General features: G+C 42.7%; 3 protein-coding genes across 5 annotated transcripts in view; 1 reads left to right on the top strand and 2 right to left on the bottom strand.

The window, feature by feature from the left end:
• The window catches only part of Zmat3 (zinc finger matrin-type 3), a 24,631-nt gene extending 19,909 nt beyond the window's left edge, over positions 1-4,722 (bottom strand). For 2 of the 3 annotated variants that reach the window (XM_005069734.4, XM_021226922.2), the window contains exons 1-2: positions 4,586-4,722; positions 649-975 (exon numbers count right to left, since the gene is read on the bottom strand). In XM_005069734.4, the coding sequence (XP_005069791.1) occupies positions 649-918 (270 nt within the window). In that variant the 5' untranslated portion in view covers positions 919-975; positions 4,586-4,722. Of the gene's footprint in view, positions 1-648; positions 976-4,033; positions 4,374-4,585 lie in introns of those variants that run through there. The other variant, XM_013113046.3, reaches the window with a different exon arrangement.
• Positions 4,723-48,231: 43,509 nt separating this feature from the next.
• Pik3ca (phosphatidylinositol-4,5-bisphosphate 3-kinase catalytic subunit alpha) lies at positions 48,232-118,312 on the top strand. Its single transcript, XM_005069732.4, has 21 exons — positions 48,232-48,328; positions 85,407-85,834; positions 86,284-86,493; positions 87,667-87,917; positions 89,652-89,897; positions 90,712-90,797; positions 95,050-95,155; positions 95,744-95,896; positions 95,981-96,115; positions 100,380-100,504; positions 101,804-101,885; positions 102,274-102,438; positions 102,616-102,719; positions 104,004-104,175; positions 106,085-106,191; positions 107,014-107,135; positions 108,537-108,615; positions 112,291-112,461; positions 113,784-113,901; positions 113,991-114,142; positions 114,842-118,312. The coding sequence occupies exons 2-21, from the start codon at positions 85,483-85,485 to the stop codon at positions 115,110-115,112; spliced, it is 3,207 nt and encodes a 1,068-aa protein (XP_005069789.1). The 5' UTR covers positions 48,232-48,328; positions 85,407-85,482; the 3' UTR covers positions 115,113-118,312.
• Positions 118,313-122,309: 3,997 nt separating this feature from the next.
• Positions 122,310-136,225, bottom strand: Kcnmb3 (potassium calcium-activated channel subfamily M regulatory beta subunit 3). Its single transcript, XM_040754534.1, has 4 exons — positions 135,919-136,225; positions 130,912-131,085; positions 126,519-126,717; positions 122,310-124,748 (listed from the first exon to the last, which is right to left on the bottom strand). Exons 1-4 carry the CDS (start codon positions 135,978-135,980, stop codon positions 124,383-124,385), a joined length of 801 nt encoding a protein of 266 aa, XP_040610468.1. The 5' UTR covers positions 135,981-136,225; the 3' UTR covers positions 122,310-124,382.
• Positions 136,226-144,179: the final 7,954 nt, after the last annotated feature.

The raw sequence follows: 144,179 nt of genomic DNA, 5'->3' as shown, positions 1-144,179 counted from the left end.
CACCCCATTGTCAACTTCTCCACCCAACACCCAAAATGCTTGCTCCATTGACACTATCTAACCAAACAGCCTGCAAATGCCCACCCAACTGGTACCATCTAGGGTGGTTTGAATGAAAACAGCCCCATAGGCTCGAAAGGTAACGGCACTATTTGGAGGTGTGGCCTTGTTGAAGTAGGCGTGGCTTTGTTGGAGGAAGTGTGTCACTGGGAGTGGGCTTTGAGGTCCCAGATGCTTTGAGGCCCTCCTGGCATTGTGCTTCCTGTTTCCCGTTGATCCAGATGTAGAACTCTCGGGTACCTCTCCAGCACCATGTCTACCCGCATACATGCCACCATGCTTCCCACTATGGCAATAATGGACTAAACCTCTGAACTGTAAACCACTTAATTGTTTTCCTTTATAAAAGTTGTCATGGTCATGATTTCTATTCACAGCATCAGAAACCCTAAGACACCATCTAACCAAACAGCACCCGGAAAGCTCACCCCACTGACACCATCTAACCAAACAGCACCCGGAAAGCTCACCCCACTGACACCATCTAACCAAACAGTACCCGGAAAGCTCACCCCACTGACACCATCTAACCAAACAGCACCCGGAAAGCTCACCCCACTGACAGCTGCTCTCCTTTCCTCCTCTTACCTGATAGTGTGCCTGGGCTTGCTGAGCAGAGTTCAAGGTGACATTGCAGAGTTTGCAGAAGAGGGGCTTGCACAGCTCCTCCAGGGCAGAGTCTGGTTCCCCTCCCTTAGCTAGCTCCTCTTCCCCTGCCAGAGGCAAGGATGCTTCCTGCCCAAAAGGCTTCTGTGGCGGAAGCTGCAAGGTCCTTGTGGACCTGGCAGCCACTGACATAGGAGGAGAGGTCGAGGGCCGCTTAGGTGGAGGAAGCCCGGCCTGTTGCAAGAGAATCATCAGGCAGGAAAGCCTCGGGCATAGTCCAGTGGGTGGTGAGGGGCGGCGTCTTCAAACCTAAAACAAGCAGGGAAGGAAATGAAAATGAGATCTCAGCAATATGACATAGAAATGACACCATAGTCTTTCTCCTCTCCAAACCCACCTTTGGGGCATCTCTCCTTAGTCTTAGCTTAGCAGACTTTCCCTGCCTGGTTATTCCACTGACATAAGGTTTTCCCCTGAGAAGAGCTTCAGAGAGTTGCTTTTATTTTGCTGGGCACAGTTCCAAATGCCATGCCTCTGGCCATAGGCATTAGCAGCATTGCATCCATGTCCAATTAAGCTGAAAAGTCACAAAGCCGGAACTTGACATCAGAGGTCATCCAAATCCCTCCTGCCTGATGGTTATATGCACAACCAAAAACAAACAAGCAAGAGAAAACCCAGAGGCAAGAAACTCTTCCACCCAAAGGATATCATAGAGTGGAAAAGAGTATCACCTCTTTTAAGAATCCCTTCTTTTCTTCTAGGTATTTTTGTCTTACTTGTTTTTACTGTGTGTGAGTGCATATATGCACCATGGCACAAGCAAGTCTTCCACCTGTACACATGTGTACACCCAAGAGGTACAGCAAGAACTTTACCCACTAAACCACATCACCAGACCCCGTTTTGTTTGTTGGTTTTGTTGTTGTTTTTAAGACAGGGTCTCACATAGCCCAGGATGGCCTTAAATTTGCCCTGCTACTCTTGATCTTCCTGTCTCCACATCCCAAGTGCTAGAATTACAGCCCTGCACAGCCTATCAGATCTTTAAAGCATAATCTAGGAGAGGGCAGCAGTAAGTCTCCTTCTGAGCAACCAACGAATAGTTAGGCTCTGCAAGGTGGAGTTGACAGAAACAGCCTGTGGACCTCAGATGGCAAAATGTGCTGTTTGGAAGACAGTTTTGTTTTGCTTTTGTTTTTAAGTTGAATTGGTTGTCAATATTTAAAAATCAAAAGCTTCACAGAATCTAGCAACGAAAGGATAATCTGGCAACACTACACCCACGTCCTCCAACGCACACAACCACCTGTTTGGTGCCAAAAACACAACACTCCACACCCAGGCCAGCCTTCTCAGGGTCCCCTCAAAACTACTCAGGGCACTGACTAAAGGCCTTGGGATGGTGACTCTACTCCATACAGTCTTAGACCTTGTAAAATCAAAATATCTTCTCACCTACTCAGGATAAAACATCCAGACTGGAAAGTGTTGAACCAACTAATGGACCACACTATCCAAAGCCCTATGGTGACTTTTAGGTCATTTGTATCATTCCACTTTCTTCCTAAATAAGAATACACTCAGTGATGGTTATCATTTCAATTGTCAACCTGACAGGGTCTGGAATTACCTAGAGATGAAGTCTCGGTGAGGGGTGATCCAGATTAGGCTGGCTGTGGGCATGCCTATGAGGGATTTTCCTAATTAGGCTGAGGAGGGCAGACCCGACCGGAAAGTGTGCAACACCACTGCATGGTCGTGGAAGGCATCAACAGGAGATAGAACTCTACATTCACATTGCTATCTGACTGTGGACCCCATGAGACAGCCTACCATGATGGTCTGACCAGCTGCCTCAGGTTCCTGCTACCTAGACTACCCCACGATGGTAACTGTGCCTTAAACAGTACCACAAAATAAATAAACCCTTTCCCCCTTAATGGCTTTTGTCAGGATATTTTATCAAAGCAACAAAAAAGAAACCAAGACACTCTCTATTCTGTTGTCCTCAGAAAAGACCCACCATGTTCCACTCCCTCTTCAACTTTATCCCCGATTCCTCCTGCATCCCAAGTCAGACGGCATCTTTTAGTTCTGACCACCACAGTAAACACCCTTTGAGGTTTCTAGATTCCAACCATCTCAATTAGAATCTTTATTTCAAAGTCTACACTTCCCTCCGCTCTCAGTATTGTTAAAACTTTTCTTGGTTAATAGAATGTGGTGTCTTCAGCTGCTGGGGTTTGGTTTCCGTCTGAGATGAAAATGTCTAGGATAGGGCAGTAACAGGTTTACTAAAATGACTCAAGGAAACTTTAAAAAGTAAAAGTCTAGTTAGCACATTTGGTAAACACACAGTGAGGAGGAGCCACTGACCGGGAAGTCAGACAGTTAAGAGCAAGATGAATAGCTGAAGAATTTAACAGTACATTTTATTAACCGGAATAGCTAGAACTGCCCTTAGCTCTGGAGACACAGAGAAAAGTGATGCAGATTTGGAACATTTAAACGATAAGTTTCTCTGAAACAATATTATTTCTCCCAACTAAATAAAAGGCAAACAAAAAGCAACAATGATTATGGATATTGGGGAGGTGGGTAATGAAACTAGAGAAATAAAACCATGTTTTAAAACAGTTTAATGACTGAGTCATAACTGACCTTGTCATTCACTAAGTTGTCATATAGATTCTGTTAGGTCATCGATGCTGTTTGGTCATGGTGAAAGGACAGACAGAGCAGGGTACCAAAACATCCAAATAAAGAAAATCAGCAATACACAGAGAACTCAATCAGCCTACAGCCAGACATGCCTGGGCTTGTTTCTGGCACACTGACTCCCACCTGAGGAAACCCCAGCATGCGCTGCCCCCACTGTGACAAATGGCTTTCCAGCAGAAGCAAGGCCCTCCTCAAGACAGAGGCACAAAAGACAGAGCAAAACCCCGGTGGGGGTGGGGTGGGGGGTGTTTACAGGCCAGGCTTACCCATTACTACATTTTATCTTCATAACCTCAAAAATGCTGCTAATATAGTTAATAATCAACATAAGGCTAGCCCCTTCTCCTAAAAAAAAATCTATAGGCAACAATCACAACAGGTATTACATTTGGGCAATAAATAAATAAAACCAAAGCGTCAGTAAATGCACAAACTGAAACACAGAGACCCAAAACACTCGGATCCGTTCAAACTGCTGCATTAATTTAAGAGACTAATTTAGAAGCTGATATAAAAATACTTCTCAGATCTTAAAAATCCATCCGATTGGACGTGTGCAACGGCATACATGAAGGAAGAACAGGGTTTGACGTCCTAATTTGGAAGGGAACTGAGAAGATACTAAAGAAACATCACAGCTCACCATGTACAGGTTCAAGGGAAATGAATGACCACAGCACACGTTTCCATGGCTGGGCTGGGGCCTACTCCTCTCGGGTTGTATTGCAAACAGCCCTCCCCTTGGCAGAAATGGACCCAGGGAAAAGAAGAAAATCCAGGAACAGGTCCCTGGCGTCCGCATAAAGTAGGGAAGGCTGTCCCCGGGTATTCTGGAGAAGAGAAAGAGACAACCTTACTCAGAGGTCACCAGAACGCGGCAGGCAGGGGAAAAAAAGCCAGCCCCGGAGGTTGTTTTACATCACAGAAGGAGGCAGAGACGAAGAGGAGGCCGTGGCGACCCGGGCTCAGCTCCTAGGACTCAAAGCTGCGACCCTGCAGCATCGCCCCCGCGTGTGCCATTCCTGGGCTGGGCGCGCACGCACACGCACTCCGGTCCCGCGAGGATGCCGCCGGGGAGCACCGAGTCGCCGAGACGGCTGCGGGATCGGACTCGGTGGCCCGCCGGGCGCCGCGGGCGGGCGAAGCTGACCCGCACACACGGACGCAGCGGCGAGGACCCGCTCTCCGCACTCACCGGAACCGGCAGGCCGCAGCCGCCCGGCCAACCCCACGCGCCGCTGCCAGGCTCCACGACCACTCCGTGCGCTCGCCAGCCGCTCCGCTGCTGGAGGTTGACTGTCAAAAGTCGGTCGGAGCGGAGCCACAGGGAAACAGCTGCAGGAAGTGACTGCGGAACCGGGAGGCGGCGGCGGAGGCGGAGGCTGGACTCCGGCGGCGCCACTGCGCATGTGCATGGGAGGCGGCGGCGGCTCCCGCAGACCCGGGGCGCGGGGCAGGTGCGGGACGGCAGTGAAACGGGGTACACTGGCGGGGCACTACCGGGCACAGATGGCCCCCCTGGGGCTGCCTCAGCCTACCCTGAAAGCGATGCGGGCAGAAGCCTGGCACAGCCTGGTAGGAGGGCGGAGGTTCTCAGCTGGGACCTGGAAACTATACTCCCTGCGTCTCCGCCCAGGGATGTAGGGAAGCAGTGCCGTCCAGGCCTCGCAGGGCTACCGAACCGGCACCAAGACCTGCGCTCACCTGCACGAGGCGGCGAGAGTCCGAGGACACTTTCTCCTGACCCTCGCAGTCTCACCTGCAGGACTCGACAGACCACAGAAGCCTCCAATACGTCAAGAGAGATACTAAGTTGGAATTCAGCCTCAGGGTTCTGCTGGCACCGTACTTTCTAATTCTGCATGTGATAACTTGTATGGTGGCTGGGTTTTTCTCCTTGGACAACATGACACACATTTTCCAGTTACCATCACCAGCACAGTATGGTTTCGCAGCATCAAGTACTTTCACATTGTGTGCGGTTATTGTGTAATCATAAACTAAAATGAGTTATGAGTATGGTAAGCTGTGCCCTAGTAGCAGGCAGACGTATGCTGGAAATTAAGGCTCTGCGACTGGAGCATGCACCATGCAGTACCAACAACAACCCGATGCTGACTTTGAACATGCGAGGACTGTTCAGCAGACACACGAAGCTAGTATGCACCAGTATTGGGGAAAGTAATCCTTCATTCAGATGTGTTTAGTGCAAGAACAGTATATGTGAACATTTCTAGTGACTTCATTGTCTTTAAAATAACAGAGTAGAGGGGCTGGAGAGATAGCTCCGTGGTTAAGAGTACTGGTTGCTCTTCCAGAGGTCCTGAGTTCAATTCCCAGCAACACAACCATCTGTAATGAGATCTGGTGCCCTCTTCTGGCCTGCAGGCATACATGGAGTGCTGTATACATAATAAATAAATAAAGTCTTAAAAAAAATAACAGAGTAGAAATGCATTTCCAATAGGGCCTCAGCTAGTCTCAGAACTTGCCATTCACACTTATTAGCTGGGAACATGCCTGGGCCCTGGCTGAGCTTTCTCATCAAGACGGGCCTAATCCTCATTTACAATCACAGGCCCATAGTAGTTACACGCCATGTCTTATGATAAAATGGCTAACAAAGGCAACTGAAGAAAAGATAGGTTAGTTTGGGCTCACAGCTTGAGGGTGCAGTCCATCACAGCAGGGAAGGCATGAGGGCAAGAGGGAGCAGCTGATCATCCATGCCCACAGCCAGGAAGCCAGCTGCCTTGAAGCTGTTCTGGATGCAGAACTCAGGAAAGTGCAATGGCGCTCTGAGATGTTGGGTTCCCACCAGAGATTTTTCAGGGGGTCTTCCTTGATCAAACTTGATTTTTCTTAATCCAGAATGAATCTGGAGCCTCTCATTTACTGTGGAAATAAAAGCAGAACCTCTTTCCCAAAGTATCATATCTTTTGACTTACATTCTGAAGTCAATATTTTTTAAATATATGGGTTGGATTAATACAGCAACATTTGTGATCAAATGTCTCTTAGCAGCTGTTGCTCCTTCCTCAGCAAACAATTCAAAGACAACACAACATACTATATCTCTACTCTCTGTGTATTTTCCATCTTTATGTGACTTTTTCTTATAATACTTAACTCTCTTTTTAAGGACTTTATTATTTTAAAACCGCATATTTTTATGTCTGTCTAAACCTCTTTTCTCTCTCAAGCCTGTGCATATTTTTAAACACACTGTAAACTATTTAGAGGTGGTTTACTTTTTTTGTCGGAATTTGTCTTTACTATATATCTCTATCTTTTTCTGACCACATGAGTCTTTAAACTGCTAAGCTGCATGCCTAGGACCAAAGTGGCAGCTTTGATGGCTGGCTCTGCCCCTCTCCTGGGTATATGGGAGCTTAGCTTCATAGCAGGGGAGGGGGAGTCACATTTACTGCCCCAGTTCTAGGGAACTTCTGGGTCCATGCTGCCACCTTGCAGCAAGCCACCTGCTGCTCACAACCCCCATTCAAGTGTTTGGTAGCAGAGTCTCTCAAAAAGCCATGCCATTTTTGCCTCCAGCACTGAGCCAAGAAGCGGGCTCTTAAAAGAGCTGTGCCTCTACTCACCAGCGAACACAGCCTACCAAGAAAAGCCTAGTGGGTCATGCTTGTTATCCCTGCACTAGAGGGGTAGAGATGGGCAGATCTGTGGAGCTATCTAGTCATTCAGCCTAACTAAATTAATGAACCCTAGTCCCAGTGAGAGACCCTGTCTCAAAATACAAGGTGAACAATGGCTGAGGAACATTACCTTGAGGGTTGACTTCTGGTCTGCATGTTCATTTGCATGCACATACAAGAAATGCAGAGGGCATGAAAACATTATTTATGGTGCCTAGAGAGACAGCTGCTCTTCCAGAGAACCCAGATTCTATTCCCAACACCTATACAGCAGCTGAGAACTATCTATAACACCATTTCCAGGGGATCTAACATGTTCTTCTGGCCACTGTGAGGCACTGGATACACATGGTGTGTAGACATACATGTAGACAGAATACCCAAACACACAAAATAATTTTAATTTTTTAAAGAAATGCTATGTACAGGCATAGATTCAGCAAAATCCAGATTTGGGACAATGTGTAGATGGAGTTTCTTTCGCATCTGGTCCTGCTGCCCTTTAGCCCCAAATAAACACACAGAGGCTTTTTTTGTTTCCATAAGACAGGGTTTCTCTGTATTGTTTTGGAGGCTGTCCTGGAACTCGATCAGTAGACCAGGCTGGCCTCGAACTCACAGGGATCCGCCTGCCTCTGCCTCTGCCTCCCGAGTGCTGCGCCACCAACGCCAGGCCACAGAGGCTTATATTAATTATAAACTGTTTAGCCAATGACTCAAGCTTCTTATTGTCTAGCTCTCTCTTAATTATTAACCTATTTCTACTAAACTGTGTATCTCCATGTAGTCTTGGCTTACTGTAGAATTGTTATTCCTTTGGTGGCTACATGGCATCTCCCTGGCAGCTCACTCCTCAAGTCCTCTCCCCAGAATTCTCCTCATCTGGTAGCTACTGGCCAATCAGTGCTTTATTCATCAACCAATAAGAGAAATATGCAGAAGGACATCCCCCTTCAACAATGACCTAGTTTTCTCACTAATTTACACAGAAAAGGAGGGACAAAGACTGAGGGAAATTAGTATCTTTTTTTTCATCTTAAAAATTATTTTTAAAGACTGACAAAACCAAATTATAAAGTTTAAAAACACATGCCTATTTGACATGCCATAATGAGAAGCAAAGATGAATTACCACAGAAATCAGGACAGTGGTCACTTTCAGGCGAACAGTAAGGGGATGATTGGGATAGGAGAAAGTGGGGGGCTTCCGGGGTCACTGGCAGAGTTTTCTTCCACGGCACAGGTTGTAATCAAGACATCCAAATTTCATTCAGGAAGCCACCCACCACTTTTATCTTAGAACATAGTATATATCCCAAGCTGATGTTGAAACTGTGTTGCTGTTGTGACAGTGCGGGAGGCAGAATTTTAAAAGGCTGACTAGTTCCTGAAGAGGGACTAATGCACTTCTCACAGGGCTGAGTCAGCTACCAATGGAGCAGGTTGTCCTGAGACAGACTCCCCCCCCCGTCGTGTTTTCCTGGTCACTCTCCCTTCCACTCCACCGCATCGAGGTGCAGCAGCGCATGGCTCTTACCAGGTAGAGCCCCCTGATCTTGTACTGCCAGCCTCCAGAACCATGAGTTAAATAAACTTCTTTCCTTTGTAAATTATTGACTGGGTACTCTGCTATAGGAACAGAAAACGGGCTAAGACAACATGTCATATATTATGCATAAAAAGTCTTAGACAAACAGGAGAGCACCCAGTTTATTTTCAATGCAGAAAATGCAAAAGTTTATAAAGCGATCTATTTAATAGGCAAAAAGCATAGGTTTCATTTCTGTTACACACACACACACACACACACACACACACACACACACACAGACTGACAGAGAAGGAGGGAGGTAGGGAAGAATCTACCAACTGTTGATCTTCCCAAATATACCTAAGTTCTGAAAGTCTCATGCTTTCTCTTCACCATGAAGGCTCACCTTACAAAAGCAACTTCTAGACCGAGCCCTCTGGAGGGAGAGGCAGGAGGATCATGAGTCCTGCTCCTTACCACCTGCTCAGTGAGTTGCAAGCCACCCTGGGTTACATGAAAGTCAAAAAAAAAATTCCAAGTGTGGTCCAAAGTGATGGCTAAGGCTGACACAGGTATAAGTCCAATCTTAATTACTGATATTAGCTCTCAGGTCACATTACACATCACACAGAAAGTACATCTGTATGAACATATGTATATATGTACATTACATAATGACTGTGAAGGGTTAAAGAGGCCGAAACTAAATTCAAGGAGTCCCAGGAAGCAGAGGCCTGGTGTCCTTGGTATGATTTTGATGCCTACATGCATCTATGATCCTGCTCAAACCTGATGAGTTTATAAGGTGGCACACCTACCACTTTTAGGCATAGGTTATATATCCAGTCTGTACTTCATGGATGGTTCTAGACAAACAGATGGTGGTGTTTGCATGCATGATGAGGTGCAGTCATCCTGCTTGTGTGTTTGCTCCCAAAACACTTCAAAAGCTGCTTGGAAGACAGGCTCTCTCAAGGCAAGGCAAAGCCCCAAAGCTGCTGCTTTTGTTGTTGTTGCTTGTGTTTTGAGACTGGGTCTCACTGTAGTCTTAGCTGGTCTGGAATTCACAATATGAATCAGGCTGTCCTCAAATTCACAGATGCACCTGTACCTGCCTCCGGGGTGCTGGGATTGGAGCGTAGAGTGCACTGCTGTGACGCCTGTACCATGAGCAAGTCTAATGTATCGGGGAAAGCCTGGAGATTTAAATGAAAGACAAGACATTCAGCAGTTTGTTCTGAGAGAGGGAGAGAGAGAGAGAGAGAGGTGTGTGTGTGTGTGTGTGTGTGTGTGTGTGTGTGTGTGTGTGTGTGCTGTTGTTGTTATTGCAAGGAGGGAGCAGCCTCCTATACAGTCTTACAGCACAGTGGGAAAACCCCAGGTGTAAGAGTTTGTGTTTTCATAATTAGAGGTTGATGCCAGTCGGGCAAGGCTGGGGCTGTAAGCCAGGACTAGAAAACAGGATGCACCTGTGGTTATTGACTGACAAGCAACTCACAGAGACCCTGTGGTGGCTGGGGCCCAACACACCTCCACAGTCAGCAGAAAGATACTGTGTGACACAGGCAGGACTCAGTCTGACCCCAATACCCTGATGATATAAGCCCTTGCTGACCCCATCCTTAGCTCCAGTGACCTTCATCAAAACCTTGACCTAGCTCCTTCCAGTGTTCAATCTCTTTCTTCCCATGCCTTTTTCTTCTTGTTGTTGTTGTTGTTGTTGTTTGTTTGTTTTTAGAGATGGGGTTTCTCTGTGTAGCTTTGGAGCCTGTCCTGGAACTCTCTTTGTAGACCAGACTGGTCTGGAACTCACAGAAATTCACCTGCCTCTGCCTCCCGAGTGCTGGGATTAAAGGCATCCACCACCAACACCCGGCTCCACGTCATTTTCAATCATGTTCCAGATGAGTTGGTCTGTAATTTGGCCTTGATTACTGGCCTAACAACCAGGAAAGAAACAAAAGATAGATCCTAAGGGGTCTTCTGTTGTCCACCTGGAAGTGACCTCTATGGGGTCTTTCCATAGAGGGTCAGGTAGGGGAGCAGGGGACAAGTCTGGATCCAGATTCCTTTGGACTGTCCACAGATGTCCTCATCCATGTGTCAGGACCCCACTTTGCCACCCTATGCCCCATTACTGGAAGGGCATTCCTGCCTAAGATGAGCATGTAATTATCTTTGAAATTTGGTGAGCGAGTCCTGAGTGTGGCTTTCAATTCTTTCTGCTCTCCCACTGTGACAATAAAGGCTTTTGTAGTTACCAAAAAGACCCTATGGTCATCACAGTCTCTCTTTACACATCTGCCCAAAGTAGCCTTCTATGTGGTTACCAAAGCACTGAGCAACTGCCAGTCTCACATCCGGGCAAGCACTGTCTTCCTGCTACCTCCCAAGTCCTTTGCAAAAGCCTGGCTTGTTATGCCAGCCAAAGGTTCTCCTCGACCGAATACTCTCTTGAGTTTTGTTTCTGTTCTCCTGGACCGAACACTCTCTTGAGTTTTGTTTCTGTTTTCTCGGTTGATGTGACAAAATACCATGACAAAAGCAATTTAAAGGAGAAAGGGTTTGTTTTTGTTCGCAGTTCAAGGCAGTGCCTGAGGCTTGGAAGCCAAGGCTGCAGTGAGGATTTGAAGAAGCTTGCCACATGATCCTCATGACCACAAATGGAAACAAATGGATTCCTGCTGCTGCTTAGGTCCTTTCTCCTCTTCAGTCCAGGATCCCAGACAGGGGAATGACTGCACTCACAATTAAGATGTGTCTTGTTGTGCTGGCTACTTTTATGTCAATTTGACACAAGCTAAAGTCATCTGAGAGGAGAGAACCTCAATTGAGAAAATGCCTTCACAAGACTGGGCTGTAGGAAAGCCTATAGAGCATTTTGTTTTCTTTTCTTTTTTTTTTGTGGCACTTTTTAATTAATTTATTTTTTACATTCCAATCCCAGTTCCTCCTCCCTCCTCTCCTCCCACCTCTCCCACTCCCCCCACCTCCCATCTGTTCCTCGGTGAGGATAAGGCCTCCCATAGGAAGTCTACTAAGTCTGTCCCATCATCTCATTGAGGCAGGACCAAGGTACCTCTCCACCCCCACACCCTGTGTCCAGGCTGAGCAAGGTATCTCTCCACATAGAATGAGCTCCACTAAGTTAGTTTGTGCATTAGAGTTAGATCTTGGACCCACTGCCAGTGGCCTCAAATGTTGTCCCAGCCACACCATTGTCACCTATATTAAGGGAATCTAGTTCTGTCTTATGCAGGTTCCTCATTTGTCAAACCAGATTTAGTGATGTCTCACTAGCTTAGGTCAGGTCAGCTGATTATGCGGGCGTTTTCTTAATTAGTGATTGGTGGGGAGGGTCCAGCCCATTGTGGGTGGTGTCATCCCTGGGCTGCTGGTCCTGGGTTCTATAAGAAAGCAGGCTGAGTAAGTCACGATGAGTAAGTCAGTCAGCAGCATCCTTCCATGGTCTCTGCATCAGCTCCTGCCTCCAGGTACCTGTCCTGTCTGAGTTCCTTCCCTGACTTCCTTCAATGATGGACTATGATGTGGAAGCCAAAGAAACATTTTATCCCCAATTTGCTTTTGGTCATGGTCAGTCTGGGCACTTGAGACGCAGAGGCAGGCATATATCTGTGAGTTCAAGTCCAGCCTGGTCAATACAACAAGTTGCAGACCAGCTGGGGCTACATAGTGAGACCATATCTGTCTTAGTTAGAGTTTCTGTTGCTGTGAAAAGAAACCATGGCCATAGCAACTCTTATAAAGGGAAACATTTAATTGGGGTGGCTTGCTTATAGTTCAGAGATCCAGCACATTATCATCACTGCAGGCAGACATGGTGCTGAAGGAATAGCTGAGAGTCCTACATCTTGCAGGCAACTGGAAGCCAACTGAGACACTGGGTGGTATCTTGAGCATAGGAAACATCAAAGCCCGCCCCCACAGTGACACACTTCCTCCAACAAAGCCCCACTTCCTAATAGTGCCATTCCCTAATGAGATTATGGGGGTCAATTACATTAAAACTACCACACATCAATTTCAATTAATTCAATCTAGGTAACACCCACAGGCTAGCCTGGAGGTTCATGTCCCACTGATTCTAGATTCTGTCAAGTTTACAATACACACAGATCTTTACATCACTGTTATAAATTTCAGCAATTTGTCAATTTGTTTCAGTAACTCTGTGTATCACTCTTCACCTGGAGTTGGTCTTGTAGCAGGAGCCATTCAGGGTGTGTGTGTGTGTGTGTGTGTGTGTGTGTGTGTGTGTGTGTGTGTATTGCTGGGGACCAAACCCAGAGCCCTGCACATGTTACACCATGGAAATTTTCTGTCTAAGTTACATTCATGTGTGTGTGTGTGTGTGTGTGTGTGTGTGTGTGTGTGTGTGTGTGTATATGCATTGATGTGTGGAGGAAACGTTCAGGAGTTGTTTCTCTCCCTCCAGCTTAAAGGTCCTAGAGATCAAACTGAGGTGTCAGACTTGGTGGCAAGGGCCTGATGGACCACCCTGCAAGCCCACCATTCAGTCTTTGCTGCTGTTGTCTGCTTCTGGTCTTGCATAAACAGACGCTCAATGTGACATCAGGGTTACTAAGGAAATGTATGTCAAAATGGAGGATAAAGCAGTCTCAGACAGAAAAACCATCATTATCAGGAGAGACCCTGATGCCTTAGTAAACCCCACGGAGGGCTCCAGAACAGGAACACCATTCCACTAACACATATTGGCTCCAATATGGAAACAGTATTTTAAAGTCGTTTACCTCTAGGGAAAAGGCGAGTCTGGTGGTAAATGAACCAGGTGCCGTTGCAACAAAGTATCAATTTTGCAAACTACACACATTGCTACTCCCCAAATTGGTTTCAATTGTATCAATTTTCTCTTCTTAACTAATAGTACTTCAGAAATTTCAGATTCTCCCAAACATGTGGACCTAGGTGACAAAAAAAAATCTGAATTGGAATCTGAAATGTCCTCCAAGCTCGTGTTTTGAATGTTCTATCCCTAGATTACAACAATATCTTCTGAGTTTGACAAACTTCAGGATGGAGAGCCTAGATGGCAGAGGAAGTGAGTCCCTGGGGGTTGAGTCTTTGACACCCTGGTTCCTGCCTTTCTCTCTGTCTCCTGGTCTACAGTGATGCGAACGGTCTGACACACAGGGGAGCACTACAGTGAAATCAGCCGTTCTCTCCATGACTCCCGCACCGTAAGTAACTGAACTCTGATGACGGGCTCCAAACAGACCTCTCCGCAAGTCAACTATAGCACCAAGAGTATGTGTCATAGTCACACAAAAGCATGCAGTGTGTTTAGATCTGTTTGCTTTTACCACTCACTGTAAGTTATGGAGTAAGGCCAAGGAGCAAGCCTTCAGACAGATAAGCTACAAGGATAAGATGCAAGCACAAATGTCAGACTGCCACTATACACGGAGAAAACAGGTCACCAAGATGTAGTTGACTGGTGGCTGGCTCCCTAACTTAGGTCAGTATGTACAGTCTTATTTCATGTGGAGTTCTTAGTGTGTGTGTACAGCACAGGTGTGCCATGGTGCCCATGTAGAGGTATAACTATTCGAGAGTCAGTGCTCTCCATCTTCCATGGGTTTGGGCTTTGAACCCGGTCATCAGGCTTATGTGGCAAGCGCCTGACTTCACTTCCCCTCCACAGAACCATCTTGCCAGGCCTAGGTCAGTATATGTTATGATCTAATGGTTACTTATCAAAAAGTGGTTTTAGTGAAACAAGTGCTATTTTACTTTTTGTTTCTTTTGTTGTTGTTTGGGGCGGTTGTTTGTTTGTTACTACTCTGTTTGATATAAGCTCATATATCTTGCTGAAGATATTTGAAAATAAACATGACTTCACAAATATTCCTGTAATTAAAAGTATTAAACAAACAAAAAGCTGTATCAACAATGTTTGTCTTCAACATGTTTTAGATAGTGATAGGTAGGTAGATAGATAGATAGATATAGATGGATAGATAGATAAATATATAGATATATGATATGGATGATAGGTGAATAGATGATAGATGTGGTGTGTGTGTGTGTGTGTGTGTGTGTATGTGTGTGTGTGTGTTTAGAGACAGGATCTCAGAATCTCATTCAATCTGGGTTATCCTCAATTTTTCGATGTAACTCAGGATGGTCTTTAAGTTCTAATCCTCTGCTTCTACCTCCCAAGTGCTAGGATTACTGGTGTGTGCTACCTTAGCAGGTTTCAACTTTAAATTTGAGTGCATGTGTTCTGTCAGTGAAATATGTTCTTCAGCAGTACAATTTAAAAAGTCTCACAGTCAGCTTGGCCATGAAGCTGATCTTAGAAGTTGCTGTACTGTGTTTACTTGGTTTTCCTTATGTTCTCCCTCCCTTACTTCCCTTTCTTCCCTCCATCCTTTCCTCCCCAACCTCATTCTCTCTTCTTTGAAAATTTATGGTGACTTTTCCTCATGATTTAGGGCGTTCTGCACAGTGGCTCAGTGCTTGCAGCCATAAATCAGCACAGTTCAAAGCCATGTTTACCCACAATGAGGCTGAAGCTGGCAGAGACACCAGTGGCCAAGGTGCAAGCCACTCTTGAAACGTCATGTGCTCCCCCACGCTTCTATACATAAATAAGGCTGGGAAGACCCACATAAGAGTTTGCACTGAACTGAGAGAACAACCTACACCGCTTCTATAAATTTGATTTATATATATATATATATATATATATATATATATACATACATATGTGTGTGTATCTGTGTACCATGTGTATACCTGGTGTCCAAGGAGGCCAGAAGAGGGACTGGCATTATGTATGGTTTTGAAGGAAACCTGGACGTCAACACCAGATTTTTTAATGTCAAAAAATTGTATACATGTAGGTGTTTTATTTCTGTGTGCCACATGTGCATAGTGCTTCCAGAGGCCAGGAGAGGGCATCAGATCTCCTGGAGCTGGAGCTCCCAAGGCAATGGTGGACTTGATACCAGGTTCTCTAGAATGATGTGAGGCTGTCAACCTCTGAGCCACCTCTCCAGTCCCCGTTACTAAACTTTTTAATTTAATTTTTTTTCATTTTACATACTAACCCCAGTCTCCCCTCCCTCCCCTTCTCCTACCCCCCCCCACATCCCTTCCCACCCACCCCCATCTACTTCTCAGAGCAGGTAAGGCCTTCTATGGGTAGTCAACAAAGTCTGGCCTACCAAGGTGAGGCAGGACCAAGCCCCTCCCCCTGTATTTGGGCTGAGCAAGGAATCCTACCATAGGAAATGGGCTCCAAAAAGCTACTTCATGCCCCTGGGATAACTCCTAGTCCCACTGCCAGCTCCCCCTCAACAGATAAAGCTAAATAACTGTCACCCACATTCAGAGGGCCTAGTTCAGTCCCATACAGGTTCCCCAGCTGTCATCTGTCATAGTCTGTGAGCTCTGACTAGCTAGGATCAGCTGTCTCTGTGGTTTTCCCTATCATGGTCTTGACCTCCCCCCCTTTTTTTTTCATATGATCTCTCCTCCCTCTCTTCAGTTGAACTCCAGGAGCTCAGCCCAGTGCTTGGCTGTGGGTCACTGCATCTGCTTCCAACAGTTACTGGATGTAGGTTCTATGATGACAATTAGGGTAGTCACTAATCTGATTGAAGGGGAAGGCCCATTCAGGTACTCTCTCATTGTTGCTAGGAGTCTTAGCTGGGGTCATCCTTGTGGATTCCTGAGAATTTCTCTAGTACCAGGTTTCTCCCTAAGCCCATAATGGCTCCCTCTACCAAAATATCTCTTTCATTGCTCCCCCCTTCATCCCTCCCTCAACCCGGCCTTCTCCAACCCTCATGTTCCTATCCCCCAACCCCCTTCCCAGTTTACTCAGGAGATCTTAACTATTTTCCCTTTCTAGGGCCCTCCATGTGTGTCCCTCTTAGGGTGCCCCTTTTTACCTAGATTCTCTGGGGTTGTGCATTGTAAGCAAAAGGTAACCAGGTTACTAGACTTACGGGCAAAGTGAAACTGTTCTGTATGAACTCAGCACTGAGAGGTCCTTCTGGGCTGGGTTTCTCAGGAGGAGCTCAGAGAGACATGGAATAAGAGCTAGCGTGCACTGTTAGAATATTTGATCATTTTTCTCTTTGCATCAGTTTCCCACCAATCTGTGGTGTGGGTGAGCCCACGCTGAGAGCACAGAAACACCTTGATCATTGCTGCATAGGGTGAACTAGCCAGGCCGGTGCTGGAGAGCTCACCCTGGTGGTGAGGACAGGGAAGAGCGGGCGGTCTGACCAACCCTGCAGCTGCCCAGACCCAGAACCAGGGTTATGATTTGACCACCCCAACGTCCACCCCATCTGTGATCTATGGGAACGTGTGAAAGGCTGGTCCTACAGACCCAAAGCTGCAGGGTCTCCAAAACACAGGGCAAGAACAGGATGTCCAAGAAGAGTCCCAGCGAGGGCCCAGCATCGACAGTGCCGCAGAAGTCAAGCCAGTGCCCCTTTGCAGTGATCACTTGAAGTACAGATATGTGGACAAAGTGGTTAACTGAGTAACTCACTGTGCCACACTACAGCTTCCATGATGAGATTTTTCTTTTGTTTTTACTTCTCTTTAATTTTATTTCATTTTATTTTTGTGGAAAGGGGTGTAAGGGCAGAAGGGAGATACGAAGGGCCTGGGGGATGAGTGGCATTGAGAGGCATGATGTGAAAGGCACCAATAATAAGTAGAAAGTCTTAGGAAATCCCTAACTCTTTCATAGCAGAAGCGTTGGGGAAGCCAGTGTGGACTCTGCTGTAAGCAGATGTGGCAACAAGTCACACGGAGGCTGCTCTCCTTTCTCAAGTGCCAGGCTTAAGTGTGCTGGGTTTTACATCTAAGGCTCCCTTCCCTCATATCCCCCCATTGACTTCCTTCCCTCATTTCTTCCCCCCCCATCTCCTCCCTCCCTTCATTGTTTTTTCTTTTTCCTCTCTCCCTTTTCCCCCCCTCTCAGGCAGGGCCTCATGTAGCCCAGGCTAGCCTCAAAGTTGCTATGTAGTCCAAACTATTAAAATCTTGACTCTTTTGTCTCCACCTCCCAAGCCTGGCAGTGTGTGTGTGTGTGTGTGTGTGTGTGTGCTCGTGATTGTGCACATATATTCACATTCACATGCATGTGTGTTCATGTGTTCATATCTGTGAGGGTACATATATGTATATGGTATACATATGTCTGGGTACATATGGCAACCTCAGGTGATGTTCCTCAGGTGCCAAACACTTGAGTTTTTGAGACAGGGTTGTCACTACCCTGGAATTCACCAAATACACTGTTAAGATATCTTGTCAGTGAGCCTCAGGAATCTGCATGGCTCCATCTTCCACACCTATATGATTTTAGTATGGATTGTGGGACTTGACCTTGGGTCCTCATACTTGACTGGCAAGCACTTTACCTACTAAACCATTCACCAGCTCCCCAGCTTAGTTTTATCTAATCTCTGGAGTGAGGGGAAAGAAGCCAGTGGTTACAAAACAATCCTAGAGCAGGAAGAGTAGTAATGTCTGGACAGTTAGTCAGGGTAGCTGGTGGCCATTCTTCTTGGAGGTTCATCTGCTCAAAGGCATCTTCATTTTCCCCAAAGAGACATGATGACTAGGATTGGAGAAGGCTGTGTTCATAGAGACTCAATTTCCCAGAGCAAGGAGATGCTTGCTAGAGATAAATAGAATGGAAATCACCAGAGCACATTTAAATGTCCACCACCTGCGGTAAAGAAAGAGCCCACAGACCCAGCAAGAGGCTATAGCTGGAATCTCTGCATGCTGTGAAAGACGGAACTCTTTTGTCAAGTATTTCTCATTGTCAGAGTGTCACGCGAGCATCAGGCCTATTGACTCATTAATACCATATTAACATTAATGAAAACATTGTTAGGCTATCCTGAAAAAGGAAGAATCTTGCCTTTAGAGGTGAAGCAATTTAACTTCATTTGGGGATGGTGGCAAGACACCACTTAATTCCATGAAAAAAAGTTTAGGCTTTGCCCAAGCAGTCCTGGTTTGATAGATAGTTGCATTTTTAGACTTCGATGATACATCCCTTAGGTCCCTGTGCCATTTTTCCTGGATCCAGCCCCAGCAGTCAGCCACACCCAAAGTCACTGGTGGTAAGTCCCATTGGCTCTGTGCCATCCCCCCCCACACACATGGTCTCAGTGTTTAGACTCTTAGCTCCACCCTTTAGCTTGTTCCAAGACCTCATCCAAGCATTCATAAAGCTGTCTTGACCCTAGCAGTATGCTGAAATGGAATAATCCCAGCCTCCCTACTCACAAATCCACACTAAGGGTCTGAACAACTCAGTTCTGTTGTAGAATGTTACTTTAAGATGTGTTACTTTTGTTTATGCTATGAAACATTTGTTTTAATGATGCAAAGATGTGTTTCATTCTTTTATGTTACATTTGTTTACCTCTGTGAAGCTGTGAGTCTTTGCTTGTCTAAAACACCTGATTGGTCTAATAAAGAGCTAAATGGCCAATAGCGAGTCAGGAGCAAGGATAGGTGGGACTGGAAGGCAGAGAGAATAAATAGAAGGAGAATTCTGGGAGGGAGAAGGAGCAAGATAGAACAAGGAGAGGAGTACATCAGGTAACAGCCACCCAGCCACCCAGCCACCCAGCCACCCAGCCACCCAGCCACCCAGCCACCCAGCCACCCAGCCACCCAGCCATGAAAGTTAAGATATACAGAAGTAAGAAAAGGAAAAAGCCCAGAGGCAAAGGTATCAGGAATAATTTAAATTAAGAAAAGCTGGCTAGAAACAAGCCAAACTAAGGCTGGGTATTCACAGGTAATAATAAGCCTCTGTGTGTATGATTTATTTGGGAGGTGGGTGGTGGGGCCCCCAACAGACCAAATGCAAGTAAGAGGAAAAACCCAGCAATATTTTGGTGTATTAACGTGGGCTGTGTTTCCATGTAGGGCCTGAGAATGCTGGAAAAAAGTACGGCACCGTTATGATTTTCTGCCTGACAGTTTTTGGGGGCCAGTGAGCCCTTGAGCAGCTAGTATTTTAAATAGGAACCAAAAAACTAAGTAAAAACGCCTGCACAGTGCAGGGCACTGGCATTCCAAAACTGAGGGTTTGAATGCAGTTTCTGGTCAAGAAACTCTGACCGGGCTGTGAGCTTTAGGCTTGGCTTTCCCAACCTGTGAGGTGGGTGTAGTCAACCAAGGGAGCTACACAGAGCATCCAGGTGTAGCTTAGCAGTTTAAACTTTGCTCATGCCATCAAAATGCCTAAAAGATACACAGTAAAAGAAGTCCAGACAGAAAAAAAATAAAAACCTCTAAACAGGTTCCAGTGTGTTTTACATTATGTGTAGGTTTAAGAAAGAGAAGAAAACAGATTAAAAAAATAATAATAAAGTTTCTGAAGAGACAAAGAAAAAAACTTCATACACAGGGAGTCTGGATCCTGTATGCTATTGCGTTGGTTTTGAATTTTTTAATGCTAATGAGAAAAGGGCAGCTGCTGGGGCAGGGAATTGTGAACAGGACTGCAAAATTGAATCAACCTAGACAGTTTAGAACTATCTTAAATTTTAAAAAGTCAAAAAATGGATTTTTCCAATGGAAATAAAAAATGCTCTGGAATTTTGTTTCCACAGGAAACAAGAGACTGTAGATTCATTCCAGGTTGATATGGATCAGGTTTGATCAGGGGAGACCTCCTGAAACTTGACAGATGATATCTATCAATAAGGATTATGATATCTATCAATAAAGGTTACCGATGGTCTTCCCAGGACTTGGTCATTATCTCAAATTTTCTCAAGGACTCAAAGATACTTCGTCCACAAACAACAGGAAGTAGTCTATGGAAAACAACATCAACATTCCCAGAGGGATGTGGGAGGCTTTTGGTTATTTTGTGGGTTATGGATGTTTGCTATCATTTAGAGGGATATAGTATATTGATACAAATTTAAAGTTATTTTGTTACACTGTATATATGTTTCTACACTTGTTTAGGGTATTGTGCTTATGCAGTTCATTTAAAAATGAAATGTATAAACAAGAAATGAGGTTAGTAGTTGATTAAACTTGTAGTCACATTAGGTGTGTTTTCAAGGTTAAATAGGTATATTTTGGATAGATAGATGATTTTTTTTTTTCCTTTTTAAAATTTAAGTTAGAAATAGCTTTGTTTCACATGTCAATCCCAGCTCCATCTCCTTCCCCTCCTCCCCATCCCTTCCCACAAGGTCCCCCAACCCCCCACCCAATTTCCACTCCGATCCCCAAGTAGAGTGAGGCCCTTCATGGAGGATCTTCAGAGTCTGTCATGTCATCCAGGGTAGGGCCTAGGCCCTCCTTCAAGAGTCCAGGCTGAGAGAGTATCCCTCATTGTGGGACAGGCACTCAAAGTCTATTTTTATGCCAGGAGTAAATACTACCCAAGGCCTCATAGATTACCTAGGCCTCCTCACTGACACCACATTCAAGGGGTCTGGGTCAATCCCATGCTTTCCACATAGCCATCAATCTGGGGTCCAAGAGCTCCCCCTTGTTCAGGTCAGCTGTTTCTGTGGGTTAAAACAGGCCAGTCTTAACTCTTTTGCCCATCAGTTCTCTCTTTCTGACACTGGATTCCAGGAGTTCAGTTCAGTGTTTGTCTGTGGGTATCTGCCTCTGCTTTCATCAGTCACTGGATGAAGGTTCTATTTTCTAGATTCTCTGGCAATGGGATTGTATGTTGGCACTCCTCTGATTCATGTCTAAAATCCATAAATGAGTGAGTACATACCATGTTTCTCTTTTTGTGACTGGGTTACCTCACTCAGTATGGTTTCTTCCAGTGCCATCCATTTGCCTGCAAATTTCAAGATTCCACTGGTTTTTTTCCCGCCAAATAGTACGCCATTGTGTAAATGTACCACATTTTCTCTATCCACTCTTCAGTTGTGGGGCATCTAGGTTGCTTCCAGGTTCTGGCTATTACAAATAATGCTGCTATGAACATAGTGGAACAGATGTCCTTGTATGAATGTGCATCTTTTGGGTATATGACTAAGAGTGGAATTGCTGGGTCTTGTGGTAGACTGATTCCCATTTTCCTGAGGAATCTCCATACTGATTTCCAAAGTGGCTATACAAGTCGACACTCCCACCAGCAGTAGAGGAGTGTTTCCCTTTCTCCACATCCTCTCCAGCATAAACTGTTGTTGGAGTTTTTTATTTTAGCCATTCTGACACAAGTAAAATGGTATCTCAGAGTTGTTTTGATTTGCATTTCCCGGATGGCTAGGGATGTTGAGCACTTTCTTAAGAGTCTCTCAGCCATTAATTGCTTATTCTTGTTTGTTTTGGAATGGTTGTTGGTGGTGGAATTATATGTGTATTTCCACCTCTTTTTTCTTTTGGCTGTTGGTAAGGTGGGATTATCTATTGCCTATGATTTTCTGGATGTATTAATTCCCTTGGATTGGAGTTTTCATTCCAGAACTTTCTGTAGGGCTAGGTTAATGGACATGTATTGTTTAAATCTGGTTTTGTCATGGAATATCTTGTTTTCTCCATCTATAGTGATTGAAAGCTTTGCTGGGTATAGCAGTCTGGGCTGGCATCCATAGTCTCTTTTTTTAAGATTTATTTATTTATTATATATACAGTGTTCTGTCTGCATGTCTGCCTGCAGGCCAGAAAAGGGCACCAGATCTCATCATAGATGGTTGTGAGCCACCATATGGTTGCTGGGAATTGAACTCAGGACCCCAGGAAGAGCAGTCAGTGTTCTTAACCTCTGAGCCATCTCTCCAGCCCCCGTGGTCTCTTAGTGTTGGAAGAATATCTATTCAGGACCTTCTGGCTTTCAGAGTTTCCATGGAGAGGTCAGGTGTGATTCTGATAGCTTTGCCTTTGTATGTTACTTGGCCTTTTTCCTTTGCTGCTCTTAATATTCTTTCTTTATTCTATATGTTTGGAGTTTTTACTATTATGTGGCAAGGGTATTTCCTTTTGTGGTTCACTCTATTTGGTGTTCTGTAGGTTTTTTGTACTTTCTTTTTTTTTCAGGTATTACATTTTTTCCCATTTTTTATTTAACTTTTTACACATATCACTTTCAGTTCCCTCTCCCTCCCCTCCTCTTCTCCCCCACCCCCAAATCCTCCCAACCCCTTACCCCCACTCCATCCCCCCCTCTGCTCCCCAAGGAGGGCAAGGGCTTCCATGAGGGACTTTCAGAGTCTGTCACATCAATCCGGGAAGGGCCTAGGTTCTTCCCCATTTGTCCAGGCTGAGAGAGCATCCCTCCACGTGGAATGGGCTCCCAGACTCCATTTGTATGCCAGGAATAAACACTGCTCTCTAAGGTCCCACAGATTGCCAGTTTTCTTCTATGATTTTGTTGAGTATGTTTTCTGCCCCTTTGAGGTGGATTTCTTCACCTTCTTCTATGCCTATTATTCTTAGGTTTGGTCTTTTCACGGTGTTCCATAGTTCCTGGATATTATGTGTTAGGGATCTGTTGGACTTAAGATTTTCTTTGGTTGACGAATCTTTTTCCCCTAGTGTATCTTCAACACCTGAGATGCTGTCTTCCATCTCTTGTATTCTATTGGTTATGCTTGCATTTGTAGTACCTGACCGTTTGCCCAGCTTTTCTATTTCCAGTGTTCCTTCAGACTGTGTTTTTTTCATTGTCTCTATTTTAGATATCAACCCTTGCACTCTTTGGATTGTTTCATGTAATTTTTGCTTTATCTTTTTCTCTCTTTCTTGCATTTGTTGAATTTTTTTATTTGTCTTTTCCTCCATTTCTTGCATTTTTTGGTTTGTTTTTTCTTCCATTTCTTTAAGGGATTTTCTTATATGCTCTTTGAGAGCCTCTATCATTTTCATGATGTTGTTTTTAAGGTCTTTCTCATCTGCTTCATCTGCAATGGGCTGTTCAGGTCTTGCAGGTGTAGAGTCTCTGGTCTCTGGCGGTGTCATATTGGTTTTTCTGTTGGTGGGTATGTTTTTATATTTTCTCCTTCCCATAATTTCTTCCTGTGGGTGCAGAAGGAGTCTCTTCCTCTCCTGGTGGGTATGTGACCATGGTTCCTTTTCCAGTGGGTGGGAGCAGGTGCAATATACCCTGGTTACTTTCCTTTTGTGTGGATGGAGGCCATCCTAGTATCAGGACCTTGGCAATCTCTGGGTAGACTGGACCCTCACCTGTCCCATGGGTGGAGAATGGGACTTGGACTCTGGCAATCTCTGGGCTGGCTGGCTCCTGCTGGGATGGGGCCTGCAGCTAGTTGTGTGCAGATCACCAGAAAGCAGTCTGTAACCAGGTCCAGGCCTATCTAGCTCCCTGGGTGGAGTAAGGGACTATGGTGCTGGCAGTCTCTGGGCAGGCTGAATCCAATGGTTGGGCTGGGATCCACTGAGCAGTCCCCAGGTCTCTAGTGGTTCTGCTCAGGGCTCCAGAAGTTAGGCTCACCTCACCTCGCCTGGAAGCTGGCAGTCTCTGGGCAGGCTGAATCCCATCAGGCTGGGATCTGGATCCACCGTGCACAAACCTCAGGTCTCTGGTAGTTCTGCTCAGGGTACCGGAAATTAGGATCGCCTCCAGATAGATGATTTTCAAAGACTTCAAAGACCTATAGAATATGGTATTTAAAATGTTGTTAACTTAGGGCTTTTCATGACAAGGAGACACATCTGCTCCTGCTAGCCCCAACTGGCTTCAAAAAAGGGTGGTGGGCATTGCAGAAACTCAACAGGAGTTTGCTTTCGTTGTGGCAGGATTAGCCATTTGGGCAAGAAACTGCTTTTGCCTTTACTACTTGGCAGCATGCTGTATAAACTGACGTGCAGGACCCACAGGAAAGTGACTGCTGAACTGTGTCAAAACAAGGTGGAAACGCCCTTCAAGTTTCCTCCTTCATGGAAGAGGCTGCCAGTCATTCTGCAGGATACAGAGGAAGGCAACTGAGACTTTGCCAATACGAGATGAGACAATCCTTCAAATTTTCTGCATCACTAAAAAGTCTTCCAGATATTCTAGGCCTGTAGGCTGAAGGTGGATGCCCCAACATTGGAGAGGACCCTTGAGTGACTGCCCAGGCAGCCAGATGTCTCTACCATTTTTAGAGTTTTGGAAATTGCTTACAATGTGCTTCCTGTTTACTCAGGTAATATTATATCTTTCTGAGATCTTTGGGATTAAAGACTAGACAGTTATAGTTATAATTCCTTAGTTATTATAGAAAGAAAATTAGGTGTAAAACTTGGGGTTCACTAAGATAAGATAGGTAATGTATTTTCTCTGAATTTGCTAAATAAAAAGGGACTGAATATTGTAAATTGATTCTTACTTGATAACTGTTTTTTGCTGTATATAGTTTTACAATGTTAAAGTTAAAACCTTTCATTTTTATTTAGACAAAAGGGGGAAGTGTTATAGAATATTATTTTAAGGTGTGTTACTTTTGTTTTATGCTGTCAAACATTTGTTTTAATGATGCAAAGATGTGTTGTATTCTTTCATGTTGCATTTGTTTAACTGTGATGCTATGATTCTTTGCCTGTCTAAAATGCTTGATGGTCTAATAGCCAATAGCGAGACATAGAAAGGATAGACAAGGTTGGTAGGCAGAGAGACTGTAGGAGGGAGAAGGAGCAAGATATAACAAGGAGAAGAGGACACCAGGGACCAGCCACCCGGCTACCCAGCCAGTCATGGAGTAAGAGTGAAAGCAAGATATACAGAAGTAAGAAAAGGAAAAAGCCCAGAAGCAAAAGGGGTAGTTGGGATAATTTAAGAAAATCTGGCAAAAAACAAGTCAAGCTAAGGCCAGATATTCATAAGTAATAATAAGCCTCTGTGTGTGTGATTTATTCAGGAGCTGGGTAGCAGGCCCCCAAAAGAGCAAAAAATGTAAAAACAACAGAGCCAGGCATTGGTGATGCACGCCTTTAATCCCAGCACTTAGGAGGCAGAGGCAGGTGGATCTCTGTGAGTTGGATGCCAGCCTGGTCTACAGAGCGAGTTCCAGGACAGCCTCCAAAACAATTCAGAGAAACCCTGTTTCGAAAAAAAATAAAAATAAAAATAAAATTTTAAAACAACAACAGAGTTCAGATACCTTCCTACCTAATCTGAAATGAGCCAAGACAGTATAACAATATAAACAGAACCCGAACTCCCCTGATAATATAGGTGATCTAGAAACTCATAAGAAATACACAACCAACATCCCAACTCCAGATGCCAATGTCATGAAGGAAAAATACAAGCCATATGAAAGCAAGACAGTATGTCCCACAGATATCGTTATCCCTGCATCGATGCTCAAGACAGTTTTTAAAAAGTTATGGACATGTTCAAAGGGTTAAGCAGCTTAAAGAAGAAACAAACACCTGAACGAACCTAAAGAGGGCAGGAATAAATTCATTAAGTTCAAGGAAACTCAAATTACTGAATAAAACAAGACAACTAGGGATATGAAAAGTGAATTCAATGAAGAGATGGAAATACTGAAGAGAACATATACTGACATGAAGCTGGAAAGGAAAAATTAAACAATTCAACAAAATAATTGAGTGGGAAGACTCACCAACAGTGTGGATCACATAGATGACAAAATATCAGAACTTGAAGACAAATAGAACATCTGTTCACTCAATGAAATTAAACTTGGAGATATCCAAATCTACACATCAAATGCACATGAGAAGAATCCCAGATCTAAGGCAGAACAGATCTTCAACAGACTTCAGAGGAGAAATCGTCTCAAAACTATGGTAGGTGATACCCTTCAGAATGCAAGAGACATACAGAGTACCAAGTAGACACTACCAGTAAAGAAACTCTCCATGTAATTATAGGTAAATCAATGAATATACAGAACAAAGAAAGAGTATTAGAAGATTCAAGAGAGGTCATAAGTCACATATAAAAGTAAGCCAATTAGAGTAAGAGCTGCCTTCCCAACAGAAATTCAAAAGCCAGAAGAGCCTGGAGAAGTGTACTTCAAGGCCTAAAGACTCCTTTAACGAACAAAACTGCCTGCCACAGTTGAAGAGAAAAATCAAGTGTCCATGCAGTAAACAGGCTACAGGACTTTGTGTCCACCAGCCCAGTCCTACTGAGAATACCAGAAGCAATACTCAAAACAAAAGAGAATAAGCAAAGCCAAGATGCTATAGGAAGAAAATAAGTGACCCCATGATAACTGCTACACAAAGGATGACTAACACTAACCACACAAAAGCAAAAGCAGAAAAAGCAACACACACCTCTTAGAATCTTAAGGTTTATGTGTGTCCTGGAGTACCTGTAGAAGCCCAGAAAACAGAAGGGACCATTGGTGAGCAAGGGGATGGGGCTTAATGGAGGTGGCTAGTTGAATACAGGTGGTGTAGAGAGGGAAAGTGGAGTAACAGGTAGGGCAGTTAAGTGTGGGAAGGGAATAAGAGAGGGAAACATGGTGGCAGGGTGGAATGACGTGTGAAAAGGCCACATGGAAATCTACCATTTCATTAAAAAATAGATTAATCAGAATTACCTCACATGGGAGATAATACTCCTCCCAGAAACCATATACTATCAATCAAAAACACCCAACATCAGGTATAGGACACTTCCTTATGAGTTCTTTAGCAGTAGGGTCCAAAATGTCACTGTGATGGTTTGAAAGAAAATGCCCCTCAAAGGAAATGGCACTATTAGGAGGTGTGACTTTGTTGGAGTAGGTGTGGCCTTGTTGGAGGAAATGTATCACTATGGAAGCAGGCTTTGAGGTCTTATATGTGCTCAAGATACTGCCCAGTGTCTCAGACTACTTCCTGTTGTCTTCTGATCAAGATGTAGAACTCTCAGCTCCTTCTCCAGCACCATGTCTGCCTGCATGCCACCATGTTGAACCATGATGATACTGGACTAAACCTCTGGAAACGTTAGCCACCCCAATTAATTTTTTTCCTTTATAAGAGTTGCCATTGTCATAATGTTTCTTCACAGCAATAAAAACTCTAAGACTATTACTGTTGCACTTATTGCCCACCAGAACCCGTGGGTAACCTATTGGTGAAGACACCAAATACTTTGGTCACAAGACTTGGAGAAATCCAACCAGTATTGAACTAGAACCATACTCCAGGATGACTGCCTTTCATAGGATTGCAAAATGCTCATCCTGCTGGGACAGGAAAAATATGACGAATCATTCACTGCTGTAAATTCTGCAAACTACAATAACAACCCACATGGCAAGACATGCCTACCAGTGCAATGATAGCATGGATGTCCTGGGCAGGGAACCCAACAACTGCCTTATTGGATTTAATACTTGCTTAACAGGAGGGAGCTCATGCTTAGTATTGTAAATATGGCCAAGAACATGAGGCTAGAGGGGTCATAGGCTCTAGAAGAGAGGTTATTATTTTGCTAAATTGATATAGTATCCAATGGTCTTCTAAGTTTTAAAATATTTTCCCATCATAGATGAATGCATTTTAATTTATCAAATCCACAGTTAACCACTCTCTTCAGTTCCTTCTGGTTGCCTTCTCACACTTCCCTCACCCAACTTCATGTCCTTTTACCCATAGATTAATACAGCTCTCATCCCTCATCAATCAGAAACTTGTTGGGGAGGACAGAGGTTGAGTCAGAGAACCAATGGCCAAAGGGCAGAGAGTAGGTGACTGTGCTCATCCTTAAATGGGAAATATCCATCATACCTCTCTTCCCAAGGCTTGGGGAACATCATGGAAGAGGAAGTGGAAAGATTCTAGGAGCCAGAGTTCCAGGAGGAAAGCAGGTTCTTCTGGACTTGATACACACTTGCATCCAGGGACTCTCAACAGTTGTTGCCTAAACCAGATAGACACAAGCTCAGTCTAGTCAATATTCCAGCATGGTGGATAAAGATGAGCTCACAAAGCCCACACGTAGTTAGGAAGCTATAGGCAATTGATGGCTGTTGTGGGAGAGAACATTCTTTAGGGGTGCGGCCCCTGGTAGGTTGGTTCAGTGGACAGCTCTACATTCATCTTCAGTCAGAAAAGAGGACAAGAAGTTGGGAGAGGGTTGCATGAGAAGGGAGCCAGGAGCTGAAGGGGGTGGGGATGGGGGATTAAATAAAATAGAAGGCATTCGTGTATAAAGGGAGAAAATAAGATTTTAAAATGTTATGTGTCAGATTGAAGGAGCATTTATTCCAGGGGCTTGTAATATGAACAGGAAGACTGAAGTTCATTAAGCTTTCTTTTCCATTTTCTACTTTCAGGCCCCCCCAATCACCAGAAAAACGTTTATTTAGAAGCAGTGGTTCCAAACTATTTCACCCCCTCCCCCTCCCTTCTTTTTGGAACAGGGTCTCATATAGCTCAGTCCTGAATCCTCGGGTGAGCTTTAATAAGGCATAACTAATATATCACCACACTCCTGCCTCGGGGGTCCTGCCCCATTTGAGTTCCTGTCCTGACTTCCTTCAAGATGAACAGTGATGTGGAAGAGTGAGTCAAATAAATCCTATCTTCCCCAATTTTCCTTGGTCAAGGTTTTCTCATCACAGCGATAGAAACCCTAACTAAGATAGTTAGGAAGTGGAAACCACCAAAATGTCCTACAATAGGTGAATGGATAATGAAAATGTGATACATATATACTATGGAATACTATTCAGTGATAAAGAAAAATGAAATCATAAACTTTTCAGGTAAATGGATGGAACTACAAAAGATCATATTGGGTCAGGTATCCCAGGCCCAGAAAGATAAATGTCACATGTTCTCTCTTACTGGAGTCTCCTGACTCCAAATCTTAAGATGTAAATGCATAGCCTATAGGAACCACAGAAACTGGGAAAATAAAACAGGGTCATTACCAGGATGCAGGAGGTGGGGAGCAATAGGGAGGGGAATAGTGGGGCACAGGGAATACAATCAGGGAAATTGGAGAGGGTGACTCCTTAGGGAGGAGGAGGGAGATTGATGCAGAAGAAGATGGGAGGAGGAAAAAGGAGAATATAGAATACAATTGATCTGATTTGGGAAAGGGAAGGCCTTGGGGCAGGGGAGGTAAACAGGAGAGTGGGGAATGGAGGTAAAATATGGGTGATTGAAAAGCCATAAGGACTCCTACTATATTTTTAAAGCCCTATAATTCACATAATTCAGTATATAAATATACATATACTATTTTAATGAACTTTTATTGTGAGGGCTAATGGTGTTCCTTCCAAGAACCAAACACCACCTAACAAAAACTCCAGTACCATAAATGAGAAGCCCTCTTTTGAGTTGCCGGCCAGGGATAAGTGGTCCCAAAACATAAGTCTATTGCTGTTGCCCTTGGTTATCCAGTGCCGCCTGCTTCCCCCCCCCCCGCCCAAGATATGGAAGATAAGTAAGTCTTTATTGCTGAAGACACCATGTACCACAGAAACAGGACTCAGAACCCTGAGCTGGAAATGACCTGAAACCCTCCTCCCTAAGGACTAGCTCTCACAGTACCAGAAGGTACCGTGAAGTTTCCCAAGAAGGGAGGCAGTCAATAATCCTACCAGGTTTAACACCCATGAACCACATCAGCAACCAGCGCTGTTGTTCCCGTACCTGGGGGCACGGGAAGTGCCATACATACCTTGGCAAAAACTGTGGCTGTCTAATTGGACTCAAGACCTGCTCAAAAAGAGGGACACTATGCCTGGTACTGGAAACCTAGCTAACTAGTCAGTGCTAGGGAAGTCATGTTTATCAGAGGAGAATCTGCAGCTACTAATTTACTGAACCAGCATACAAATATAAATATTTGCCCTCAAACCTACAGATAAGTGTAGTCTTCATTCCCCCATCAAGGGAACAGCTCTGGGCAACAGACGGAGACCATTATAGAAAACCACAACCAACCCATATGCGGAGTAGTGGAGCCCAGTCCTAATGGATACATCTACACAACACTCTCTCACTCAAGGCTCACTGAACATTATGGGGCAGGGGTGGGGAGGGCGGTGTAAGGGGGCAGGTGGACCAGGGAGTTTGCTGTGAGTTCGTGTCTCCTCGTAACCTCAGAGACTATACTGGTAAAGTCTCACCAGAGATTATACCGGTAAAGTCTCACCAACATGACTGCCCAAACGTGAACTGAACAAGGATGACAGCAACAAACATGCCAAACTGGACAGGGTAATGCCCATGAGGCCGTAACCCTGCACAAAGAATTACAGGCAGCTGAGTAAGGTTGGGAGCAGGAGAGGTGGCTCTCTCCAGGGAAGGGCACACACTGGTTGTTCAGTGCCAGACAGTCAGCCCTGAAAATAAACATACAAGTAGCGTTTGTGGACTCGGCAGGTTGTATTTGTGAATATATACATACATATGCATACAATAACAATTGATGAATAGGGAATCCATGAATTTGAAGGTGAGTGGGGAAGAATATGTGGGGTGGCTTGAAGGGAGGAAAGGGAAGGGAACATGCTTCAATTAAAATACAATCTCAAAAATAAACAACAAAAAGAAATAGTTTTTAAAAAGAGCCGGGGTGGCTGGGTATTGGTGGCACTTGCCTTTAATCCCAGCACTCAGGAGGCAGAGGCAGGCAGATGTCTGTGAGTTCGAGGCCAGCCTGCTCTACAAGAGCTAGTTCCAGGACAGGCTCCAAAACAATACAGAGAAACCCTGTCTCTAAAAACCAAAAAAAAAAAGGGGGGGGGGACGATGAGGCTTATGTTACAAAGTTTCATACAAAGTTACAAAGTTTCTATACAAGGCTATCACAAGACAAAGGGTATTGAGCAAAGAAACTATAACTTGTTTATTCAAGGGAGACTGATGCTGACATAGTCAACTTAACAATTATCACAAGTATCAACTTTTTATTATTACAAAGAATAAATAAAAAGCACCCTGTGCTCTGCCTATGGGGAGTGCATAAAATTCAACCAAAATTGAGCCAACAAACAGGACATTATCAGTGCAAGGCGAGGTTACACCAGGAGGCTTTAAAGTTAGAAGTCTAGTTAAGAAGCAGTGCACATTGTAACAGCTATTGGTTTTACAGGACAATAATAATGCCATGAACTAGGGTGACAGAAGAGCAGGATGTTTTATGGGTGAACTCAAGAAAAACTGATGTTAAAAAGCATCAAAGGCTGATTACCAGACGACAGGAAGTGAAGGTGAGGGTTGCTGTCAGAGAACCTCACATTCTACTTTGTATCCCTTGGTAAATAATAAGATCATTAGTGAAAATGCTGGGATGCTTTAGTTTGAGCTAAATAATAAAACTATGTCTTGTGCTCCTTTCTCAGCATGTTCTAGGATGGCTTCATTACAATAAGACAGACAGGAAGCCCAGGAGATTTGGCACAGGCAATCCGTGAAGTCAAGTCTGGGGACAACTAATGTGTGACTGTGTTGTTTTAAGCTAAAAAAAATTTCACAATTTGAGAAAGTGAAAAGCTATGAGGAAAAAAACAGTGGAAGTGATAAATTATCTAACAGGGTTACCCTGTAATTAGTGACAGGTTGTAGAAAGATTTGTAATAGGTCCTAAAAGTGAAACAAATTAAGATATGGGGTAATTTTAGTAGAATTACAGAAGGCGACTATGAGAAAGCAAATAATCTATATACTAGGTTTGGTTATGTTGTTCCTTGCCGTGGCAAAGAATCTGTCAAAACCAGGTAAAGAAGGGCTTGCTTTGCTCTCAGTGTCATGGGTACATCCCTTCATGGTCTTAGCTGGCTGGAGTGTGAGGTACTGGTCACATCACATTTGCAGCACCCAGCAGAGAAAGGTAAATACTGGTGCTCAGCTCACTCTCTCTTTTTCATTTGGTCCTGGACCTCAGCTGACTAAACGATGCTCTCCAGATTTAGGGTGGGTTTGCCCATCTCAATTAGCCTAATTTAGAAAATCCCTCACAGACATGCCCAAGGATTTTTTTTCCATGGTGATTTTTATTTTAATTTGAAAATCAAGATTATCCATAACAACTCCAACCCCTTGTCAACTTGGCATCCAGACTTAATCACTTTTAAACCAAAACCTACCACCCCTTATCTTCATAGGCTTGTGTCTACTTTATAATACAAAATTCATTCAGTTCAACTTGAAGTCTCCATAGTCTTTTGTTTTGCTTTGACATAAGGGTTTTCTATGTAGCTCTGGCTGTCCTGAAACCCACTATGTAGACCAGGTTTGCCCGGAACTCACAAAGATCTGCCTGTCTCTGCCTCCCAAGTGCTTCGATTAAAGGCGTGTACCACAAATCTGGGTATATTCATAATCTCTCAATTCAAACATTTAAATTGTGTGTGTGTGTGTGGCGCACTGGTGGGGGTCAGATGACAACTAGAGTTGGCTCTCCCCTTCCCTCTACATGAGTCCCAAGGATCAAACTCAAGTTGTTGCTAAGTGTGGTGGTTTGAATGACAATGGCCCCCGTAGGCTCACATGTTTGAATGTACTTCATTTCCAGTTGGAACTGTTTGGGAAGGATTAGGAGGTGTGGCCTTACTGGGGGAGGCGTGTCACTGGGAATAGGCTTTGAGGTTTCAAACGACTCATGTCATTCCTAACTTGCCTCTCTCTGCCTCCTGTTTGCGAATCAAGATGCAAGGCTCACAGTTTCTGTTCCAGCTGCCATGCTTCTGTCCTGCCATCACAGACTCTAACCCTCTGAAACTGTAAGCCCAAGTACTTTCTTTTATATGCTGCTTTGGTTATGGTGTTTTCTTACAGCAATAGAAAAGTAACTAAAAAACTAAACATCTGGCATGGTGGAAGATGCTGTATATTTTAAAGTAGTTTTTCCCTTTGGTGTAGTATTGTATGCCTGTAATTACAGCACAAGGGAGGTGGAGGCAGGATGATCATGCCTTCGGGGCCTGCTTTGACCATATAGTTTTGTGACCACTCTTGGCTACATAAGATGAAAATTTGGGGATTGCAGGGGCTCAGGTGGAAAGAGTAAGGGAGACTGTATGGATTAGCATCCATTGTCAACTTGACTACATTTCAGATCACTTAGAAAACACGCTCTGGTTATGTCTGTGAGTTGCCATGGCCATGGTGTGTCTTCACAGCAATAGAACCCCTGGCTACGACACCCTCCCTACATTTTTGACCCCTCTTTTGTAATGCTCTCTGAGCCTTGGGGGCGATAGCTATAGTTTTCCATCTAATCAGGCCATTGTCCCACAGTACCATTGTGCCACCAGGAGTCACTTGTTTTCTAGCACATCACCAGTGGATGTGAGTTGAGACTGACAAAAACACGGTGAGCTACAGGCATAAACACACGTTTAGAAGACAATTTGACAGGCACATGAAAATTTAGAAAAATAATGGAAGTTGTTTCCCATCTGGGACCTATGAATTCCCCAGATACAGGTTTCTGTTCTGGCTTACAGTACCAGCTGTGAACTCCCTCTTGTGAAGCATGCCTTAAATCCAATCAAAAGGCTGTTGGCCTTATCCAGAATATCTGAACCATTATTACACAAGCAGTAATTCTTTCCTTCCATGTCAGTATTTTAGCATTGAGTATATAGCCAAGCAGGAATGCTGGTGACAGTTCTCCACTAGCAGCCTATATGGTCACCTCTGACATTATGGAAGTCAACCAACAGGCTGAGAGTTTCCAGTTCAATCCCAGCTTAACTTCTCCACGTCCTACAGTATGTGCAATAGGGACTTACCACATAGTTTTGACATATAACTAACAGCAGTAGCGATAATCTTTATGGTTTGTGGGGACTCAGGGGCTTCCCTGACTAACAACTCAGAGGAGGTAACTCACCCCTAACATTGGAATTTTTATTTAATAACCTTATTACCTCTTGAGGTGTCCTTTTTTACCCATGTAAGTACCTTTTGCTTTTAAATTTTGTAGCTACTGTTTTAACAACCCATTTTTTTTAATTAATCCAGCTCCGGCAGGGTGTAAGATAGGTAGGAGAACCCTTGTACCTGGAGCAAATAGTGGGGTTACAAAGATAACCTTGGTGAAACACTCTACAAGTCTGTTGTCACCTGTGCTCAGCAAGTGCCAAGAGTGATTCCAGAGGTTTATAACTAAGAAGATAGCGAAGCCGAACATAAGTAAGGTCTACTACAGCTTGGAAATATTCCATCTGCTGGTATCAGTTGTTTCCTTCACAGGTCAAGGTTGGGTACAATGCATGGATAAAAGGCCCCAATTTAATTAGTTCCCTATAATCCTCAGTCATTTTCTCTGAGTCATTATGTTTATATAGCCGGGAGATTTCTTATGGAGTCCCCCTTTTTAACCTTTGATGAACTCAGTGGGTCTGACAATATCTGCTCAGACCTATTCATGACTGGATGTGAATGTGGACCTGCTATCCCCTGTTGCTCTTCTAGTTCCCTGGGTCAAAATAGTTCTGGATTGGTACTGTGCATGTAGCTGTAGCTGTTCTCTCTCTCTCTCTCTCTCTCTCTCTCTCTCTCTCTCTCTCTCTCTCTCTCTCTCTGTGTGTGTGTGTGTGTGTGTGTGTGTGTGTGTGTGTGTGTCACTATGGAGGTAGGCTTTGAGGTCTCACATATGCTCAAGCCACACCCACTGTCTCAAACCACTTCCTGTTGCCTGCAAGTTAAGGTGTAGGACATCCAGCTACTTCTCAAGCACTATATCTACCTGCTCACCACCATCTTGCACCATGATGATAATGGACTAAACCTCTGAAAATAGAAGCCATGCTAATTAAATGTCTTTCCTTTGTAAGAGTTGATGTGTCATGGTGTCTCTTCACAGCAATAGAAACCCTAACTAAGACACAGGTTTCTCTGCATAGCACTGGTTGTCCTGGAATTTGCTCTGTAGATCTGGCTGACCTTGAAGTCACAGAGATCCACCTGCCTCTGCCTCCCAAGTGCTGGAATTGAAGGCATGCACCACCACTACCTGGCTAGGCTATTGTCTCTCTATCTACCATACCTGACTATTGCAGTGGATCAGTTCTGAATGGTTAAACCATCTCTATCCTTAGCACAATCTTTTGATGTAGGGAAATGTGTCCTCATTACTTTGGAGAGATAATTACCCATCTTTGAAACAGACTTGGTTATCTTTATTCATATTGTTTTTTCATAGATGTCTTTTTTGAACCGTTCCCCAGGCCTTCAAGAAATTCCTCAGCATACTGTTTGACTTTCTACTGACTTTTTTCCTTAGGAAATCTAGGTTGACATAAATCTTGGTACATTTACCTGTGAGGAACCCAGACATTTGTTTGTCTTTTTATCTCTTTTGGGTTGTTTTTCATTTTAGGAACATTCTTTATATGTTGGTCTAAGTGAGATCTGCCAAAGCTTTTCCTGTTTTAAAAAGATCTTGCCCCACCAACAGGCTAAGCAAAGTCATTAAAGTTCCACACCAATCCTTTTGTTTCCTTCTTCTTCTTCCTCTTCTTCTTCTTCTCCTTCTTTTTCCTCCTCTCTCTCTCTCTCTCTCTCTCTCTCTCTCTCTCTCTCTCTCTCTCTCTCTCTCTCTCTCTCTCTCTCTCTCTGGGTGTGTGTTTTTTGTTTTGTTTCATTTTTGAGACAGTGTTTCTCTGGGTAGGCTGGATGTCCTGAAACTCACTCTGTAGACCAGGCTAGCCTTGAGCTCAGCGATCTGCTTGCCTTTGTCTCTCAAGTGCTGGGATTAAAAGTATGGGCCACAACCACCTGGCAGACTCCTCTGTAAGCACAGTTCTACCTGGATGCATTGGGGTTCAGACACTCCTTATTTCTATTTATCTCATGAGTGCTTGTCCCTTCTCTATTGTTTTTATTCCTGATCATTTATGCAGTGTTTAGATGGAGATAGCCACATATTACTAATGGTGTCGCTGAGAGAGTTCATCAGGGACTGACTTCCCTCAGACTGTCTCAGGTTATGTATCTGTGTCTTACGGAGGGACAGAAAGATAAATTACTCAGTTTTCTTACCTCCATAGCAGTTACACAGACCCTATCTGCTCCTGTGCCCCACAGCCTCACCAGCCATGCTATAAAAAGTTCTTTCATTGCTAGCTTAAGAGTCTTTGCTAATTTCTGTAGTTTAAGTTCTGAGTATCTCCTGATCACTCTAGTTTCTTGCATTGGACCATGGTTAATGTCTCAATCTCTATATTGGTTTACAGATCTTCTCCTGTCCCCTTTTTTCATTACTAAAGGTTGGACTTGAGGAATATCTTTTATCATTTTTACCATAACTCTTTCATCCTTTTGTTTATCTAATTTACTTGTCAAATCAGAGGTTAACATGGGGGATGCTACCTGCATCTCCCAGTTTTGTTGTAATTTCTTTCCTAAATAAGTTTTTTGTTTAGCTGCCATCTTGGCCTGAGTTGTATTTTTAACTACACGCAACAGTGTCCAAGCAACCTCTGTCACCATTTGTCACAAATCTCAACCCTTGTGTACTCATTTTAAGGACTTTTCCTAAAATGAAAAACAAAATTTCCTCTAAACCTTTATTGGTTTTAGGCCATCTTCATGTTTACATGGTGGACTCCACTCATAAAGCAGGTACACTACCTCACACCACACAGATGAAGACAGCCATCTAATCATTCTTCCCATAGACACTCCTAATCCTGATAGTTCAGCATTAGTTGTATGTTTCACTCCTCATAGCAAGAACTATGCAACTGTTGTCATAGCACAAAGGCACACTAATACACACCATATAGGAAAGGAAAACTCTATAGTTGTTTCCTTTACTGATAGTCCCCTATCAGACATCTCAGTGTCAGCTTTATGTCTTGCTCCCAATAGACAGGACCATACTCATTTCTCTACAGGTCATCTCTGGTTTTGTGGTGTGTCTGCTCAGGTGCCAATTATGTTGTGTGATAAAACTTTTCCCCAGGAGACTCAGCACCCATATCTACTCACCCCAGATAGGGATCCTATGACAGATCAAGAAGCACAGATACCCACAATGTACAACTTGGTCAAACTGAGTTTTATTGGGATTCCTTAGAGGAATGTGAGTGAGGAGTTACAGGATGAGAAAATAGTCAAAGACCACTGTATCACCAAAGCCTACCCTAGCATGGGTGACAGCTCACAAAATCTGGGAACCTGGAGAACACTGCTCAGCCTGCAGGAAGCAGCTCAACAAGTTGGAGACTGTCTTTTTCAGTCAGCTCAGCTGGTTTTTGTTTCTTCTGGACAGCCAGGCTGGTCTCTGCTTATTCCAGGAGTTATTTCAGAGTCATCCTTGCATATTGGCTTATCTGAGAGTGAGTCTCAACAGTCTTTATTGCTTGTATACTCTTGGTAAAGGAAGGGTGCTGTGGAACAATCTTTGTACACTCTAAATATGTATTACTCTCATTGGTTAATAAAGAGCTGACTGGCCAATAGCAGCTGGGCAGGAAGAGTCAGACTAGGAGGATTCTGGGAAGAAGAAGGGCAGAGTCTGAGGGGTCTGGAACCAGACACAGAGGAAGCATGCTGAAAAAAGGTACCACCATATGGAAGAGCATAGATAAGAAATACGAGTTAATTTAAAATGCAAGAGTTAGCTGGTAGCAAGCCTGAACTATTGACTGAGCATTTACAATTAGTAATAAGTCTCTGTGTGGTTATTTGAGAGTGACAGTCCTGATGAAAAGGTTTGCTTCTATATTGCATTCCAAAATGGAACTGGAATTTCCACATAAGACCTAACAAAACTTGAAAGAAAGATTCTAAGCATATGAAAACAGAGTCAAATGCAGCTTTCTGATAACTGCCTTTTCTTGGGTATGCTTGACACTAATGACAAACAAAGGCATGTTCCTTTAAGAGGTGGCTTTCTTGCCTCAGTGCTAGCAGGCTAACACAGCACAGCTCTTTTAAGAGGCCCTACTACCAAACATTTAAATGGGGTTTATGAACAGTGGACACCGTGCTACTTGCTGATAGTGTGGACCCAATAACTTCCCCGAGCTGGGGTGGTACACATGGCTGCTGCCAGTACTTCCACCATGAGGCTAAGCATTCAGGGAGCCAAACGGTGAGAAGCCAGACACCAATTACAGAAGCTTGCACTAAGCTGAGCTGTGCCAGTGGGCAACATAATTGTCTAAGATTCACCTTATGTTATCAAAGAACATACAGATGCTCAGAAAGACAGATCTAGATGGAAAAAACCTCTAAAAGGGTTACAGTGTGTTTACAAATGTACATAGGTTTGGGAGAGAGGAGAGAAAAGGTATATACAGTTATAGGTTAAAAATAGTTTAAAAATAATAAAGTACTTAAAAGGAATGAAGTAAATTTTTAAAAAAAGAAATAATAAACCACACAAAGATGGAAAATATACAGAAAGTCTGGATTCTGTATGTTATTGTGTTATCTTTAGATTTTCTGATTGCTAATGGAAGAACATCAGCTGCTAAGTCACTGTATTATGAAAACTGCTGGATTAAACCAACCTACGTATTTTAAAAATGTCTTGACTTCAAAATGTAAGTCACAAGATATGTTACTTTGGGGAAGAGGTTTTGCTTTCATTTTCACAGGAAATGAGAGGCTGTGGATTAATTCCAGGTTTATAAGGATCAGGTTTGATTGGGGAAGACACCTGAAAATCCTGGATACAGACATAAAGAAATAAACCTAGAAAAGCTACCAAACTGTAACATATATTTTACCTGCTCAAAAATAAAACAAAGAAAATCATCTTTGACAAACTGTACAACACACAGTCTATACATGTATTAATACAGATATGTATGTTGCCTTTAAAACTTTATTTATTTACAGAGCAAAGGGACCAAACAACAACAAAAACAGATGGTCCAAAGGATCCAGCATCCAGAGCAGCTTCAAGACAGCTGACTGAGATGATCCCCAGCCTCACAGAATACTCCAGACAAGGCTTACAAATTATCCTGATTTTTCCCAAGTTTCCCCCCAAAATGCCAGCACTCCCAGACAACAGGAAGCAGTCTAGAAAAAACAATGCCCACATTCCCGAAAGATGAGTTATGGATGTTTGTTATCACTTAAGGCGGTGGTTACAACTTGTTATTGGTCATAGTCAGAAAAGTTAAGCTAAAGAGTTAAATTCAAAGATCTATTTCAAATGGAAAAAATGAGGATATGATATAGAAATGGTGAGATAAAAGAGTAGATTATTAAATCTTCTTTAATCCAAAAAAATTAAAATCAAGATATTTTATATTGGTATGGATTTTGGTTTATTGATACAAATTTAAAGTTAATTTTTATTCTGTATGTAAGTTTCTACTATTGTTTGGGGTATTGTGTTTATGCAACTCATTTAAAATGTAATCTATAATTAAGAAATACAGATTAATAGTCATCTATAATAGTCAAAGTTATAGTCATGTTGGCTATGGTTTCAAGTGTAAACAGATATATTTTAGATATATAGGTATGGTAGTGCATGCTTTTATTCTGAGCAGAGGCAGAGGCAAGAGGAACTCTATGAGTTCAAGACCACAACAACCAGATCTATGTAGAGAGACTCTGTATCAAAATAAAAACAAAAATATGAAAAGACCACAGAGAGAGGGTGTACATAGAGGCAACTAATTTTTTCCAGTACTTGCAGGAATTGATTAAAGTGATAACACAAGGTAAATATATCAATCAATAGATTGGAATTGGGCTTTGAAGCCAATTCTTATTTTTACATTTCTTATTAATTTAATTTTTACATTCCAATTCCAGTTCCCCCTCCATCCTTTCCTCCCACTCCCTCTACTCTCCCCCCTCTTCCCATCTGCTCCATAGAGAGGGTAAGGCCTCCAATAGGAAGTCTACTAAGTCTGTTCTGTCATCTTATTGAGGCAGGACCAAGGCACCTCTCCACCCCCACACCCTGTGTCTAGACTGGACAAGGTATCTCTCCATATAGAGCGGGCTCCACTAAGTCAGTTTGTGCATTAGTGTTAGATCTTGGACCCACTGCCAGTGGCCTCATATATTGTCCCAGTCACACCATTGTCACCTATATTAAGGGAATCTAGTTCGGTCTTATACAGATTACGCATTTGTCAGACCTGAGTCAGTGATCTCTCATTAGCTTGGGTCAGCTGATTCTGTGGGTTTCCCCCATCATGGTCTTGACTCCTTTGCTCATATTATTGCTCCTCCCTCACTTCGATTGTATTCCAGGAGCTTGGTCCATTGGTTAGTTGTGAATTTCTGCATCTGCTTCCATCTGTTTCTAGAAGAGGGTTCAAGCTTCTCTGGGGTTGTGGATTGTAGACTGGGTATCTTTATGTCTGGTATCCACTTATGAGTGAGTACATATTTATCTTTCTGGTTTTGGGTTACCTCACTTAGGATGTTTTTTTCCTAGTTATGTCCATTTGCCTGTGAATTTTAGGATGTCATTTTTTCTTACTACTGAGTAGTACTCCACTGTATAAATATGCCACATTTTCTTTATCCATTCTTGAGTTGAGGAGCATCTAGGCTGTTTCCAAGATCTGGCTATTACAAATAATGTTGAGCAAATGTTCTTATGGTGTGCCTCTTTTGGGTATATGCCCAACAGTGGTATTGCAGAGTCTTGAGGTAGGTTGATTCCTAATTTTCTGAGAAATTGCCATATGATTTCCACAGTGGCTGTACAAGTTTGCACTCCCACTAGCAATGGAGGAGTGTTCCCTTTTTTCTACATCCTCTCCAGCATAAACTGTCATTGGTATTTTTGACTTTAGCCATTCTGATTAATGTAAGATGGAATCTCTGAGTGGTTTTGATTTGCATTTCCCTGATGACTAGGGATATTGATCATTTCCTTAAGTGTGTTTCTACTATTTGAGATTGTTGTGTTGAGAATTCTCTATTTAGATCTGTACCCCATTTTTTATAATTGGAGTATTTGGTAGCTTCATTCTTAATTTCTGGAGTTCTTTGTATATTTTGGAGATCAGTTCTCTGTCAGATGTGGGTTTGGTGAAGATCTTTTCCCATTCTGTAGGGAGATGTTTTGTCTTGTTAATTATGTCCTTTGTGAAACCAATTCTTTAGCCCAGTTCTCCAAAGGTAGAATCTCTAGTTCAAAGCCTATCTGTACTACAGGATGAGATCCTTGTCCAAAATAAGACAAGAGGTTCAACATTGCTTACATTTTTATTTTGTATTTAGATAAAATTTAACTGGTGGATATAGACTAGGAATCTGATTTCTGTAGCAATCAAATAATGAAATATCTATCAATAAGATTTCAGGAAGTATTTCCTATTTGAAGAGCCTCATAGTAGTATGTTCAAATATATCAAAGAATATGTGAATAAATAGAAAATTCATAAAATGAGGACAATATTTCAAAGAAGTCAATTCCCCCAAAATTATCTCATAATTGTAATTCTGAATAAATTCCCATGAGATTAGATGCTATTAGATTTTCATCAGTGTTTAAAAAGCAATACCAAGCTAGGAGTTGCATAGCAGTTTCCTTCAGATTAAAACCTTCCATCTTAGAGGAAAATTTAAGACGTAGGGAGGGTGTAAAGGGAAAAATGAAACAACATGCTATTTTAGGACAGGATGTTTGCAAAAAAAGTGAAACAATTGGATGTTCCAGGGAAGGCTAAACACTCCATTCATCAAGGAAGCTCCATTAAAACAGAAAGTAGAATTCCGCACTGAAACCATCTGGCCCTGGACTTTTCTTGGTTGGAAGACTTTTTATGGCTGCTTCTATTTCTTTAGGGGATATAGATCTGTTTACATTGTTTATCTCTTCTTGATTTAATTTTGGTAAGTTATATCTATCCAGAAAATCATAAATTTCCTTCAGATTTTCCAATTTAGTGGAGTACAGATTTTCAAAGTATGACCTGATGGTTCTTTGGATTTCCCCCATGTCTGTTGTTATGTCCCCTTTTTCATTTCTGATTTTGTTAATTAGCATGTTCTCTGTCTTTTAGTTAGGTTTGATAAAGGTTTGTCTATCTTGTTGATTTTCTGAAAGAACCAACTCTTTGTTTCATTGATTCTTTGTATTGTTTTCTTTGTTTCTACTTTACTGATTTCAGCTCTCAATTTGATTATTTCCTGGTGTGGACATCTGCTCAACTATGTTCATAGCAGCATTATTTGTAATTGCCAGAACCTAGAAAGAACCTAGATGCCCCTCAACTGAAGAGTGGATAGAGAAAATGTGGTACATTTACACAATAGAGTACTACTCAGCAGAAAAAAAATGGAATCTTGAAATTTACAGGCAAATGGATAGCACTGGAAGAAACCATCCTGAGTGAGGTAACCTAGTCACAAAAAGACAAGCATAGTATGTACTCCCTCATATATGGATTTTAGACATGGAGCTGGGCATTGCCAGCACACAACCCACTGTCAGAGTCTGGGGTGCAGGGAGGACCCTAAGAGAGATATTCATGGTAACCTGGAGAAGGCTTAGGGGATGCGATCTCCTAATAGGATTTGGGGGAGAAAGGGAGGGTAGAAGGAGATGGGAGAAAGAGAGAGAGAAAAGAGGAGGGGAGAGGAGGACATGGGAGAGCAGGAAGGTTGAGCCAGGGTAAGAATAGAGGAGAAAAGGATGGGAGATACCATAAAAGAGGGAGCCAGTATAAGTCAGAGGAGAGATCTGGCACTAGGGAGATCTTCACAGATCTACAAGAATGACACCAACTGGCATTAAGGTTACTTTAAATGCCCTCCCATGATAATGAGAACGATGACTACCTTATATGCCATCCTAAAACTTTCATCCAATGGCTGATGAAGGCAGAGGCAGATACCCACAGCTGTGAACCAAATTGAACTCCTGGAACCCAATTGCAAAGAAGAGTGATTACCAAAGGAATCAAGATCAGATTGGCGAACCCACAGAAGCAGCTGACCTAAACAAGGGGGAACACATGGACCCCCAGACTGATGACTGAGGGGCCAGCATGGGACTGATCCAGACACCCTCCCACCAAACCTGGGTGACAGAGAGGAGGCCTTCGCAATCTGTGGGACCTGGGAGAGTGGAGCAGTATTTATTCCTGGCATACAGAGGGACTCTGGGAACCCATACCACGTGGAGGGCTGCTCTCTCAGCCTGGACACATGAGGAAGAACCTGGACCCTTCCCAGGATGATGTGACAGACCCTGAAAATCCCTCATGGAGGCCCTTGCCCTCCCTAGGGAGCAGAGGGGGGTGGAGTGGGGGTGATGAGTTGGGAGGATTGGAGGGGTGAGGGAGGAGGAGAGGGAGAGGGAACTGAAAGTGAAAAAAAAACCCAGAAAGTAAACAACCAAAAATAGCTCAGGAAGTCCCTGACACTGACCATATTCTCTAGGCCCCCTCCTTTACCAAGAATATAAAAGCAGTAAAGACTATTGAGCCTCTCTCTCAGATAAGCCAATATGCAAGGATGACTCTGAGACACCTCCTGGAATAAGCAGAGACCAGCCTGGCTGTCCAGAAGAAACAAAAACCAGCTGAGCTGACTGAAAAAGACAGTCTCCAACTTGTTGAGCTGCTTCCTGCAGGCTGAGCAGTGTTCTCCAGGTTCCCAGATTTTGTGAGCTGTCACTCATTCTAGGGTAGGCTTTGGTGATACAGTGGTCTTTGAGTGTTTTCTGATCCTGTAAGTAACACCTCAGCCTCATTCTTGTAAGAAACTCCAATAAAACTCATAGTTTCACCAAGTTGGAGTTTTTGGGTATCTGTTTTTTGGTCTGTCATCAGTTCCCTATTTGAGATTAGTATACATTTTTTTTCACATTGCCCCAGGAATAGTGTCACACATCAGGAACCAGCAAGGTGGCTCAGCAGGTAAAGACATCAATCCCCAGGTCTCGCAATTTGAATTCAAACCCTGGGAATCACAGGTACATGGAAAGATTCTACTCCAAGTTGTTCTCTGACCTCCATACTTAATCAATGGCACATGCACACCCTCCTGTGTTAAGAAATATATAAATGTTAAAAAAATAAATAAACCAAGGTAAACAACTTTAAATGTTTACTTTGCCTGCTGGTTTCTGAACTTTTGGGCCATGGCTACTTGATCATGTTGTTTTGAGCCTATGGAAACACACTTTCTTACGAAGAGGCTGCTTACTTCACAGCATCCTGGAAGCAGAGATGAAAGCAACCAAAGTCCCAGTGTTGTGGGGAGCAAGTGCATTTTGGGGAGCGAGAATATTGTGGGGAGCCCGTGTCAATGGACATTCATGACATGAGCATGGCATGTCAAGGATGTGACTGCCTGAGACTCACGGAATGGCAAGGCCTTCCTTCAGTCGGGCTCAGCAGAATGGCAAGGTCTTTCCCTGGTCTGAGTACAGATGCTGACCAAAGGTTGATCTTTAAAACCATACTTACAAAAGTACCAACTGCAGGTTCTCCATCCTGATGACTGTGTGATCACACACCCTGAGACTGCTCCCCTACAGAGACCTGTCTCCTCATTCACGCTGTTTGTAAGAAACTTGTTGGGTATCTGGGCTGCTGGTGTGTAGCAAGCTTTCTTGTCGGGACCACCAGCCCACAAATTATGCCACAAGACTTATTATTGATTACAAAAGCTCAGCCTTAGCTTAGGCTTGTTACCAACTAGCTCTTATAATGTGAATTAGCCCGTATTTTTTAATCTATGTTCTGTCATGTGATTCATTACTTCATCTCTGTACTGCGCGTCCTGCTTCCCCTGCACCTCACTGGCAAATCTGCCTGTCTTCTTCCCAGAGTTCTCTCTCTGTCTCGAAGTGTTGCCTGTACTCTTTGGCCTAGCTACTGGCCTTTCAGCTCATTATCCCACCAATCACAGCAACACATCTTCACACAGTGCACAAATATCCCACAAAACTGGAGTGTCTCCACCAAAGCACACGCACAGTGATCCCAGATTTATGTCACTCGTCTTTCTTTCTGAATCTCCTGTTGCTCCCAGTCAGGTTTCCATGGTACAGTATCACCTTCAAGAACATTCCCTCAGTGATTTGGCTTCCTCTTACTTGGCTTCACCTCCTAAAAGGTCCACCATGTCGCCACATCACAAAGTTTTAACTTAACGGTTTCAAGAGAATCAGTTTATTGTGGCTTTCCCCTGGGCCTGGGTAGAACATCATGGAGGTCGGAATGTAGCAGAGACTGTTTTTCACTTCTTGGGAGCACAGAACAGAGAGACAAAAATACAGGAAGCGAGCTGGACAAGATAGGGCCTTCCCCTGGTCCCCACGAGCTACTTTCTCCCACTGAGCCCCATGGCTCCCCTTTCACTGCCTCCCAACACTGCCATCAGACTCTGAATCTATCAAAGGGTTAATCCATCAATATGGTCAGAGCCTCCTGAGCCACTTGTCTTGGGAAATGCCACCAGACACACCCAGAGGTGAGTCTCAACAGTTCCATGGGAGTTTCTGAGTCCAGTGAAGTTCCTAATTAATGTGAATCATCGTGTCGCCAATGGTAACAAATCCAAAGACAGAAAAGGATGATCATACGTGCCTGTAACCCTCAATTTGGAAGACGGAAGCAAAAGAATCATAGGTTCAAAGTCAGCCACAGAAATGCAGAGTGTTCAAGGCCAGCAGGGGCTACTGATAATAAATTGCCTCAAATAAAGTCTAGGAAGCAAATAACTATGATTATAATTTCCATGTTTTAGAATGGAACAATAGCTTCATTTTGGACATTTCAACCTCAGAGTGCTTTGCTATTAACCAGGTATGCATTTCATACCTGTAATCTCATACTCAGAATGATGAAGCAGGAGGATTGTGGTGAGACCAAGTCTTGATATGAAAATAAACCAATAAATATTAAATGGCTAAATTTTTAATAAAGGAATGCTTACGGTGAAATCACTTAATTCTGAAGCATTTCATTTTTGTTTGCTTTACAATCAACCTCTAATTTTCCTTTTCCTTTGGAGCATTCTTCTGTCAGTGTATGAATGATGACTTTATCACACATACACTTTAAACATTTAATAAACCTGCACAAGGGCTCTGAGGCTGTAACTCTGTGGTTAGAGGACTTGCCTAGCAAACACAAGGCCCCTAGTTTGGCCCCCAACTTCACAAAAAACAAACAAACAAATAAACAAAAAACAACAAAACTCACAGACATCTTTGAAAATAAGGTAAGCATTGTAACATCAGTGGTAATCAGATAAACCAAAAGTACCAAGTATGAATTAACCAACAAATGGTACTTGCTTCAAGGTATTTTCTGTGACATATGATATAATGTAATTAGCATTTTCTTTTTAAAATAAATTTTAGAAGGCAAAATATTCCCTGCGTAAAATTTCCCCACCAAGTACTATCTATTAATATCACACAGATAGCAGTTCGAGTAATGCTGATTTAAGGTCCCAGGATTGACTACGCAACTCAAAAGTTATATTTAACTCCTTGCTCCGGGGTGAGGGTGTTCTGAAACTGCTGGAAACAACTACTTAAATATTTAGAAACACAGATTCCCCGGAATGTGGGATGAAAACGAACACTTAAGTGTGGAAAAGAAAGAAAACAGGAAATACGGAAACCCAGACCAGTGAAACTATGTGTGACTACACAGAGGCATGAATCACTGAGGCTGGGTTGGGGACGAGCGGCGTTTTTGCTAGGATGTTAAGTTGGAATATTAACACCTCTAGGGTATTATTTCCAGTACTAGGCTGCAGGAATTGCCTCTGACTTCAGAGCCTGGACCTTAGGCTTTTCAAAATGATAAAAGACCAGTAGGGGGAGAGAAATGCAGAATACTGTGTAGCAGTAGTAATCGTAAAATTAGCCGACAGATTTCTCTCATTCTTCTCAAGCAAAAGAGATGGCTACGTTACGCAGTTCCAAATCACCACCTTGAATCTCACTTGAAGCCAGCATAACTTTTTTGAAGCCTCAAAAATGAAAAACAATAGCACAACTTATACAGCTAGAATAGAGGAAAAGGGATGGGGCACAGCCAGAGGTCTCTGGGAGCTGTCAAAGGACTGCAGAGGGCAATCCCGACCGGTTACAACTGAAACCAGAGTTTGCAAAGGACTCCTAAAGTCCGCATCCGATCTGGCAGAGCCGCCCTTCATCCTGCCCTCATTTCGTTTTCTCTTTCGGCGTCCCTCGCTCGCAACGTCTCCGTCAGCTTCTCCCAGGACAGAACGTCGCTGGAAGAAACTAACAGGCGTGACACGTCCGCTGTCCCTGGATGACACCACAGCCTAGTTACCGCAGCGCTGAGTCGCACTGCCACTCGGGGCGGAAGAGCAGGGCGCAGGCGCAGTGGGTCGCTGTGGCCGAAGTTGCCCATTGCCTGTCCTCGTCCCCTCCTCCTCACTTCCGGTCCCTCGCAGATCTGTTTCCGGGGCGTTGCAAGTTCGGCCCCTCCTCAGCTCTCACCCTCCTCTGCCCCAGGAGGGGGGGGAGCCGAGGGGGTGGGGAAGAGTTCGTTGTTTGTTTACACGATGTGAGCGGAAAGAGAGACCAATAAAGTTTATTCTGGAAACAAAAGGAAAAAGAGCCCGGGCGCCGGCGAGCGGAGCCGGGGGTGGGGGCGTGCGGCGGGGCCGGCGCCGAGCGGAGCGAGCAGCCGAGCGAGCGGCAGTTCCGGTGCCGCGGCGGCCGAGGCTGGGGCTGGGGCGGCCGGCGAGGCAGCGCTCGGGCCCGGCCGGGCCGCTCCGCAGCGGCGGGGGGAGAGGGCCCGGGAGGCGGGCGCCGCGCCGCCCGCTGTCCTCTCCCTCGGCGCCGCCGCCGCCGCCGCCCGCGGGGCCGGGACCCGATGCGGCGGGAGCCGCGCAGCCTGGAGGAGCCGGAGCGTGAGTAGATGGCGGGGCGGGCGGGCTGCGGGCGGGTGGGCTCCCGGCCCCTCTCGTCGTAGCCGGCCGCCGCCCGGTCCTCCTCCTTCGCGCGGTCTCGGGACGGCCGGGAAGGGCACGCGAGGGCCGCGCGCCCCGGGCTCGGGTGTCGGCTAGCCCCGCCGCCCGCACTCTGGCCGGGCCTTTCCTCCCGGATCCGGGTGTCGGCTCGCGGGCGCGCGTCTTCTCTGTGCCTGCCCTGCGCTCCAGGGACCGGGCGGCCTTGGCGGCCGCTCCCGGACGGTGTCAGTCTCCGCTGTACGTGGGTAGCTGGAGGACGAGCGGAGGGCTTGTGCAGTCTGCGTCTGTGGGGAACCGAGTCGACTGCAGCCCGAAGCTCGTGCCTCCACTGCGCCTTTGTGCACACGCGGGGCGTGGGCTCCCAGGACCCTGGGGAAACCGGCTTGGGAGGAGCCCAGGTAGCTCGGGTCTGGTCGTTGCCACTGCAACTTTTGAACCGCTTTGGACCATATCGGAGGCTAACATCTCTTGGTATTTGTTGACATCGTGTGATATAGAATCTGTACGTTTGATGGTGCATTTTAAGAAAAGTCCTGGCCCAAAAATAAATAAATAAATAACCGTGTTACTGAATTAATTTGGATAAATCAAAACACGATGTTTTTGGTTAGTGAGCTCCCACAGCAATGGCAGTTCAAGAATTTGTTAACATGTCTGTATTTAAGTTGTACGGTATTTTTGTTTTAAACTAAGGCGTTGGGTTCTGGTTGACAGCGTAGATCACGGTCTAAACATCACGTGTTCTGGAAATTTTTAATTATCAGATTAACTGTTCTGCAGTGTCATCACTCAAAATTATCTAAAGGGTACGGTTGGTGTTGATGTGTGGTTTTGGTTTTTGGGTTTGGGTTTTGTTGATTTCTTGTGTTTTGCGTCGTGTTTTGGGACTTTTTAAGGGAAACAATAGCAAATATGTAAACATCTATACTTTTTTTAATTGTGCGCTTTTCAAAATAGCACTTTCCCATTAAAAAAAAAACACAGAACGAGCGATTGAAACAAAATGGTACCACATCAGACTAGTAATATCACCAGGAGGGAAATAAAGTAACAAATGTTGCCGTTTAATGGGTGGCAGCACAAAACTTGAAAAGGCCTGTCCAAGTGGAAGGATTAAAAATGTACACACAAAGCAAAACACTGACTTTAAGGTTTTTTTCAGGAACGCTAGGTGTAGTATTAAAGAAGTGTCATTAAGTACAGATAGCTAAGCGTAGCAGTGAATCTGTGAGTGTATTCCCAGGAGGGAGCTTTCCCTGGAAGAGTGGTAACAGCACCTGCGGGTCCTACAGGCCTAGCTTCCTTCCTGCCGTAAGGTCCTCTATCCCCAGTCAGTACTCCCTTCAAAAACCATCTAAATTTAGAAAGAGAATACTCAAAGTAGGCGATGATAACTTTTCAGAGGTAGCTTACTGTCTTTTCTTTTACCGAATAGAGATTTTAAACAGTTGCAGTCATGTACAGAGCATTTGCTCTGTTGGTCTGTTTATTTGAAGAGAGTGAAGTTAATCCTATTTGATCTCTTTAGCAGCTCGAGTGGCATTAGAAGGATCAGTTCTCTCTATTTTTCTGTTCTATATCTCGAATTCCAAAGTGGAGGAATCCTTAAATGAAGTGTTTATGAAGCATCACGAAAGATTTCCCCTCCACAAAAGTAGATCTTTGAAATTATCCATCTTCAGAAATTCCAGAATATCATTTAAAGCTCATCTTGTAAGGTAGGGTTTATCGAAGTTCTGATTTCTCTTAAGTTATTTTACCTGTCCTATTTAGGCAGAGCAACATCAGTCTCCCTAGAAAATGATATTCTAATCTGAGGCCAGACAGGTGGCAAGAGACACAGATTCATTGAGAAAACAAGTATTTCTGACGTGTTTCACTTCTGCCTCCTATCTTCTCCAGGTCATTGCCCACTCAGTAGAGCTGGGAAACAGGGCCCAGAGAGGTTTAATTAAGATCATCTTTTATTTTTCAAATCTCCTGTAGCAAGTGTGTAAATATGTGTGCGTCCAGGTTTTTGTTTGCTTGGTTTTGGTTTATTGTTAGGGGAAGGCTTGTGGTTACCGCTGCTGTACTGAGCTGGGGTCTTGCTGTGCAATTTATGACCTGGAACTGAGGTGCTCTTGCCTTCACTTCTGCTGGGATCACCGGGGTCTACCACCTTGCCTGGCCCTTTCTTCAGCAGTGTTTTTCAGTCCTTGACTACACAAGGGTCAGCTAGGAAGCATTGTTAAAATCATGATAGATTCTCATGTTCTTTGTCTGATATGGAGTCAGACCTGTTTTGTTTATTTTGTTTTAAAGTTCATGAAATTCTAATGGATAGGATTGTGAAGCCCTGTGTCTCAAGGGCCTGTCTGACTTGGTCCTTGTTTCTCCCTTTTCCCTGGGACTGCAGGCTCCCTGACCTTTCCTTGCTCTCCTCTGTAAATGCTGCTCGAACTTCCTGCAACACTAGTACTCTTCTGTTGTGCTTCCCTGGCTCGCTGATTCCTCTCATCTTTCACATTGCCTCCTTTGAAAAGTGCAGTCTGGGTTAGGTGTCCCTGTTTCCTGTTCCCATGGCATCTTGTCCCCCACTGTAACCAAATTTCCTCACTGCATTGCCATCTGTTTGTCTGTGTCCTCCACCAGGATGTGAATTCCAGGAGGATGGGGACTTGGTCTGTCATATATACAGTTGTGCCTTTTAGCCAATTATACATTATAGGCAATTGACTGACCAAGCACTTTGGTGATGTTTCTTTGCAATGTGTGATAATTCGTAAGTTTTTATTCCTGCCAAACACATTTCACCCCCCCCCCACTAAAAGTATATATACTTGATACTACTCCTCACATGGAGACATTTGAGATGTTACAATTACATCAAGTGGCACTCCATTCAAACACACACGTGCACCCCAGCATCGTGTGGACCATTACTAGATCCACAGGAGACTTGAATGTATTCAGATAGTCCTTTACCCCTAAATGTGTGTTTCTGGGAAAGTGTTGAACTCTTCAGTCTTGATCCTCCTCTGTCTCAGACAGACTCTGTTGGATGTTCTGTGTGGTACTCAGTGATCTAGCCTTAAAATTCAGAGCAGCAAAGATGGCCTTCAAATCCGAAGTGTTCAGAACCTTGCTCCAGTCAGTGCTTCTGGTGTCCTAATCTGTGTAATGGGGGTGTTGCTACTCAGAGAGGGTTGGATTTAGTTCAGATCCAGGAGAGTTCTTGACTGATCTAGTTCAAAGTGTTCATTCCCATAAGAGACGAAGGGTCTCCTCTCATCAGATGAAGCTGTCTGTATCGGAAGTTCTGTTTTCCACTTTTCAGCTTCTGGTACTGCAGATATGACTAGGGTCCCAAAACATTGTGGCTTTTGGTTTCATTTTCTTAGAACTGTACTCACCCAGGTTTTGGTCAACTTGAAAGGAAAACCACGATGCCTAGATAACATGTGCCAAGCTACTAATGCATGTGTGAGGTGATGAGTTTACAGAGCTCCCAAGTTAAGCAAAATCAGATTTGATATTCATAGAAAGGGAGCAAATTAAAATCAATAGTGACTTAAAAAAGAAGTCTCAACAACTGGTGGAATCTCTTATAAATCCTTAAAGTTCAGGGGCTGTTATTGAGCAATTTCTAAGTTATAAAGGAAATAGAGAAAAATGATCTCAGGGCTAATTCCACAAGTTCCCACTGTGCAGACAGGAAGTAGTGGGGAAAGCCCTCTGAAATTAAGAAATAAGAGTGATGGTTAGGAGAAACTGAAGTATTTGGATAGATTTAACAGATAAATACAAGACAATGTGACAGTGAAGTCTGAGGATCCACATGAACCCTAGGATTACTGTCATAGTAGGTAGACTATAATGTTATTCACCATTCAGCCTTTAATGTCTGCGTGAGTTTATCCTAGTTAGGGAACTGAGGGTGTTCATTCCTCTCTGCACCTTCCGTTTGGGGAGTTGGATTTGGAATGCTGCAGTGACCAGACATTAAGTCAGTGATGACAGAGCTGGTGCACAGCAAAGCTGTCTTCCCTCATAGTCTGTGTGTCCTAATGAAGCAGTTTCTGCTGTTGTGAGAGCTCTGCTCTTGAGCTGAAGAGATGCCTCAGCGGTTGAGAACCTGTACTGCTCCTTCAGAGTTCAATTCCCAGCAGCCCCTGTAACTGTAGCTTAGGTGCTTCTGTGGGCACCAGGTCTTGTGTGCACATACTCACATGTAATTAAAAACACTTTTTTAAGAACTCTGATCTCAATGCCTGATACCCTCACTGCTACTCTGTGTCTGTGGGGACAGACAGCAGCATCTTCCACCTCTTTATGCTTCAGTATAACAGAAGCTGCAGTGTGTTGCTTGTTGAATAATTAATGTATTAAGGAGAAAATATAAGTGATTCCCCAAGCTCTGGTATGAAGCCATTTAGGAAATAACGTACACATGATAATTATTTTAAATTTATATCTAATACAAGAATAATATGGGTTTTTTGTTGTTTTTGCTTTATTTTTTTATTTTTGGAGACAGGGTTTTTTTCTCTGTATTGCTTTGGAGCCTGTCCTGAAACTTGCTCTGTAGACCAGGCTGGCCTCGAACTCACAGAGATACACCTGCTGGGATTAAAGGCATGCGCCACCAATGCCCGGCTTAAGAATAATGTATTTTCTATTTGGTTTGGAAATTAAGTGCTTGGTCTTGGTAGTTAGGAGGACAGTTTGTCTAAATTATATTCATTTATAAGCAGCTAACTTTCAGTAACTTTTAGCATATAATTGGGTTTATAATAGAGAAGTCTTTCTATCAAGGTCCACACTGCCATCTGAAATAGAGGGTTTTGTCTTATTTATACCTATTTCACTGATTGAAGCTTGCTATGTGGCTCCCAGTAGCCTGGTACTCAATATGTAGATGAGGATATCCTTCTACTTCCTTTAATCCTCTTGTCTCAGCTTCCATAGTGCTGGGGTTATAGGCATAAACTGCCACACTAGGCTTAAATATGTCTTTTTTAAAAGTCTTGAGAACTCCTAAGGTACTGCACATAGAAGGTACTTCGGGTTCTTATTGTTTGTTTAATAGAAGCTAAAAAGCCAGTGTGTTCTGTGAAAGTCTGACCATGATAGACGCATCGTGTTGTGATGCTGACACTGTCTGAGGGTGTTAGTAGTAAGACTGACAGAACTGTTTCGTCAAGTACCTGGGAAATATCAGGTGGTAATGTCAGCCTGAGGAAGAACGGGGGAGGAAAAAACAGTGTGTACATGCATTCCTTCTAGGTTCCTGACACAGGAGCAGGTGAATCTCTGAGTTCAAGGTCAGTGTGGTCTACATAGTAAGTTCCAGACCAGCCAAGCTACATAGTGAGACTTTGTCTCAAAAAACAAAAGCACTGATTTTTAAATTTATGCTCATTTGAAAATCAAGATACTTTTCTTTAGATTTCTATCAATTAGTAGCTATACATTTGAAAAGGTAACAAGAAGAAACTGTCAGTCCTAGAAACACTTGAATGGGAGAGATGGCTGTAAATTAGGAGTGCTTACTGTTGCCTTCTGGAGAACTGAACTTGGTTACTAACATCCAGGGCGCCAGGCTGTAACTGCCTCTGACTGCATTCTAGATCCAGGGCCTCTGCGGCACCGTACTTGTGTGCACATTCCCTCATGCAGACATGCACATACAATTTTAGAAAGAGAGACACTTTTTTATGAGTTGTTGAATGTTTCTATTCATGTCTTGTGGAATTTTTAACAAAGATCGATAGTTTAAGGAGGCCTGTGCTTGCGGAAGAGAAGATTGTGTCATATTTCCAAGTGCTGGGATTCTGCATTCAGCTTTGAACATAGCTGCATGGCCTTAGATGGTGGCCTTTCAGAGTGCTTATTCTTTACCTGGAAAATGTCTGGAGTTCTTTACGATTCACAGACTGTTTCTGATTTCAGAGTAAGTAAACTACCCTGTAGTGGGAGCATATTCATCAGTCCCTCTAGTTTCAGAAACTTAAAAAAAAAGTATGTTTGTAAGTTTGCACATACTTGAAAGCTTTTATGTGAAATTCTGTGGCTTCTACTGCAGGGCGGGAGGCTCCCTCCTTCTTCAGTGACTTTGGGAACCAAGCTTATGGCAAATGTGGTCATCTCACTCACTGGCACAGGGAGCTGTCAGTGGGTGACAGGCATTGAGAGTAGGTCACCAGTGTACGCCAGTGGCCAACACGGGAAGCCAGCACACTAGTCACAGCACTCTTAATAGCCACTGAGCATCACCTCACTGTTAAAGACTTCTAGGAAAATATGTTCCCTAGCTCTCCTGGTAACCCAATTGCACCAGGCAGTTTTTGAATTTTGGAAACAAATCCAGAGACACAGAAAGCTTCTCTAGGTCTGTCCTCAGTTGTGCTGACAAACTCACGGAAAGATGGCAACAGCCACGGCCCTTCATCAGGCTTGCTGCTTCTGCGGATGACCTGCTTCTTTAAATACCAAGGTCACTTTCCACTTGTGGTATTGTCAGCAAACCTCTCAGGTAGTGGGCATTCAGGCTTGTTTTGAGTGTGTACTTGTTTTTCAGCATGCTAAGCTGATTTCTGTGGCTTGTTTTTCTTTGAGAGCTCTTGCTTTCCCGGGTGCTTTTCATGATGTACTTGCTGCAGGTCTAGACCTGAAGTACTATCGCATTTCACAATTCATGCACTCACTGCCTTTAGCCTGAGACTGAATGAAGTGTTCTTTTTTCCTAGGAAAGCTGTTGGCAGCTCCAAGATGATGGAGGTTTGCCTTGTTTTCTTTTTGCCAAATTAGCTACTGTCCTGTGAGTTCAGGTTTATGAAATAGAGACAGCATCAAGTGCAAGGTACATTAATGGGAAAAATTATAGGGAATACATTGAAGGCAGTCATTACTTACGTAGTTTTACCTGAAATGAAACTGTTTTACCACAGCACGGGGAGGAAGGGTCACGTGCATTTTTCCTGAAAGTTTGATAGCTCTTGTTATGTGCAGTTGATGCCCTCACAGGCAGTGTCTTAAAGCATTTGTGAAAAGATATTTTGTGTTGATTTATCTAACTATGTGCTTACTGTACAAGTTGAACTGACTTTTTCAAAACAGTTTCTTGTTTGTGGGATAGTGGGAATGGCAGGAAGAAGCAAAGCAACTGTTTTTCCCTGGACAACAAACCAAATGTACAGGTTAGTGCACTCATGCAGGTCACTCGCAGGTCTGCCAAATGTTTTAATTAAAAAATTGAAAATTCACCTATGTGTGTGGATATATATGCTAGGTATGCGTGGGGTCAGTGGACAGTTTGATGAAGTTGGTTCTCTCCCTCTACCTTTCTATGGATCCTAGAGATTAAAACCAGGCTGCAGGTTTGCATGGCAGATGCCTTTATCTGCTGAGACATCATACCGCCAGCATTGTAAATAAAGCTCATATACTGCTTCTAAAGCACTGTTAAGATGTACTCTGTGGTAGTCTTTATTGAGGACAACAAACCAAATGTACAGGTTAGTGCACTCATGCAGGTAAGTTTTACCAGCAACGATTAGGGTGAGTAATCTGGCAACATGGAGGTCAGGATAGTGTCAGAAAGTGAGAGGGTAGCCAGTGTGCTGGGCTGCCTGGCTAAAAGCATGAGCTCTAAAACCAGAGTAGTGACATGGGGGAAATAATTTTGTCTGTCTCAGCTACATATTCTCTGAGTGGTAAACGTTTTCTCATTTGAAAAAGAAGGTGGTCATGACTGTCAGCATCATAATAAAGCAGGAAAGCATTTAGGAGTGCCTAGCACACACTGGGCGTTCAACAACCTTGAAAGTAAGGACCACATTGTAGTCATTCATTATTTTGGATCTGTGACAATGTGCAGTGAATTGAATTCTATTCTGAGAATGTTGTGCAGGATCCTAGCTCTGAGTAGCTAGTGGATACGGCATCTAATAAGCGGAGAGTATTTGTTGGTTCTTTACTGCTTCATTTCTGTTCTGTTGAAATGTTAAAATTTTAGCATTAGATAAGAGTGGAGAAAGATCGGACAGCAAGTATTAAGGAAAACGGGTTTAGAGTTCTCACCTCTTGGTCTCAGCTTCCTGAAGCCAGGGTGTGTCTGTCTGCCCCTAGACTCTCAGCAACTCAGCTAATGCTTTGCGTAGTACTCTGTGTTGAAACAGCTCTTGTTGGGGGCATCTTAGTGTTCCTTTCCCATCTTCATGTGCTAAAGGTCATAGTCACGTCCTATGGGCACATGTGACAAGGCCTGTATGCAGTTCTCTCTTGATTCGAGTCTTTATTAAATACTGTGTCTTGCATGTGTAGGGTTTTGTTCAATTACTTCACATACTCAGACTAGACATCATGGAAACTTTATGACTCCATTAAGTGAAAATAAGGAAGCAACCATGTGGTTTATTTCCATGTGTTTAATCTTTATTTCCCTTTAATCTCTGAAACAGCTGTGGCATGGATTTCTATCACGTCATCTCCCTGGGTTTAGTACTGTTGTGGGTGCTCAGATTCAAGTTCTAGAAAACAGATGTTTCTGTTTTCTTACCTTACTGTGAGCAGTATAGGCCATACTGCTCTTGATGAGATACACAGTCAGTCCCTTTCAGGGTAATGGTCTCATGGTGGTGTATCTCTTATAAACCAAGAAAACCTATGTGCCTTAGAATTATTTATTACATACCTAGTTGTTTGGGGGAAGGGAGGGGGAAGAGCTCATGCCATATCACACAAATGGAGGTCAGAGGACAGCTTGCAGGAATCATTTCTCTTCGTCACCATATGTGTACCAGGGATCACTGCCTTTATCCACTGAGCCATGTGCCAACCCAAATCTACATGCTTTAAAAAAAATATGTTGTTACTGTTTTACATCAGTAATTTGTTGTAATTACTGAATATTTTTCATTGTCACTTGATTTAAAGACTGATTTTATTGATACTTTCAGGTATTTTTACTATATTTAAAGCTGTAGAATTCAAAGATTGCTATGCATGTGCAGACAGTGTAACTGAGGACTACCCCAGGACTGACTCAAAGCTTGTTTCCTTCTGTGGGATTATGACTAATCTAGGAACTGATGTTACTAACTTGGGCTGGTATAGTGATATACTTTTGTAGTTCCACCATCTGGGAGGCTAAGACAGGAAGATCAAGAGTTCAAGGCCATCCCTGTGTATATGTATACATAATAAGACTGATTTTTGCTATGTTTTTTAATGGCTTTGTAAGGAATTCTAGCTGAAATGCTATGAGTGAAAATTAATTTCCTCGGTTTTCTAAATGTATCCTAGAGAGTGAATGAGTGTATGAGTGTTCATGTATATGTGTATGGAGGCCGTGGGTCAGTGTCACATGGTTTTGTTAGTCATTCTCTACCTCTTTTCTTTTTGTGATGGTCTAACTATGTAGCCCTGGCTAGTTTGGAACTCTTAGAGTCTGCCTGTGCCTCATGAGTGATAGGATTGTAGACATGAGGCAACACATGTGGTTTTACCTTAGTTTTTGAAATAAACTCTCTCGCTGAACCTAGAGCTCACAGATTTGGCTAGACTAACAGGCCACTGACCCCAAGGGTCCTTCTCTCCATGTTCCCAGTGCTGCACGTGCTTGTGTAAGTCACCACTCTGGTGACTTTTTTAATGTGGGTTTTTGGGCTCAAACTCAGGTTCTTCTGCTTGCATGGTAAGCACTTTACCTAAACTATCTCCCCAGGCCCTCCCTAATTTTGAATTCCTTCAAATATAAACTTGAATATCATGAATAAAAGTATACAGTCTCTACCCATTACTTAATCTTCACAGTAGCACTTCAATACATGTGTGACTGTTTTTCCATTTTAAAAATTAGGAAACTGGAATTCCACACCTAATCAGCACATTGTAATCTCATCACATTTAGTTATCATGGAATTATCTCAATTAAATGTGAAGTGGTGATGAAATGATAATTTAAATATTGTAATCACATCCATTGTTGAGCTCTGTTTCAAAGTGGACATAAGATTACAGTGTGAAATTGCTGCCCCTGTGGTTGGTGTCAGTGACTAATTATGAGAATCTCGTAGTGTTGAGTATGACTTTATTGTTCATGTAACTTGCCTCTAATACTGTCTTGATAAATCATATGATCATGGAAGAGAAACTGTTGCTTAGGTTGACTGAATAGTTTTGTTTGTCCCAGGTATCTTGATGATATGGCTATAGCAATCTGTGTGTGTCTTCTTTGTGTACACACATGATCACTCAAACATACAGGTACATCCTATATAAGTACAAAACCTGGCTACAAGGTGGGTAGACAAAAGCCATTAGCACTGTACTTTTTGTGGCTGATTAAGAGATTGTTCAAGGGTCAAATACACTGTTTTGAGTGAGGGTTTATTTTGAGACAAATATAAGCAACTATGTCTTGGGAACACAGATTTAGGTTGTCTAGAATGATGTATCCTGCCATGGATAAAAGTGTGAACTTTTATAGTCAAGGAACAAAAGACAGCCATAAATAAAAATATTTACCAAATGTTGAGTTCCCCCCCCCAAAGACTACCCAAGCTGGCTCCTGGAAGTTAGCACCTCTGGAAATGCCTCTCTTAAACAGTAGCCATTTGTTGTGTGACAAACTTTTTCTGGGGAAGACAACACACATATCTTCTTACCCAGATAGAGCTCCAATGACAGACCAAAGAATGGATTCCACCAAAGTCAAACATGGTAAACCAATTAATTTTATTGGGGTAACTTACAGGAGTATGGGTGAGGGTTTACTTACAGGAGCAGAAATGACTCAAAGACAGCTGCTCCACCAAAGCCCGCCCAGCACAGGTGATAGCTAGCAAAAGCTGGGGCTGTGGGGCCCGCTGCACAGCCTGCAGGTAGATTGGAGAGTCCTTTCCAAGTGACTCAGGGTTAACCTCTTCCAGCAGCTCATCTGACCTCCGTCTTCACAGCTCAGCTTGTCTGAGAGAGAGGCTCAGCTTTTCATGTTTACTCTGAGAGGGAGGGGCCTGGTGAATCTGGTCAATTTCAGGAATTTCCTGAAGATATTTTGAGTGGTTTTCCTTTTTTTTTTTTTTTTTTAAGGCGCTTCCCTGCAGGATGTAATGTTTCATTCTCGGAGGAAACTGCTATACACATCCTCCAGTAAGGTATTCTTAGGTTTGTCTGTGTCACATAGTTAACAAGTAGCATAGTATTCTGGTTATGTTCTGGAAATGGAACACGGCCCATTTTACTATATTAAAAACAAATATACCCTGGCCCTATTAAATACCTCTTCCGTGGCCAGGTAGCTGAGCCCTAGCCAACTACAAAGCTGGCACGTGGAGACAAAGGTATACCTCCTTACCCAGCTCTGATGGACGTGAATTGGGTGCCTGCATGAAGAGCATGAGTTTCACACGAGGAAGGGAGAGTGAAGTATAGTCTTATCAGATTGCTTACTTTGTCTCCATTCTAGTCTTTCTAGTTCTCTAGACAGTTTGGCAGGTTCCCACTCGGTGTTTTTATAAAATATGGTCTGCCCCATATGGTGAAAACTGTTTCATTTAGCAAATCCACAGTCTTATAAAAGAATAGAGAGGGGAGAAGGAGAGTGATAGGTCAGTGATCACAAGACAAGATGCTGTAAGATAACTACAATTCTTGAAGTCAAGGAGTAAAGATTTTTCCGAAGTGCTTTCACAGTTTAGCCCAAGAAAAGATGACTGTCTGTAAGCTTGGTGTCCTTGGTGATCACTGTTCTTGAAAAGCCTTATCACTCATAAGGTATTGTATGTATCCAGCTGTTTTCAGCACATGGTAAGTGGTCACTACACATTCCATATAGATGTGTGCAGTTTTGACAACTTAAAAGTGTATTAAAATAATGGAATTATGTGTGTAATTTATGAAATACATGTAGCTTTAAAACTGTGAACTGTGTGATTGTTTACCTGTCAGAATACACAAGCACAGATAGTAGTTGCAGCCTAAGTTTAAGGCCATTTTTTTTACATTAGGATAATTCTTACTTGGTAATTATAAAATGCACTTAAAATAGACTGTTGAATTGTCTTTGCTCTTACTTTATAGATGCCATTTTATTTGGCTCCTAAATTGTAATCATTTGTTTGCTTCAATACAGTAAGACAAGACTTAGAAGAGGTATGAATACTGAGAAACAAACTGAAAATTCTTATTTTGGGTATAATTGTATTTCTAGGAATACCAAGAGTCAGCTGAGAAATTATTAGGTTATAGAATAGCTGCATATAAAACAAATTTAAAAATCAATAATTCTCCTTTATGGTCATAATAGTTTAGAAAATAGAATGAAAAAGAAATCATTTATAAAAGTAAGAAAAAAGATTATTTTAATGACAAACATGTGAGTTGTAGTTAAACAATCACTGTATTCAGTTCTATATAAGAGGGGCACAGGATGTTCCTGGATAGGAAATTCAGCTGTTTAAGAACCCGATCTTCCTATTGATTTATAAATATAGTGTAATTTTCATTTAAAAATTCATTTTTTGAGAAATTAAGCTAGTTCTTAATTTTGTCTGAGAGACTATAAGTAGATAAAAGAAATATGACTTTAAGTAAAAATCAAAAACAACTACTTTTCCAGCTGAGATACCAAAATGCACTCTAGGATTAAAATGCAAGAGTGGGGCACTGGCATGAATGTGATTATCAAGTTGCTTAAATGGAATAGAGAACCCAGAAGTGGTTATTCCATAAAGGACTCACCAGAAATCCAGAGGAAAAGATGCATGTTTTGGAGACTAGTATATATGTAGGAGAATATACTAAGAAATAAAAGTGTTTAGCAAATAGAAATTCATATATTTGCCTCTCAAAACATTGACATTTCCTTTTCTCACTCCTTCCATCCAAATGAAAAAAATTAAAACTATAACCAAGAACTCTGCAAAACTTCAAGAGACAAATATTTTAAAATGTAAACATTTTCAGCAGCTCAAAGTTTCTTCCTGAGGTGGATGAACAACAGACCTAGAATGTGGGCTCATTATTCAGGCATCATACACAGGAGATGCGTTTAAACCCCAGAGGGAATGGGTGAAGCAAGCTTAAGTGCAGTGGTCCAGTGTTTGTACTGAAAGTCAGCAGCATGGTCTCAAACAGTGCTTTTGCTGGAGTGGGGCTTTCACCTCTGATCCTCCTGGCTGCTGTTGGAAAACAAGTACGTGATTTTTAGGCTTTTAAAATCAACAGTTTTTCTTTTTAGTTAGCATTGTTTTGACCCAGGAACTCTATTAACAGTATTTGCATATTGTCATTTGTAACAACTTTATTTAACAAACCATGTTCCATATCCCATTGAAGAGGTAGTCATACAAATGTTCATCTGGGAGGCTGTGCAAAGTCTGGGTTTAAGTCCTAGTCGTGTACACACACATAAAAAATACATTTATTAAGAATTTCCAGTAAGCTTGATGTTAGTAGTGCACAACACCTTTAATCCCAGCACTCGGGAGGTAGAGGCAGATGAATCTCTGTGTGTTCAAGGCCAGCCTGGTCTACAGAGTGAGTCCAGGACAGCCTCCAAAGCAATACAGAGAAACCCTGTCTCGAAAAACAAAAACAAAAACAACAACAAAAAAGAATTTCCAGTAATTTAATTTTAAGTGAATAAAGCAAAATACAAAGCTGTATGTATTATGTGAGTACAACTCTAGCAAAAGAAAGATGTTAGAGAATATGAAGATCCAGTTAATGGTGTCTTAAGCATTTTGTATATCCTCCCTCATCTATGCTATGTTTTTTTGGGACATAGGACTTCATGCCTTTGCATTCAATCAGCACTTGAAGTGAATGGACTTCTGTACACTGAAAGAAACACAAGTCATTTCCATGTGCACATTAGGACATGTGGGGAATACTCCAGAAAGAAGCTGATTAACTCTAACACACCATTGTTCTCATAATGTCTCCACACCTCCTTTGTGTGATTTTTTTTTTTTTTTGGTTCAGTGTGGTGTTCTACATTACCCTGATCTGTTTCTAAGAAGCAATAACCAATAGATTGAACTGATTGCCAGAGTTTGGGTATTATTTCTTAGAAACTCCTCTTGGTCTATCTCGTTTCTTCTCAGTGTCCCCTTTAGCCCTATATTGTGTCACTGGATTACGTCACCAATCTCTGCTTCTTGTCCTGTTTACATTTCCATACTGCTGCCAGAGTTGCCAGAGTGGTAACTGGCAGAATTTCATGAACAGAAGAAAGCCAAGGAAAGAGACACTACTGTCACAGATACACTGGGCACCCTCAGCTATCAGATGTGCCTGCCTAAAGCTCAGTGACCCCAGGGGACTTGCACTGCTTCTTCTTGGGTAGACCTCATGATAATAACCACAGGAACTTCGCATTTTGTTTACTTGGAAGTTTTTACTTTTGTCCATTAAAGTCTTGTTACTTGCTTTAGCAAGACCTTACACATGTAGGGAATTTTGTTAAAATGTAAATTGCCCAGATCCTCAAAGTTCTGACCCAGCAGCTCCCTAGTGGTAGGAACATGGATTTTAGTGAGTGCCCTTTACATGGGACTCCAGGCCAGGATGTGAATGAAGAAAGCCAGCCTTGGGATAAAGTTCCATGTGTCTTTTTGCCATCTTTCCTCACAGACTGGCCTCCACCCACGTCTGTGCTCATTTTCTACCTTGGTCTCACAGGACAGCACTCTGTCTAGCCACTCTGAAGTCAGGCCTTTCCAGAACTGAGTTCCTGCGGTGTTGACTCCCCTCTGTCTTGACTGCGCCTTCCTAATAGCTTGTTGACCTGGCAGTTGTTTGTATGTCTTCTGTGTAAGATATTCCTGGCCGCGCTCACAGGCCAGCAAGTCTCCCTTGCTGGTTCTGAGGGCTCTAGATTTGGAGCCATACATGCTCGATTACACTTGTTTCTCTCCATATCTTCACTAGACTTAAGAGTCTCTGGAGGTTAACATTGCATTCATTTAAAATCTTGGATGTTTGGCCTAAGACTGCCAGGAAGTCATTGCACAGAGAAATGTTTTTTCAGATGATAAACTGTTTAGTAAGCAAGTGAGGGAAAGAGTCATAGTCCCATATTTTAGGGAGGAAAATGAAGTCTGTAGAAATTATCTACTTCTTATTCCCCAGATTTATAAGTACAGGGACTCAAACACAAAACATGTGGCTTTTCTGATTTCAGTCTTTACAGGAAACATAGTTTTTTTAAAAAAATCTTTCTTTTTGAGGCGTTTTCCTGTGTCTAACAGTGTATCTTCTATTTTGTATGAATAAGATATTTTAGTAAGAATGTTTTCATATCACGCTTTATAAAATAATGGTTATTGCTCTAGGGTAGGAACTGATTGTTGAATGGATACTGAGCTTTTCGTCTGCTGCTTTCTGGCCTCCTCTCCTCTGCCTGTGATGTGTATTTGTTTCTTTAGCAGAGTAGGTTGTGTGCTCAGTAGTGGGATGTTAAAAAATACTTGATTAATCTGAGTTAAAGTATTTGTGTAGGAAACCTTTTATTCTGTAACACTTAAGGCAGGAGCTTTTCTACACGTAAGTTTCTAAGTGGACATCCAAAGCCTAGTTTCTGAAGCTCAGATGTGTAGCCTGGCTGAAGACTTAGTTCGGAAGGTGTTGATGGAAATCAGTGGCCAGCTGCAGAGTGAGACCTGAGAGGGGTAGAGGACATGTAGCTGTGCTTTAAACCAAATGCTAGCAATGTAACGTTTAGTAGCATCTGTTCTTTTAAAAGAAACGGTTTGGGTAATTGGAATCATCTTATAATATCCTTATACCCAGCTGTCAGCTTTTTCTGCCAATGTTTCTTGAACCAAAACCAAGAAAATGGAAGGTAGGGTCCCATATTTTGAGATAAGCCAAACTCTGGAAGATTGTTCTATCTTAAAAGATTTCCAAGAGTTCCTCAGCCCCTAGAAAGATTCTTAAAAAGTGAGTATCTGTTAACCCCTCTCCCATTTTAATCTGAAATACATACTTTAGAAAATCATGGCCTGGGGAGCTGATCCAGTCCATAAAGAACTTGCAATGCAAGCATGATGATATAAGCTGCAGCCCCTGAACCCATGTAAAAAGCTGTACAATGTAGACAGTAACCCTAGAGCTAGGAAGGCAGAGACAGGAGGGCCCGTGGACTCATCTGGTCTGTCAGAGTAGCCTCTTGGTGAGCTCCAGATTAAGATAAAAAATAAGATAGAGACTGAGAATGACACACAACATTAACCTTTGACCTCCAAATGTACAGGTTTACAATACATGCAAGTAGACACACATCCACATGAATTCACATTTCACACTGACATGCACAGAAAAATAAAATAATAAAAGTGTTTGAGAAACAGAAGCACTGCTGTTAGTAACCACTGAATCTGAGGGACATTAAAGTCAGTGTGAGCATTTGAGTCACAGTCTTGAAACTTGCTTCTGTTTTTTGTTTGTTCTGGTTTTGTTTTTTGAGACAGGGTCTTACTATGTAGTCTTTCCTGTCCTGAACTGGCTACATAGACCAGGCTAGCATTGAGCTTGTAGTGTTCATAGATGTGCCTCTGTCTCCTGAGATTAAGGTGTGTGCCACAACATCCAACTGTGTGTAAATCTTTGAAATTTTACTGCTGTGTGTATGGTGTGTGTGTGCATGTACCACGTGTAGAGTGGGTGGTCAGAGGACGACTTTGTGGATCACTATTTTCACCTTTATCTGGAATCCTGCATTGAACTTGGGCCATCAAGTTTGTGTGACAGGTGGTTTACCTGCTGAGTCATCTTGACAGCCCTGTTTCTTAATTTTGTTAACCTGCTTAGTCAACATTTTGATACTTTGCAAACACACCCACCGCCCACCCCCTTCATTTGTGTTTTCTTTTCCTTTGTGTGAGTGTGTGCGCACATGCGTGTCTTTGCATTTGTGTTGCGTGTGTGGCTGATGTGAGGAACCATCCCCAGTCTGCTGCTGTTCTATTTATTGAGGTGCAGTCTCAAATACAGACCTTGACACTGGCCAGCCAGCTTGATCTGGAGATTTCATCTCTGCTTTCCCAGGCCAGCACACTGACCTGGCAAAACATGGGTTCTGGGGATCCAAAATCTGGTCTTTCTTCATGCTTACAGGGCAGCAACTTTAACACAGCCATACCCCTAGCCCTGCTTTCTATGTTTAAGATGGCTGAAGTCTCCATTTCCCAGAATTCCAACTCAGTAATACTCCTGATTGCTTCCTGTGTTAGATTATACTAATTATACCCAGTTCTTCCCTGCCCGTCCTCTGACAGTTACTGTTCACATAACCAGAAGCGGCGACGTTTTGTTCAGTACCCATTCTGGACTCTTCTTTGTGATTATAAGTAGATTTTAATAGCTGCAACTAAGAGTATTTATATTTACGTGTGTAAAATGTTTCCCTTTACAACCAAGTGGAATACTGTTGATCGATTTCTCCTCGGTACCACACTTAACATCACAGTAGTGTTATGGCAGTCAGGCCTCAGGGCTTATCTTTTCATACACACCACATAGAGCTCAAAACGGCTATTTTCTTCATTTGAAGCATGATTTTATATAATTGGGGCTTTTCCTCCTAGAATCTCCACTTACCTGCCTTTTTCCTATTATGAAAATCACACACATTCTTTAACATGTGCTTAATGCGACCTGATTCTAATCAGAACTCTGTTCTTTCTGAACGTTTTCTGCCTCAGTCATACAAATTCCATCTCCTCTGTCTTTTTTAGGGCTTACTACCTTTTATAATTAATGTGAAATGTAACTGCCTTTTCTTCATTATTTACTTAGGCTGTTGACCACTGTGTTAGTTTCCACTAATCCCAGTGTATGGAATCTCTCTACCTCTTAGTCTCCACCTTTAATTAACTGTAGTCATTTTCTGACTAAGCCTGGGGATTTGTTCAGGGGAAGTAAAGCTTTGAGAACCTGAGTATCCAGAAATACCGTATTTGTTTTTCCTTTCCTGGTAATAGTTTGCTAGGCATAAAATTCCTGGTGCAGCTATTTTCCAGCAGGCTTTAATCACAACAGTCCTCTGCTCTGTTGCTGCAGTCAGGCAGTCTTTGCTTGCTATGTGCCCTCTAGAAGCTGTGCCATTTGTTGTATAGTCTACTTTCCTTTTGTTGTACAGTTAGTGCCTTTCTCTTTAATGCCGTGCACCAGTCTTACCTCTCGGAGACCCAGGAAATAACAAGTGTTTGGCCAAGGCTTTTATGTGTTTCCTGGAGACTGGGGTGTCCTCAAAGGCTTTTAAATTTGACACATCTGATAGGTGAAATGTTATATCATTTAATTTGCATTTGTAAATGAGTATAGATGAAATTTTTGATTAGCCAATTTTGTTATTTTTCTATGAACGTTCGGTGCACGGTGCACACTCTCAGTGCGTCTCCCTCTTAGTCACGGTTCCTGCTCTTGTTAGCTGTGAGCAGCTTCTACTTGTCTGTATTTTGTTTCCTTTTAGTCTGTCCTCATGTGCATTTGTCACTTATTTTTAGTTTTACTTAGGAAGATGTTTTTCATGCGTATTGAAAAGCATTATCTCATGTTTTCTTGCAGTCTTTATGTGGTTTTATTTTTATGCAATTTATTCAGAATAATATAAAGTTAAATTAAAAAACATACCCGTTTTTTCATATTTTGAAACAGGCTCACACTATAGTCTAGGCTGGTCTACCAAGCTGTTGTAATTACAAACACAAATCACCATGTAAGGCCCCAAATTCTTTCTGTGTTACTTTGTAGGCAACTTATTTACTCATTTGTTATATGGTAGCCCTGACTGGTCTGGTATTTGTTACACAACCCAGGCTAGCCCCTGATGTTGGTGATCTTCCTGTTTTAGACTCCTGAGCACTGGTATTAGAGGCACAGAGTTCTTCATTTTGAAGCAGTAAAACTCAACTATGCTGCTTTAGTGCCTTCTCAGTTCTACCCAGACCACTTATCAATAAGTAATTCTGTTGCTTCAATTAGAGATTCTGCCTACTGGATCCACATGGAACAGTAATATAATATAGTGTGTGTGTGTGTGTGTGTGTGTGTGTGTGTGTGTGTGTGTGTTTAAGATACGTTAAAGCTGACTTTCAGTTTACTCTCCTTTCAAACATTTGGTGTTAGGAGATTGAAGAGATTGACATAAACAATAGACACTCAAAACTGCACACCAGGCTCATTTAAAGCATTAGTTATCTTGAAAGATTTATAGTAGCACACCTCTGCATGGACACATGTGTGTGCGTGCACACACACAAACACATACACACATACTCACACACAGAGACCCTTAGTAAAATAGGAATAGAAAGTGTTCCTGAACTTATTAAATAATAGATGATCCAAACCGGAGGACACAAATTCCTGTCAGCTTGTAAGTAAAGAGCAGCTAGCTGCAGTGTTGGCATTGGTGTACAGTGCTAATATAGCCAGGTGAGAGGTTAGTCATTATTTACAGATGTTCCTTCCCATGTCATCCATGTCATCGTTGACTGATCTTTTATGTCCTCCCCAAAATGTAAGCAATGTGATGGTTAATTCTAGGAAGAAAATAGGTAGGGGTGTTTATTTGCATATACCTTTAAAGATCTTCATTATTAGGATTTTTTAGCGTATTTAAATTTTTAATTTTATTTTATGGGTAAGGTGTTTTGCCTTTGTTCATGTCTGTGCACCACATGTGTTCCTGGTACTTAAAGAAACCAAAAGAGAGCATCTGATCTGGAACTGGAGTTAGAGAGAGTTGCATACACTGTCACACTGTTGTTGGGACTCTGGTCTCCTAGAACAGCAGTGTTCTTAACTACTCAGCTACCTTTCTAGCTTCAGGCCAATTACATTTAAATTCAGTGTCAAAGTCTTGGGGTGTAGGCAGAAGAGTACAAGTTATTAGCTAGCTTCTTACATCAGTGGTTTGTAGTCCAATTTTTTTCCTGTGGAGTCCTTGTTCCCATCTTTCTTAGGGTTTCTGTTACTGTAATAAAATACAGTGACCTAAAGCAGCTTGGAGGAGGAAAGGGTGTATTTCAGTCTACACTTCCACATCACAGGCTTCATTTAAGGAAGTCAATACAGAAACTCAAACAGCAGGATGGACCTGTAGGCAGGACCTTAAGCAGAAGCCACGGAAGGGTGCTGCTTATGGTTTGCTCCTCATTGCTTACTCAGTCTGCTTTCCCATAGCATCCAAGACACCAGTTCAGGGTTGGCACCACTCACAGTGAATTAGGTTCTCCCACCGTAATGATTAATCAAGAAAATGCACTAACTACAGGCTTGCCCCCAGGCCAGTCTGGTGTGGACATTTTCTCTATGACACTAACTTGTGTCAAGTTGGTATAAAACTAGTGACTATACCGTGAGAAACCTCATGAGCAGTCTTTTCTGTCTTTCCATGTCTGATCTTCTAGGCTTCCCTCAGAAGCATCGTCCATCAAACACCACTTAACAGCGCTTAGGCTCTTCTAGCCAGTATCTGTCTCTAAACTTCTGAATCCCTCCTACAAACCACTTCCAAAAAGCTTGGGCCACGCATTGTGTAATCATTTCGAGATTAAAACAGTCCATCCTGCAGGGAAGCTCCTTAAACAGGAAGGTAAACATTTCAAAGAAGTCCCTAGAACTGACCAGATTCACTAGGTCCTGCCCTGCCAGAGTAAGCAATAACTCCTTATAGATCCACTCAGACAAGCCAAGCTACAAAGAAAACTCTGAAACCAGACCAGCTACCTGAAACAAGCAGAGCTACCATCAAGCTACCAGGACGAGGTTTAGACCTACTGAGGCACCTGGAAAGGAGTTGCCTGCAGGCTGTGCAGGGTGCTCCAGGTTCCCAGCTGTTACCCATGCTGAGGCGGGCTTTGGTGATGCAGCTGTCTTTGAGTATTTCTGTTCCTGTAAGTAAACCCTTACTTATTCGAGTAAGCAACCCCAATAAAATTAATTGGTTCACCAAGTTGGACTTTGATTCACCAAGTTGGACTTTGATTCACCAAGTTGGACTTTGATGGTATCTTTCCTTTGGTCTGTCATGAGATCCCTATCTGGGGTGGTGAGTAGACATGTATGTTGTGTGTCCCAGAAGTTTTGTCACACAATATTGTGTGATCAGATAGTGTGTCAAGAACATCATTTTATGATACCATCACAAGTCTATCCTTTGTGAGTTTGGCACCCCAAACCTTTTTTATGCCATATTTATTCTCCAAATAAGGGTACTAGCAAGTTATACTTTATATGATAACTCCCCTGTGTGCAGCCAACAGAATCATTCTTCTCCCAAATGACTTGTATGATTTACCAAAGGAGCCTCACTCTTGTCTGACATCTCATAATTAATATTGATAATGTATATTTAATGACTCTCAGGTACTTCTGTTCATCGGTGTGATATAAACAATAAAGCAACAAGAAAAGAGCTGCCTAAAGTATATGTATGTATGCATACACATTCTTAACAAAATGGGACGTAAGAACTGGGCGTGGTGGTTCACACCTTTAATTCCAGTGCCCAGGAAGCAGAAGCAGGCAGATCTCTGTGAGCCTGGTCTAGGACAGCCAGGACTACATAGAGAGACACTTCGTCAAAACAAAAACAAAAAAATGGGAGACATACTCTTAACACAGATATCCTCATTTCTGTAGCCAGTCCCATGAGCAGAGTTCCGTCTAATTCCTGATGTATAAATGATCCTGCAGAGGCTTTCTATTCACCTCAGATAGAAAGGGCAGCTACAGATCAAAGAGACAGTTCCTCCTCATCCTGCTAGGTGGTAAGCCAGAGGGTTTACTAGGGCTACTTACAGGAATAAGTCACTGTATAGGAGGCTGAGGTCAGAAGGCCACCAAAACCTCAAGGCCAACCAGGCTACATAGTAATTTCAAGGCCACTCTGGTCTATATAGTGAGACCCTGTCTCCAGAAAGTAGATAAATAAAAGTAAAATCTGAATTTTGTTGTCATGTCTCCCAAAGAGTTTCAGTCTATCAATATTGTCTGAGAACTGAGCTTAATTTTCTCCTCAGTCAGATAAAAATGACTGGGACATTGTTTGAAGTTATTATTTTCTCTGGTTTCCATAGGAGTCAATCACAAAATCAACAAGTTTTGTACCTTGGGTCACAGCAGAATATACACAAAGAGATCTTTTTCACTGAGAATGGTGGCACACACCTGTAATCCCAGCTCTTGGGAGGTAGAGGCAGGAAGATAAGGAGTTAAGGACCTGGGCTACTTGTGCTCTTGGACACCAGCTACAGTGGTTTTAAAAATCCTTAGGGGATAGAAGAGATGGCTCAGTGGCTAAGAGCACTGGCTGGTCTTCCTGAGGGTTAGCTAGGATTTGATTCCCATCAACCACATGGTGGCTCACAACCACCTGTAGCTTGATGAGTTCTAGGGAATCTGATGCCTTCTTCTGTTGTTTGTATACCAAACACACAGGTGATGCACAAACATACATGCAAGCAAAATACACACAAAATTTTAAAAAATTGTTTTTAATTGCTGAGGAAAGCTTAGATAAGAGGGAATGCTAACTTGGCTAGTCAACTGCTTTGTTAAAGCAGTCTGCCCAGGCTGGAGAAATAGCTCAGAGGTTGAAAGCATGTACTGCTTTTCTAGAGGACCGAAGCTTGCTTCCCAGTACACATGTCAAGTGGCTCACAGCCCACCTGTAACTCCAGGTCCGTGGAGAATCTGATGCAGGGCCCTTTTTAGTGCCAGCAGATAGATGTGACTGTCTCATACATGCACAATATATATATTTTAATTTTAAGTCACTTGAAGTGTCAACTGGTTCTCCTTGGTCTTTGTGCATGTAGCGAAGCATTTCTGCAGCTTATCTGGACAAGACATTGAACTCACATGGAAGGTGAGTACAATTGTCATGGCAGAAAATAGGAGTAGAGATGGTTCCTACTTACACAGACAAGGAAAGACTAGAGCTCAGGGTGTGATGAAAAGAGGAAGGGCAGTGTGGAAAGGGCTAGATACTCTGAGTCTGCTCCGTGCTGTGTGTACTTCAGTTGAGAACCGTAATTAGATACCACTTTTAACCAACCAGTTGTAGTGACACCACTGGGAATGAGCTGGGGAGGGGAGAGACTGAGTACTGTGTGTTCAGGGAGTTTTTTCCTTAGTTTACCCCACCTGCCTAAGATGTAGAGCCCTACTCATTCTCTGCCTGTCAGAAAGCCTTTTCTTTCTTTAAAAACATGGTGTGCGCACACACAAATGCTTGACAGGAGCAACTCAAGGAAGGACTTATTTGCACTCGCAGTTTGAGGGTATATGTCTATCATGGGGAAGACCACGGTGGCAGTTGGTTCTGCAAGCAGAGAGTTACTGTCAGTGCTCAGCTCACTCTCCTTTTTATTCAGACTGGGGACCCAGCCCATGGGATGTACTTTTAGCATCGTTTTTTTCCCTGTCAGTTGATCTAATTGGACAGTTCCCTCACCAGAGGTTGGTTTCCAAAGTGGTCCTAAATCCTACCAACTTGACAATTGAGGGTGATAGTTGATACTTTTCATTCTATAATTGCCATATTTTGCTTTGTGGATTGTGAGATAATAAAAGTGCAACTCTATACAAAAATTACCCCCTCCCCAATTTTGCCTGACAATATTTTTTGGTTTTTGAGATGTTATAGGGTCTGCTTGGTTCTTTTTACAGAGACAGATAGCCTTGGCTGGTCTGGAACTCCTCTTTAGACTAGACTGACTAAACTCTAGGGTTCCATCCGTCTGTCTCTGCCTTCCAAATGCTGGATATCCAGCGTTTAACAGTATGCTTTAGAGCTATTTAAGGAATGCTTGTTGACTTTGAGATAGGTCACTTATCCAGTAAGAACTCTTTCTGGCCTAGTAGAGATAGAGAACATTGAAAACACGAATGCTAAGGGCTGGCGATGTAGCTCAACAACAGAGCACTCACCTAAGCATGTGTGAAGCCTTGGGCGAACGCTCGGCCTTCGAGGCTGAGGATGTGCTTGGCCCTGGAGTGTCTATGAGAAACCAACCCAAGACAGAGGACATCCCAAAGTGGCACTTGAGCAGCTTTATTTGTATTACGCCAAGTACCTTGAAAGCCTTTTTCTTTTATGAAGGTGTTTTTAAAATGGAATGTAGAGTGTGAGCCCTTTTTTTTTTTTTTAACTGTTGTTTGTCTCGGTGCTGGGGACTGAACGTGGACTGCCTCTGTGCTGAGTGCAGTGCGCCAGAAGCTTAGGCCACAGCTACCTTCCTAAATAGGGGACATCTAACACTGAAACTGAGGGCTTAGCGTGTATATGATGGGGACTCTGTAATACGTGCTCAGATAGGGAGAAGAGCCAGGATTTTGTCCTGGAAAGATGACATCCTGACAGGACAAAAGAACAGTACCGAAAATAGCTAGGCTAAGGTCATCTTTCTGCCACCAGACACCAACACAGAGAGCAGCTCTGAGAGCTGTAGAGTGTGTGACAAGAGAATAGAAACATTTTGTTCCTCTCACTTAGAGGAATTTCTAGGCTAAATTGTTGGTTTCAATAGTAAGATTCATATTCTAACCAAAGAAAGTTTTTCTTTTTCTTTTTTCTTAAAGTCTGAGGGCAATGACTCATGTTCTCAGAATTGTGCTTTTCTGGAAACTAAAGCACGGTCGTAAATACAGCCCTATAGTTTTGACTTTTGTGATAGCATTATTGTGGGTAGACTAGTGATGGATGGAATAGGTCTAGTTGTAATGAAGAAACCAAGACTGTTTGAGTTAGCTGACGATTCTAAGAGACATACAAGCTTGCTTGTTTGTTTGTTTGGGTTAATGTGGATAATTGAGAGTGAACCCAGGGCCTTGTGCTTGCTAGGCAAGTCGTCTATCATTGAGACATATTCTGGAAATTAACATAGGAAATACTTAGTGTGTCCATCTGTCTGTCCGTTGTCCTTATGTGCTTTAAAATTGTGATTATCACATGGTAATGACACCATATAATCTGTCAGATCACTTGCATTTAACTAAGTGAAGTTAGCAGTTTCAGTTTAGCTTTAATTCTGTAGTTAAAGAATGAAGGTTAGAAAATGCTCTTTATGCAGGCACCATGATTTATACTCCCTGGATTTTAACCTCATCAAGATAGTTCATTGCAGGCTGGGCGGTGGTGGCGCACGCCTTTAATCCCAGCACTCGGGAGGCAGAGGCAGGCGGATCTCTGTGAGTTCGAGGCTGGGCTAGACCGACAGCCTCCAAAACAATACAGAGAAACCCTGTCTCGTAAAAAAAAAAAAAAAAAAAAAAAAAAAAAGATAGTTCATTGCACACTCACCTGTGATTGATCAGTAGGTGTGTGCAAGTCAGGCTCTGCCAGTGTCCGTTTAGCCTCTCTGTCTAAGCTGGTGACTTTGGTATCTTTACATCAGTCTCTTTTTGAGTTACTCTTTAGCTACTTCTTAGAGAAAGTGTAACATTACCTCTTAAAGGTCTTAAGTCTTCTGTGCCTTATTTTTATTTCAGCAAAAGTTTGCTGGTAAGTCACAGTAGGAGAAGGAATTGGGACAGTAGCATGGTGGCATGGTAAATAGCCTGTTGGAAGGATTTTGTTATGTGGCATATTTTATGAGCAAGCACTTTAGCTTATAGTTTGGTTAGTGATCTGCTTCAGTGGTCAGCTGGGAACATCAGCCAATAGAGATCAAAGCATCTTACTAACCATCACCTTAGCGGTGATGCTTGATGATGGCTCCAGCCGCTCCCCATTTTCATTGCTTTCTTAAGATCCAGGAACTGTCACTTCGAAATAATTGGTTCTTTGCACATTAACAAGTACAAACAAACAGGGAATATTTGAAAGGGATATAAAGATTCAAGTTCTGTGATTAATGGAATAAATGTGTTTTTGAATGCCTAGCTCATCATGCATATTGTATGATGTTATTAAATTCTAATCTTGTAAGTCTCCACATTAGTGGCTGCTGTTATTCATAGAACTCCTAACACCTTGGCTGTGTGGTGCTTGTACTAAAAGTAAGTCCCCCTTCTTCTGGTTGCATTTTTGGGAGCTGTCTGTTGCTTTTATTGCCTGTCTGTCTCCATCACTTCACATTTGCTCTAATGAAATGCCTGAGGTTAGAAGGTGGGTCACTAGTTGGTCAATAGTTGCTTGTAGTTGAGTTTTTAGTCATTGCTAATGTGATACTCTTCGGTCACTGCCAGGAAATGAAGCAGATGGGAGGCAATTAAATTAGAATATGTTATCAGAGAAATTTGTGGTTTTGTTCTGTTCATCTCATACTCATGATCCTCCTGCCTTAGGCTTTTGGGATTGCAGGCATTTACCAACACACCTTAATCAAAAGAGAACAATTTTAAGAAATATTTAATATTGATAGCAATTCTTTGAAATTTTCATACGTACAATGTTTTTTTCTTGTTTGTTTTATGGTCTGAATTTATGTTTGTTTGAAGGTGTCTGATCCTCTGGAACTGGAGTTACAAACAGTTGTGTGCTCCTGTGCTGGGAATTGAATGTGGGTCCTTTGGAAGAACAGCCAGTGCTCTTACCACGGAGACATCTCTCCAGCCCCCCCCCCCCAATGTATTTTAATCATATCCATCCCAGACTCCATATCCAATACCCCAAACCCTTTCAGTTTCAAATCACCTTTTGTTTGGAGGGGAGAGGGTGGTTTTGAGACAGGGTTTCTCTGTATATCCATGGGCTGCCCTAGAACTTACTTTGTAGACCCAGCTGCCTTGAACTCACAGAGATCTGCCTCTGCCTTCCAAGTACTGGGATTAAAGACATGTGTCACCATGCCTGGCCAAGTCCTCTTGTTTTAGATAGCCTACTAAGTCCTTTTTGTGCTGCCCATACATACATTAATGAGTATGGGACTAAACATTAGAACATGGTCTAGTTACTGAAGGGCTATACCTTTAATGACAGCTGACTCTTCTTCCCCCCCACCCCCCGAAGCTATCAAGTGTCAATAACTTCTAAACTAGGGGAGAAGCGTATGAGTCCCTCTCTCCTGCTCTAAAATGTTTACTGACCTGATCTTGCTAGGCCACCACAGCTTCGGTGAGTTCATGAGTTCAGTTGGCCTATCATGTTCAGAAGACGCTGTTTCACATTGGTCCTCTTTGACCTCTGGCTCTTACAGTCTTTCTGCTGTCTCTCTGATATAGATGTCTCATTTGTGAGTGAGTACTCTATGCACACTTTCTCTGCATGTTGGCCATTTGTGAATTTCTGCATTAAACACTGCCTACTACACAAATGGATGCCACTGAAGAAGTCTGTGAATTGTACTAATCCATGAGTATGAGAGATACCAGTTTAGTGGGCACTTTGATGGTAGGTACATTTAACAAAATAATAGTAATAGCTTCACTCCTGGTATTACGAGCTCCCCAGCTATGCTTTCTTGGCTGAGTTTCTTTATAGGAGCAGACATGCATTTCCTCTTGTGGAATGAGCCTTAAGGACTCAGGAAGCAGTTGTTGTGCTACAACGTCTGTGCCACTGGTGCACCATGGCCATGTTCTGCTGCACTAGTCATTGTAGTTCACTAGACTCACAGCTACATGAGATTATTGATGACCTTTCTCTCAGGAGCCTTCCAGGATTTGGAGAACTAGCCATCAAAGAGGAAACCTCCTTGCCAGTATTACTTTGATCTTTTCCTTGACCTGTATCAAAGTGTGCAGTGTCTTCAGAAATAAGGGCTTCCACCAAGTGTTAAGAGTCTCCAGGACACCTCTGACCAACAACTCAAAAAGGGATACTCATACTTTTCATTTGGAAACCTATAGTCTCTTGGAGGAAGTAGAGTTCCCTACATAAGGTAACTCCAATTAAACACTTTTATATGAATATGTGTGTGTGTGTTTGTGTGTGTGTGTGTGTGTGTGTGTGTGTGTGTGTGTAAATTTAGGAAGTTGGTAAGATAGTGGGTTTCCTATGACTGAAATTTGGTTTTTAAATTTTTGAAAGCCTTAGTTTATTTTATATTATGAGTGTTTTGCCTGCATGTATGGGTGTACCACATGTGTGGTTGGTGCCTGGGGAGGTAGAAATCAGAACTGGAGTTGGGGGTGGCTGTGGGTTATGTGAGTCCTGGGAACTGAACCCTCGGTACAAGAGTAACCAAGTGGTCTTAACTACTGAACCATCTCTCTAGCTCCTGAAAAAGGGCAGCTTTTATTTATTTGTTTTTGTTTTGACACAGGGTTTCTTTGTGCAGCCCAAGCTGGCAGGAACTCGCTCTGTAGACCAGGCTGGTCTTGAACTCATAGAGATCTGACTGCCTCTGCTTCCCAAATGCTGGGATTAAAGGCATGTGCCACAAATGCCCGGCCAAAAGGCAGCTTTTAAAACTCGTTTCTGTTACATTTCATGTCTTCTGGCCAGTGTTGTTACTGTGAAGAATAAATGAATATAAACTTTCATGTTTATCAGAATATAAATCTGAAAGAGGAACATTCATGTAAGTAGACCTTTATACAACTATGTTGTGAATTGTGACTAGGAAACATTGGTTTGGGTCAATATGACATGAAATGAGCAGGTTAAGACTAAACATTAACTGATCAGCTTCAGTGAGATTAAATTTTAGTATATTGTATATTTGCCATGTCATTTTATAAGAACCTTAGTAATATGTTGATAGGGCATAAAAGGGGAGAGTACTTAAAAAGATTACAGCTACAGTAGCCTCTGAGGAAATGGGTTAAGCACAAAGGCTGAGATTGTGATTGGGACAAAAGACAGCAACAAGGGTAGATAAGAACTAAGCAGAATGTCCAGGAGCTTAACACTGACGTGAAAAACCGGGATATTCTGTGCTTGTAGAACCAGAGTCCCCATGTCCTATCTACTTCGGGATGTAGAATTATACTGTTGCCTTTTCACCAAATGCCAACAACCAGGGATTGTCCACCTGGGATGGACGAAATGAAGAGAGGACTTTGAGTTTGGTTTATTTTGTGTATGAGTACATTAGGTGGTAGTGGTTAGGCAGAAACCTACCCTGTCCTCTCTGTGTCAAATTGATACATTTGAGAAGCACTCCATATCTTTAAGTAAATCTGTGGTTTTGTTTTTGTTTCTAAAGATTTCATTTTTATGGTAGGGGAGATAGCTCAACAGGAAAGGCACTTGCTGCCAAGCGTAACAATCTGAGTTCAATACCTGGATCAGCATAATACAAGGTTGCCCTCAGACCTCCACACATAATGGCTGTGAGACACTCACATCCAGATATGTACACAAAACACACATGCACATAATGAATGAATTAATAAAAAGATATTTTATTCTTTAATGACAGGTATATTGGTGTGTATGTTTGCATACATGAGTGCAGTGGTCATAAATGCCAGAAGAGGGTGTTGGCTTTCAGAGAGTTGTGTGGTGCCTAAAGAGAGTGCTAGGAACCAAACTCAGCTCCTCTACAAGAGCTGTATGTGTTCTTAAAGCTCTCTCCAGCCCAACAAATCTTTATTTAAATCACTTACCAGCAGGTGTTTTCTTGTTGCAAACCACATTGGTAACATTCATTTACACCTCTTCCTTGGTCTGACAGTATTGGCCAACAGATCAGCCCTGTGATCATAAGAATATAAGAGAAGAGTTGTCATTTAGTTTTGAGAAACACTTAGGGCAATGATGGGTGAATGTTTGCTTTTCTCTGTTTTTTGTGTCGGAGGGTATGGGATTACAGGCACTGAAAACCATCATTGTACTGCTGTTATTCAACCTCAGGAATAGGTAACTGTTGGAAAGAGTGAGCCACGATGGAGCTTTCTGACAATCCTTGATTTTTCTCCCCAAGTCATTTTGTTTGCCTGGCTGATAGTACAGATGAATCTATTACTGCTGTTAGGAATGTTAATAAAAGTATGTTCCAAAACAAAAAGACCTTCTAATAGAGCATGGTTAAATACAAATGGGTGTCCACACTGTGTCTACTAGATCATTTGATGACAGTTGCTAGCTCCGTCTTTGTTAAACCATATTAGGCTGAACATCTATGAATGGAAACACACATTCATAGCAGTCAGAGCCGTAGCTAGGCTCAGTTGAGAAACCCATAGCTGACCCACATTTCTTTTATGGTACCTTATAAGGTTGGTATGCACTGGTCTTTGTTGTTGTTAGGTTCAGAGGATTAGTCAGAGATGCAGACATGCTTTTTACATGTATATAGATGCTAGAGCATACTACCCAAAGGGAGCAGTATTTGAATATGAGCCCCAATAATGACTAAAGTTTGTCCTCATCTCATGATACAAAGAAATAGGGTATCATTTTTTAATGAAGAAAGACGGGGAAAATGGTATGAAGCAGAGAAAAAGAAGGAACATGCCCTGACTCAGGAAGTCTTCAAGATGGCAGGGCTGTCTCTAGCATCAGTGGTACTAAGGCTTGAGAAACACTGGCCCTACTAAAACAGCAACACTGATTGCCTCTGCTTTGGACAGGACTAGGTATTATGTAGTGTTCTTGCTAAATAACAATGCCATTTGAAAAGTTAGAGGTTTCCAAAGCACTTGTAGGTTGCTTTGTTTAAAGGGTTTCGGAGCTGTGGTCACTCTCGGCTCTCTGTGGACTAGGTAGCTTTTGCCTTGCACCTCTAGTCCTTCCTATCCACTGACTAGTGCCTGCTGTTGTTCATAGACCGAGCTGTTAGTCAGAAGGACTCTAAGAATTGGTGCAATAACCAAGAACAAAATAGTAATACCATTTTCCATCGGAATATTGATTATTCTTATGTTTTAAAATCATAATTTACCAAATCTGTCATCCTGGACTGAAACTGTAAGTGGGATTACTGGGATTGCCTGACTTACATTTCTGACTATTGTTGGTTGTACTATGTGAAATTAGAATGCTCTCTCTCTCTATTGTCTATCTTGATTTCTTTTCCTGTTGCTTTGTCTAATACCCTGACAATAGCTGATTAAGGGAGAAAGGTTTAGTTATTTATTTTTGGCTGGTAGTGCCATTATTGTGGGAAGACATAGCATATAGGGAAGGGAGGCCTGGTGATAGACAGGAGGCAGAGGCTCACTGGTCACACAGCATCACCACTCAGGAAACAGAACAAACAGGAAGTGGGCAAGACTATAAAGCCTCCATGCCTGTGTCACTGACCCACTTCCTTCAGCGTGCTGTGGGCAAAGTGTAAAGATGCATGAGTCTGTGGGAACCGCTTTATGCTCAGACCACAACAGTGTCCTAGGAAACCCAGTGATGTCACCATGAAACATTGTATACTATTAAGTTATGCAGTGGTATCAAGTCCTCTTATCTTTCCCACACTTTGCTCATAATTGCACTTCTCAAATCCTCTCCTGGACTGTTCTTCCTTCCCTGTTCCTATTTTTGGCACTAAGATTGAATCTAGGCCCTTAGTCTGCTAGGTAAATACCACCCCCAACAGTTATGTTCCCAACTGGATTAATGTCTAGTATCCTTTTGAGCTTAAACTGTACAAAATGTTTATCAGTGTAACTTAAAATTTCATTTTGCTGTTGTTTCTGTCCTTGCATTTGGTCAAATGCTCTTATCACTGAGCCACATGTTTGACCTGTAAATTTTTAATTTTTTTACCCCACGTTTCAAGATATGGTTTATGTCGTGTTTTTAAGTTCATGATTTGCCTAACAGCTTAAAACCAGTATTACTTAATTGATATTTCATTAGCAGCTGTGAGGTGTGATTGCTTTTGCTCTCCCGTTAGAATCTTCTAACCTGCCTGCTCAGGTCACAGTCGTAAAGTCTTTATTTTAGCTGGTGTGCTGCTGCCCTGTAATCACAGCCCTTCGGATGGGTAGGAGGACCAGCAGTTCAAGGTCATCTTTTGCTACAGAGTGAGTTGAAAATCAGCATGAGACCCTATAAAATCTATACTTTACGCACACTACTCACCTAGATCTGAATTGTCTTATTTAAAAAATTTTATCAACACACAGACACTCCCTAAGCTACCCATTGACTTCATGTCAGGAAACAGTTGTCTTACTCCTGTAGTACGCTGAGAAATATATTTTCATAATGCCTTGTGTAGTTCTGTGAATGGGAATTTAATATGAAAACAAATTGCAGCCCTTCCTAAGGAGTTTGTAGTTTCCTACATGCTGTCGTGAGAACTTGATCTCTGCAGCTCTCTGTCTCGTTGACAGGCTGCTTGTAAAGGGCAGTGAAGGACAGCACTCTGAAGGAAGTGGATAGAGCATCCTTCCAGAGCTAGTGTGTGTCACAGCTGTCTCTCTGGACTTGCTCCAGCTCTGGCTCAGTGACTCTTACAGAAAGGAAATCTTAGAGGCCTGTCCTGGGGCTCAGAACATGGTGCTGAAGGACACTTGCTTCCCAAGAATCACCAGTCCGTGATATGTGTTTATAATTATCCTTCTCATCCCCATGCAGCTGGCCTCTTAGAGCACTCTATTCCTTGGGTGTCTTCAACCGCTTCCTGACCATCCCTACTTCTGTCTTTTCTTCGGATAATTTCTACACTTTAGTTTTTTATCTTTTTATTATTTTTTTCTGTTTTCTACATTCTTATCACCAAAAAATCATAATCAGTAAGAAATTATTTAATTATAGTGTATAAAGCTACAGTGTAAATGCCTGTAAAAGACCATGGTAACAGTAAGAAAAGGGATGATTAACTCAAAGCATTTACAGTCAGCTTCAAATAGGGTAGTCAACCTGTCGATTATGAAGCCGTGTTTGAATTGTATACTGTTTCTATAGCAAGCCTCCAAGGGAGTCTTTAGTTCTGTCCTAAATCGGAGTAAAGGTTCATTTGGTAATTTAAAAATGGAAAGTATATTTCTAGTTTCTAGTAGTCACCAGATAAAGAGATGTAATCAATACATACAACTAAACACTGTTTCCCCCTTGATTTAAGAACAAAAATATAGACTGGGCTGTGGTGGCGCACACCTTTAATTCCAGCACTTGGGAGGCAGAGGCAGGTGGATCTCTGAGTTTGAGACCAGCCTGGTCTACAGAGTGATTTCCAGGATAGCCTGTCTCAAAGCACCAAAAAATAAAATAAAATAAAAATAAAGGTACAAGTTTGTCTGTGTCAATACATAAGAATCAGAAGTAAGAATCAGAAATGCATACTGGTTATTCAAAAACCTTCAGCAGTTTCTGTATGTGTGAAAGGAGGTCCAGAAAATACAAAATGCTTGCTTCAGCAGTCATGGCTGTTGGATGCTTAGGCTGATGATTCAGTCAGCATAGATAGATGTTTCCAGATAATTTACTTACTGTTCATGGTTTTCTGATGTAGATAGCAATTGATTTTAAAACAACATGTTTTAAACATACATTTCCAAAGTCAGACAGTCTGTGCTTTGGTCACCTGTTATATAGACTCCCAGTCTCCACGTGGGGAATGATTTTACTGTTGTAAATGGTATCATGAGTGGTAGTGTAGAAGATGATGCGGTGACCAGGCAGATGGCGTTGGCCAAGAAGTGACCACCGTGTGCTGGAAAGTCTTCCTCCAGTCCTTAGGAGCATCAGGAGCTTTGCCTGCTGTGTGCTGCAGTGTGGCACAGTGATTCAACTTGATAGTGAGGAATGTCACTTGTCAACAAAGAGGGAGTGAAACACATATACATGCTTCCAAGAAAATAGGACTACCTTCATTGAACAGTTGATTTTTATAAAACTAGGCTAAAGAAAGCCAATTTTCTTGTGCATTTTTTGTCTTTGTCTTTGTTTTTCAGATGAGAATAATAGCATAAGCCTACGACAGACACATGAGACTTAGAGGTAGGAGGGGTAGTTAGTTCAAGGCCAGCCTAGGCTAATGAGAGCTTGCCTTAAGGGGGGAAAAAAAGCAGCACCTCTTCATAATATAAAAATGAATATATAGTCCTAACATTCTGAACCTATAGATTTTTCAGTGACATATCACTGTCTGTAGTAGCCCATACCCATAATTCAAATACTTAGGAGACTGAGGCAAGAGGACTGTAAATTTAGGGTCAATTCAGTCTGCATAGCAAGTTAATGGCCAACCTGGGGTATGTAATGAAAACTTTGTGTCAAAAAGCAAAGGGTAGAATGCTTGCTTGTGTAGGACAGTGGATTTCCTTTCTAGCAGCCTCCTTAAATGAAAGTCTGTTTCATAATGGTCATATCTCTGTCTTTGTACTTGTAAGTAGAGTGGTAGTACCTACACCTCAAAGGATTATTGCCAGGAGAGCAGGAAAATGTTTGTTGCAAGGTCCCTTTGCCTTCTCTGCACTTCCATATGTGACCTGTGGTTTAGCAGTCTTGTTCAGAATGAGTTTGCCACAAGAAGGCAGAAAACATCAAACCAATAGAAAGGTGTATGCCTGGCTGCTGTGCGGTTATTTCTGGTTGTGAGCCTAACCTTTAACGGCTGAGCTATCCCTCCAGCCCAGTGGTTATTTCTGTAATGCTAGCCAGCCCCTACTTTCTAGAATCCTGAAGGGGTTTATGGCTATGATTGCTTTCCTTGTCCATGAACAGAGAGTTAAAATGTGAAAAGCTTATGACCCGTAGCCATACTATTGAATAGTAAGCCATAAAAGGAATAATCTGTCTGTCCTGTTAGTTTTCTCTTTTAGTCATAGAGAACATGAAATTCTAGGTTATTGGATAAAATAGGTATTCTGGTGGTTCTGTGATATAGACTTCATAGCACCATTCAGCAAAGAACCATAAACAGTTGCTGTTTTAGTGTGGCTTGTGGTTTTGTTTTGTTTTGTTTGTATTTGAGCTTTTTTATGCTTGCAGAAAGCCAGTACTCACTCATTTGGCATATTCTTTTGGGGGAGGAGTTAAATATATACTTAGAACCTCCATTTAAGTCACTTCAGTAATTGTGCACATGGTTTTGATCCATCTTGTCTTCATACTAGACCTTGATTTTTATTTTTTTATTTTTTTAAGCACAAGAAATACAGGGAACTGGATAAATAAATGGTAAGTGTGCTTGCCCCGCAAAATGTGGACCAGGGTTTGAGCACTACACCCACAATAAACAACACGCATGCTGCTATATTCTGGAGAGGAGGAGATGACAGGCGAATCCCTGGGCTTTGCTGGCCGGCCAGCCTAGCCTACTTGGTGAGCTCTAGGTCAGTGTGAAACCTTCTTATAAAATAAAGTGGAGAACAATTAAGGACAGCAGCAATTCTAACCTCTTCTCCCCACACACAGGTGCTTGTGCACCTGCACACATTTAAATAAAAGCTTGAGAGATACAATAATTAGAGGATACAAGCAGAATTGGAAGGAAACCCTTTTAGTCTTCGCAGAAGTCTGTACCCAGGGTACTGTGGGTGGGAATGGAGGCCGGGAGGGAGACTAAGTAAAGGAGCTTAGGATGGGTTAGATGTTGGTGCGTCTGAACCTGAGGAGTCAGGGGTGACAGGTTTCTAGATTGTGTTGTGCCCTTTCCCTCCTGTTTCTGTAGGCTGTATTCGGTAGGCTGTGTTCCCTATCTCTACTGAGTCAGCTGGGCATACTGTGTTTATAGAAACTGTCTACCATAGCTTTTCTTCTCTGGAAAAAGAATTCTAAATATAATTATCGTCACACAAACCACATGATCTTCATACTCTAGAGCTCATCTTTGTCTTATTCTTCCTTACCTACTGTGGTAGTTGGAATGAAAATGACCCCCCTCCATAGGCTCATGGAGAGTGGCACTGTTAGGAGGTGTGGCATTGTTGAAGTAGGTGTGGACTTATTAGAGGAAGTGTGTCACTGGGGATGGTCTTCAAGGTTTCAGATGTTAAGCCAGGCCCAGTGTCACTCACTCTCTCTGTTGCCTGCCAATCTGGATGTAGAACTCTGAGCTCCTTGTCCAGCACCAGGTCTGCCTGCATAAGCCCATGCTTCTTGCCATAAGGATAATGGACTAAAGCTCCATCCGAATTGTAAGCCAACCCCAATTAAATGTTTTCCTTTATAAGAGTTGCTGTGGTCATGGTGTCTCTTCACAGAAACTGAAATTCTAACTAAGACACCTACCAAGTACCCAACATGGACCTGGGACAGGACCAACACCCTTGGTGAAAAAGCAGTGTCTATTATAGCCACCTTGGGCTGCTACCATGTGCCACATGATAGAGTGATCACATCAGCAGGATGTCTGTGGCTTTCCCCACTCATTTATACAGTTCTACTTTTCTTTTTCATTTCACCTGTACCTTGGTGTATGTCTGTGCACCGCGTGTATAGCATGTACCCTTGGAGACCAGAGGAGGGAGTCAGATTGCCTGGAACTGGAATTATAGATAGTTATGAACCTCTGTGGGTTGGGAACTGAACCTGAGTAGGGTCCTCTGCAAGAAGAGCATGTAACCTTAATTGCTGAACCATTTAATTTCACATTACTAAATGTCCTGGGGTAAGAGTAAAGAAGGAAGAGTATTTGGATTTTTCTAGGATGTACTTATATTTAAAATAAGTGATGACCTGTTACCTAAAATTCTATCACAAATCTGTTGCATCATAAAATGAAGGAGAATGATAAATGTGACAGAATCCAGTCTCTGTGTATGCCAGGCAAGGGCTCTACTACTTCATCATATTCCTAATCTTTTGGTGTTGATTTATTCTTGAGACAGTCCTGCTAAACTTTCCAGATAAGCCTTGAACCGCAGTCCTCCTGCCTCAGCTAGAGTAGCTGAGATTGCAGGCCTGCACCTCCAAGCCTGATGAGATGGGACTTTTTGGTTGAGTTACAGCTTGTTTTTCATTCTTTCTATTGCCTCTGTTTTTATGAGACCTGGCTTAGAAAATCTATATTTTTAGATTTTCATTAAATCTAATTAAATGCAAGTTGTCCTAGTGTCTGCTATAATAAGTTCTTTATAGCATAGTTTAGAACAACAGTCTAGATTGAAACACACACGTTATATTGCTCTGATCATTCAGACAACAGGAAGGGAGCAGTTACATTTCATAGTGCAGTCATCATCGGTGTATGCTCAGGAGTTGGTTCTCTCTAACAGGTGGTTTTCTTCTCTTGTTCAGGGCACTCTTTGGGGACAGCCATATTTCTGATTCCATAAAGCAATTTTCTATGTAAAGTTTGCAGAGGATCAGAACAATGCCTCCACGACCATCATCAGGTGAACTGTGGGGCATCCACTTGATGCCCCCACGAATCCTAGTGGAATGTTTACTCCCAAATGGAATGATAGTGACTTTAGAATGCCTCCGTGAGGCTACACTAATCACCATAAAACACGAACTGTTTAAAGAAGCCAGAAAATACCCTCTGCATCAACTTCTACAAGATGAATCTTCTTACATTTTCGTAAGTGTTACCCAAGAAGCAGAAAGGGAAGAATTTTTTGATGAAACAAGACGGCTTTGTGACCTACGACTTTTTCAACCCTTTTTAAAAGTAATTGAACCAGTAGGCAACCGCGAAGAAAAGATCCTCAATCGAGAAATTGGTATGATATAATTTTTAGCTAATTAATATTGTCATTGTTAAACTGCAAATAACTGACATCTACTCTTTGTTTCATTGTTAATATGCTTTGAATCAATACCTTTGTAATCTTTAAGGATATTTCTTTTTAAAAAAATCTAAAGTAGTTTTTTTTAACCACTGAGCTATAGAATATTATAACACTTTGATACTCTGTATGATTTTCCTTAAGAAATTCAGTTAGGAAGAATACAGATTGGCTATAGCCAAGTTTTATTACTCTGTAAAAAAGTTGATAATGATTCTATTATAATATTAATATATGTATGGAAAAAATATATATTTAAAATTCTTGAGTCCTCATAAACTCTTAAAAATAAATTCATGACTCTTATGCTTTTCCAAATGTGTTCAGTTCTCTGTAAGAGCCATATCTGCCCTGCATTTTTTTATAAATACCTTATTTTTTAGGTTTTGTTATTGGCATGCCAGTGTGTGAATTTGATATGGTTAAAGATCCAGAAGTCCAGGACTTCCGAAGGAACATTCTGAATGTTTGCAAAGAAGCTGTGGATCTGCGGGATCTCAACTCCCCTCACAGCAGAGCAATGTATGTCTACCCTCCCAATGTAGAGTCTTCCCCAGAATTGCCAAAGCACATCTACAACAAGTTAGATAAAGGTAAGGAGACAGTCACTCAGTGAAGTCCTTTGTCACTGCGCTGATTTCTTCTGCACAGTTGCTTTTTGCTGGCTGGTTTACGAGCTTGAAGGCAAGGATTGCTGCTCTGTGAGAGTCAGTGCTAAGTGACACCTTGTGGACCGGAAGCTTGCACTCACTGACTCATCCCTTGTCAAATGTGTCTCACTAAAACCAAAGAACTGAGTTTAAAATTCACTGGTGCATAGAATATGAACAGAGCTGATTATCTCTTTTTTTTTTTAAACAAATAAAAACAGAAGGAGTTGTTGTATAGACCATTTGCCTTACAAGTACAAGGCCATGGGTTTGATCCCCAGAACCATTAAAAAAAGAAAAAAAAGAGTTCATAAAACAAGCACAGACATAGACTTTTTAAATGATCTGTCCTGTGACAGGAAGACACTGTTATGCATCACTGTGTCTTTTAGTTTCCTAAAGACAAGTTTCAAGAAGTTTGTGCTCTGTTCCTCTACATAACCAGAAACAATGTCTAGTTAACCTGACTGACTAGAGGTGAAGATAGAATGTCTAGTATTCCTGACTTGACTAGAGGTGAAGACACGATGTTAGTTAACCTGACTGACTAGAGGTGAAGACATAATGTCTAGTTAACTCTAGAGGTGAAGATACAATGTCTAGTTAACCTGACTGACTAGAGGTGAAGATCTGTTGGAAACTGACAATGTTCACATCTGGCAGATTCTCAATGTCCAGGGCTTGGTTGGTCTTAGTAAGAGAAAGACTGAAAATTCCTTCGCTCTTTCCTGTGTATTCTCTGACTCTTCTTCCATCTTCGCCTCCATCCTGGCGACTGCCCTCTTTCCTTGAGTAGTTTATGAGCGGTTAAACTTTTGAAGCCTCTCGAGTCACTCTGTGATGTGCATCTTGTAGTTTGAAGTGAAGATGAGCTCAGCCTTGGGTTCTGGTAATCCACTAGCCGAGTCAGGAAGGAGTTTAGGATGTTGTGTGAAAGTCTGCCAGATGTGAACATTGCACTGCCTGTTTCCTCCAGATCTTCACCTCTAGTCAAGTTAGCTAGACATCGTATCTGGTTGTAGTTATAAGAACAGAGAGTGAAAACTTCTTGAAACTTGTCTTCAGAGAAATGAAATCGACAACAATGATACATCCAACAGTGTTTTCTTGTTACAGGACAAATCATAGTGGTGATTTGGGTAATTGTCTCTCCAAACAATGACAAACAGAAGTATACCCTGAAGATCAACCATGACTGTGTGCCAGAGCAGGTCATTGCTGAAGCTATCAGGAAGAAGACTCGGAGCATGCTGCTCTCATCTGAGCAGCTGAAACTCTGTGTTTTAGAGTACCAGGGCAAGTATATTCTCAAAGTGTGTGGCTGTGATGAGTACTTCCTAGAGAAATACCCTCTGAGTCAGTACAAGGTGAGTCATGTGTGCCCACACCAGGTCTGCATGTGTTCTTAGCAATACTTTTAATCATTAGTAGTAGTTAATATTATCAAACAGAGTTTGTAAGCTTATTTATTCCTTATTTTAATTTTGCTTAATACTAATAGTGAGTTTCACTAAAATGACATTTTCCTTTGTTAAATGTTGTTTTTTTGTTTTGTTTTGTTTCTGCCACTCCTAGAGATGGAACCTAGGACCTCATGAATGCCAGTCAAGTCTTCTACCACTGAACTATATCCTCCAGTGGTCATTTATAACATATATGTATACTATGTGTTTTGATCGTATTTGCCCTTATTGGGACCTGCTCCCTCTGATCCACTTGTTTTCAACCAGCCCCCTTGTATTTAAGTTTATGTTTAAATCATGTAATTATTTGAGAGTCTTAAGACTCTCACAAATTAAGAAGTGTTTCATGACTTCCCTGCTCCCCAGTAATGATACAGGGACAGTGTTAAAGTAGAATCTTGGTTTATTAAAATCACTACTGACCTTCCTCTTTCTCTGTTCAACCGAATAAATCCCTCTGAGAAGCAATAGTAGCATGTGCGGAGCAGTCACTGTTTTATAATACAGACACTGGCCTTCAGTTGTTGAGATGTGAGAAAGTAGGGAATTAAGATGTATATAAAGTAGCATGGACCAAAGATATGTATTCTAGGGGCCAGCAAGATAGGAGAGAACCAACTTTCATTTGAACTTCATGCATCCTCTGTTACACATGAGCATAAATAAGTATGTGTAGTTTTAAAATCTTTATCTTGGACATGGGGAGATGGATCAGTTGGTATAATGTACAAGTCTGAGGATGACCGGTGTTTAGATCCCTAACACCTGCGTAAGCGCTAGGCTTGGCAACCTGTACCTGGTATCTCATCAGCGCTAGGGAGGCAGAGACAAGAGGATTTTCTGAAGTCCTCTGGCCAGCCAGCCTGGTCATTAGTGAGCCCCATGTTCAGGAGACACCCTCTCAAAAAAAGAAAAAAAATCAAGTGGAAAGTGATTGAGAAGGCTACCTGACCTTGAACTCTGTACATGCTTCCTGCTATTTCAAAACTCAGGCCAGTCCATTTTAACATTTTTTAATATCTCTGTAACTCTGAGTATCGTTTACTTATTTATTATTTTATTGTTTGGAATTTTGTTTGTTCGAGACAGGGTCTTATATAGCCCGTTGGCTTCAAACTGGCCATGTAACTGAAAATGACCTGAAACCCTCATCTTCCTCTATCCACTCCCCACATGCTAGGATTACCAGTGTAGGTGACCATACCAGCTTATTTATGGGACTTTATTGTTTCAATAAAATAACTTTCTCAGGAATTGCATGGAGGGAGTGGACAGGGTTTGGCCCTGTGAAAAGGCTTCATTGTGATGTCTGATGTAGACTTTCAGCCTTACCAGAGGAAGCTGCTTTTCCCTTACAGCGGTCATTTCTGATCCTTGTTTTTAGTGCTTTACAGTTAGGATAAAAGGATAGTGTCAAAAGTTGACCCTGTTTACTTTATAAATATATTCAGAAGTCGTTGATGAAACTAACTCCACTTTAATAAATAAACAGCTGCTACCAAGTGTGGTCTATGTTTAATTTTAAAAATCACCTTTTTAAATGAATATGTAAATGCTCATAGCATTCCTGCATGTTATATTTGGAATGGAGAACTTTAGGGAAAATGGCTTCTTCTCTCACTCTGTGATCTCTTACAGTACATAAGAAGCTGTATAATGCTGGGTAGGATGCCCAACTTGATGCTGATGGCCAAGGAAAGCCTTTACTCTCAGCTGCCAATGGATAGCTTCACAATGCCGTCATATTCCAGGCGCATCTCCACAGCCACGCCCTATATGAATGGAGAGACATCTACGAAATCCCTCTGGGTTATAAATAGTGCACTTAGAATCAAAATTCTTTGTGCAACTTATGTAAATGTAAATATTCGAGACATTGATAAGGTAAGATCAAATGCTGGTGTTTATTCTATGTAAGTCATTTTTTTTATTAACCTAATTTGAGGACAATATAATCTATTGACCTGTGGTAGTTTTTCAGATGACTAAAAACACAAATCTCAGAAAGTATAAATGAGTCAATGAGTCATGAATTCTGTTTGAGTTACACCTGCCTCAGCTTTCACACCGCTATGGTTCTGTCATAACTGTAGTTTTTTAAAGTTTTACAGTCTTTAGTTAAATACAGTGATCTGACCTAAAGTGTGCTTTTGGGGGGGGGGGTTTCGAGACAGGGTTTCTCTGTGGCTTTGGAGGTTATCCTGGAACTAGTTGGTCTCAAACTCACAGAGATCCACTTGCCTCTGCCTCCCGAGTGCTGGGATTAAAGGCTTACACTACCACCGCCTAGCTAAAATGGGCCTTTTTATAGTCTTTATTTAATCCCATTGTGTGAAAGTCTTGACATCTCCTAAAAGAGCTGTGACTGTCTTTGGGAACTGTTCTCTGGTTGCAGGGTTCTGAAGTCATGCCTGACACTGGCCAATCTTGGAACAGTGAAGACCTTTGTGTTATACATGCCACAGGCTTGTGGCTGTTCTAGTTTCCTAGTGGTCAGAGGCCTGTTAGTAGTGGGTAAAGGCAACAGCTAATTGTAAATTTATACAAAGAAACCATCTGAACAAAACATCTTATGATTCTCTCATTTATATCAGTTAAATTATTTTGTAGTGCTTGGTTGTGTTGACTGCTCATATGCCTATATGTGTGAGTTGTGTGTGTACACTGTATACATTGTGTTCATTTTCCTTTCTTTCAGATCTATGTTCGAACAGGTATCTACCATGGAGGAGAACCCTTATGTGACAATGTGAACACTCAAAGAGTACCTTGTTCCAATCCTAGGTAAGAGCATGTTTGGACATGTATTCGTGTTTGGTCAGTAGTTTTATGGAAGTGATCTGCATTTCCATTATTTGCATAAAGAACATAAGGACTTTCTGTGACTGACCCTTTCAAATTTTATCTTAAAGGTTTTTCTGCTTCACTCTTACCATTGTTGCAAGGAGTGAAGGGAACATAGTCAAAGTCTTGTTCTTGTTAAATGAGCCAAGACCTGACCTCTAAGACAGTCTCCTCCTTATAACACACAGTTACAGGGTCTTTGATACAAGACAGTTTACTGTGGGAAAGCGGGTTGCTGGGCAACTTGGACTCATTCTTGCTTAAATATGCTGAGGAATGGAAGGTAGTCCAGAGCCTGCAGACCTCCTGTTTCTTTGTCTTTCTTGTGAGAAATATTTGAGGGTCAGAGTCATCCCCTTGATTTCATAACAGTAGAGTTCTAGGAGAATTGGCTGACACTAACAATTGAAGACAGACTTTATAGAATGCATAGTGCTCTCATGTGAGACCTCAGGAGGAAGCTCACAAGGAAGGGAGCCTGAGTTCTGACAACTGGGGTAAATGCCTGTCTTGTTATTACATCTCCAGTGTTGCTGACTCCCCTAGAGCCTGGGACAAATTCAAGGAGATGGTCACTTGTCTGTCAGGGTGAGGGGAGGCAGTTACCACCCTGCTTGAGCCACAGTAGGTTGGTCAGGGCATTACTGAGGTTAGATAGCATACATGACAAGAGTCATTTAAAAAAAACAGTTTTAACAAACTTCCCACTCATACTTCTTGTTTGCCAAAGTAATGAGTGGGCTGATTGTAGGAGGTTAAAGAAACAACAACAACAACAGTATTTTTGAGGACACTGTGCACAATCTTTTTACAAATTGAAGGAAATCTACGAACTTACCAAATCAAAGAATTCCAGGAGCCTCCAGGTGAGGCTACAGAAAATCTGTCCTGGTTGTTTGAAAACCAAGAGTAAGACTTTAGAAAAATAAGAAGAAAGACTTCATAGTAGTTGACCACAATGTTAATATTTAGAAAATTAAAGTAACTGTTGAAGCCAACTGTGATAGTGCATGCAGGTTTTTGCATCTTTCCCAAGCTAGAAGAAAGATGATAAGGAGTTCAACATAGTAGCTCAGAGCCAGCCTGGGCTATATGAGCAGCCACATTGACAAAAAAAAAAAAAAATGTTTGTTAAACAAACAAAGTTACACAGTTCTCATGTTCATCTTTGCCTCACTAATTTCTGGTTAGGGACTGGAGAGATGGCTCAGCAGTACTGCTGTACTAAGAATACACATTCCATTTTCATTTTCAGCATTCACGTTGGGCAGCTCACAACTCCAGCTTTAGAGAATTCAGCACCCTCTACTGGCCTTTTTTGGCACCTGCACTCACATGTATATACCCCCAGACAGACAGGCTTGTACACACACATGTACATGCACACACTGAACTACATTTATAAAACTATTTCTTAAAAATATCTTGGAGGAGGTTACATAGACATCTCAGTGATTAAGCGCTCTAAAAAAGTGCGTGCGTGTGTGCGTGCGTGCGTGCGTGTGTGTGTGTGTGTGTGTGTGTGTGGCTAGTGTCTGTGGAGACCAGAGAGTGCACCTGATCCCAGGAACTGCAGTTTCAATTGTAAGCTGGAAATTAAACCTGGGTCCTCTGCAAGAGCGGCAAGTGATCTACTGCTGAGCCATCCCTCCAGCCCTGGTTATGAAGTCTTGTTGTACAATCAGGAGGACAAGAGCTAAGATCTATTAAGATCTCAGCACTTGTGTAGCAAGGTGGGCTTCCAACACATGTCTGTAATTCCATTTCCCAGAGAGGTGGAGACACAGGATCACTAGGCTTCTGAGTAAACAAGAGTTCTATGTTCAGGAAGAGACCCTGTTTCAAAGGAGTGGACAGAGATTGATGGAGAACAATACTCACTTTTGGTCCTCACATGCTTTCATACATGCATACGCTAATGTAAGCATATAGACATACATAAACAAATAAGTCTTTAAAAAATAAATAACTTGGTATGTGTTGCAGTGGATGTTAGAGAAGTGTGCTAGCTCCACTAGACCTAGGGAACAGAGCTCTCTGAGACAGTGTGGAGGGCACTTCATTTATGTGCAGTTTGGGAAATGTCAAACTAATTAAGTCAAGTATGGCCCCGAAAATAAATAAATAGATAAAATGTAAAATACTTTCTGTCGGGGAGGGGAGCGAACACACACTCTGGCAAATGGAGGCCAAAGATTATAACCCTGGATTTCATTCTCCAGAGACCCTCCACCTTTCCCTTGAGACATTCATTGGCCTATAACTTCTCAGTAAGTTAGGTGGGCTGACCAGCAGGACCCAGGAATCTACCTGTCCTTGCCTCCCTGGTGCTGAGATCATAAGTGTACACCACCACACCCGGCTTTTATCACACCAGTTTTAGGAGTTAAACTCAATTCCCTGTGCTTGCTGGGAAGCATTTTACTGACAGAAACATTTCCCAGCCCTGTATATGTCTTTCATTTTATTTATATGCTGACTTATTTAGATTAGGGAGTTACTTTGAATGAAACTGATTACATATAAAAATAAATGTAACTATAATCATTAGCTAATGGGAATTAACTAATTTCCCTTTTTTGTTTGGTTAGATTTTTAATACATCAAATTTTATTTTGTTTGCATAACACATACATGCATATCACTATACAGATCATGCGGGCCAGGGAGATGGTTCAGTGGGTAAAGTGCTTTCTATATAAGTGTGGTGTCCTGAATTCACACCTGCAGTACCTGCATAAAGGCCTGAGGGAGATAGCCCATGTCTGTAATCCCAGCACTGGGACAGACAGAGACAGGTAGATCTTGGGGACTCATTGGCCCAGCTATAAAGCTAAAACGGGGAGTTCCAGGGTCCGTGAGAAACCCTGTCTCAAAACACAGTGTGAATGATGAGTGAAGACAGCCAACCTCAGCATTTGGCTGTCACATGACATGATACATAAGCACATGGGCATAGTGAGTGTGCATGTGCACACATATATGCACCACACACAAAGTATCAGATCCTAAGTATATAACTCATCTATTTGATCACAAAACCAGAACATGTGCCAGCCCACAGAAAGCTGCTCTTGGGCTGGGAAGATGGTTCAGTGAGTAAAAGCACTGACTGAAACCCTGATAACTGAACTAATTTTCAATCCGGGAACTCATAAAAATCTGGATGCAGGGGCTAGGGATACAGCTTAGTTGGTAGGATGTGTACATAGGATGCATGAGAAACCCTGGGTTCAATCCCTAGCAGTGCATTAAGCTAGGAGTAGTACAAGCCTATAATCCCAGCACTTAGGATATAGAAACGGGATCAAATGTTTAAAGTAATCATTGAACACAGCCAGCCCCAAGCCAACCTAGAATACATGAGACCCCACCCGGACTAATAGAAAAGAGCTGCTTGTGGCAGTTCACATCTGGAATCCCAGCACTTTCATGGAAAGATGAAGGGAGAGACAGGAGATTGCAGGCCCGTCAAGAGCCTGTGATGCGCATCACAGTGGCAGAGACAGGAGGTAATAACTGCCCCAAAGTAGAAGGCAAGAACTGGCTCCTGCAAAGTTGTTGCACACACACACGCATGCATCCAGACACTACAGTCAAAATAGAAAAAATGGTCCCTCATGCCCATTCCCAGTCTGTTTCCTGGCTTATGCGAGTTTATTTCACTATTGGGTATGGATTGTTTGCTGTTGGAGGATATTATGAATAGTTCAGTTAGCAGTCTATGGATAACACATTGATGTGTTTTGTTCACAGTGAAGTTGGTGTACATTTGTTCATTTTCCAGGGCTTTCCAATTTGATTGTAACAAATGATGGATTTAGTGCTATTGCATAGGTTTCCTGTTAGTGCATTCCTTACCACCCGTCCTTTGTCTTTTAGAATCCATCCTGAGGTTTGAATTTTTTTCCATACTCTGTATGGCCAGTAATACTGACTCAGACACCACTCCCAATACACCCCAGCCTTTTCAGATAGGGTCTCATTGTGTAAGTCTAGCTGACTTCGAACTCACAGCCTGCCTTTGCCTTCTGCATGCTGGGATAAAGGCATGAGCTACCATACCCAACTCCTTTGGCCATTTTAATACAGTTCTGTACTGTGGCTTCATTTGATATTTTCCTTGTCTACAGTGTTGATGCATTGTGGAGCCATGTGCTGAATATACCTTTGTTTTGTCGATTTTCTGTAGGTGGAATGAATGGCTGAATTATGACATATACATTCCTGATCTTCCTCGCGCTGCTCGTCTTTGCCTTTCCATTTGCTCTGTTAAAGGCCGAAAGGGTGCTAAGGAGGTAAAGTATCTCAGATAACAATTTCTCTAGATGTGACTACCTCAGAATCCCCTGATACCTCTGATTCAAGCTTTCTTACAAAACAGGCAGGTTTTTATTTTCTCGGTTTAGATTAGTCCTGCCATATATGTAACCCAGGGTTCTGTTGAACATAGAATTGTCCTTCTCAGCCTCTCAAATGCAGATGGTAGGTGTGTGCCACCATGCTACTTTTTATTTATTTGAGTAAAATATTAATTGATTAAAGCCTCCTAAGGTATTAGTTAGTGTGTCATTTAAGAATGTATTGGGAGAGCTTGAGTAATGCATTGCTGATGAATGAGTACGTGCTGATCATATCAGTGCAATTTGTTAAGCAGGGTGCCTGCCAGAGTTCTCATTCCTGTGCTAGTTCACATGCCCCCCTTAAAATAGAGAAGGCAGAGAAAACCCAGATATTATGAAAAGCTGGTATGGCTATGGCTATGCTAGACTTTGTATTCCTTTAATTATAGATAGAACTGTTGAATTCTTTTCCCAGGGAAGAAGTGTTTTTGGAAATGTATGATTTATTCACAGAATGGTGAATATTTTCTTTGTTTCATTAAGGAGCACTGTCCATTGGCCTGGGGAAATATAAACTTGTTTGATTACACAGACACCCTAGTATCCGGGAAAATGGCTTTGAATCTCTGGCCTGTACCACATGGGTTAGAAGATCTGCTGAACCCTATTGGTGTTACTGGGTCAAATCCAAATAAAGTAAGCTTTTTATTATCAGAAATTAGTTTTGTTTATGACAGCTAAGCGTAACATATATGCAGTAACCTTTGTTCCTTTTTGTAGGAAACTCCATGCTTAGAGTTGGAGTTTGATTGGTTCAGCAGTGTGGTGAAGTTTCCAGACATGTCTGTGATCGAAGAGCATGCTAATTGGTCTGTGTCCCGAGAAGCTGGATTCAGTTACTCTCATACAGGACTGGTAAGGCGTCCGCCCTTAGTTTGTCTCAGCCATTGTCTCTAGAGATGAACATGTGCTCTGTGTACACAAGGGCTATGTAGCTCAGTCATTCTGGTGTGAATACTACTAAGCTCTGTTGTGTTTTGGGCCACCAGCTCGCAAAAACAACACAGAGGCTTATTAATTATTAAAGCTTGGCTGACCACTTGGGCTCATTTTTTTAAACTGGCTCTTATAACTTAAATTAACCTGTTTCTTATTAACTTAAGTGCTACTGCATGGTTCATGGCTTGTTACCTCATATCCTGCATGTCATGCTTCCTCTGTCAGGCTGGTAACTCCACCTTCTTCTTCCCAGCACACTCCTACTTGCTATTGACCATTTATCCTTTTATTAAACCAATCACAATAACACATCTTGACACAGTGTAAAGGAATATTCCACAACACTTTGTAGCAGTACCACAGTATCCTCCTGTCCTGTACCTGTTTGTTGTTGCTTTATTTGAAGCCCTGTTGGATGCCACTGTGTATAAAATAGTGGTGTAGATGCTGTAATGAGGTTGTGAGCTAAAGCGATGTCCAAGATCGTACAGCATGGTATGATAAGGACCATGGAGGAAGGGTTGGGAAGCAGTAGTATAATGAGAATAACTGGCGTGGGTAGACCTAGTGTGTATTAGGTGCTACAAAGACCTCTTTGAGTTAGTGACTGGGAGCTGAAACTAAAGTATAGACATGAGTGGAAGCTGGAGGCAGCAGAACCAACTCTTCAGGTCTCCAGAAATGAAGTCTGGAAAAACAGTATAATTGCTAACCTCATTGCCTAACCCTGGCCTTAGCTGGAGCACCAGAGTGACTCTTCCTGTCTCTTACTGACAAAAGTGTGGGTTCTGACAGGTGTTCCTGTTCTAGGTGTCCACTCCTCCTTTACAAATGATTGCCTTTCTTTTGGATTGCTTGTAGGTTATATGCGACCAGCTGACTAATATTGGACTAAGGTTGTGAAACTTGCCTGTCCAGGCATGAGAGCAGTGCATAAGAGTTTCTTTCCAAGGACATCTTTCCAGACAGTTTAAACTAAGTCATCCTATGTACACAATGTAAAAACCAAATAAACAAGAAACATCTCTTTTTTGGAGTAATGATAACACTTGGTGAGGGTTAGGTTTTATGGCGTAGTGTGTTTTATTTTTATAGAATATATGTAGAACTCTTTGATTTACCATTTAGATATATAGGAAATGTTTCTAAGTATAAGATAATTATGGAACTTTGTTTTTCCTAGGTAGTAAGGCATGTTTCTATTTCACTCCTTCCAGTTATGCTCACGGAAGACTAAAAAAATACAAAGATCTAGAGGAGTGTTGTAATAGCCTGGAGAGTGTAGTAGTGAAGTACAGTCATTAGTCCATAATCCTCCTGTCCTCTCTGAATTACCCAGTATCTTGTATAGGGTTAGGGTTTCTGCAAATGCCAGCTTTGTAAAAAAAAATTACCTGTGGAGTTTATACATTAATTGGACAGAAATGTTCACTTTCCCTCCTTGGGATAGAAGTTATACAGAAAGCTATTTCACCATTACTGGGAAAATCACAGGGATGTGGGCAGCACTGTTTCTCAGCCCCAGCCCTTCTCTAACGGCCAAGAGCATCCTTTCTGTAGTTTATGCTGCATGTGGCAGGATACTAAGCCGTGTCTATGTCCTCTGAACCAACCAGTAGACACCAAACTGATGATCCAAAAATGTCTCCAGAAATAACCAGAGGTCCATGGGAGATGGAAAATCACTCCAGCTTCAAACTCTGATGTTGGTGAGATTTGTCTTGTAAATGCAATGTCAGATAATACATCCTCAGTAAGGATAAAATGAGTGAAAGTATTTCCAGAGAACAGACAATAAGTCTGCTTCTATCTAGTCAGTAATGCAACTGACTGGTAATTAAGGAATGACTCAATTTCTATGTTTTGTATCAAAAACTTAGCCACACGTTCATGATATTTCTTCCATGTTCCATGATGTGTGTGTAACACTTTTTGTTACTGTGGCATACACTGAGAAAAACAAGGAAGCTAGGCTAAAGAGGTGGCTTGGTAGATGAGCGCACTTATTCTTGCAGAGGACTCATATTATATTCCTAGCACCCTATCATGACTCACAACCATGTAGTTCCAGGGGATCTAGTGCCTTCGTCTGACTTCTCCAGGGACCACGCATGCACATGGTACACAGATACACACGTGGGCAAAAACATTCATACACATAAAAAACGGTTTAAACTTCTATGAGAAAATCAAGGAAGGGAAGAGCTATTTTGGCTTCTGTTTAGGGGATGTCTAGGATCTTTGTTCCTGGGGGCGCATGGAGCAGAGCAGCTCCAGGCGGTGGCTGCTAGAAGGGAAGAGGCCTGAGAAGAGGCTGCCATCATCCCCTTTACTCTGTCCAGATCTGCCGCCTGTTGACTGATGCTCCCTCTTCCTCGCCCTTCTGGACTTCCTCACAGCCACAGCGTGCTTTACTGACCCAGGCTCTGCTGAGTCCAGTCATGGGTGACCATCTGAACTAACCATCACATAGTTGGGCATCAGCATTTACTCGTACATTTCTTCATAAAGAAATGCAGAAGGCAAATGTGAAAGGGAGAGAATTCACTCCTTGATCATGTGATTTTATAAATGAAAATGTTTTATAATTGTTGAAAAATGTCCATCTTCAACATAAGTATGAACCCTCAGTGTCAAATGTTGTATTTTGAGAGCGTTATTTACAATTTGACAAAAATATTTCAAAATGAAGCACATATGAGAAAACTAAGTTTATTATGCCTAGATTCTTGTTAAAATATATAAAAATGATTTTCCTGTAAATTATTTTATATTGACCATGTAAACATTTTTAAAACTATAAAATCATGGAGTTCATTAGCTGCTGATGATAATAATGAGGTTTCTTGTCTGAACTCATGTAGCAGCCTCCTAACTGATTTCCCTTCTGCTTTGAAACAGTTCCAAAAATCACTACACAACAGACTAAATCATGGCATTCATCCCCTAGGTGGAATCACTAAAAACATTCAACCTGAGCTGTCAGTTTCACATGCTGACCCCTTCTCTGCTGTGGTCCTCCTCTTACCCACTGGACACTTTCCTCATTGGCTTTCCTCCTGTGTCTCCATCACAACACACTCATCTTTTAAACCCTTTCTGCTAGATTGGGTACTCTATGAGTAGGATCTACTTTCTAAGCCTAACAGGAAGAGCAAGGCAGGGCACAGTACATACTTAACAAGTGCTTTTTGAAGGATTATGTCCAAGTAGTACTTCCTCATTCTGTTGTATAGCTTCAGATGCATCAATGTACACACACCAGCTAACACAGAGGACTCCTTTTGCTTATACTGCTCCTAAAGGCTAGAATATGGTATCTGTTGTATATAATATATTGATAAGCATTCATACTATCTGTTGAGATGATCTGTCGTATCTCTCATTTTTAATTGTGGGAGGTAGCTGTGCATGCTTCAGCTTACATGTGAAGGTCAGAGACAGCTTCTTGAAGTTGGTTCTCTCCTTCCACCATTTGAGCGAGTCCCAGGGATCAAACCCAGACTCCAGGCTTGGCAGTAAGCATCTTTATCCAATCAGTGTGCCGTCTTGCAGACCCACTTGTTTTGTATTTTTCTTTTTTTTAACATGGTGATACTTTGGAATTATTTGGGGTGTTTGTATTCAAAGAATTCAAAGACTGAGAGGCAAATAATCTGTATTTGAAGAGAATAAATCTATTACATGTGATTTTAAGTTCGTTACTTTCTGCTTAGTTCCTTAATGTTGAAATGCTCAGTGCTTTAGAGAATTAGTTCATCTTTTTATCTTTCTTAATTTGCTTTTTGTTTAAAAGCTTGCCAACAGTTACAAGGATGATTTAGCAGGGAACATGAAAGAGTCTGCATTTTAATCTTATTATTCTACTGCTTTTTGCTCTCTTCTACCGGAAGCATTATCAGGCTGCAGTTAGTAAGGTAGTAGGAGGGGCCTCATCAGGGAGAGGAGGAGCTAGCTGCCTTCCTTCCCCTTCACAGTCTCCCCTGGCTGCCTGGTGCTCATAATAACCACATGACTGCATTTAGTCACAGGTACTGTTTTAAGTTAGTTTAGTGAGAAGAATAAATAGTTTTGTGTTAATAAACTGTGTGTTTTATTAAAAGACCACTTGATTTTTAAAATATATCATTCATGGATCTCAAAGAAACACATGTAAAGAGTCATACTTTACTTTATACAGAGTAACAGACTCGCCAGAGACAATGAACTAAGAGAAAATGACAAAGAACAGCTCCGAGCACTTTGCACCCGAGACCCACTGTCTGAAATCACTGAACAAGAGAAAGATTTCCTATGGAGCCACAGGCAAGTTGGGGAGGAGGGTGAGGCTCTCAGGAAGGCAAGGGAGTGACCAGCACATCATTTGGTAGTTGTTGCGGAGGTAAGGGTCTCTCACTGTAGTCCTGGCTAGGCTTGTGCTCACTGCATAGCCTAGCTGCCTCTGTTCTTGAAAATCTGCCCACTTTAGCCCACCTCCTGAGTGCTGTGATTACATGCATGACCCATTGCTCCTGGCTTGTTGTTACCATGTTTTGCTTTTAACCATACCAAGTGAGTAAATAAAATGTAATTTAGATGTTATTTTTCTTATCACTATTGAATTTTTCAAAAGTATGGATACAGATATTTCTTTCTAGAGACATATATAAAAGTTGTTTTAGTTTCTTTCTTTCTTTGTTGTTGTTTCTTTTGTTTGGGGCAGGGTTTCAGCCCAAGCTGGCTTTGAACTGTAGGTGTGGATGACTTTGAGCTTCTGATCCTTCTGCCTCCATCTCCTAAGTACTAGGATTGCAGGTATGTGTCACCACACCTGGTTTACAAGGTGCTGGAAATTAGGCTAAAACCCAGGGCCTTGTGTATGCTAGGCAAACACTTTACCAACCTAGGTATGTCCCCATCCTCAAGCTTTTTAAGTTCCTCTCTTTTTAAATTGGTGGTAGAAATTTAACCTACAGCCTTCTGCAAACTAAGTACATACTCTACCATTCAATTGTAACCTCACTCTGACCACCTGCTTTCTTAGAATTTTTTAAAGTATAATACAAGCAGGAACACACATACATAGGATTTAGACCATTTGCTCATTGACATAGATGGTATATTTGCCAAGTTCTTTAAAGAAGAAAATAATGGCTTAGCCTCACTTGTAAGTCATGCTGCTACTTGGCACACTAGTACACTAGTATATTTTTTCTTTTATTACATTTTGTTTATTATTGTGGGGTGGAGATTGCATGTGTCCCAGTGTGCATGTGAAGACCAGAGAACAATCTGCAGGGGTCCGATCCCCTTTCCACTACGTGGACACATCGGCTTAGTAGAAAGCACCTGTACGCTTTGGCCCTCTCGCCAGCTCCCCACACTGATGGGGTCACATATACATGGTTGTTCGTAACTGTCAGCCAACATTTATCTTCCATTTGAATCCTTAGTCTTTACCATTTTACTGTATCTGCATAGATATGCAAATATATACACACCATAGTCTTCTACACGAATTGGTTTTTCAGATAGTAATAAGCCTAGAACTTCCTACAGATGCATGATGGGGGAATTAGATGTTAGGCCTTCGCATGACATACTCTTTATTGTCTTCCCCAACAGACACTACTGCGTAACTATTCCTGAAATCCTACCCAAATTGCTTTTGTCAGTCAAGTGGAACTCCAGAGATGAAGTAGCCCAGGTGAGATCCTTTAGGGGCTCCTGCACAGAAGCTGTATGTTGCCTAAATCATCAGTTCTCAGAAAATCTGCATCAACTTAGAAGATTAAATAGACTGTAAATTATTATGATGACATAATTTAAAAAACAGTCACAATCATTTCATATATAAAAGTAATTGTTCTTAAGTGTGAGAGGTATGGGGTTTTTTTGAGACAGGGTTTCTCTGTGTAGCCCTGACTCTCCTGGAACTCACTCTGTAGACCAGACTGGCCTCGAACTCAGATAGCCACCTGCCTCTGCCTCCCAAGTAAAGGCATCTGCCACTGTGCCTGTCTTTAACCTAACTTTAAGGCCATGTGTTAAAATGGTATTTTTACATGCGAAGTGTTGTCTTTCTGTGTCCACAGATGTACTGCTTAGTCAAAGACTGGCCTCCAATCAAGCCTGAGCAGGCCATGGAACTTCTGGACTGTAATTATCCGGATCCTATGGTTCGGAGTTTTGCCGTTCGGTGCTTGGAAAAATACCTAACAGATGACAAACTTTCTCAGTACCTCATTCAGCTTGTACAGGTAAGATGCTGGAAACTGAAAATGCTTCACCCCACATCCACCCATCATACCAAAGCCGCAGCAGTAGTTTAATAATGATGGTATCTACTTTATTGATCGCATGTTTTCTAAGGCCAGGCATGCAAAAGTTGGCCTGATTATCTGAATTCTTATGGGTTTTTTTTTTTAATTCCTCAGGTCTTAAAATATGAACAATATTTGGATAACCTGCTTGTGAGATTTTTACTCAAGAAGGCGTTGACAAATCAAAGGATTGGCCATTTTTTCTTTTGGCATTTAAAGTAAGTTCGATTTTTTTTAGTTATGTGTAACTTACCTCCTTAATAAGTGCTTGACTCTTGCTGCTTGGTTGTCTGGGAAGCTGCTGCAGGCCTACAACACAGTTCTTTGGAGTTAAATGAGCAGCGTAAGTCAGTACAGAATTCTGTACTGTTAGTGCAAATCTTTCCAAAGGTTTTCTTCCACTTTGAGCCAAGTGAAATGTGTCAGATACAAATTAATGTTGTCATAGGTTTCAATGTATATACATAGATGAAGTTGTCTCAAAATGAAAATCTTAACCTTGGAATTCAGAACAATAATGACAGAGTCCAAGGTTTTTTGTGAGAGTATAAGCTTAAAAAAAGAAGTAGCTTTTGCTAGTGATCCCAGGACAACCTCTGCCCCAAAGAGAGAGGGCAGGGTATAGGGGAGGGGTGAAAGAGGAAAACTCTGCAATGTGATGCACTACTCAGAGTTGTCATAAACCCTGATTTCAGGAAATTTAGAAACAGGTTTTGTTTGTTTGTTTGTGCTTTAATTAAGGTTGGTATCTAGAAAAGCCATGTTTAAAATAAACATAGAGACAGGAAAATGTGAACATGCTTGTGGGATTCTCAGACCTGAGCGAACTTTTTACCTGCCTCAGTTTACATTATTATTTTGCTTTCCTATTCTCTTCTTTTGTATAGGACATTGAAATTAACTAATGAAACGTAGCTAACGTAAACCTAAATCAGTAAAATACCTAGTTGTTTATTAAATTTATTCGGCTAAGAAAGAACTACCTGAAACACTTGATTATTTTCTTCTAAATCCGTAGGTTTTTAATCATTGTATTGTTAAAACATTTATTGGGCTAGGAAATGGCTTTCCTTATCTTCTGAGAAAGCATATATGCTCATTTAGGGCTATATGTAGGCCAATGCCCGAATTAGAATCAACACTAAGCATGCTTCCTGTCTGCATGCATTTGGTTTTCCTAGCACAACCTCTTGATCAATATTATAGTTTCCCCTGGTCCAGACATCTTTTTAAAAAAAAAAAAAAGACTATTTGTAGGCCTGGCTCAATGGCTCAGTGATGAGGGCATGGCACTCTTCAGAGTACCTGAGTTGAATTCCCAGCACCCGTATCACAACAGTCTATGGACTACAGTTCCATGGGACCCAGCACTCTCTTCTGGCCTCCACAGGTCCTAAATGCACATGGTGCACAGGCATCCATACAAGCAAATACCCATGTACATAAAATGATCAAAAACTTAAAAGACTGTGTATACACATAAACTTTGCTTATTCTTTTAGATCTGAGATGCACAATAAGACTGTCAGTCAAAGGTTTGGCCTCCTTTTGGAATCCTACTGCCGTGCCTGTGGGATGTATCTAAAACACTTGAACAGACAGGTCGAGGCCATGGAGAAGCTCATCAACCTAACTGACATCCTCAAGCAGGAGAAGAAGGATGAAACACAAAAGGTGTGTGAATGTTTCTCCCATGGACTTTGGACACTTGAAATGGGGCTGAATTGCTTGTCCTTTCAATTTGGACTCGAATTCCACTGTCTGCCAGCTTTGTGATTCAATATTTTATGTAGGCTCCTAAGACTCATCTTCTTCAATTGGAAAATAGAAATAGTACTTTGAACTTAGTGGTTGTGAGAAGGAAGTTCATCATATAACCTGGGCAAAGCACCTGTCATCTTCCCTTGAATGTAAGAGGTGCCCCCTATGTATTCTTTTCATGTAGTTGTAATTAAAATGATCTTTTCTCATCTCATTTGTGATTTTGGTAATGACTCTGAAATAAGTAGAAAGAAGTGAGTTCAATTGGATCAGTAAGCACCTGCCATGCTAAGGTTCTAAGGACCTTTTTCCATCCCTCTTCACTCATCTCTGCCAGCTGAAAAGCAAATGTTGCCTTACCTCCAGTGAAATAGGAGAATCCATTCCCCAGTGAGTCCCAAAAGGCAAAGAACAGAAAAACAGCTTTTCTAAAGTTGCAGCAATTGATTTAAAAGAAAATTACTGTATTAGCTTAGATTCCTTAAAATATGTGATTGAATTGACTCTTCTAAAGTTGTGTGGTATGTAGACTAAAAAATAGATTGGTAGAAAATATATGGAAAAGGCCAGGGTGTAGCTGTTGGTGGTATATGAATTGCAAGAACAACTTCAGTCCCTAGTACCACATATACCAGGCTTGGTGTAGTGTGTGATGCATGTAAATAAGTAAATAAATAAATGTAAAAAGAAAGAAAAATTAAAAAGAATTTCTCATTTCTAACATGGTGACTATGGGCAACAGGGGACTGCTTTGAAAAAGATTGTTATAATTGCAATAGTTTGAAAAGCTTCACAAAAGATAGTTTAAGGGCTGGAGTCTTCATATTACAAATGGACTTTGTACCACTGTCTCATTAGGAATTGGAGTTCATTATTCAACAATTTGTAATCTCAAATGAGATTATGGTGAGGAGCTGGTCATACTCTGGACATACAAACAGTTCCTGTGGAGTCCTGTGCTAATATTACAGTAGAGAGAAACCTCTGTCTTTTATGTCTTTACTCAAAAGAACTGCCTAGTCATTGGTAATGAGGTTTTCTAGCTACTCACTTAATATAAAGAAGTGGGGAAGACTTTATTACTCAGATTCCAATGGGAAAAGTATGAATTCCTGGCTCCTAACCTCTTTTGTTCTATCACATTTTATATTTTCAATAAATGAAAGTTTCCTTAAAAACATATCGGAAACTGCTTGATAGCTCTTGAGTTGGTGAATGAATCTTCACACTATAGACTGCATATAATGTGTGATTCTATGTATCAAGTGATTTTCCATATACTTTAATCCTCAGTGGATCGTTTTTTCCTAACAGAGTGAATGCTTGAACTTTTCTGAAAAGCTTTAAAAATAAGACTATCAAGCTCAGATCTGAAGTAGCCTGGTCTTTTTGTTTTCCTTCTCAAACAGGGATCAGCAGACTTCCTTGTTGAATGAAAGTCAAGTAAATCCTTGACTTTTCAGATAATGTAATCTGACCTCTCCTGTGGAACTCAGCTGGGAAGGCAGCCAGTAAACAAATGGCAGGACAGGGTTTGTAGTGCACCTTGACTTACAAAAGCCACAGCCCATCTCAGGCAGTACTTGGATAACTTTGCTTAGAGCTGTGGCCGCTGGCAGAGTTCATCTCGCAGAACCATGCCCCCACCTTGGCCCCTCCCTGATAATACTGCCCAAGTCATGGACTTCCTAGGCACCAGTTTGCCTGGCCTGGGACATGGAGGTGGACTTCACAGCACTGCATTCTCAGTGTATGAGGGAAGCCACAGCTGCTTTTCCTTTATGAAATGCACTTCTCACTCGAATTGTGCTTTTTTTATCAGGTGCAGATGAAGTTTTTGGTTGAGCAGATGAGACAGCCAGATTTCATGGATGCTCTGCAGGGTTTTCTGTCTCCCCTAAACCCTGCTCATCAACTAGGGAACCTCAGGTAAAGTTTTTTATGCCCTTTATTGTCATGTTTAAATAAGTATGTTTCCAAATAATTCTTAACAAAAAGCTGATAGTCGACTGATCAAGACCCCCTGAATCTGGGTGTCAGTGAGGAGGCCTAGGGAATCTATTGAGCCTTGGGCAGCAGATCAGTACCCATCCCAAGTATACACACGGACTTTCGACTCCAATAGAACAATGTGAGGTGCACTCTCACCCAGAACTCTTGGGAAAGGGTCTAGGCCCTGCCCTATATGAAATGACACACTATGGACACCCCCATGGAGGGCCTCACCCTCCCTGGAGAAATGAGAGGATAACGGGGGGGGGGAGGGGAGGGTACGGGAGGAAGGGAGGGAATGGGAGAGGGACCTGGAACTGACTTGTGAAGCAACCTTGATTCTTATCTAAATTTAAACTGGAAAATAAAATTAATAAAATTAAAAAAATAAAAAATAAAAATAAATTTAAAAAAAGCTGATAGTCCTCCAATTCTTGTAAAACAGCAATAATAAAATAGTCTTAAACTACACCTACATTTCTTTAAAACCAGTGTCTACTACTTTGATAATAGTTTAACTCTTTCTGTGGTTAAAGTTCTGAGACTATAAACAAAAATGAGGATGGTCTGTATAAAACCAATGATATCTTCTTAGATTAGTGGAAAATGTATATAAATATTTTAAAGATTATTTTCTTTTGTAAAAGTTTTAGTCCTTGTAACACTTCAAAAAGCTCCATTGTGTATGTGCTTTAAGTAAACCAAAGACCGAAAGTGTAAAAGCTAAGGTGCCTGGTAAAGTCTTCAACTGTCTTACAGGCTTGAAGAGTGTCGAATTATGTCCTCTGCAAAAAGGCCACTGTGGTTGAATTGGGAGAACCCAGACATCATGTCAGAGCTACTGTTTCAGAACAATGAGATCATCTTTAAAAATGGCGATGGTGAGGAGAGCCCTAGTGAGCTCATGCTGTGTGCATGTTGCTGTCTTTATACACAGGATGTTTATGAACCATGAAAACCTTTGAAAGCCATTTAAGGATTACTGTAGAAAATCTAGAATATTAAAATGTCTCACATTTTACAGTGTGCATGTCAAGGAGTTTGGGAAATGGGATACTGTACTCAGGATCTGGAGACAGTAGGTATATGCAGTCACTTCTCAGCTACCCTCTTCTACCTCAACTTTACCACATGGAACTCACTTTTTATGCATCTTGGCAGCCAGGGGAAATAACTGGCTGTGGACCCCTGTAATTCTAACTCTAGTAATCCTCCCCAACTCCAAAGTCAGTATGCATGAGTAGGAAAGCAAAAACTTCATGCCTCTGCCTCATTCATTCCTGGGATGGACTACAAACTAAACTGACAGAAGCCAGACTAACAAACAGGAAAAAGAAAGTGTGTATGTATGCTTAAGAAATCATCTAGAATATGAGACCCCAAAGAAAGGCCAAGTGGCTGAAGCTGGTTCATCCTCATGAGCTGTTCTGAGGCTGGGCTGGAGGAAGGCTGGCATCACAGGCGGGTAAAGAGTACAGATGGTCCGGTACTCTGGTGACACAATCTCTCAATCACAGTTGTTCTAGCTGGACATGGTGACACACAGCTGTAATTGCAGCACTTGGGAGGTGAAGGCAGGAAGATCAGATGTTCAAGGTCTTCTACAGCTAAATATACAATTGAAGGCCAGCCTGGGCTATGTGAGACTCTGTTTCAAAACAGGAAAAAAAAGTTATCTCAGAAAAGTCCTTAAACAAAAATAGGTGCCATTTTGCCAGGACCTGATCACAGCCTCTAGCTGACTAACTGAGGTGACATTTGATTGTCTTCAGACTCAGGAACCCTGGAGTCAGTGTCTGCCGTAGCTTCCGTCCTGTGTGCGTGGCTGGTTTGCATAGCACCCATTCGTGCCTTAAGTGTTCTGTGTGCGAGACCCTGGGACTATGGCAGAGCCTGCCCTTTTGTAGCTTAAAGCCTGACTGGGAAAAGAATGTTGAACAGATAATTAATTACAAAAGTGAAAGAACTATGAGACAAATGCATTTAGTCTTCTGAGAGACTGTTTAAGGAAGGTCCTGATTTCTGTAGAGAATGGGCTGCAGGAAGAGGGGAGGCTCACCAGTGTTGACCTCAGCATTGCATTCTGGGCACAGTTCTTCACACAGTACAAGTTTTAAATACAGTTGGAACCTTTCAGATGCCTTATTACCCAGATGACTGTACAGATCTTTCAAAAGTGGGTTAAAAACTTAAAACACTGCTGTCTAAGGAATTATTTTAAAGATTGACTATGGCTCTTTATTTTCATCTGATAACAATGGTGATATGTATTTGAATTTCAGATTTACGGCAAGATATGTTAACACTTCAGATCATCCGAATTATGGAGAACATTTGGCAAAACCAAGGCCTTGACCTTCGGTAAGTAATCAAAGCATGGGATGAATTATCTTAAGAGAATAAACTAAAGTCTTAATGGGACGATTCTTCCCCTCCCCCAGACAGAGTTTCTCTGTAACAGCCCTGGCTGTCTTGAAACTTTGCTTTGTAGACCAGGCTAGCCTTGAACTCACTGAGATCCACCTGCCTCTACCTCCCAAGTGCTGGGATTTAATGTGTGTGCCTCCAGTGCCCAATAAAGTCTTAATGGTGGAAGTCTAGAGGCCTATATTAAAAATGTTTGTAAAACCAAAAAAAAAAATTGCAGTAATGGTTAAGAGGTGATCCTGATTGCCTTTTCATTTGTTCTATTGCTTGGCCCAGAAGCTGATGAGACTCATCTAAGTGAAAAGAGATGTCTCATGATGCCATAAGACTTCCCGTGCCCTGGAGTGGCACCATTAGGAGCACAGCAGACTTATTAAAGTTCAAAAATGAAGCTGCACAGATGGCCAGTGGTTAATAAGCACATGTTGTTCTTGCAGAAGAGCAGAGTTTGTTGCTAACACCCACATTGGGTGGCTTACAACTAGCCTGTGACCCCAACTCTAGGGGGTCCAGCACCTTCTTCTGACCCCTACAGGCATCCACACATATGTGCACAGATACAAACACAAATAGAAATTTAAGAATATTTAAGTTCAGAGCAAGTTTTATCATAGAAATTTAGTAGTTCTAAAGCCACCTTTTAATCAGTTTTATAAGAAAACTGTAGTTTTTATCAGTTTCCTGTTCCATCCAGTGTTCTCTGACCATGTGTATTCTCTTCCCCTAACTTTCAGGAATGTTTTGTGCTCTCATAGTCATTGCTTCTAATAGCGCATCCTTCTCTGACTTGACTCTTGCAAATCCATAAAACTCACACAAGCAGAAGTTGCCTGCTCTAAAGTGCTTTGTGGTCTGATGGCCATTGTCTCAGTTACTCTCTGTCACTGTAAAGAGACATCATAATCAAGACAGCTCTTATGAAAGAGTTTAATGGGGTTGGAGGTTGTTATTTACAGTTTTAGAGGGTTATTCCATTATCATAACATAAAGCAGACAGACATAGTGCTGGAGCAATAGCTGAGAACTTTACCTCCTGATCTACCCTCCAGCAGGCAGAGAGAGGGGCACTGGGCCTGGCATGGACTTTTGAAACCTCAAAGCTCGACACACCCCCTAATTCTTGCCAAACAATTCACCAACTACGGACTAAGCATGCAAATATGAGCCTCTGGGGGTTTTTCTCCTTTAAAAAACCATATTCCACTCACTGTCCCCTATAGGCTTATAGTTATACCAGAATGCAAAATACATTTAGTCCCATAGTCTCCATAGTCTTTTACTGTCTCAACACTGTTTAAAAAGTCCCAAGACTATTCTAAGCAAAGGTACTCTCTTAACTGTAACGCCTGTAAATTCAAAAAACAAATTACATACTTCCATCTTACAATAGCACAGAGTGTGTGTTACCATTCTAAAAAGGAGGAAAGGGAGCATAGTGACTGAATACTGAACCAAAGCAAGACTGAAAATCAGCTGGGCAAACTCCAGATCTGCATCTCCATGTCTGATGTCAAAACTCTCTTCAGATCTCCAATTCCTTTCAGCTTTGACCACAGACAAGGAGCACTCCAGAACAGTGCACCTGTCAGCCCCACGACTCCAGCTTGACTTCAGGCATTGTTTGTCTCTATTTAATACTCAGTATAAAAAGATTGAAGTACCTAAAATCACTTATTCCACATCCCCATATGTGGTTAGGTCACAGATTTGTGGGTGGAAGTTGTAAAACTAGCTGCTTTTTGGTGGAATACCACTTTTACTTTAAAAACAAACTTATAGTCCAAGTATAGATAACATGCCTTTAAGTCCTGCAGTCAGAATACTAAGGCAGGAAAATCCACAGTTCAGATCAACTTGAACTACCTAACAAGACCAGGGCCACTAATTACGGAATACTTTGTACTTCCTTTTCCTGGCTACAGGTATGTAGATGTTTCTTCATATGCTTAAGCGTCACATATAAAAGTAAGAATGTTGGTACATACTTGTAACCCATACTCTCAGGAAGGTGAGGCAGGAGAATTTTGAGTTTTTGAGGCCAGCCTAAATCAGGCAAGACCTTGTTTCAAAAAGAAAAACAAAACAAACATCAACATAAGTAAAACAGCTCAGCTAGGCATTGGTAGCGCATACCTTTAATCCCAGCACTGGGGAGGCAGAGGCAGATGGATCTCTGTGAGTTCAAGGCCAGCCTGGTCTACAGAGCAAGTTCCAAGACAGCCTCCAAAACAATACAGAGAAACCCTGTCTCGAAAAACCAAAAAAAAAAAAAAAAAGAAAAAGAAAAAGAAAGAAAGAAAAACAGTTCATGTATATTACTTATAGAAATGAGTGTAAAAACACAGCTAGCTCTGGGGCTAGAGAGATGAGTCAGTGTTTAATAGCAGTTGCTGATGCTAAGAACTCAAATTTGGTTCCCAGCACCCACATGGCATTCATAACTGCCTGTAAACTAATCTCTCCAGGTTCCTGCATGCATGTGATGCATGTAAACTCACACTGGCACATATTTACACATAAAAATAATCAATGAGCTGGGCGGTGGTGGTGCACACCTTTAATCCCAGCACTTGGGAGGCAGAGGCAGGCGGATCTAGTGAGTTAAAGGTCAGCCTGATCAACAAAGTGAGTTCCAGGACAGCCAGAGCTATTACATAGAGAAAACCTGTCTTGAAAAACAACAACAAAATTAATGAATGAATGAAATCTTTTTTTTTTTAAATGCAATTTGAAACCCAGACATAAAACCTTTAAAAAAAATGTGAAAGTCAGTCTTCTCACTGCTTTATTTTTTTAACATTAGTTTGTTTTATTGGTATTGATGTTCTGCCTGGTACCTATGGAGGCCAGGAGGATCTCCAGGAACCGTAGTTATGGATGGCTATGAGCTACCAAACCTAAGTTCTGTGAAGAGCAGCCGGTGTTTTTAACTCTGTCCATCTGTCTCCAGTCTCCCTCACTGCTTTTGTCATACAGGTTGTTTCGTTCCATGCAAAATGATACATTAATGCATAGGGATTTGGTTTTAGCTGAACTCCTACATTTTCAGGAATAGGTTTGTCAATATCAAAAAGAAAATAGGGAGTGCTAAGTTGAGACAATAAAGATCATTCATGTTAAATTTACTAATTGAACATAGATATTTTGGACCTATTGAAATATTTGCAGTTTTACCAGACCTGAACAAAGATGACACCAGTAGACATGCTAACATGGAGATCACCTGAGGCCTCAACCCTAAACAAGACTACAGGCAGCTGAGGAAAGCTGAAAGTGAGAGGCGTAGTCTTCCCTGGGGAAGAGCCCCTAGTTTGGTTATTCAGTACCAAATGGTCTGCCCTGAAAACATACATACACGTGACAGTTTATATAGATAGACTGAGTAGCTTGTACTTAGGAAGATTGTGCATGATCACATGTGCCCGTGTGTATGCGCATGTGTGTGTATGTGTGTATCAACAAAAAAATAGAGGCCAGGAATTTGAGATAGAGCAAGGAAATGTGTGAGAGAAGGATTAAAGGGCAAGAAGTGGGAAAATTACGTAATTATATTTAATTTCAGTCATAAATAATTTGCTGTTTTAAATTCTGCCTTTGTCAATTTTCCAGAATGCTACCTTACGGCTGTCTGTCCATTGGGGACTGTGTGGGGCTCATCGAAGTGGTGAGAAACTCTCACACTATCATGCAGATCCAGTGCAAAGGAGGCCTGAAGGGGGCGCTGCAGTTCAACAGTCACACACTGCACCAGTGGCTCAAGGACAAGAACAAGGGAGAGATGTGAGTTTGCTCTTGAGTTTCTGTCACATGCTGGTGGCTCAGTAGACTTCTTGGCTAAGGAGAAAGCCACTGTAGTAGGGAAAAATGCACTTCACTTTTGAAATGTTGGAGGCTGTTGTGAGTGACCAAAAGAACTGCTTATGATTTGATGCCTTCATCGCTCACCTTGTATCTCACATCCTCTTACTTCCTATCATAAATGAAAGGAACACTTGGTGCTGCAGTTCAGAGTGCACATTCCTTTTCTGGAGGACCCCAGTTCAGCCCCCAGTACCCACATGCAGCCACCTCCAGGGAATCTGGTGGCCTCTTCTGTCTCCATAGCATCTTCACTCAGGTGTGCCCACGTGGCAATCCAGATTTGTATAATTAAAAGTAAAAATAAATCTCGTTCAAAAATAATACACATTCAAATTTTTACTTCTAATTTGTTAAAAATGATGTTCTAGAAATTAATTTTCAACACTCTCAGGGATGTCACACGCCTTAATCCTAGTGCTTAGGAGACTTAAGTAGGTAGATCTTTAAGTTCTAGACCAGCCTAAGCTACACAGCAGCAGAGGCAGAAGCAGATAGATCTCTCTTGAATACAAGGACAACCTAGTCTACATAGTGAGTTCCAGGCTATCCAGGGCTATATAGTAAGACCCTCAAAAAAAACTTAATTTTCTCCTGTGGGTTGTGGCTTATCCCAGCTCCCAAGAGGCTAGCCCCAGGAGGATTGTTGTGTGCTGTGAGTTCAAAGCCAGCCTGGGAAACAGTGTAAGATCCTATCTGAGAAGAAAAGAAAAATTGGGGTCTAGAGAGATCACTCAGCTGATGACCTACTTCCACATAAATATGAAGACGTAAATTCAGTCTCTATCACCTTTATAAAGCCTCAGGGAAGAGAGCTGGAACAGCGCTATCATAGTGGCTGGCTGGCCAGCAAGTCTAACCAGTTGGTGAGCCCCAGGTTCAGTGAGAGGCATTGTCTCAAAAAATGAGGCAGTGAGATGCTGAAGAGATGGTTCAGGGGTAACTGAGCACTTGCTGCTCTTCTGGAGGACTCGGGTTTGCTTATCAGCTCCCTTACAGGTTCCGCTGCACACATCAAATTCTTACCTTACCTCTAGCTCCATGGGATCCTATGCACTCTTTTGACCTCTATGGGTGTGTATACATTCACACAAAAATTCACTTCAGTAAAAGTCCTAAATGAATAAGATGGTGAGTTATAGAAGGCACCCAGTCTTAACCTCTGACCCTGATACACGCACACTTGATTGCACGTGTGCACTCTAACACACATCACCCATGAGGTGTTTATTTCTTCTCTGTAGTTATGATGCAGCCATTGATCTATTCACGAGGTCATGTGCTGGGTACTGCGTGGCAACCTTCATCTTGGGAATTGGAGACCGGCACAATAGCAACATCATGGTGAAAGATGATGGACAGGTAGTGCTTTCAGGTTCTTTAAATATATTAAGTCAAGATCTTTTATGTCTGCACGGTAAACTAAAATGTAATCTCTTTATTCTTGAAAGCTGTTTCATATAGATTTTGGGCACTTTTTGGATCACAAGAAGAAAAAATTTGGTTATAAACGTGAACGTGTGCCATTTGTTTTGACGCAAGATTTCTTAATAGTGATTAGTAAAGGAGCCCAAGAATATACAAAGACCAGAGAGTTTGAGAGGTGAGCTCAATGGCTGCCTGGGGTAGGGAGGCGCCTGCCGTTCAGAGCAGTGGGTGTAAGCCAGAGGGAGTAGTGCATGTTACAGCATCTTTGGTTTTGCTCATTTGATATGGGGGAGAAGGGGCTGAAAATGAAAACTGATTTCATTCATTGAACTAAGTGAGGCCTACAAAGATAGTAACCTTTAAACCTTATGACACACTGAAATTATTGGCTGTTGTTTAAGTAATTCACTTTGTCTTTGTCTTGTCAAATAACATGTAGTGTGGTTAGGACAGGGTTTTTGGTCCTAACCTGAGGAAAGCTAGCAAGCTATAACTCTTAAGCATAATTACTCTTTTTCCTGCCACCTTGTTAATATATTGTTAATATATCTTAGATTTCAAAGGACTTTTATAACATTCCATTTGTGTATAAGTCAGTGTCCTGATCTTGGGTGCCTAAACCCTTCAGGCCTTACTTTAGTCTAGACCAATGTAGACGTTTAATAAATACTGTACCCCAATATTTCAAGCACTATTTCAGGTGCTTGGCAGGCAATAAAGTATTCATTCACAGAGTACACATTGTAGAATGTTGTGAGCTACGGGAGCAGGGAGAGGAATGGTAGTTTTTAGACCTTTGCCCAAAACAGCCGAGCTAATTCTATAAAGTCAGAGTACTGGTTCTAGCACTGACCAGGTGTTCCTCAACTTTCAGGTTTCAGGAGATGTGTTACAAGGCTTACCTAGCGATTCGGCAGCATGCCAATCTCTTCATCAACCTGTTTTCAATGATGCTTGGCTCTGGAATGCCGGAACTGCAGTCTTTTGATGACATCGCATATATTCGAAAGACTCTAGCCTTAGACAAAACTGAGCAAGAGGCTTTAGAATATTTCACAAAACAAATGAATGATGCACATCATGGCGGCTGGACGACAAAAATGGATTGGATCTTCCACACCATTAAGCAGCATGCGTTGAACTGAGATGGGAGCTGGGAACTGCAAGTGGCGCACGGCTTCTCCACTGCATGGCAGTGAGTTGCAGCAAGCAGACGTTGGCATGGGGATGGCACAGTCAGGAACAACATTAGGACTTGAGCAAGAACAGAAACAACATGCTCTATAATTGAAACACTGTACACGCAAACAGGGTTTGATAGCACTAAACTAGTTCATTTCAGAATTCAGCTTTAGAATAATGAGCAAGTTCATGTTATGCCTTAAGTCCAAAAAAAAAAGGTAAACTTTGAAGATTGTTTGTATCTTTTTTTTAAAAAACAAAACAAAACAAAAATCCCCAAAATACATACAAATGATGGAGACGAAAGGAGAACGCTGTTCTGTTTGTCTTGCCAGGGTTCTGTTTAAAATGTGGACACAACCAAGACTATGACTGCTTTAGGTCTGAATAAGCTGGAGCTTCTATTAAGTACATGAAATTGGAGAAGAATGGAAATCCTTATTTTCCCATTGCTGTTCAGACTTATGATTTGAAGTGGGTATTTTGACCTCCTGCTTAATGAGGAACAACACTTGGGGTGAAGGGACTCGCTTTTTCTTTGAACAACCCTTTGATGGATTTGGGGTCTCTCACCTGTGGTTTTGAAAGCAGTCACAAGTAATAATCTACAGACAGCTGTGTTTTTGTTGGGTTTTGTTTTTTTGTTGGTTTTTTTCTGGACAGTATTTACAAGGATCTGACTTATTTCCTAGGGAAATTCTGGGCTCGCATCAAGTACAGCAGTGATCATAGAGGAGGGAAGCAGGGGCTCCTGTTTCTGACCTGTACAGTATTCACTTTAAGCTGATTGTTTCTCCTTTTGCAATTGAACTGAATACTTTTTTTCATGCATGTTTTCCAGAAAATAGAAGTGAGTATTAATGTTATTAAAAAGATTATTTTTTTTTATTAAAGGCTATTTATATTATAGAAACTATCATTAATATATATTCTTTATTTACATAATCTGTCCCATAGTCATGCATTGTTTTGCACCCCAAATTTTTTATCATTGGTAACAGCATGTTAACTTTTCTCTTGTCTGTAGATGAGGCTCAGGCACTATCCCGTTTACCCAGATCCCCTGTATGACTCCCTATGGAACAGGTTGAACTGCACATGCTTTCCTTCCACTGCTGTCGTTTTTACACGATGCCCTCATTGTCCATGCATCTATAGTTGAGAATGGCACAATCATATGAAACCAGTTATTAAGTGAATACCAAGTAGACTATCATCCTGACGCTTTAAGCCCTTCTATTGAGGTCTGGTCATGAATGACTTTTTATATTATGAGAGACTAGAAACCATGAATTTTTTACCTTCGTAAGCTATGTATCCATATCTCGATAAAAGTAGGACATTAACCCATTTTACTATCATGTCCCGTTTCAAAGTGGTCAAGTCTCCAACTTCATTACATCCCATTCAAGCACAGAATGCATTATTGAGCATTCTGAAAAGCATCCATCCAAGAAGTAGGGCTAATGTTAATGGTCACTCTAGATTCCTACTCAGTGTTTGAATCATTCATGTCCTAGAAAATAGCTTTAGCAGATGTTCAGATGCCACACCAAAAAAGAAAAAGAAAAAAAAAAGAAAAAGCGCAAAAAAAGAATAAATAAAAAGAAAAAAAGAAAAAAATGTGCAATAATTTACTGACAGTTCCTAGCTTAGGTGTGTTACTGGAGAGCCTCTTTATGAAGAGCGCACACTGTACACTCTAGAAAAACAGCATCCCTTTAAAAGCGCTCGTCTGTGAGGTCAGACACCCTTAGTAGAAGTTTTGAATAGTAAACAGGGGACTCTAATAAAAATACTCTTAATATCTGGCTATTTTAGAACCCTTAAAGGGCATAATTATTGAAGATTTAGGTACTTCACTAAAGCATGTATATATTATTGCCAACAAGAAAAACCTGAAGATTAGGGGAACTTAGTTCTGTAAACTGTCTTGGAATAGTTAATCAGAATTTAAACTGTTTTAAGCAGAAAACCAGATAGATTCTTTTGCAGATATAGAAAACTCCCTAACTTATTTAAACTTGGCATTTAACACTTTGTGTTACTTAGATATGCAGTTGCTAGGTACTAACATCCCATTCTTTTCTGTATCAGGGATTATTACAATCAAACTCAGTGACATGGTACAAATCTACAACTTAAATGGTGGAAACTGAAGAAGTACAAAGAACTGTGTTTTCCCGAGTGCCAAAAAACAAAAAAACAAGCCACGAGCCTCCTTGCACAAAATTGATAACATTTTTTTTGCCTTTTTTTTTCATTAGTTCAAATAGTTACCCAGTACCACCTTCCAGGGTCTCTGCACAGTTCAAATACAACCACATAGCTTATTTTGCCATTTACAGCCACAGTAATTGTATTTGAGAAAAAATTCTATTCTATAAATGGTATAAGGAAAGAAAAGAGGAAGAAAGGAAAGAACAAAAGAAAGAGAGAAGAATGGGTTGAATTAAAAAAGACAAAGACCAAAACTTGAATTGAAGCTGGGGTGATCAAAATCTGTTTCCAGAGAGCAATAATGTGCCACTCCCAGGTACTTCAATATCAGAAGGACCTGTGGACAGGTCACCTCTGTAAATGACCATCCTTGTCGTCATTGAATATTGTCTAAACGACTTTGGCTCCATAATTTCACTAAGTCACTTGAGAATGTTTCATCAGTAATTATTTCTGGAAGGAAGGAAAGCAAATCTAAAGAAAGAAACTAAATGCACTGTAGCAAGAAGTAACTCCTAAATCATGCTTTCACTTTTTACCATCTCCTCAGCTATACAAAAACCTTTAGTTTTAAGATTTTTAGACTGCTGTTAATTTGAAATCTGTTCATCTTACTGTGGAGTTTGATTTGTTTGTTTGTTTGCTTCCTGTTTGTTTTTAAAGATGTTTCTAATTAGAGTTTTTTAAAAAAAGAATGGAATTTGGTTGCTATTTCATGGTAGAACCAGAGACTTTGTGGTTCTTCATGTCCTCTGTAAAACTTGGTGTCAGAGTCATCAGATTTGAGGTTGTCCCTTCTATTCTGCTTTATATTACTGCCCATCAGGAAATGGGAACCTGGTGAATATATAATGAATTGTAAAATATTTTAATGTGTAACTTTTTCAACTGTGAAACTGACTATTGGTTTTTTTTTTTGATGAAAACAGCTGCTGATAAAGTATTTTGTGTAAAGTGTAGTTCTTATTAATCAGGGAATGATTACTCATTTAGATGTATATACCCCTTGAACTTCAGTTTAAACTGATTAGTAATCGTCTAGGCAAAACACAGCCCATGTGTGTCTCTGCCTATCAGGAGCCTGATGGCATCCCAGAAATGATGAGCAGCCTGTCCTAAGGGTACAGTGGAAACCTTACAGCACATGAACCTCAGTTTGGTCCTTAACATCATTTTTTTATATTTGTTTGATTTGTAGTTTTGGTCCATGCGTACCAGCTCCTTTGAAGAAATTTAATTTCCAAATCTGTTACACCTAGTATGTTACACCTAGTATCTGTTCTATTACAGTGTCCACTGTTCTCTGCAAACTGCAACTTGGGCTGGACAAACCCACGAACTCAAAAATCCACCTTAAAAGTTATTTTGATGTCCATGACATCACTAAAACAGCAAATTCAAATTTGTGACACTATAGATGATGTTGCTTCTACTTCAGATGTGTGGGGGTGGAATGGAGGAGAGCCTGAACAGAAGGCTTCAAGCTACAAGGGTGCATCACACGTAATAGAAAGGAATCACTTCCAGTTTGGAATTTTGAAGGCTAAACTCAGTTTTGACAGCATCTTTAATTAGTGTAACTCTTGATGGCAGAGCAATAATACAGCTGAGCTACTTTAAACAGACTAACAAAAGCATTTTAGTGATTAAAACTGTAAACCAATCTTTTTTTTCCTTATAAAAAATCATTTTTACTATCTGGAAAGATGTTGGGCTCTAGCTTAGAAGAATTGTACTCCGGTTAAACCTGTTAACTCCATCTCTAAGGGTTCATAAGGGAAATAGCTAAGTTGCCATTCTGTGCCTCGGGTCTCACAACAGACTCTGTAGAACCCTGCATTTTTATGTTTGCAAGTCAGGCTGGGTGTGCCTTTTAGTTCATGGAGGGGCAGGGTGCTAAAATGTTAAGACTCCGGCTGCTTGGGCAAGTTACATAGAGCAGCCGTGGTGCCGAATCTTGAGCATCCTTACCTCGTTTACTCCCTTCTGTTGTTTTGTTAGCACAGATGGGTCAGGGATCTTTAATGAAAGCTATAAACACATGGAAAGGGTCTAAAGTTCAGGAGGGGTTTGTGTTTCTTAGGAGTCACCCAGATAGTAATGGCAGTCTTGAATGAGTTTGTGTGGAATCTTCATTTGATGGGGGGTATGCCCCTCCATTATTATGCAGTGCCTTTCCCTTTGCTTGGCTTTCAGGTATGGCAGGGTCTAAGCTGTGTGCTTGTTATAGCAAAGGAAACAGAAATAGAAGGGGATTCTCTCACCTCTCAGTGTCATAAGAATGTTTGTTAGTGGACAGGATTACAGTGAAGCTCCTGTAGTGTATTGTTGGGTCTGATTTTCACTACTAAGAGTAGACTCCAATCTTCACGTTAGTAAGTACAAAAAGAGAAAACAAAAACAAAAAAAGCATAAGCCAAGTGGACTTTCTGTAGCCTTGTCTAACGTACCACAGTAATTTGTGACAGAATAATGTATTTTTCGTTATACTCTTTGTTGGTCTTCTAGATTATCAAGGACACAGAAAACGGTCAGTGTTTCCTACTAAAGTATGGGAATGTGGCTCAGTTAGAGGGCCTGGCAAGTGTATGTGAAGTATGGGTTTGAGCCTCAGCACCACATAGAAGGTTTAGCAACACATGCCTATAATCGCAGCACTAGGGATGTAGAGGAGGAGGATCAGAAGGGCAGGGTCATCTTTAGCCTCATTAGTAAGTTCAGAGCCATCCTAGGATACTTGGTCTTCAAAACTGCTAGTATGAATTTCCAAATGTAGTTATTTCTGATGGTCCATAAGAAAAGAAAAATCCTTTGTCAGATTAAAGTATGGCCCTAAGAATGACAGGGAAAATGTGGCTTTTATCTAGTATCTAGATATGGTTTTGATTGTGGAACCCAAACAATATGTTGTGGTGATTTTTGTCATTTTATGTTAGCACAGGGTCTCACTGTATAGCCCAGGCTGGCCTCACACTCATGATCCTCTAGTCTTAGCTGCATAGTACTGAGAATACAGGTGCCATGTGCCCACCTCCACAGGCTCCAAGAGTCCAGGTTTCAAATGCAGTTGATGATTTTATTATCATTCAGTCTTTAGACTTAGCTTGGCTAAATGAAATCCAAAAGAATACATTGCTTTCAAATATAATACTTTAGTATCTTGGGGGGACATAACTCCACTCCACTGGTGCAAGGAGCTTGCCCCCCTCAGCCACATTGTTTCTCTCCACTTTGTTTATTCAATGAGTTGAGGTTCTGTGTAAGAGGAACTAGTTAGAAACATTCTTGATTGGCAGTGTTGGCACACACCTTTAATCTCAGCACTTAGAAGGTAGAGGTAGGAAGATCTCTGAGTTTGAGGCCAGCCTGGTCTACAAAGTGAGTTCTAGAATAGCCAGGACTACACAAAAAGAAAGAAAAAGGAACAGTATTCTTTAAGCCTTGCCCTAGATGTACTTAAGTACAGCAAGGTCCCATATGCTGTTAGCTTAGAGCAGCTCTTCTCAACCTGTGGGCCTCGACCCCTTAGGATCAAATGCCCTTTCACAAGGGGCACCTAACACCATCAGAAAACAGATATTTACATTATGATTCATAACAGAAAAATTACATTTATGAAGTACTATCAGTTTTATGGCTGGGGGTCCCCACAACACGAGGAACCGTATATATTAAGTGGTCTCAGTACTGGGAAGGTTGGGAACCACTAGCTTAGAATGTAGACAACTACAGCTTCACTAAATTGAAGATCTCTTCTGTCATACTGTCCCCAGCAAGGAGTTCAGCCTGTGACTGCACATACTGTGCTAATCACTGATGTCAGTGTCTTCTTATCCCTAATGCACAGTCTGTACCATCACGCTGTTCATTAAAAGAGAAAGGAAACTTACCTTGTGTCTAGATGGTCCTTAGCATGTGGTGTAAGCCAAGAGCTTTGAGAATCCCTTTTGCTGTTTCTCTTCACAGGCAAACTAGTGTTGCTTTGAACAGAGTCCAGTTAGACTCAAGTTTGCTATTTAATTACTAAGAACACTCGATTGAAAAACTGAATCAAGCCAGGCATGGTGGCACCCCCAGTACGCGGGAGGTGGAGGCAGGTGGATGTCTGTGAGTTTGAGGTCAGCCTGATCTACAAAACAGGTTCCAGGACAGCCAGAGAAACCCTGTCAAGGAAAATAAAAAGGAAAACTCAACCAGTTTTGTTTTGGGTTTGTTGTTGTTGTTGTGTTTCTTTTTTCCTTCCCTGGCAGTAAGTACTAGAGAAAGGAATGCTAATTTCTCTTAGGCTTAAAGAAATAGACACACACACTCACCCACCCCTTGGGTAGCATGCTAGCATTCACGGTATCACTGGTAGAACATGTCTACCATAGTGCATAAGACTTTAGGTTCAATTCCCAGTAGTAAAAAGAAAAGTTAGAGGCATGAGTACTAAAAAACCGATGTAGATGCTTGTATTTTAAGCCGATATTTATGTACATAGGAGTAGGTGTGAGTATATGGGTAGGAAATGGGCTATTTTCTCACATGTGTTGGAAACTAGAGTCTATACATGAAGTCAGTTTCGAAGCAGCCTGCTTTGCCCTCCGTTATGAACGGTACAGAAGGCGGCCTGCCTTGGACTGGTACCAAGAAATGAGCATTGATGCTTTCTGCTTTCACAATAAACCTGTCACCACTTAAATTTTACTAGTGCCAGGTGACTTGAATTTGTAACTGACTCTGTTCTCCAGCTTAATGTCTGTCTTCCCTGGGATGAACCACTAGTCACTATCTGCTTGGGAAACCTCCGTGACTCAGGATTGAGCTTCAGGATTGAGCATGGTAGGGGAAAGCAGGAAGGCTGTATATTGCCAAGTTGGAAGTCAAGTTTACTAGGAAGTGGATATGAGGTTTATCTTTAATTTGAAAAATGACAGAATCTCCATTTACAGTTTTTCTTGGACATGCATAGTGTATTTTATTATATGGAGGCTTGGTATACAAGATAACATTGACAACCTTTACACGGCAGATCAGTTAGCCAAGGTGGGGTAGCGAAGAGACACCTGTGGGAGCTTTCCTGCCCCTCCAACCCCCACCGCTATCAAACATGACAGCGTAGGCTGCTGCAGCTCAGCACGAGGATGTCATAGCTTCAGAAACTAAGCTTGCTGTCTTGACCCACTCCACATCTTTGTGTCTGAAGACCATCAAAAGAGGCATTTCCCAATTGCCTCCACCCGGAAGCAAGCCTGCCTGAAGCATGTTCCCCTCAGCCCAGAGCAGAGAGAAGGTGAGAGGCTGGCTTCATTGCCTGTCACTGTCACTCTCCAGACTTAGCCACGCTGCTAATTTGTGACTTGAATTTAATTACTAGCAACTTTAAATTGGCTTAGAATCAGGTGTGACGCTGATTCCAGCAGCGTGTCAAAAGTTGTTTCAAAAGTCTTCTGTTGTCTAAAATGAAGGGTTTTCATTTTTGTATGTGGAATTGTAAAGATACATTGAGGTACTTCGGAGAAACAGTGAGCTCTTAGCTCACATGTTCATCTTAAGCTGGAAGGCCTTGCTGGAAGTCTTGTGACACAGAGTTACCTCAGTTGACTTCTTTTTGTACTTTTATGTGTGCGAGTCAGTAGTGGCTGCAAAAGGCCGCAAGATGTTGGATGTCCTAGGACTGAAGTTACAGATGGTTGTGAGCTACCATGTGGGTGCTGGGAAGCAACTATTCTTGTTTATTTTGTTTTCCTAGTCAGGGATTCTCTGTGTAACTATGACTGTTCTATGCCACGCTGACCTCCCGAGTGCTGGGATCAAAGGCGTGCGCCACCACCGGCCAGCTGAAGCAAGCATTCTTAACCAGTGAGCCTTTTCCAGCCCCCCTGGATGATTCTGTTACAGAACACTGACTATCCAAGTGGGACCATTCTACAGCATGCATTATTTGAGGTGAATGTTGGACTCAGGTACAGCTTACTTCACACTTGTCATTTCTCCTGCTTCCACAGCGTGCAGAGACTAAGTAGGAAGACCCGGAGCACGGCAAGGTCCAATACGCACACGTGTACCCTGGGTTTTCTAGGCAGCAGCTTTCTTGGAGAAGGGTAAAGGAAGAATGAGCCACAGAGGTGGCAGACCTGGGTTTCCTTGCAGTTTGGACAGTTTTTAGCTACGTGTAGCAAATGAACTGCTAACTATGAGTATGTGTAAGTGTGTGGTCTATATGCCTGCATGCATGTGTCGGTGTGTGGAGAAGAGCAACTTCAGGTGGCGGGCCTCAGTCGCTCGCTGTCACCCAGATGTTTGAGACACGGTCTCTCATTGACCTGGGACTCACAGATTTGCTATTCTGGCTGTCGGCTGTCTCCGCAGGCCAGCAGGCCTGCTTTCTCTTTGTTGTTTTGTTTGCCTGCTTGCTTTTGTTTTTAGGTGTCTGAGAAATCAAACTCAGGTTCTCATTTTACCAACTGAGCCATCTCCCAGCTCTCAGTAGCTTTTCCTATGAGAAACGTTTCCATGTGACCTGCACATACCGACAGCTCAGAGCTCAACAGATAGACTCAGTAATGACTTGTTACATGCCAACACGGTCCACGGAGAACTGGAGTTGCCTATGAGGGGAAGCATGCTTCCTTGACGTGTGTGAAGGAGACTGGAAGAAGAAAAATGGTTGAAACTGTACATGTTTTAGAATAAGTAGAAAACAGTCAACGTGTAAAGACTGGTTCCCATGTGGAAAGCTGCGGTGCAACCTTTTCCTTTACACAACAGCTTTGTAAGCAGATGAGACTGTGTTTACTGCTGGGGACCAAATCCAGGGCTGGTGCATACTAGGCGAGTACTCTGTCTGGAAGCTACAACCCATGTTTTTCTTAGACAAGATTTGTTGTGTGTAACCCAAGCTGGCTTTGAACTTGATCCTCCTGCCTCAGCCTCCCGAGTGCTAGGATCACAAGTTTGCTCCACTGTGCCTGGCAGTGCTCAAGGCTTCAGGTGGGGCGCCTCGGGGTGAGAGAGCTGGGGCTGCCTCTTCAGCACTGTCCCTTCCCTGCCTCTGCCGCACTGTACCGCGAAGACCGGTGGCTGCCCACAGACTGTGCTCTGCCACCTGCCTGGACTCTCACCACCATGCCGTACTGTTCACACCGAAGAGACAGATGCTGAGTCAACCTCACCAAGCCAACAATCAGGGCCCCACCCAGCAAAGTCAGCAAAGGCCAAAATAAGCAATGAAAGACAACCTTGTGGCCAGACTTCCTCAGGACAACTCCCAGCTGCCCGTCGGGACTGTAGAAGCAAGTGAAAGTTCCATTTCTGTGATCGAAGAATTCCTTGATGTCTCGGGCACTATGGAGCAGATCATCCCTGTCTCGGTGACACTTGGGTGTGTAAAAGCACTGGGAGATTGGAGAAACGGAAAAGCAGCGTCAACAATGGCCAACACTGAGGGCACCAGGCTGATGTTACAGTGGGGGTCATGGTATAGTGCATGCCATCGTGCATACTGTGTGGGGAAGGGGATGGTTGGCTGCAGGGCAGAGTGAGATGACAAGTCTATTAGCTATTGGGCTACCATGCTGAAGGGACTACAGAAATGTGAGGCACGGGGCAAGGAGATGGTTCAGCAAAGCTGCCGAGCTGAGTACCTCAGCTCAGGATCCCATGGTAGAAAGAGAGAACTGATGCCTGTGAGTTACCCTCTGACCTGCGCGTGCACACACCATACACACCATATACATATCACACACATACCACATACGTATCACACACACTACACACACATACCACACATACACACACACCACACACATACCACATACATATCACATACCACACACACATACCACACACACATACACACCACACACACACCCTACACACCACACATACATATCACACAAACACACACACCACACAAATATATATCATGCACACACACACACCACACACATACATATCACACAGCACACATCACACACACAACACCACACAAATATATATCATGCACACACATACACACACCACACACATACATATCACACAGCACACATCACACACACAACACCACACAAATATATATCATGCACACACATACACACACCACACACATACATATCACACAGCACACATCACACACACAACACCACACAAATATATATCATGCACACACATACACACACCACACACATACATATCACACAGCACACATCACACACACAACACCACACACACACATATCACACACACCACACAAATATATATCACACACACCACCACACCACACATCACACAACACCACACACACACCACACATCCCACACACACTTTAATGTGTGACTTTAGAAATGACTATATTGAAAATAGAAAACCAGAAATCATTAGATTAAGTGTTTAATCACCAAACCACTAAGTTATAGCATATCATCTAGTAAAACCTTTATAGTTAAGTGTAACTATGAACTGTAAATCATGTGAGCCAGTGATGTAACTTATTTCAATTATAAGTTCTTTAAATGTCCCCATGCGGTGGTGGCATATGCCTTTAATCCTAGAACTCAGTAGGTAAAGGCAGGAGGATCTCTGTGAGTTCAAGGCCAGCTTGCTCTACAGAGTGAGTTTCAGGACAGCCAGTGCTACACAGAGAAACACTGTCTGAACCCCCTACCCCAAGAAAAGAATTACCTGGTTGGCTAAAGGAAGGCTGAATTCATTCATTCTAACCGGGACTACAACCAGGAAGCACTGCCCACTTAGGGTTCTCACTGAGCCAGGAAACTGGAATGTGCCTCTCCTTACTGCATGTCCATCGGTCCCCCAAGACTGCTACCAGCATCATTCATCCTGGTGGAGTACTATGAACATATTCAGAAGGGATTGGGACTTCGCTCAGCTGGTAGAGGCCTTGCCTCGCATACACAAAATCCCTGGTTCAGTCCTCAGCCACTTACAACAAGGGGTGGTAATCCCAGTACTTGGGAGGAAGAGCTAGATGATTCAGAAGTTGAAAGTCATCCTTGGCTACATAGCAAATTTGGTTACATCCTGGGCTACATCACACACATGCACACACATACACACTCCAAAAAAGAAATGTTCACTAGACTTTCCACAGATGGCTTGTGCCCCACTTGGGACAGCACTATGGAAGGGCATCAAATCCACGTTACCTTGGGGTTGGCTCTGGCTGCCTCATCATCGTAGTGGAGAAGTACTTTCTGGCCTGAGTGGGTGAGGTTTACAAACACCTGCAGACAGGGATACCTGCCGTGATCCTGGCAGCTGCCCTCACAGGTGAAGGCAAAGTCCAGCCAACCATCTGCAATGTGTGTGTGGACGGTGGTGCAGTTGGACTCCTCTCTGTGAGAGCTGTGAAATTAAAAAGAGCGTTCTTCCTAAGTAGGGAGGTGAGGATTTGGAAGCAGCTATTGGAAAGTCAAGGGCTGCCTTCTAAGACACAGCTGAGGTCATGGCCCACCACATACGTCAGAACAGACATCACGTCTTGATCAGGGAGAATGCAAGACACAGATGGGAAAAGAGCCAGGTGGGCAAATGCCTCTGGCCCTTGGGGTGTGCCTCGTTCACCAGCCCTGAAACAACACTGTCAAACTGTAGATTCGCCTGATTAGTTCACTTGTTAGCGTCGCGACTGCCCAGTGTGGGTTCCGGGGGGCCCCTCCCAGAGATTCTCTCTCAAGAGGTCTGAGCTGAAGCCTGAGTATCTCTATACTAACAGTAGTTAAGATGCAAGTATTAGCCAGCATCTGGGAGGCAGAGGCAAGCAGATCTCTGTGAGTTCCAGGTACTCCTGGTTTCTGAGTGCCAGGACTGTTACACAGAGAACCCTGCCTTCTCTCCCCCTCCCCCAAAATACAAGTATTAGGAAAACTGAACTAAGTACTATTACCCTAAACACAGAGCCACCAAGAATATCACTTGGATAACCAAGCATCCCTCCTGGCATCTTTTTTAGATATATATACCAGCTTCCTGGTGAAAGTGGGCCTTTGGAAGGGTTCCGGCCGTGAGGCTGGTCCTGCATCTCCACCCTGCCTCCAGAGTTGGGAGCAAGTGTGTTGAGATTGCCACTGGGAAACAAGGCTGGTTTTGTACCATTGGATTCCTTAGGGTGCCAAACTGCATCCTGTGGCATGATGGCACGTGCTACAAGCTCCATCACATTGGACTTAGCTACGTTTTCTTGGAAAACACATCTAACAGCTTGCCGTGTCGTGTACAGATAATATCTTGGGTACTGTACTAGTTACTCCTTTGTTGCTGTGATAAGACTCTATGACCAAAGGCAACTCAAGGAAGATAGAGTCCATCATAGCAGTGGGCCATGGCAACATTAGGTATGAGAAGTTGTCTTAACTGATGATTGATGCTGGAGGACTCAGCCCACTGTGGGTAGCACCATCCCTAAGTAAGTTGGTCTGGACTGTATAGGAGTCCAGCTAGTTGACCATGAACAAGTAAGTGAGCCAGACAGCAAGCCAGAAAGCATCATCCCCTTCATGGCTCCTGCCCCCATGTTCCTGTCTTCAGTTCCTGTCCTGACTTCCCCAATAATAGACTCTGATCTGGAAGCATAATCCAAATAAACTTTCCAACCTTAGTTGCTTTTGGTGTTGATGTTTATTATAGCAACAGAAAGAAAACTAGAACATACAGACACCTAGGAGACAAGGCTCCATATGCCTGTCTGTGAGGAAGTTTCTAGATTGGATTAGTTGAGAGGGAAGACCCACCCTAGCTGAGTGATACCATCCCTGGATCCTGGGATGAATAAAAGACAGACAGAAGCACCCCTCCTATTGTCTATGCCATCCCACCATGTTGGCTTGTACACTCAAAGTGGGAGCCAAAAAGACACTTCCTTGAGTTGCTTCTCTTCAGGTGTTTGGTCACAACATGAGAAAAGCCACTAACAAACCACCTGTGGACTCTGCTCCCATGGGGCCCTCCTACACAAGGCAAAGTGGGCAGCTCCCTTTACTCCCACTTTTTAAAGCAGCTTTTTAAAAAGCACTGAATACAGTCAGTGCTTTCTACCACACTCAATATCAGCCATAGACAAGCATTTGCCTCTAGAACAAATGTAAGGTATGGAGATGGGTGTGTGTCAGCATGGAGATGGGTGTCTCTGGGAGCAGAGGCCACAGCAAAATGCTGGGGTGGGTGATGGGATAGGCTAGGAGGTGCAGGATCTGAGATCACACAAGCCTAGGATGGACCAGGCACCTCTATAGCGCTTAGAAGATAATTCAGTCCAGCTGACACCGATAGGAGACCTAGGTCAGATTTCTGAACTCAAGAGGTATGAATTGCCAGCTGTTAAGTCACCAAGTCTGCCATTACAGCAGCAATAGGAAACTCTACAGATGCTCTGGAAATGCCCAAGTGACTGCTAACCTGAAGAAAAGCACGGTCACTAGAAGTAGCCTAAGAAAAATGTTAGGCAATAGAAAAATTACAGAAACGAAAAAGAACTTGCGCCAGTGAGATAGTAAAAGCATTTGCCACATGAAGCTTGACCACCTCAGTGCAGATGCCACATGGTGGACCTAACTCTTAACAGAGGCCCTCAGATAGGAGTGGGGTGCACTCACGTGTGCACACACACACACACACACAATCAGACAAGAGTGTGGAGCACATGTACACACAGTCAGACATGAGTGTCGCTAGCACACACACTAATAAGCACATTTTAAATTTGGAAACACAAGTTCTTTCTGAGCTTTAGTTCTGACCTGCTTTTCCGCCTATCTGTTGAACCTCAACATCATGAGGAAGTACTGCTTAAGAGCTGTCTGTGTATCTATTGGAATGTAAGTACTCTGATTCCCACATGCTGTTGTGATCTGGCTGTCTCTCAGGGACCTCAGAGAGCTGCACGAGAGAGTGACACTGCCTCATGCACCAGGGCCAAGCCTGAACCCTGGGGTACAGCAAAGCTCATTTAGAACTTAAAAACGATGGTGTTACTTCGGTAACTCTGTCTCTTTGCATGAGTCCCTCCTTTTATTGTTTGAGAATTTCATCCATGCACACAATGTGCCTGATCAAAGCCAACACCCTTTGCTTTCCCCATTACCCCCTACCACTTTTTCCTCCCAGCTTCAGGTGTTTGTTGTTTTAACCCACAGAGTGTAGGACCATGTAGTGGAGTATGGTAACCTCTCAGGGATGGAGTCCCTGAAGAAACCGACTCCCTCCTGCATCAGCCATCAGTTGCAATTGTTCCTCTGCTACGGGCAGAACTTCTCAAGTGTCTCCCATTTGTGCTGGGATTTTTCTGGCTTGATCTGCAATTCTCTATCCCTTTGACTGAAAGATGAGGGGTGGAGAGAAAGGTGTGAGTCATCCTAGAAATCTTAACTGCTGTCTTTTAGGGACTGCTCCCTTAGATGAAGAAGAGTTTAAGGTGAGGCAGAAATGAGCCTGGCTGCTCAGGCAATGTCCTTGGAGCTCCCATTAAGCAATTTCCAGAAATACCTGGAAAGTAAAACAAATATGAGCTGCAGATACCCTGCAGCCATCTCCCTGATACATGGCATGTTTAAACAAGCAGTCTGGGCTGCACAGATGGTTCAGCAGTTAAGATCACATACCTCTCTTGCAGAAGACCCATGTTTGATTCCCAGCACTCTTCAGTCAGCTCAAATCCTCTGTAATTCCAGATACAGGGATCTGACACCTCTGGCCTCCAAGGGCGGACACACACACACACACACACACACACACACACACACACACACACACACACACACACCATTCAAAACAAAAGTCTAGAAACACTTCTGATGCTGTCAAAATGGCTCAGAGGAAAGGCATCCTCCACCAAGCCTGAAACCTGAGTTCTATCCCTTCAACCCACAAGGTTGAAGGAGAGAAATGACTCCCTAAAGTTGTTTCTTAACATGGCTAACTGGTACGCTCTTACGCTCTCGCTCTCTCCTCCTCTTCCCTTTCCTCCCCTCCCCACATCTTCCTCCCTCCCTCTCTCTGAATCTGCCCATATGTACAGATGTGTGTGTGTGTGAACACCCATTTATTTAACTCACATAGACATGTGCCTATTTTAAAGGTGAGAGAAAACAACAACAGGAAAAGGAGAGAAGGCTGGGAAGGAATCCCGAGGAAGAGCTACAAGTGTCTAATTCAAAGGTCACACAATCCCTTCCGGTTACAAAAATGGCCTAGGCTCGGAGCATCCTAGTAGCCACTGCAGTTAGGGAGCAAGCAGACGTTAAGATTCCAGTAAGTGACCTGGCTGAGCAGGAGCAGGGAGAGGTTTCCCCTGATGGGGACAGCAGACAGGAAGCTGGGCTGGCATCTACTAGCAGGGTGCTTTTGCGCTACAAGCCACGCCCATCTCACCAGGCAATGAGACTGTGCAGAAACCCCGTGAGAGTGGGGTAGCTAAGGAATGCTCCACAGCTCCCTCTCCACCCCCCACAGCATGGATAGGCAGGCTCAGGATGTGCCAGGAGCATGGCCTCCAGTGCTGGGATGGGCCCATAGGGGAGTTCTGGGTCTTGACCTGTGTCTCACCTGAGCATGAAGGGCTTCAACACAGTGGTCCCCAACAGGAAGAGCATCAACACAGAGAAGGCCATCATGGCAACACCCAGCAGTGTGGCACGGTCCTCTCCAGCACTTGATGAAAGCTTTGGGTGCACCTTTGGTAGGTCTCCATTGCTTTTGCCTGAGTTTGGAAGTGCTGTCCTTTGGGGGGAAGGGGCAGACCAGAAAGAATGCTGTGTGAGCTTCAGAGAGCTCAGTCATGTGCCATTTGGCAAACCTGAGTCTGGCTCACTCAGAGTCATAAGCAGCTTCCTGCAACACCCCGGACTCTGCTCTCAGTGCTGAGACTGGTGCCATCAAAAGAAGCCAATATGATACGTTGTCAAATGTTTTTAAGATATAAAAAACTGGGTGTGGAGTAATTTACATTGTATTGGCAAAGCATCATGTGCTGTTTAAGCTTGTTGAAAGTGGACTCTGAGAACAAGGATGGCCCTTCCCCAAGACTACAGTGTTTTTTTGTCAAGTACACCGCAAGTCTTCTTGTCCTGGGTCAGGCTGGTCCCTAAGTCTGTATCAGAGAGAAAGGAGAATGGCAGATAACTAAGAGCGCAAAAAAAAAACCGGAAAACATAACAAAACAGAACAAAAAAACAAAAAACAGTGGACAGCTTGGCGCTAGGGGAAATGGTAGTGGTTAAAGAATTAGAAAACCCAGTTCCCCTTCCCAGATCCCAGGTGAGTTCTGGGCAATCATGACAGTCATCTATAATTCCAGCCTGGGGGGATGGTGATCTCAGCAAGTTGTCCATAGGAGTACCGTATCAGTAAGCTCTGGGTGACCCTGCCTCAGTGAGTATTATGGAAGGGCCCATCTAGAATGATTCAGAGCATCCCTCTAGTGCCTCCACACACATGTGATGGGGGATATCCTCCTGGATATATGTTTCTCTTATTGGTTGATGAATAAAACACTGTTTGGCCAATGAGGCAGGAAGATAGACAGGGGGGGGGGGACAAGAAGAATTCTGGGAAAGGTAGGCAGAGGGAGCCCACCACAGAGTTGCCATGCTGCTGAAGGAGTAACACCATGCCAGGGCACTACCAGGTAAGCCACAGATTGATAGAAATGGGTTAATAATCAAGACAAAGCTACCCAATGAGAAGCCCTAGACATCAGCCAGCAATTTAAAAATATAGTGTCTGTGTGTTTATTTGGGGTGGTGGGACCAGCTGGGACAGAGAAAAATCCAGCAACATACATATATGCCACACATACATAGGAAAATGGAAAATAAAAACAAAAATGCACTGCATTCCCGAGAACCACAGAAAGGTAAAACCTTTCCAAAGGAAGTTACTATTGTTTGTCCCATCACATAAAAATGCCTGCAATGGGAACCAGAGGCTGGAAGAGGATAGAGAGAACACTGCCCTACCTACTGGAAATCCCCCAGTCTCAGCTCCCAGCATGCTTTGGACAGGGCTTCCTCTGTCCTCTCTGCCGGATGTCATGGACCCCTGATTAGATATCATGAGCTCCTGATTGGATGTTTCTCCATCTATTTGCTTCTTGCTATTTGTTCTTTGGCTTTTCCTTGCAGCATACATAATAAACTCACTCATTTAAACATGAAAGTATAGCTATCTTGGATTATTCTCCCTACAGAAGACATGATGGTGAGTATCTGGGAGCCCAGCCCTCAGGAAGCAGGGACAGAAGGATCAGGAGTTCCTGGTCAGCCTTGGCTTCACAGTGGGCTTCATAGACAACCTGGGCTACATGAGACTCTGTATTTAAAAGGGGGGAGGGGGTCAGCAATTAAGAGTGCAGGGGACAGCATTTACATCAGGTGGCTCACAACTGCCTATAAGAAGTGTCAGGAAGTCTAACACCCTCTTTCAGACTTCACAGACACCAGCATGATAGGTGCACATACAGACAAGCGTGTGCACACACATGCACACACACACACACACACACACACACATCTAAGAGAATAGTGGCTGCAAAGATAGCTCAGAGGCTAGCAGCATGGACCTAAGTTTGGCTCCCAGCACCCACACTGGCCACTCAACAAAAGCCTGTACCTCCAGCTACATGATGTTGTGGAATAGAATATTTGTTTATGTAAAGATGTGTTGCATTTGTTTGTGTTGCAGAATAATTGTTTAACTATGTAAGACATGTTGTTTTTGTTTATGCTGCATTTCTATAACTATGTAATGATGTGTTGCTGTTTCACCTTGCCTGCCTAAGGCACCTGATTGGTCTAATAAAAAGCTGAACAACCAATAGATAGGCAGAGGAGGGATAAGCCAGACTGGCAGGCAGAGAGAAAAGGGAAGCCAGCCAGCCAGACATGGAGGAAACAGGAAATCAAGATGGACAGTACTTAGATGAGGTTGTGGATGTCTTATCTAAATAACAAGAGACTTAGTCTAAGGTGTAGTTACTCTTAACCCTCAAGGCCTTTCTTTAGTCTAAGTCCTGGTTATTAAATGTTTGAAGAATTAAAGAAGAAAGTATGTTTCTTCTTTGTATCATGATAAAGAAGTCTTTTGCCATTTTCCCCTTTTGGTTGGGGTATTTAAGAATGTTGAAAAATAAACTCGGGACATCCAGTATTCACTGGATTGCCCTACTGATTCTGTTCTGTCTCTATCTTTTCCTTATCATCTTCACCCTCAATCCACACTCCCCCTCTCAGGTATGAACCAGGCAAGTCATCTGGATCCGACTGAAGCCCCACAAAGACAGGTTACTACAGATTGGTGCCTCAACACGGGGCTACTATAGATGGCTACTATACCCTTCCTAGATTATTTCTGTCTTTGATTACCTTAGATAGTTTGGGATTTTTTAAATATTGTATTTCTCACTAATTTCCATGTCATTAGCAATTCTTTGTAAGCTCTCTACTGATGATTTTAGAGTCTATCAATCAGGTAGGCATACAGTTCTTGCCTTCATCCTCAGAGCTGAATATTATTATCTAGTCTTCAGTTGCTGAGACTGTCGCAGCCCTGTCTGTGATGAACTCGGTGGTATTTACAAGAACTTGTCATCCCAGGATCTCAAAGAGATTAAGAATGATCTCATTTGGTCTCTAGTCAGTGAGATGAGTCAATGGCATTTTAATTATCTTTTTCCATGAATATTGATGTCATGGAGACAGCAATAAGCATCCTCTGTTGCACTACCCTCCTTGTCCTGTCCTCCCTGCTCAATCCTCCCTACCCTGTCCTCCCTGCTCTGTCCAATTTGCTCTGGGTGTGATCATGCCAGCAGCCTTGCCCTTTGGTATCTGAACTGTGTAATAACTGTCACATGTCACAATTCACCTGGTGAGGATTGATCCCCATGCATCTGTGACTCTGGTCATGGGGCATAGTCAAGTAGCACCTTCCTGAAATTTGTTTCTGTTGAAAAAGAGGCTTCAGTCATTGCTCTCACCTTTCTGGCTGTCTGTTTTTAACTACAAAACTGCTCAACAACTTTTTTTTCTCAAAACAGCAAATGAGGTTGAATAAAAGTCATCAGCAAGTTCAGGGTGGGACCAAAGAACTCTAACAAACTCTGCATATCAGGAATGAAAGTGAGATGTGGGTGTGTCAGGGGACAGACCTGACTGTTTTCCGTGTCATGAGCATCATGGGGGACAGACCATGGACTGTCTTCTGTGTCAGGGACAGACCATGGACTGTCTTCTGTGTCATGAGCAGAGTCTTAACTTTCACCTGATGGCTTGGTCACTGCTCAATCTCCTGCCATGCAGAGACTCACTGTAGTTGCTCACAAAAACTAGGAGAGTGCTGTGCCCTGTGTTCTGACCCTCCTACCAGCCTGATTATCATCCCCAATTCATCTGATCCCTCTCCCTCTTCTCCTTCATGCCCTATCCCAGGAGGGTAGTTAAAACTGGAGGTGAGCCGGTGCCCAGCTCCCACTTTCCAAGCTTCCTGTGGTAGGAGAGCTTGGTTTCAAGGTGTACCCCTCCAAAGAACATGCCAACACATCTTTAATATCTCATTACTAAAAATCCATGGGCACTGCTCTCCTCTCCTCTGCCCATTTCCGACTGCCCTATGACCCCAACCCTGGGACAGGTGTGAGACGCCCCCTTCCCTGAAGCTCAAAACTCTACTGCTTTGCATACCCGTGGGGAGCTGGGGTCCTAAAATAATCCTTTTCACTTCCTGCTTTCTGCAGCATGGCTGGGTGGGCCACACCGGCAATCTCTGCACCTGGGATGTGGAGGAAGGAAGACCAGGAGTTCAAGGTCAGCCTCAGCTATGCAGTAAATTTGCAATCAATCTGGGCACATGAGACCCCATCTCAAAAAAAGACAAAAACTAAACAAACAACCCCCCAAACTAACAAAACCCAAAATAATAACATAAAAAGCTAATGTACACAGAAAATGCAGACTTATTTAGTTTAGAGATTTCAGGGAGTATGTACCCCTCCCTGTGCTAGGACACACATAGATAAGTGTCGTTATTTCAAGATAAGAAGATGAGTGGCAGAGACTCAGAATCTTACAGCTTCCTAGGTGGGAGCTAGCAACTGAATCTTGGTCTGAACCATCGAGACTTCACCAATGGACCAGAGGCCAGTGTCATTTCTTCACACAAAAGGTATGTGTTGAGCGCTGCCTGGGTGCTGGGGTCCAGAGCCCACACGACCTGTGTCACCTGTATGTCCAGGTACCTTGGTCCACACCTAGAATGCCAGCATTGGAGAGTGGAGGCAGGAAGATCATTCCTAACTGTACAGAGAAGTTGAGGCCAGCCTGAGCTCCTGAACTCCTGTCTCAAAACAACAACCAGAGGTGGAGGTGGGGTGGAGATAGGTGGTGGGAGGGCTTGGGGAATAAGAGAGTGTGGTTTGCAGGTACCTGGGAGGCATTGCAAGCTGGTGTCCTCAAAGTACCTACCAAACCCAACCCCCAATCTCAGCATGCCTTCTAGTAGTGCACACAGCTTGTTTGGCAGGATGTGCGCGGATGGGAGATTCAGGTGGGGACTTACCTGCCCTGCCGCCTCCGGCCACCCTGCAGTGTGATTTGGACCGGGATACTGAAGGGCTGCATGTGGCCTGCAGCTGGCCAGAATGGAGGCTTCTTGCCCTTCTAGAACTCAGGAAGCTTAAGCATCATCGGAAATGGAGGCCCAGAGGGAGTTCCCAACTCCCTGCCTAGCCACAGCCACGGGGAGCTCTGGTTCCTCCAGAAATGCAGGGCCTCTAGAACTTCCTAGAGAGGATTGACTCGCACAGTCTGGCTGGGCAAAACAGAGCACTCAGGCACAGATGACCGTGAAGTGCCTGTGTGATTCTGCAGTCAACAATTCTCCCCCAGCATTGCCTGGCACCTGCTCTACTGTCACCTGTGTTTCCTCTGAAGCCACCAGGTGCATTGTCATAGAGACCAAAGGGCTACGGAAAGTTCTGATCCCCGAGGGACTCAGAGTAATTGGAGACAGACATACCTAATACATTGCATATAAGAAAAGGAAATACTCTGTCCCAGATCCATTCCTTTTTCTTTTCAAAAATTATGTTAAGGTACAGGCTTCACACAGCAGCCCTTTCTGGTTTAAAAAAATAGTTTTATAAACCTGCAAGATGACTCAGTGGGGGAAGGGTCATCTGGCCAAGACTGGGTGACCTGGGTTCAGTGCCCAGGAGACAGGTAAAGGTGGAAGGAGAAAGCCAACTCCACACACCTACACAAACAGATCTCTCTCTCTCTCACACACACACTCACACACACACCCCTACACAAACACACACACACCCAACAGTCATAATACAAACACACACACACCTACACAAACAGATCACACACCTACACGCCTACACAAACATATACATACACCCAACAGTCATAATACAAACACACACCTACACATCTACACAAACACGTACCCAACAGTCATAATACAAACACACACCTACACATCTACACAAACACGTACCCAACAGTCATAATACAAACACACACACACCTACACAAACAGATCACACACACCCAACACACACACCTACACAAACAGATCGTGCACATACACACACACCTACACAAACAGATCACACACACACCTACACAAACAGATCACACACACACCTACACAAACAGATCACACACACACCTACACAAACAGATCATGCACACACACACCTACACAAACAGATCACACACACACCTACACAAACAGATCACACACACACCTACACAAACAGATCATGCACACACACACCTACACAAACAGATCATGCACACACACACCTACACAAACAGATCATGCACACACACACCTACACAAGCAGATCATGCACACACACACCTACACAAATAGATCATGCACCCATACACACCTACACAAACAGATCATGCACACACACACCTACACAAACAGATCATGCACACACACACCTACACAAACAGATCATGCACACACACACACCTACGCATACACACACACCTACACAAACATATCATGTACACACACACACACACAGCGATCATAATACTAATTAATTTAATCTTGAAATGGGTTTTACAGCAGACACAGTAGCACACACCTGTTTCCAGTCAGAAGGTAGAGGCAAGAGGATCAGAGCTGAGTGAGTCTGAGAATGTTCTGTAGCCCACAAGAAGTCTACTCTGTCTCAAAAGCAAAGAGTATCAGTTTTTATATCATTACATGATTTCCCACAATTTCTAAGACTCGGTGGTAGGCTGGAGATTGGCTCTGTGGTTAACAGCACCCATCTGGTGGTTCACAACCATGTCACCCCAGTTTTGAGGCACCCAATACCCTCTTCTGGCCTCTTTGGGCACCAGACATGCATATGGTACACCACCATACAACCAGACAAAACATTCATACACATAAGCTAAAACAGTATCATTGTGCCTAAAAAAACAACTTAACTGAGGAAGAATTTGGTTGGGCTCAGGGGTTTCACAGGCTCAGCCCGTGGTTGCTCAGCGGGTGACAGAGATGAGCTCATCACTTTGTGATGGGCAGGGTGCAGATAAAAAACCAGAAAGTGGCCAGGAGCAAAAGGCCCTCTGAAAATATGTCTTGTGTCCAGCTTCCTCCACCTCTGAAAGTTTCAGAATTTTCCAAAGTGGTGCCAACACCTGTAGACCAATCCCCCAACCCATGAGCCTTTGCGAAGGGTGTTTTGTATCTAAACCATAACAGCCCTCTGTGAGGCCCATTCATTTTGGAGGAGGAAGGATAAAATGCCTCCAAAAGGTTGGGCTGTGGGTAAGTTCATAATGCATTTTTCTTAATCAGTGAATAATGTGGGAGTGCCCAGCCCATTGTAGGTGCTGCTACCCCAGCTGGATGCTCTAAGAAAGCAAGCCAACGAAGCCATTGAGGCGAACCTGTAAGCAACCCTCCTCGATGCCTCTGCTCCTGCGTCCAGGTTCCTGCCCTGTTTGAGGTCCTGCCCTCACTGCCCTCAGTGATGGGCTGTGGTGTGGAAGAGTGAGGCAAATAAACCCTTCCCTCCCCAAGTTGGTTTTGGTCATAGTGTTTCATCACAGTGTATGTGTTAGTTTTCTGAGGCAGCTTGAAGAGACAGGAGACAGAAAGAGACCAGACTGACCTTACCAGGAGAAACTGTTTACTTCACAACAGCAAAGGGTAGACAGTCTTCTGTGGGAAAGAGGTGGCAGAGAGAAGGAACCTTTGGAGTTTATATAGGGAGTGTGGCCATTGGGCACTGGACAGCTGTGAGGGACTATGTATATATCTTGCAGTTTTCCCTTGTCCTGGTTTTGCCTGATCCATACAGACAGGCTATAGGAGACCGGTTAACCAAGGGATACATGCTTGAGCAAGGCCAGCTGTAACCTCATCTGGGTTCTATTTTTACAGCTGAGGCATTCTGTTCATGTTTGTTACTTTTCTATTGCTGGACAGAGCACCACGACCTAGGCAACTTACACAAATGTTTACTTGGGCTTATGGTTTCAGAGAGTCTGAGTCCAAGATAGCAGAGTGAAGGAACAGTTGAGCACTCACATCTTGATCCATAACCACCAGGCAGATAAAAGCACAGGGAGCTGCCTGAGTCTTTTGAAACCTCAAAGTTTGCCCCCAGTGACACTTATGCTCCAACAAGGACACACCTTCTAATCCTTCCCAAACAGTTCCACCAACTCTATTCAAGTATTTGAGTATCTCAACCTATGAGGCCCATTCTCATTTAAAGTGCCACACACAGCAATAAAACCCTAAGGCAACACCTCACACCATTTCTAATTAATTAATTTGTTTATTTAATGTGTATGACTGTTTTGCCTACATGTGCCACGTGCATGTATAGTGCCTGCAGAGCCCAAGAGAGAGCGTCAGATAGTTATGAACCACCACATGGGTGCTGGGAAATGAACCTAGACCCTCTTAAACACTGAACAGCCTTCCTGCCTTGTCTTTCATTCTTCAGGTCCACTCTGCCTTGCTCCCTCTCAGTTTATTACCCAGTCTGTTAACCAGTTTGTGCTCAACCTTCACGTCTTTACCCAACCACAGCTACTCCTGGTGGGTGTGAAATCACCAGCCCGTGTCTTCTGCTGACCTGCAGAAATGCAAATCCTCAAGGATAAAGACATTTCTCTTTTTCATCCTTGTTCTCAGCTCCTACAAGACAGGTGGAATTCGGGACACAAAGTAAAAATGATGATGGAATCCACAGGGGATTGTTTCCCAATTAAAATTGAATACTGGCAATGGCATTACAGCAAATTACCAAGTGAATTGTGTCCTCGGGCATCAAGTATCTGGCAAGATAGCTAGTAAGGTGACGTGCAGAGGAGGTGTGAAGAGATGTGACGAGAATGAGGCTGTGTCACTAGGTCACACGCAGGCTGGAAGAGACAGATGCCCTCCCCAAACACTGGCATGATTAATGGGGCTAGTTTACCGAGCTCATGATTGTAGCTGAGACTAGATGAGTATAGAGTTGATCAGAGTTGAATTGAGATCACAACTCTGGAATCATCCTGAGTGGCTCAGGATGTCACGTCTCTGTATTTCTTTCCAAATAAATGCAGGCTTACAAATAGGAGGGATGGCACAGATAAACTTAAGAAAAAGGGCCATAAGGATGCTGGGGGAGTTCCTGTACATACGGCCTGTGTGATGGCTAATCTTGGCTGTCAGCTTGACGGTATCTAGAACTAACTAAAACCCCAACTTCTGGACTCTCCTGTAAGGGATTACTCAAAGGAGAAAGACTCACCCTCAGTGTGGGTGGTACCTTCTGGTGGCAGCCCAGAAAAAAGGACATGGAAGAAGAAAACGTTGGTTTTGCCCGCTTGTCTTTACTCTTAAAGGCAAGTTTCCCATCCTGTTGCTGTGCCATTCTTTTGCCGAGATGAGAACCAGCTTCTCTGAGCTTCCAACATAGACTGAAGACTGGCTGGAAACTGGGACGGCTGAGATCCAGCCCTGTGGATTTTTGACTTTATCAGTGTGAGCCAGTCATTGTTGAGCTGCAGGAGCAGGTCCTTGGGCTCACAGATAGGCACCAGCAGAACCAAGAACACATGGGATTGTCCCTTCAAAGGGTTTCTGCCCAGAAGGCTAGGAGCGGATGTGTTTGATAGCCTGGTGACCCTTTCAATGGCTGTGTAGCCGACACCACAACACATCCTCCCCAGACCCTTAACTTGAGTTTGTTTTCTCAATTTTATGGAAGATGTTACTTGTATGTTACAAAAAGTTTCAATGCAAGTATGTCTTAAGCTTTGTTGTACACATGGGTTGAGTTCATTATAACCAGGAAACTTTTTACCAAATTGTGCTGTGTTTATGAGAGATGCACTCTCACCCTGGACTCTTGGGGGAGGGTCTAGGCCCTGCCCTGGATGAAATGACAGACTATGGACACCCCCATGGAGGGTCTCACCCTCCCTGGGGAAATGAGGGGGTACTGGGGGGCTGGTGGGAGGGCGTGGGAGGGAAAGGGAGAGGGACCTGGGATTGATGTGTGAAGCAACCTTGTTTCTAATTTAAATTTAAATTTAAAAATAAAAATTAAAAAAAGCAAAAAATTGTGCTGTGTTTAAATATACCTAAAATAAACTACTCTGGGTCAGACTCTCAAAGTTTGAAGCAACACTGGCTATTGAGTGGTGATACACCAAACTGCCTTCTTGTCCCTGTTGGGTCATCACTCTGCTAGTGGTGGTGTTTCCAGAGACCCCTTTGGACTGCATGGGCTCACCCTGGAAAGCCAACCTCACAAAGCCCAGGTATTCTATCAGTTCTGTTTCCTTAGAGAACCCTGACGAATGCACCAACCAAAAATCTCAAACGCCCCTTTCTTCAGCAGCATGTGTTTTTTGTTTTTACCATTTGAATGGCTTTGAAATCCATGGGTTTTATCGCTGTGTCAACAAGCCTGATCTTTGATTCCGTGTAGATCAGTCACACATTCAGACTGCCAGTGAACTCACTGACACAGTCCCACACACGTAAATTTGGAATGGAGCCAGAGATGTGGTGGAGCTCAGGTGGTGGAGAGCTTGCCTCACATGCATAAGGTGTTGGATTCAACCCCCAGTGCCGCATATACTAGATGAGGTGGTATATGTCTATAATCCCAGGGCTTAGAAAGTGGAATGGTGAGGAACAACAAAGAGTTCACGGCTAGCCTTGATACTCTGTTTCAGTATCAGATACCAAAGACTCAAAGAAGGACTCCAATTCCTCCTGACTAAAGCTCCTAGTATAATAGGCAGAAACCAGGAAAGTAGAAAGAGCACGGTGCTTTGCGACAAGAGGACAATTAAACACTCAAAGATGTTAGGACAACACCAGACGCTGTGGCACATGCCTTTTATCCCAACACTCTGGAAGTAGAGGCAGAGGCAGAGGCAGAGGCAGAGGCAGAGGCAGAGGCAGAGGCAGAGGCAGAGGCAGAGGCAGAGGCAGAGGCAGAGGCAGGTAAATCTCTGTAGATGGAAGTTTCTGTCCCACCCAGTCCTGTAGCTGTTCAGTCTCAAACACACAGACAGAGGCTTATATTGTAAACTGTTTAGCCAATGGCTCAGGATTCTTATCCGCTAGCTCTCTCTTAATTATTAACCCATTTCTATTAATCTGTGTATCTCCATGTGGTCTTGGCTTGTGATGCCCAGGTCTCTTGCTTCCTTGGCAGCTACATGGCATCTCCCTGACTCTGCCTACTACCTTTCTCTATCCCTGTTTGGGTTTCCACCTGGCCAAATCCTGCCTGTCCATTGGCAGAAACAGTTTACTCATCAACCAATAAGAGAAACATATATTCACAGCATACAGAAGGACATTCCACCATCCAATCCTTGTAAGATCAAGGCCAACTTGGTCTACATAATAAGTTCCAGGACATTCTGAGTTATGGAGAAACTCAGTCAAAAAAAAAAAAGTTAGGACAGCTAGAAGGGAGGCCCACAGACAAAGCAGAGAATGCTGGGAAAGGGTACGTATCCCTTAGCCATCCGCCCTCCAATGCAGTCAGCTCTGCATTCAGACTCTCAGCCTGTGGTTAGCACAGCTCAATGCAGACCAAACAGTCACATTCCAGCAAGGGTTTAGTGAGGACTTCTCGGCCCTCAGGATAACTGTGAGCATAAGCAGGGAAATCCCTTCCTCCTGGGACCTTTCCTTCTGTGAAGAGACATGAAATAGAGGCCCAGGCACGGTTCACCCAAACACTTGAGCGTGCTGAAGAAAGGGAAGCAAAGACAGTTGGAGAAAGTCATGGAAAAACCGCACGCCACGCATGGTAAGCTGAGAGCTTAGTGGCAAGGACAGAGAACAGGACACAACCAGGCAGGAGGGAAAGCTTGGCTGGAAAGAAGAAGCAAACCCTTAGTTTCTGTAATCCCTGACCTGGGGAGGCAGAGGAAGGAGGATCAGGAGGCCAAGGCGTGCCTGGGCAACCTGAAAACCCTGTCTCATAAGAGCCAGCCCATGAGTCCCCCCCACTAGAAGGGGGTCTGCACTTCTCTGGGCTTGGTTTCGCTGCACTCTGTCTTATGAGTTGCTGCAGTGTCTGCTTGTACCCAGCTGAAGTCTAAGTCACGCATCTCTTTGTCACTGCCCCAGACCCACAGTTGTGAATCACCACAGGCATTGGTAACACTTTTGATCTGCCAGCCTCTTCCTCCCACAGGGCCAGGGCAGGGGCAGCACTGGCATCCACTGGCTTGGGTTGGTCACCGATTTAGGGGCTGTGTGGGGTGTGCAGCAGGCTCGTCGGTCTCTGCATCTCAGCTCCCTCCCCCGGAGATGGCAGGGCCACAGCCTGTGTGGGGAGTTATTAAAGAGATTCACGGGAGAACTTCCTAACAAACCGTGAATGCCAGAGACAGGATGAATTCAAGACAGTCACCACACCCGGCCTCCCACCTCAGGTTCCAGCCCTCACCTCACACAAGGGGCCAGAACCCTTTCCCACCCTGGACACTGTGGATCTCCTGAGACCAAAGCTTAAGGACGATTATAATGATGAAGTAAACTTGATCTACTTTCCAGAGCCACATCTATGACCTAGTAAATAAGTCAGAAGACCACCCAGTTAGTGTTTAACATCAAAGCTAGGACAGCTGAGCTGAGTGTGAGGCACACACCTTTTATCACAGCACTTTGGAGCCAGGGACAGGGGTAAAGGCAGGTGGATCTCTGTTAGTTCAAGGCCAGCCTAGTATGCATAGTGAGTTCCATGACAACCAGAGCTAGTCAAGAGACCCTGTCTCACAAAATACAAACAAAATCAACAAAAAAATCAAGTGGGTGTGCTGGTACATGCCTGTGACCTCAGCATCTGGGAGGCAGAAGCAAGATGACTACAATTGAGACCAGTCTGGGCTACACAGTGTTGACATTGTAGTGAAATATATAAATTCTAAAATGCATAACTAACTGGTGGGCAGAACACCACAGCCCAGCTCTTTCTCCCATTCTGTCCTTTCCTTCACACTGGGGATCAAAATCGGGAGCCTCGAGCATCCCACCATTCAGCTGTATCCTTACAGTCACAGCACTACGAAGTTCAGGTTCCCCATGAAATTAAGAAATAAGCCAGGAAGGCATCACTAGCTCACAATCTCTGCATTGGAAGTGAAGGCCCAAACCCTCACCCAGATCCCTGCTTTGGCAGCCATAACAGGCTGCAGAAAAGTCCCAGCAAGATGTTGGCCCCTGACACAGCAGGATATGCTGAGCTCCTCAACCTTGCTGACCTTACCCTAATTACAGGGAAGAAGCTGCTAGATACCCTC

The sequence above is a fragment of the Mesocricetus auratus genome, unplaced genomic scaffold (assembly GCF_017639785.1).
Source record: "Mesocricetus auratus isolate SY011 unplaced genomic scaffold, BCM_Maur_2.0 Super-Scaffold_100011, whole genome shotgun sequence".
NCBI classification, from domain to species: domain Eukaryota; kingdom Metazoa; phylum Chordata; class Mammalia; order Rodentia; family Cricetidae; genus Mesocricetus; species Mesocricetus auratus.
The sequence above is the reverse complement of the archived record's forward strand: the minus strand, read 5'-3'. Positions and strand labels throughout refer to the sequence as shown.

Excerpts from the sequence above, each read along its gene's own strand:
- Kcnmb3 (XM_040754534.1), bottom strand. The coding sequence starts at position 135,980 with ATGCAGCCCTTCAGTATCCCGGTCCAAATCACACTGCAGGGTGGCCGG. Across the intron at positions 131,086-135,918 it reads GGCCGGAGGCGGCAGGGCAG|GACAGCACTTCCAAACTCAG; the intron begins GTAAGTCCCCAC and ends TTCCCCCCAAAG. Across the intron at positions 126,718-130,911 it reads TTGAAGCCCTTCATGCTCAG|CTCTCACAGAGAGGAGTCCA; the intron begins GTGAGACACAGG and ends TTAATTTCACAG.
- Pik3ca (XM_005069732.4), top strand. The coding sequence starts at position 85,483 with ATGCCTCCACGACCATCATCAGGTGAACTGTGGGGCATCCACTTGATG. Across the intron at positions 102,439-102,615 it reads ACCTCATTCAGCTTGTACAG|GTCTTAAAATATGAACAATA; the intron begins GTAAGATGCTGG and ends TTAATTCCTCAG. Across the intron at positions 104,176-106,084 it reads AGAAGGATGAAACACAAAAG|GTGCAGATGAAGTTTTTGGT; the intron begins GTGTGTGAATGT and ends TTTTTTTATCAG.